Consider the following 144,179-nt stretch of genomic DNA (forward strand, 5'->3'; position numbering starts at 1 on the left):
GTTTTACTCTTGTCACCCAGGCTGGGGTACAATGGCACAATCTCGGCTCACTGCAACCTCTGTCTTCTCGGTTCAAGCGATTCTCCTGCCTTAGCCTCCCAAGTAGCTGGAACTACAGGCACACACCACCATGCCCAGCTAATTTGTTGTATTTTTAGTAGAGATAGGGTTTCACCATGTTGGCCAGGCTGGTCTCGAACTCCTGACCTCAGGTGATCCACCTGCCTCAGCCTCCCAAACTGTTGGGATTACAGGCGTGAGCCACCATGCCCAGCCAAATGAAAACATTCTTAATCTCCTTTCCAATTCTTCCTAGGCTAACCATAGTATCCATGAAGGATAGAACATGTGAGGGTCACATTCACTAGTAATAAAGCAAGGAACCATTTGCATCAGAAACCACCCACCACCTCTCCTCATGGGAGTGCAGTGAAGCAAGTATAACTACCATCCAACACATTTAATTACAGCATTTCTGAGCCCACCAAAGAAGGAGATTTTGTTGTGAATTGAGCCTGTGGAAGAAAGTGGTGGGGATTCTTTGCAACTATTTTTAGACTTAGAGCAAATTTCCTGTAGCTAAAGATGACAATCTAAATGTAATGCAGAAGGTCTCCAAGATTAGCCTCCATTCAATGATTGCCTAGGGGGACTTACAGAACTCAGAAAGCCATTATATTCACAAACGGTTTATTACGGTGATAGGATACAGGTTAAAATCAACGAAGAGAAGAGTTGCCTAGTGCAGGGTCTAGGAGAGACCAAGTGTGATGATGTTTGGTGGTGCTTCCACTTGTTCTTTCCCAGTGAAGTCATGCTGAAGCCATCCTCACAGTGCTAACAAGAATTCTGCACAGAAATATAGGTATAATTAAGCATTAATCAGGCTGCACTTTGACCCACTTTCTTGTAGCCAAAAGTCACTAGATAACATTTGCATCCCTACTCTTCCAATAGATAGGATTTCTGATGTTAGAATCATAAGGCTTTTGTTTAAGAATTGCTTAAGATGTTTTTCAGATCCTGAATTCCAACAAAACAGCTGAGGCCAACCAGTTTAAAGACCTCCACAGAGGAACAGAATGTGAGTAAGAATACAGTTTCTTCTGCTCTCTGTCCTATGACTTTACCCTGTACTCTTTACACTTCATCCCACTACAAAACCCTTAAAACATCTAGCCCCAAACTCTTCAGGGAGATGGATTTGAGATTTCCTCCCATCCTCTCATTCAGCAGTCCTACAATTAAACCCCTTTCTCTGATGCAACCTTGTGTCTCAGTGTATTGACTTGCAGAGTATTGAGCAATGAACCTATTATGGTTACAGTGCAGATGGGAATGATTTCTCTAAACAGTACTGTATGACAGCATGCATGGAGTGTTGCCAAACAGGGAAACTCACCCAAATCTTAGTGTTCAGAGTTTTATTATGGCTTGGCCACATAAGCATCACTGACCACCTGCCTGGCTGACCTGACTCCAGCCCCTCAAGTATCAAGTTGATACTATACAGCCCAAGTTCTCCACCGTAAGTCATCGAATATCTGGAATGGCCCAAGGCCTCCTGGTAAACAAAGACACTTTTATCAAGCAGGACATTCTAAGGGCTTAAATATTAAGTCCCAGAAGCTAGTTAAAGGCCAATGATTCTCTGGGCAAGGTTAATTTTTTACTGCACACTGAGCAAGTGAATTCCCTGCATTCACAAACTCTGTAATCCTTTTCTTTAATTTCAATAAACTTAAGCTTGTTTATAGCATTAAGCAACTTAAGGAGTCTTCAAGCTTTAAGCATGTTTAAAAAACATTCTGTTACTTTTAATCTCAATTAAAATGTAATCAACACATTTTATTCTAAATGTAAAAGTACCACATGGCTTTCCAAAGAGTTTCACAAATTCATAGGGCTGAGATCTGTTCATAAACCACAAAGGCTTTATTCTGGCCAGATCGTGATAGGCCTAGTCTTTGGTCACATTTTCTAAGTGACAAATGCCTTCAAATTCTTTATGATAAACCAGTAGGCCAAAGGAAAAGCTGGAAAGGGATGGTGAAGGCTCTGCTGAATACCTTGTTAAAGGGAAGATACCAAAGAATGAACTATACACATCTTCCAAAATCATAATGTTGTTGGTCAAGCAGAACATAGAAACAGTAGTTTCAGCCCAACTTTACATGTATCAAAATCAAGAAAGAGTGTTTGCCTTGTAAGTTAGACTCAGAGGAAAAAACAGAGCTATAAACATTAGCAGGCTTGGTACATATCTATATTATTAAGCTCTTCAAGAAACTGAAAAAATGACTAGTGATTATATTTTTAGACCAAATCAAAGGGAGCCCTCAAGTTTAGGACAAACTGTTGCTTAAATGCCTGTCTTCTCAGCCACCACCCCCGTACATATGCTGAACACATTATACCATCAACAGAGAATTTTAAAATATAAAAAGCTACATTGATTTTGTATAATGAACATCAAGAAGTCCAACTTAAAAATGGAACTTTCTTTAAAAAAGAAAGGGCATGTCATTTTCAAGACATTTAGTTTTTTAAAAAAAACATAAGCGCAATACATATAGTTTCCCCAAAATGGAAAATATGAAAAAAGCAAAAGTATTGAAGCCTGGATATTAAAACTCAGCAATTCTAATCTCTACTAGGATATCAGAACAAATTACCAATTTTAAGTTTTCAAAAGATGATTATGATTTAGGTAATAACTAAAATAATAATGGCATATGTTTTCAAAAAGTAAGTTTCTTTAATATTTTTTATGAAAGACATTATGAACAGATCAAATTAATTCTCTTTTTTACCAAAATGTGGTGATTTGTAGATAGGAAGAAGTAACATAACTGACATGTTTTGCCTCAGTCAGATTTTTTCTTTTTACTATTGCCCATCTAACTGTGCAATAACAATTTGGAAAATAGGGTTTAGCTCATAAAACTGATTAACTGGGACAGAGTGACAGGGAGAATTACTCCAAACATGGTTTTCTTCTTTTCTTACATTTTAAAATTTTTATTTATTGTACTTTAAGTTCTGGTGTACATGTGCAGAACGTGCAGGTTTGTTACATAGGTATACATATGTCATGGTGGTTTGCTGCATCCATCACCCAGTCAACTACATTAGGTATTTCTCCTAATGCTATATCTTCCCTATCCCTCAACTCCCTTCTATCCCTCCCCCAGCCCCCACCCCCTGACAGGCCCCAGTGTGTGATGTTCTCCTCCCTATGTCCATGTGTTCTCATTGTTCAACACCCACTTATGAGTAAGAACATGCAGTGTTTGGTTTTCTGTTCTTGTGTCAGTTTGAGAATTATGGTTTCCAGCTTTACTCCAAATGTAGTTTTCTACAGTTGATTGTTAACTTGAAATGGGGATTTTGAGTTGATCCTACTGGAATATTTTCATCTTTATTTGGAAAAAGGAACACTTGCTATGGTAACTGTGCTCTTGTGGCATACACTGTCAGTGGCCTGATCAATATCACATCCCCATGTCTTCCTAGTTTATTGTGGGATGGTGCTATGCCCATTTTACAACTTCCCTTGTAACTAATGGCAGCCATTTAATCCAGTCCTCATGGTCAAGCAGATGTAAGGGGAGGTCTGAAAAGCTTCCCAGAATATGTTTCACATTCTTGGTAAAAAGGAATAATGTGCCTGGTATCACCCATCTTTACCAATTCTTCCTTCTTTGAACACTAAAATGATTCCTGGAGTTGCTGCAACCATCTTGAGAATATGATGTGATAAGAATGAAAATGCAAACAGAGATGATAACACACAATTTGATAAGGCTGGTGTTTTGTATGATTTGTATTAGTGAGGCTATTTATCAGTTGAATATGCTGCTGTAACCAACAACCTCGAAACCCCAGTGGACAATGAAGGCCGTGTTCCATTAGACTGTCATGTGATATATCACCAATCACCATGGCAGGGAGAAGGGAACTTGGCAGAAACACTGACTCTTAAAGGCTTCTGCCTAGAAATGCCACACATATTCACATTCCATTGGCCAATGCAACTTACATAGCTATACCTAACTTTAAGGAGGAAAGAAGCATAAATCTACCATATAGAATTGTACAATTCTATCATTCTTCCAAGAAGGAAGAAAACCAAAACACCAATTAACAGCTTTGGTGAACAATTCACCTTTATCTTATGAGAAAAAGAAAAAAACTCCTATCTGTTAAGCCACTTAGAGTTAAATTTTCTATCACTTCTAACTAAAATTGTTCTCAGCCAACAAAGTGGAATTATTCTAAAATTGCATATATAAAATTACATAGAGAAAAAGGATTATGGTTCTACTCAGCAATATTTAGAATTATTTTTTAATTTTTTAATTGGTCTTCCAAATGCTCCCTCCTTAAGGATAACAGATTCAGTGCAAGATTCATAAATTGATTTATTTTGACCCTAGGTTGGAAAGCAAAGCAGAAAGCAAAACAGAAACCAAAGGACCTTGCAATGAAGCTCTGTGCCTCAACAAAAATACCCTGCAAGTCAACTCTCCTGGGAAGATCAGCAACCAATAATTAATTTAATCACTACAGTTGGAAAAGGTTATTACTGTGTCACTCTTTTTCAAGACATATTTTGGTTGCTAAGAATAATATTAGCAGTTTAGAGAGTATAAAATGTGTCCAAAATTGTGCTAAGCATTTCATATACAATTAAGTTACTTAAACTTCACAAGGATCCTATGGATTATACACTGTTATTCACATTAAATATATGAAGAAATTGAGGTTTATTAAGATTATGAGATTTACTCAAGGTCACTGGGCTAATAAATAGTATGTTCACGATTGAATAGCAAATCTAACTAAACAGGTCAAGCACCTGTGAGGCTGTCCTATTTCTACATGCTGAAAAAATTTTCAAAGTCACCAATACCCTTTTTGAAGCACTGAATCTTCCTTGCACTGTCTCAAACTCATATTTTAATTCAGCCTTTAAATTATTGTTTCTTACTCCAATTTCTGTACTCTTAAACCTGTACAATACTATCTCTCTTGTACTTCCTGAAATAAAATGAATTTCACAGTGAAAAACATCTAAGCTCTTCACTGGAAGAGGAGGGAAGGATCTGAAAGACAGAGTAAGTCACAAGTTGAACATAAGCGAACAACAGAGGGATGTCATCTTAAGACTTAGATGTAGAGCATTAAAAAATATTCAGGCAAAGAACAATAGTTAAGAAAAACCACTACTCTGCATGCTGGGTATCCTCTTAATCTATCACTAATTGAAACACCCTTGTAGACCTGCATTCATTCATCCATCTTATAACATTTATCAATTATGTATTTAGTAATTATAATATGTGAGGTGCACTGTCTACAAAAATATGAAGACATGGTACCTTCCCTTGAGAAGAGTTATATTCTGTAAAAAAAAAAATCACATTTAAATAGTGATATATATTGTAAAGGCAGCATCTTCAATGGCACTTGGATGTGGGTGGGAGAGGTGAAAGTCACAGGGAAATTCTTATACTAGCCAGAGGTATTTTTATGAAATACAAATCATATCATATTTCTTCTCTTCTTAAATCTCTTCAATGATATTTCAATAAAATTTTACTAAAATCCAAACTTTTTGCCTTGACCTAAAGGTATCTACAAATTCTGGTCCTACCTATATTTCTTCCTCTCTTCACTCTGTCTTCTGTTCACTAGACTTTAACCACATAGCCTTCTTCCTCCCTTTAGAACACACAAAACTGATTTGCAGCTCTAGATTTTTGTACTTTTATTATCTTCACCTGCAGCATGCTGTCCCTAGATTCTTGCATAGGTTTTTTACATTCATCCTTTTAACTTCAGGTCAAATGTCATTTCCAGGGAGAGGATTGCACTCAGACCTTCCTCTACTCTACTTATCTTATTGCCTTGCTTTATTATCTTTATTACCCTTACCACTAACTGAAAACATCCCTTTCATATGTTTACATGTTTGTTATTTGCCCCTCCCAACTCAAATATAACCTGAATGAGGCCTGGAAACTTCTCTGCATCCCCAATGTCTAAAATTACCTGACATATAATCTTGTTCAACAAACTTTTATTTAATAAATAAATTAATAAGCAAGTTAGTTGCCTCCTTAGTTTTAGTCTGGGCATGGAAAAATTATGATGAAATATCAGATTGAACAGAAATTCAAGTCACATGATGTAAGAAGTATTTTTATGCCACATGATTTTGACAATTCTTGGGTATCACTTCAAATGCGTTAGTAGTCACATGACCTATAGGTTGTTGTTTGCCCCACTTCTAATTCCAGCCACTACTGTGGAAATCATTTTCATGCATGCTTTGGGCAGGAGCATTCTTGCAGGATGTTGACTTCCCCTGTCCCATATTTCTTACTTCCTGTCCACGACATTCTCTGATAATATGCTAGAGACACCTGTAGGATCACATGTGGCAATTATGCACGTACAACCCAGAAGGGTAGGACCCTGGAAACCCACAGAGCTACACTTCACCAGGAAGGAAAAGGAACTGAAGGACCAATACATCCTATTTTTGTCTGCAGCAAGGAGTTCAACACATTTGAGAATCTGAGAACCTAAGATTCCTCAAAAGGTTCCTGCTCCCTGGATCACTTCCCAAATAAACCATGTGCATGAAGATCTTTGCCTTAAGCTCTGCTTTCCAAAGACAACATGCCTAAAATAGCATGCTATTGCCTAAAATAGCATGCCTAGGAGTCTAAATTGTTTTCTTCCTGTAAACAATTGGAAATCTTTGAAGGCTTTTGAGCAGGAAAGTAACATAATCATTTCTGCAAGTAAGAAAAGTCATTTTGATGATAGTGTGAAGGATGAATTACAGAAGTCAAGGCTGATGTTTTGACAACTAGTCAGAAGATAAATGCAGTAAACTAGGTAACAATGAGTGATTAAACTCCAGTGATGAAACTGGATGTGGAGAAAAAGAGAAAATCGAGATTGTGAAATAAACGGGAAAAAATGTATAAGGACTGTGAAGTAAAGGAGGTAAGCATTAGTAATCACATGACCTGTAGGTTGTTGTTTGCTTCTGTCAGTGCACTGTAGCACACTGAGTATACTACCCCTCAAAACAGTAGTGACATGATGACATTCAATCTGCTTTCCAACAAATTCCATAAAATTAGCCCACAGTTTTCTGGCATGCTTTAAACGTAGATTTTATGAAGATAAACTGAGACCTCTAGGAAATTATTTCAGGCTCGGGACCGAATAATAAGACGGTGTTTTTAGCAATTTATTTTCCCTGTTGAGTAATTTTTAATATGTTTACTTTTTAAGTGTCAATATATTATATAAAAATATTACTTCCAAGTTTATTTCACTTGTGGAGAAACTAGAGACTAATAGAGTGCCATGTTTTAAAAACACAACACTATGTGGCTGACATGTGAAAGTCAGGGTTACAAGCTCAAAGGGCCTAACTTTCAAATACATTCCAATCAGTAAAGACACGATAAATGTACAAAGGAAGGCCATTATAATGGTGGTTTGGGTCACTGGTCAAGACAGTAAGAAAGATGACAGAAGAACATGGGCTCACAAGTAACTATTGCTCATTAATTCTGACTGAGATCAATAAGTGATGTGCCTTCCATTTATCCACAGCAAGCATGAGTACATTTGAAATAAATGAAAGTCTCTTCTTCTTAATGTAACAGAAAAAAATATATTAAATGGAATTTTTAATGTGCATGAATGCTATTTCTTATTAATAATTTCATTTCATTTTGGCAGGAACAGCCAAATCTCAAAATAATATTGAAATTCTGACAAGAAAACTCAATTATAAAATATGGAAAAATGTAGAGAAATATTTAGTGATGGATATAGCGCAATGTTAGCTGACCTTTACATTCCTTGATTATATTGAATTAATAGCCTCCGCGATGATGGTAATTACATAAAATGGCATAGTGAAAAGGCCACTGTGTTACATAAAATCGCCATGGAAATAGAAACCCACTAGTTTATCTTTTTTAATGCTGTAAGGGCATTAATTTGTCACTGTAAACAACACACTTCCATTCAATGAACCCTGACTTTATTTTGTGGGAAAGTCTCTCTCTCTCTCCCAAGACATTTATTTTTCTGTTACCAACACAAGTTCCTCTGCTGAGCTCCTGACTCTTGATCTTTATGGATGGATAACCAATCCTGATCCACATACCATGACCAAACATGAGCCAGCGTGCTTTGTATCTGGACCAGAGGTATGGAAACGATGGCTCTGGGCCAAATCTACTGTCTGTTCTTATAAAGTTTTACTGGAACAAAGCCATGCCTGTTGTTTGCATATTGTCTATGGCTATTTTCACACTACAGTGGCAGAGTTGAGTGGTGTGACAGAGAGCATATGGCCCACAAAATTTAAATATTATCTTCTGGCCCTTTACAGAAAGTTTGAATACCCCTAATCTTCTCTAATCACTTGAAAATCAACATTGATCACCCTAAGATGTAATCAGTAAAGTAGCTACCAAGATGGTAGCAGGATTATAACAATATTTTTTAAAAATGCTCTTTTCTTTAATCCTAAGACTCTTTTTTAAATTTTCCAATTTGAACATTGGTAGGAGATACCTATTTTTAAGAAGTAGGCACTCAGAATCACCAAGGTCTAAAGCATCATTATGGGAAAATGGCCACCTTTATTCCCCTAAATGTTTTAATTTTTATCATTTTCTGTACCTACTTTTCTGCTCATCCTTCCACCAGCAATATCATTTAGGATAGGGCATAGTATGAGAAAAGAAAGCAATTTCTTTGGACTATGTATTTTTAAATATATAGCTACTCATGAAAATTAAATAGTTGAACTTGTCCAAAGGAAACAGAGTTCCATAAAATCAACTGTACCTCCTCTACAGAAAAAACACAATTAAATTACCAAGGAAGTAATTGCAAGTAGCTAAAGAATGGTAATAATTTTTGGAGAACAAATTTTAGAATCAACATTAGCAAGAAATCGTACATCCCTGTAGAGTTTTCTAGGAAGAAACTAATCTTACTTACTCACTACGGTGATAGCAAGGAGAAAGAATATAACTCACTTCCTACAGTGTGGGGTAAACTATCCAATACCACAGTGAATTTAAATAGGATTGGTGTAGAACTGGGAATCTGCAGTTTTAACCAATTTTTGAGATTCTAATGGGAATGGCCCTTGTACCACACTCTATTAAACAGTGTCAATAGTTTCTCAGCCTTTTGGCTAAGATAAGTGTAGTATCTACTCTTATCAGTTTAAAACACAATGTTTATTTTCTCCACTGGTGTTATACGTTCATACGACCTACCTTGCAATAATCATTTTTAAATGATAAATTAATATACATTTATGGTAAAAGAATAAAATTCCATTTTAAAAGCTTTGGTAAACTAAATAATTTTTTGTAAAGACATTTTAGATGACTAAGAAATCTTAACACCTTAGTAGGTTCTAAGATTGTAAATCTCTTCTGTCATTATGTCATTTGTCTATTAACTTCTTCCCTTTTTGAAAGAAATGTTTTATTTGAATGGAATTAAATTCATCAATTTATTTTCCTTATGGGTTATGCTTTGAAAATGTAAGATGTTTTTCTTTATTAGGTAGGAGACTTTTTCATGAATGGTTTTTGTTTTACTTTTCATAATGAGGTTTAATTTAAATAGCGATAACCTTGTATGTAGTAGGAATTAAGTTTTATTATTTTTCCATAGAGTTGGACAGTCTTATTTAGTTTTTTACAACACAGCTATTTCCCATGGACTTACAGGTCATTCTTGAGGACGTCTGCATATCTCCACAAATTACCTTTGTACAGCAGTCTGTCTCTGTTCTGTAATTTTTTTGCATTGATCTGTTCTGTTCTTGAACTAATTTACGCTGCTTTTAGTACTCTCTTTATAAAATTTTTATTTGCATATTATTTTTATTTCTTTGTATGTAATATATAATTTAAGAATTTATATTTATATAATACTAACAAATCCACCCAATATCATGAAATGTCTTTCTATATATCCATTTTCATCATAAAGATCCTATGTTTTTGGTTAAGCCTAAAATATTTTTTTGATTTCTATTGATTTTACAAATTACAAAAAATAGAAAAAGAGATAGAAAAAAGGAAAAATATAGACTCACTTATGAACCTAGGTTCATCTTAAAATATTAGCTAACCGTGAAAATATGGAAAAGGGGATTTGATGCGACTCCTTTGAATAGGCTCTATAATAGAGCAAATGTGACACAATGTCACTCCTGTGAACAATTAGAACTGTAACGGTTTTGCAAGCTTACCAGTGCCAACCTGAAATAATTGAAAGGATCAGAATTTAGATTAAAAGAGTTTATTCAAGTGCAAAGCTAAGAATAGCCATTTAGGTAACAGACTCCAAAGGAATGGGGTCAGTACTCCAAAGTCAAAAGTTAAGGTTCACTTATATAGGCAGAAAACAAATTTTGTAGGATTAGACCATTTTCTATACAAGGCTAGTTTATGAGATATAACAGTTCAGCTGCAGTTTGTCTTCTTTTCCATACATCTTATTTTTCTTTCTAATTTAAAAAAGTGTATTTAACATTCCATCCTAATGTGATAGTCATAAAGTCTTTGTGAGAGAGAGGAAAGAGGGAAAATAATTTGTAATCAACAGGTAAGAGGAAAGAAGTCTTCCCCAGCACCCCTCAGTCATTTACAATATTTTATAAAACAATGTTAGTAAAAATGCTAACATATAATCAGAAAAACAAATGTTACAGCTGCTTAGGTTAGGCTGCTGTTTATGTGGCTCAGATCTCATAATTACATTCCCTAAGGCTCAAAATAAATTACTTATTTTCACATATGGAATTCAAGCCGTAACAATCACTAGAGGAAATGGGCAGAAAAATTGAAAGAAGGCCAAAGAGTATCCCTAGAGGGAGCCACATTTAAGGGACAAAAGAAAGTAGCATAATCTAAAATAATATAAAAAGAGAAATATGATGGATACGGTAATAAAAATTATGAGACTTTCGGGCTTTCAAAATAAGGTTATTAGTGATGTCAGCCAAGCTGTGGGAATTGGAAAGACGATTTAGTGAAATCAAAGGACTAGTGTGTGATTCCAATCCTTAAACTTATTCCTCATTTTTTAAAGATGTAAAATAGTACTTCAGTATAAACTGTATTATTGTGTTCATATGATTTAACAGAAAATGGTTCCTAAAATTAGTGAAATTTTAAAATCTGACTGAATAGTACATAATTCTAACTTTCCTAAACTTTTGTTTTATTCTATTAAAAAAAAATGTTTAGAGGACATTTATCTCTTTGGATAGCTTTAGTGTATTCTAGAAGGACTTTTTGGTATAGTTCCTGTTTACTGGTATTCACTTTTATTTTTCCTTTTAAAGTTTTTCACTTTTGACTTGACCCTACTAATTGGAGTAAGAGAAAACCAGTGCTTTTTGTTCCATAATTCTTCAATTGACTTCCTTTTCTTATCTTTAAGAGACACCACAGGAAGTTAGGTATATAGATATGGACTGATATGTTATCCTTCTAATAAAAAAAAGTATAATTGTTATGAAAATGTGATTATTTTGTAGAATTGGTTTGAAAGCCTAAAAACTGATGTGTTTTTCTTGAAAGATACAAAACACAAATTTTTCTATTATATACCAGTTTTATCCATTCAAATGACTATTTTGTTTTCCTAAGAGACTTAGTTTTGTGCTAATCAAGATAGTATCACACACTCACATTTATTGAAATCTAAATGCCACCATATTGAATGAAATCTAGATATAGCCTATTGTTATAAAAATGTCAATCCATTGTATCACCCAAGGACAGTCGTGAAAGAGAATGTTTTATAAAGTACTCATTCTTTATTGATTTTGAATGAACAAACAAAAAATGAAGGCATACTTTAAAAAGTCATACTTCTTTAGGTGATGTCTATAAATTTTTTAAATTGCAGCTAACATTTGGGCTGTCTGGACAGTCTCTGAATAATGTTTAAGAACCTAGACTGAAGCCAGACTGTCTGCTTTGTTGGTTTCTACACCTACTCTTTATGAGACCCTGAGCAGGATGTCACACTTTTGAGCACTTACTATGTGCAAGCACTGTTCTATTTTCCATTATTAACCCAATTTTCAGATGAGACAGTGGAAGCCCTGGAAAGTGAACCAATTTGTCCAAGGATGTTCACCTAAGTAAATGGAGAACTGGAGTTCCAACCAAGGCCACCTGACCCATGAGTCCAAGCTCTGTTTATACATTATTCTAAAACTTTCATTTTAGTATTTTGGCTAAAATGAATATTTAGAAATGAGCAACTGTAGTTTTTTTGGTTAAGCAGCTAATTTTCCTTAATTAAACAAGGACAGATCTTCTTGATAGGACATAGCCCTCGGTATAGCAGGTGTTTATACTTTTGTACCCTAATAGCCTTACTAGAGAAAGTGCTGCAATTTGGTATCAAAATAAACCATTAAATCTTATTTTAACAGACTCTCAAATTTGCATGGCAATAGTCAGCTAATCTGTTTAATGATCTGCCTCAGTTGGCAAGAGTTACTTTGAAACTTTTCTCCTCTCATGAAACCTCCAAGTGTACCCCACAACTATGGCCCAGAAGATGAGGCACTAACTTGGAGTTGATGGAATCTTTTTATCTTCTTGATTTAAAACATTGAGACCTCTGTACATAAGAATCTACACACATGCTATCCTCTTTCCTTTCTAAAATAACTGAATACCATTTCCTCCTTCTAAGGCCTATCACTCCATTAGCCTTCTAGATCCTGTTCCACCCATTTACTCAAAACCTGCACACTGAGTATGCTTTTGCCATCTTGTGTTCTTTTTTTTCCCTTTTCTTTTGAGACAGAGTCTCACTCTGTCACCCAGGCTGGAGTACAGTGGCGTGATCTCGGCTCACTGCAAACTCCACCTTGTGGGTTCAAGTGATTCTCCTGCCTAAGCCTCCCGAGTAGCTGGGATTACAAGTGCCTGCCACCACACAGAGCTAATTTTTGTTTTTTTAATAGAGACAGAGATTCACCAGGTTGGCCTTGAACCCCTGATCTCAAGTGATCTGCCCACCTCAGCATCCCAAAGTGCTGGGATTACACCATGCCTGGCCTCTTGTGTGCTTAACTATGCTCGAGTATTAATAATCTTCCCTCTAGTCTCACAGCCTCCTCCAGCCACCACTTTTGTCTCTCTACCTTTGATAGCCAAACTTCTTAAAAACATCAACTGTATTTTTATCTTCATCTCCACTGTACTACTCACATCCTAGTCTAGGATTCTATTAGTAACATCCCACATAAACAGTTTTTACTAACATTATCTATACCCTACTAGTAGTTTAGTCAGTCCTGTCTTACTTGTCATTTCAGCAGAATTTCACAGATCCTACTATGGAAATACAAATTGTGTTTCCCAGCAGAGAGCTATCCTTGACTCTCACATCAACATATCTAACTACCTACTTGATATACCTGCTGATGTCTCAGAGAGACATCAAACTGAACTAGCATTTTCTCCAAACCCATCCCATTGCAATGTTTCCTAATTCAGTGAATGGCTCAATGCAAGTTATTAACCCTTAAGTCTCTTCAAACCTCTGACTCCCTCACTTCTCACCTAGTATTCCGTCATTGTTAATTTTAACTCCAAAGTATCTGTCTAGGCTGTCCATAGTTTATATGTCATACATTATAGAACATCCTCAGCACAATACGGGACATCATTCTATAATTGAACACATTAATATTTCTGCAGTGAATCATTAATTAATATAAAAGTATATGAGATGAATAATAACTATAAATAGCTTCATGTCAATTAATTTCATGTTCTGCTGTCATATGAGTTCAGTTAGGTCAGATTTTCTACCAAATGAGTTATAAAAACAGTTTTTAGTTATGGGATCTGAAATTCAGAATTGTAGTTAAGCAATTGTGAATCTGCCACAACATACCAAGAAGTAATATATATAGTGATTAAGAGCATGGGCACCAAAGCTACACTATCTGGGTCCAGTTCCACCTCCATCACTAACTAGATCTTAGACAAGTAACTCAGCTCTTCTGTGCCTAACTTTTCTCATCTGTAAAATATGAGTAATAAGATTTTTGAGATCAAATAAGCTAATACATGTAAAGTGCTTAGAACAGTGTTTGATACAGAGTAAACAATCAGTATTGGCCACCATAAAGCTTATGTTATTTAAACAATGGTGAGTTCGATGTCCTTGTACTTATGAAGCTCTGAAAACTTCTTAGCCATAGGATTTTTATTTATTTAATTTCATTTTACTTTTTGAGAGACAGAGTCTCACTCTGTCACCAAGGCTGAAGCACAGTGGCACGATCACAACTCACTGAAGCCTCAACTTTCTGGGCTCAAGCAATCCTTTCATCTTAGCCTCCCAAGGAGCTAGGGCTACCAGCATGCACCACCACATCTGGCAAACTTTTTAAATTTTTTTGTACAGAAAGGATTTCACTATGTTGCCAGCTGATCTTGAACTCCTGGGCTGAAGCAATCCTTTTACCTCAGCCTCCCAAAGTGCTGGGATTACAAGAGTAAGCAACTAGGCAGAATTGTTGAATCAAAGGAAATATCACTTAAAATTTTGATAAATAAACAATAGAAATTGTCCTTCCCAACGTTTTCAACAATTAATACTCCCCAAAATATCATATGAACTTACCCAACATCCCAATATCCTCTCTGATGCTGGATAAACTCAACCAATTTTGGTAAATCTGGAAGGTGAGAAAATTATATGTATATCTTGGAGTTTCTATTATTTATTTAATCATGAGAGATTCTTTTTAAGTTCCTTTAATTATGAGAGAACAAAATATTTCACTAATTTTTTGGTTATGTATATCACTACACAAATGTACATATATATAATTTATTGGTTATGAATATCATTACATATACATCTTCTGCCCATTTTTAATTGTGAAATATCCGGGGTTTGAATACTTAAAACTCATTAAGGGAAGAATAGAAACTAAGTTTCTTTCTTTTATATATATGTGTATTTGTATGTGTGTATATATTTATACATATATGAATTATTTTTAGTATTTCATACATCACCCGTATGAGTTGTCCCACATCTCGCCAGAGGGGCCTGCCCTAGATTCGCTGCCATGCCTAGTCATTAAGCAGGAGCATCCAGTGAAAAGAATTGTGTCAGTACAAATGCAGTGGTAGATTCAGAGAAGCAGCAGGAGCCATCATGCTGCTATTCTCCCTGCAGCAGGAAATCTCTGCAGTAAATTGCCATAGCTGCCAAAGCCCACCTTGGAGCAGTACAGATATAGCACTCCTTGAAGGTCTGGAAGATGCCCCTCCACAGGTGTTGTGGGACTCTCTTCTCAAGGAGAATCCTAAAAGAGGGAAGTTAGTGAGATGAACTAGAGCCTCATCATTATAGTTGGCTGCAGGGCCACAACTTGTACTCATGCTCCCCTGCCTCCACTTTCCATTCTAAATTTCTTATAACTTCACCTATTACCTCAAGAGGCCTGGGTAACAACTGTGACCCAAAACCTCCCTTTTGAGTGGTGTGAGCACTCAGATCACACTTTTTTCACTTTACATTGTTGTTCTTGTTCATTCATTGTTTCAATAGGGCAAGGTAGTAGTGGAAGGCAACCAAAGATTACATGAACATCACAAATATTTCTCCCTGTCCCATTGCATAAAAGCAGCCTATATCCTCCTCCTGGTCAGAGTTGTTAACCTCTGCCATGATGATGACCCCTTCCGTACAGATTCTGGGACATAAAAAGTGTCAGGTGACCTACTAGCAGATGACACTTATAGCAATGGGAAACTTGCTGTGTCCCCTGCCAAGAGTGAGTCTCTTTTAGGGCCCACGACCTCCAATCCTGGAAGTGTAGAGTAGTGGGACAGGAAACACAGAGTTATTGGGAAGGGCAGTATGTTGGGCCATTCCTGCTTAAACTCCTTTGTTTCTGAATGTATGTCTTCTTACTAGGGACACAGCACTGCATAGAGGTCTCTGGTTTAATACACACATTGTATCCTGAACAATGACACCTCATTCGTTCAGAGTGTTACTTCTAAAACTTTGCCTTTGGCAGGGTGTTCCAGCATTCAGTAATGACAGCTCCTCCCTGCATGGTATGGTATATGATCTGATCAGTGGATCCAGTGAAACTACTTCTCCACATTGTCATGTTGTGTGGAATGTGGGATACAGTATCTGTGGACAGGAATCCCATAGTCCCACAACAGTAGTGCTGCCTGAGCTCTGTGGGCAGGGAAGACCAGCTTACACACGGAATATTAATCTATCCCTGTGAAAGCCAATTACTGGCCCTTCCAGGACAGAGGTTATACTATATGTATATTATTATGTAGTTGATTGCCACAAACTGACTTGTTGGTCTTCTTAAGGAAACATGCCATATTGGGGGCTCAGCACCAGCTCTCAATTTTACTAAGTTTCTAAGGAGCCACTTTAGTAGTAAATTTATCTCATATTCTATGGTTCTTGAGAGGGTTTTAAATTCTCCTTCCAAAGAAAGTGCCACCAAGCTAATAAATTATTATTTGTCCTATCTTACATTCTAGCTCTTTTATGAAGCATCCTGAAAATCTACTCTCAGTAATACTCCCTTGGCTCCTACCAATACATTATAACTCAGTTTCACTGTGCCTTCAGATTACAATCTTTCCCTGATCAGGCCCAGCAGATGGGATATGCCGGAATTTAACCTTAATTAACCTGGGAGCCAGAAGAGGAGCAAGGAAGAGTTCCTGAGTGAGACACCTGTTATCTTATATGGATAAGGCCTCTGCAGAGCATTCTAGCAAAAGGTTACCTACTTTTCTAGATGATCTCCAGAGCCAACCTATGCAGGAGTTTCACCCCTAATGTCCTTTCTATGTTTCTGCATTCTGAATTTCCACTCCAGAACCCTGAATTTAGCAGAACAGACCTGTCTTTAATGATGAACATTGAAACGTCTCTGGAGCTCTGTGACTCTGTCAAATCTTTGTTTTGCTGCACAGTTGTGTCTGCTCTTCTACTCTGACAATAAGGGACTCATTAGAAGCTACCAAAAAGGCTTTCTGGTTCCCACACTTAGTTTTTAATAGCTCAAAGTTTCTCATTATCCCTTTGTAGGATGACAATACAACTTGGTACTAACAAGTCAATGCTGCTGTCTTCGTAAACATTCCCCCCACTTCCCTATCTCTCAAATATCTGACTCATCACACCTTTGAGGGCATTCCCCTTCTTGGTATGCTTTCCCAAGTTACCATTTAGCAACTGAGTCACCAAACTTGTGCCAGGGATGATAGCTGAGGATGGCATCTTCTTTGCCCACTAGGTGCTTGTTGAGCTAGTCTCACATCCTTGTCTTATCACCTGCTTTCTTGGATTCCTCTAATAACCATTGTGTTTATTTAGGTCTGCTGAGAAACACATACCAATGTGAGATTATGCATGCAAGAGATTTATTTGAAAAGGGAACAGGAGAAGGTAGAGGGAAGCTTCAGAATGACTCCATGTAAGGAGGGAAGGAGGGAAGTAAAGAGGACAAGGTACGAAGAATCACAAATAGCAACACTAGCAGCACAGTTCTAAGAACAGTTGAACTAACCAAAAGATGGGGCAGGTCCTTGATCCAAAGACACAGGAAGAGTCCAGCATCTAGCAATAATGCCTTAGTACCTTCACTGTGCTCAGTCATTTGCTGAGGGTAGCTAACAAGAAGTACGCCCTTAGCACAGACAGTGTCAGATCCACTGGGGCAGTAGATGAAACTAAATTAACCATGCCCTCTGCAGCTGGAGATCTGAGCAATGACTTTTCGTGACTGCTGCATCTGCAATGCTCCTTGATATGGATTGGCTCTGTGTTCCCACCCAAATCTCATCTTGAATTGTACTCTCATAATTTCCATGTGTTATGGGAGGGACCCAGTGGCAGATCATTGGATCATGGGGGCGGTTTCTCCCATACTGTTCTCATCATAGTGAATAAGCCTCATGAGACCTGATAGTTTGATAAGGGGAAACCTGTTTTGCTTGGTTCCCTTGTCTGCTGCTATGTAAGACATGCCTTTCACTTTCTGCCATGATTGTGAGGCCTCCCCAGCCATGTGGAACTGTAAGTTCAATTAAACTCTTTTTCCTATGTAGATTACCCAGTCTCTGGTGTGTCTTTATCAGTGGCATGAAAACAGACTAATACACTACTCTATTGCAGTCTATAAAAATTTAAGATTCCAGGTGAAAAATAGATAACCAATTGTTTAACCAAACCCTTATTTTTAAGACAGAACTCTAGGTCATTAGACTCTTCAAACACAATCCTACATCTCTACTTTAAAAAGAAATTTCTGTGTTTTATAGCTATAACTTTTATTTTCTCTGAACATATTTTATCATGATATTTTGAATTATAAAAGTTAACCACAGCTTAACTGTAAAGTGAGTGAAGATTATACATTAGGACTCAGGAGATATATATATATATATTTTTTTTTTTAAAGAGCTCTCTAAAATAAAAATTTAATTTATTATATTAATTTTCTAGTAATGGTAGAAACCTGTAAGATCCACTACAGGCTTTCTTTATGTCGGTTCTCTACCAAACCCAGAACAGTGTTAGTCATCGAGCATTAATGTATTACTGTAAAACTGAATTAAATTGAAATTTGTAGTTCAATTTTGAATGGATGTGTTACTAAACTTTCCTGTAACCCCAATACCTTTCAGTCTCAGGAGCACTTAAATCATACTTGAAAGATATATGATGCACTATTTATAACAGCTGTTGCTTTTCCTATTAATAAGTTTTAAATTGGCTTCTTTTTCTAGATTGACAACTTCCATTACAGCTCAGGTTGTTGGGGATTTGAACATAAAAGCAACTCTGGTGGATAATTAGCATACCATACTACCTCTGGGAAGAAGTTATATTTTTGATAAACACCTCTAAGTACAGACAGTATGTGCTTAGTACTTACTTTCTGCTAAATGTAAAATTAACGCATGTCATGGGAAGCACAGCTATTAAGGATTTTTGTTTTGTCAAATATCTTTTTTCAAACATAATAGTTCTTTGTGACATTGCATGCTCATTTACTCAGAATCAGAAAGGCTACTTTATTTTTAAAATCCAGTGACCAGAAATCGAAAGAGAAGCTTCATCTTCTTTGTGGCGGGCCCTTGGAACAATGGCACATGCAGAAACTGCTGTCAGTGCCCTGGGAGACCAGAATGTCAGAGTATGAAGACATTTTTAGCTACAGCCAATTAGAAAGCAGCCAATAGAGGAAGAATTCTTTCTATCCTCTCCCTTTTCTGCCTAAAGACAAGATATAAATTCTTTGCTGAAGACAACTCTTATTAGTTCAGCGATGGCACCAGAGGAATCTACACACAAGTCTAACTCCATTAGTTTCTTCCCACAATTTCCCACCTTTGGAATAGTAAAACTGCTTTCCTTTGTTCAGTCATTTTCCCACAAATTTATTGTTCTTTGTTAAACATGCTACATAGGCCAGAGCCCTAAGCCACTGCCTTTAGTTCCTATTCTTTGAGGGTTTTCCCCATGTGATGTGTACTACACACATTAATAAACTTGCTGTTTTTCTCTCGTTAATCTGTCTTTTGTTACTGGGTTGTGCCCCAACTATGAACTTATGAGAGTTGAGGAGAAATTTTATTTCTTTTTTTTTTTCTTTTGCTCATCTTGCAGTGACTGTGTTGTCTGCTAATGAATCACAACTGTTCTTTCTGTGGAGAATTTTCCTCAACCAGTGGGAGCCTCCTCACCTCCTGCCCCACGGGAAACCCACAGAAAGTGACTTTTTGATGCAGGGATACAAAATTTCATCCCTAATTCTTTAAAATGGGGGAAACTCTGTGATAAAAATTGGTGCCCTGTCACTTACTCAATAAATCACTTGCCCATCTCAGACTCTGAATCTGGGAAACCTTACCTATCATGACCTATAATATTATAAATTTAACAATTCCATGGACTTTACATATGGATCATACTTTCTTTTAAATAACCTGGGAAATTTGCCAGTAAAAAAGTCCTGAAGAAAGAATATCAGATTGCCAGGTGCGATGGCTCACACCTATAATTATAGCACTTTGGGAGGCTGAGGTGGGCAGATCAGGAGATCAGGAGATCGAGACCATCCTGGCCAACATGGTGAAACCCCTTCTCTACTAAAAATACAAAAAAAAAAAATAGCTGGACATGGTGGCACATGCCTGTAGTCCCAGCTACTCAGGAGGCTGATGCAGAAGGATCACTTGAACCCAGGAGGCGGAGGTTGCAGTGAGCTGAGATCCTGCTATTGCACTCCAGCCTGGGTGACAGAGCCAGACTCCATCTCAAAATATATATATATATATGATTATAGAAAAATTAGGGGGAAAACATGCAAACTCCTGTAGGAAAATTCACCTATATGCTCTAGCCAATAGGCTACTTGTGATAATGAGAATATAATGGTAATATTTCCTGGCACATAACTCCTCAAGCTGTTGGATTCTCCAAAGTGATAAGTGTCTTTCTGTATCCTAATGAGTTGACTGATGGCTACGGACTCCTGGATAGCTTCCAGATGAAAGCTGGTCACCAGAAATACCAGGGCATGATTACAGGGTTTAATCTTTTAGTGCCACCCACAACCTCCACGGAAGGGAGAAGGGCTGAAGGTTGAGCTGATCACCCATGGCCAATGATTCAGTCAATCATAACTACACAATGAAGCTTCCATTAGAGGGCTTCCAGATAGCTGAACACCTGAAGGTTCCTAGAGGAAGGCATATCCTGAGAGGACATGAAAGCTCTGTCCCTTTCTACATACCTTGCCCTGTGCATCTTTTCTATCTCACTGTTCATCTATATTCTTTATAATATCCTTAACAATAGATGGTAAATAAAGTAAAATGTTTCCCAGAATTCTATAGGTCACACTAACAAATTAATCAAAACCAAGGTAGGAGTCATGGGAACCCCCAGTTTATAGCTGGTCAGTCAAAGTAGAGGTGACTGCTATTTGTAAACTGGCAACCTGAAGTGGGGGACGGTCCTGTGGAACTGAGTCCTCAACCTGTGGCATCTGACACTATCTCAAGCGTAAACCAAAAAGTGTCTGAGATTGGTATCAATTAATTTAGACATTTATTTTGCCAAGGTTAAGGATAATGACCTGTGACACAGGCTGAGGAAGTCCTGAAAACATGTTCCCAAGGTGATTGAGTTACAGTTTGATTTTACATATTTTAGAGAGACAGAAGACATCAATCAATACATGTCAGGCATTCATTGGTTCAGTTTGGAAAGGCAGAACATCTCAGACTGAGGGCTTCCAGGTCATAGGTGGAAGATCATAAGATTTTCTGACTGGCAATTGGTTGAAAGAGTTACTACCTGAAGACCTAGAATCAATAGAAAGGAGTTTCTGGGTCAAGATAAGGCACTGTGAAGATCAAAGTTATTACTACGCAGATAAAGTCTCGTAGGTAAGTGTCCATCCTTAGAAGCAATAGATAAAAAATTGTTTCCTATTCAGACCTTTAAAAAGTGCCAGACTCTCAGCTAATCTCTTCAGGATCAGAAGAAGACCTGGAAAGGGAGGGGGGTTCTCTACAGAATATAATTTTCCCCCATAAGAGACAGCTTTGCAGAGCCATTTCAAAATATTTTAAAGAAATCTTTTTATTACTTTCAGAGCCCCTTATGTGTCATGTAATGCTATGCTAGAGCAAGGTGGGAAGGTGGTATCTTACTGCTATGAAAAGCCTGTTTTGTCAGTCTTAAGATCTCTGTTTTAATGTTAATGCTGGTCAGTTTTATGCCTGAACTCCAAAGAGAGGAGGGTATAATGAAGTATGTCTGACTCCCCCTTACCATCATGACCTTAATTCCTTTTTGGTCTTGGGCATTCCCTTGGCCAAGAGAAGTGGTCCATTCAGTCAGTCAGAGGGTTTAGAATTTTATTTTTGGTTTACACCAGGTAGGAAGTGTTATAATTGAATTAAATTAGAAGACAGCCAGCTGGTGTCTGCTGCAGAATTGCTTAGTTGGTGGGTAAGGTAAAACCCCCACACATTTGGTGTCACAAGTGTTGGGCTGACAATATGAGTGAGTGTAGGGGGAAAAGTCTCTTTGGTTTTTTTCTATATCTTAGACTACAGATCCTAAAATCTAGAAAGACAAAAATAAGTTAAATATTAACATTTTCATGTTCTCTCCAGCTGTGAAGGGAAGCTTTTAATAAAGACCCACATACTCTGGGATAAAAGTCATCTCATCTCCAATACTAAGCAAACATCTTTCTGTATGCATAAGCAAACTGGGGTGAAAGAAAGACACCAGTCATACAGACTCTATTGTTTAAATAAAGACAACACTGAAGAATAAAAATAATTTTCTTTTACAAAATAAGGTTGCAGCAAGAATAAGAGACAACTTTTAAAACGTCCAACTCATCAAAAGAGATGAGAGGCACTGAGATGACTAAATTAAAAAAGTGTTCTAAGATCAGGAAAGCTCTTTTCAAAATGAAAAATATTATTGCTAATTTCAAAACTAAATTGAGACTTCCTCAGTGCAATAATAAGAAATGTGTTAATTATGTCTTCCATATTTTTGATGTTTCAATATCTTGGAGACTTGCTGACCCTAGAGAAACTGCCCCTCTCAGGGAAAGCCAACTCCTAGAGATAAGTTAAATGATTAATATTCTAGCATACATTTTGTATTAGTCCATTTTCTCATTGCTATACAGAAATATTTGTGACTGAGTAATTTATAAAGAAAATAGGTTTAATTGGTTCTCAGTTCTGCAGGATGCACAGGAAACAGAGTAGCTTCTGCTTCTTGGGAGGCCTCAGAAAGCTTACAATCATGGCAGAAGGCAAAGGGCAGCAGGCATCTTACATGGCAGGAGCAGGAACAAGAAAAGGAGGGGAGAAGTGTTACACACTTTTAAGCAACCAGATCTCACTAGAACTCACTCACTGTCATGAGGACAGTACCAAGAGGAATAGTGCTAAACCATTCATGAGAAACCCAGCCCCATGATCCAATTACCTCCCACGAATCCCTATCTCCCACATAGGGGATTACAAGTCAACATGAGATTTGGGTGGGAACACACATCCAAACTTTATTACCCTTTTTTTCCCAACTAGCCAATCCAGAGCTCATTCCTTAACTCCTTCATGTATCATATTCTCAGACTCTAAGCCACTATCTGCCTACTCGAATCACCCTACGGTCAGGAACCAGACAACTAGGGAGAGACGGTTTGCCCCAGAGCCCACTGAAATTATTCAAACTATTCAATTCTAAACCTGCTCATCCTGTGTCACTCATAAGATACAATACATGCACTTATCCACATATACCCCACTCTCCCTGCCTCCAGACCAACTCTGGGAGCTCTCCGTGTGGCCCTGAATGGCATCCATGACTCCTGTTTCTAGGGATCTAGTAATAAATATCTTTCCTCACAACAGTCATTTCCAAGTCGGCATGTCTTACTATATGTGATTAAAACAAATCCCAGGTACTCTTAACACAAGAAAATGTCAGAGAAACAAATTAAAGGATGTTCTATGAAACACCATTCTATAAAGTACTCATCAAAACTGTCAAAATCATGAGAGACAAGTAATAACCAAGAAACTGTCACAGATTGGAGGTGCCTAAGGAATCACAGCAGCTAAATGTAATGCTGACTCTTGAAATAAACCTTGCCTTAGGACAGAAAAAGGACAGTGGAAGAACCAAAGAACCCAAATTAAAGGAATGGCTTAGTTAATAGTATTTTACCAGTTAACTTTTTAGTGTTGTTAAATATACTATGGTTATATAAGCTATTAACAGTAGTGAAAACAATAGAGGAACTCTGGTGCCATTTTTGCAAGCCTTTTGTAATCTAAAAATATTTCAAAATAAAACTACTAAGGAAAAAAATATAAATAAAACTAAATTAACAAATAAGATCTTGGATGCAGTAGAAAATGAAATCACTGGCAGAAAGATAACCTTGAATGATTCACTCAAAGGTCAAAAGAAACGTATGCCATATTAAAATAAGAGAAAAACAAAGAGTATAAAAGACAGAACAAGAAGAGACAATGAATGTTAAATATTAATTACAAAAAGCTAAATATGACAGAGAAAATGGAAATGGTATTAGAAATTCTTGAATTTCAAGTTATATATATGTTATTAGGAAACAAAATTAATAAAAATAATCTTTCTTTAGTTAAGAAAGATTCTTGATGAACATTTTAATTCCAAGATCAAGAAATATTTTTGCAGAAAAGTTACAAGTACCTTGTAAAGCAACAAAAGTCATACTAACGTCAGATTTCCAAACTGTAGCACTAAATGCTAATAACCAGTAATTCTGAATACATAGGTTCGTATAACATGAATTCCACATTTAATTAAATTATTTTAGATGTAAAGATAACAGAAATATCTATACATGTTTAAAATGAGAAAGACTTTATAAAGCTTTCTTGGGGTGGGAAACTAAACAAAGCTGACAACTTATTCAATTAGGCCTGTAATCCCAGCACTTTGGGAGGCCCAGGTAGATGGATCACGAGATCAGGTGTTCAAGACCAGCCTGGCCAAGATGGTGAAACCTCATTTCTACTAGAAAATACAAAAATTAGCCAAGTGTGGCGGCAGGCACCTGTAATCCCAGCTACTCAGGAGGCTGAGGCAGGAGAATCGCTTGAACCCAGGAGGTGGAGGTAGCAGTGAGCCAAGATCATGCCACTGCCTGGGCAGCAGAGCTAGACTCCATCTCAGGGAAAAAAAGAAAGAAAAGAAAAGAAAAAAAGCAAAATAATAATGTAATAATGGGAAAGACAAGATGTAAAATATACAATAATAATAAAAGGGATTAAACTTGGAATTTAAATCAAACTAAATGTTATATTTATATATTTGAAGTTAGAGCAGATGCTCAAATATTTTTGTTTTGTTGATACTTCTATGGCAGTCTTTATTTTGTTGCTTCAATATTGAATGCATTAGTTACTACTGTTTCAAATTATAATTTTTATTGTTATAATACCTTATTTTAGGCAGTATCAAAAATTCAGTCTTTGATTTTTTTAAAAGAAGAAAACATGGATTATTCAACACATGGACACAGGGAGGGGAGTACTAAACACTGGGGTCTATTGGGGGGAAAGGGGGAGGGCCAGCAGGGGGTGGGGGAGCTGGGGAGGGATAGCCTGGGGAGAAATGCCAAATGTGGGTGAAGGGGAGAAAGGAAGCAAAGCACACTGCCATGTGTGTACCTATGCAACTGTCTTGCATGTTCTGCACATGTACCCCAAAACCTAAAATGCAACAAAAAATTTTTAAAAAATAAAAATTAAAAAAAATGACTGCTTTTAGAGTAATTACTCAATCATTTGGAAAATATAAGATAAAGTTAAATCCTCTCTTGATAATCACACAAAAAATAAATTTCAAAGAGATTTAAGTTTTAAAATGTAAACAAATGAAACAAATTAAACTATAGTTAAATATTTACTTTGTTAAAGGTAGAGGTTTTGTTCCGAATGTGGTAGTGTGGGAAGAATACTGGCTTTTACTCTAAAGAGTAATTGAAATTTTGCCTATTCTGAAACATAAAGCTGAAAAACTGAATAGGGTTCTTGTAGGACTCACAAGCCCAGGAAAACAAAAACCACCAAGGAGAAGGACCAATGGTAAACACCTTAGACTTCCAAGTGAAACCCCAAAGGGTTCTATCCTGGGAGTCAGGAAACATCACAGACTTTACCAGTCTGTAAGGGGCACAAGCCTAGTATCATCATCTTAATCCAAGATAAGACAAAGGTGATCTGAGGTCTCCAGAACACCCGCCCCGCTTAGCTGACTACCCGAAGCAAAAGTAAATCCTCTTTGGAAGAAAGAAAAATATCTAGAACCTCAAATGATTAACTACAATTTTTAACAAGCCATCTGTAGCACCCAATCAAAATAACTATGGCTCACAAAGAATTGACTAAAGCCCAAGAAAAAATAGTAGATCCACACCTAAACAATATCCAAATAATGGAGCTACCAGATGCAAAACTTTATTTCATGATTAATGGTATCAATGGATTGCAAGACAAATGGAAAATTATGACAAAATTTGAAACTACAGAAAAGCATATGGAAATTCTAAAATTTAAAAACATAATCACTAAAATTTAAAAGTAATTAGATTATTTTAATACGAGGTTACATAATATTAAATAGAGTTCATAAAAATATTCATAATAAAATAAGAAAAAACTAATGCTTAGAAGATTTGAAGAGTCAGCCAGAAATGGTGGCTCACACCTGTAATCCTAGCACTTTGGGAGACCAAGGTGGACAGATCACTTGAGGTCAGGAGTTCAATACCAGCCTGAACAACATGGTGTAAACCCTGTCTACACTAAAAATACAAAAATTACCAAGGCATGGTTGTGCATGCCTATAATCCCAGCTACTCAGGAAGCAGAGGCAGGAGAATTGCTTGAACCAGGGAGGCAAAGATTACAGTGAGCCAGTCTCACTCCACTGCACTCCAGTCTGAGTGACAGAGCAAGACCTTGTCTCAAAATATATATATATTTATTTGAAGAGTATAAGAGACCTGGAATATAACTAAAGGGCCCATGCTCCTATAGTTGGACATCCAGTGTGTAGATAAAAGAGAGATTGGTCATAGATTCAGAAAACAATATGAACTCCTTAAAAATAAACTAATACATTTTTAAAATTGAGTCATTCTTAAAAGAAGTTCAAAAAAAAAATACAAATGCCCTTCAAAGATTCACAATAAGAATCACAACCGGCCGGGAGCGGTGGCTCACGCCTGTAATCCCAGCACTTTGGAAGGCCAAGGCGGGTGGATCACAAGGTCAAGAGATCGAGACCATCCTGGTCAACATGGTGAAACCCCGTCTCTACTAAAAAAAAATACAAAACATTAGCCGGGCATGGTGGCACGTGCCTGTAATCCCAGCTACTCAGGAGGCTGAGGCCTGAACCCAGGAGGCGGAGGTTGCGGTGAGCCGAGATCGCGCCATTGCACTCCAGCCTGGGTAACAAGAGCGAAACTCCGTCTCAAAAAAGAAAAAAGAAAAAAAGAATCACAACCAACTTCTTAAAGGGAAACAAACAAACAAACAAAAAAAATGGAATGTCACCAAAGAGTTAAATAAAAATTACCTTCTAACATTATATCCAATGAAAATATTCATAAACAAAAAAGACAAAATGGGACATTTTTACACAAACAAAAAACTGAAAAGAATTTTTACCATCAGAATTACACTATAGGAAATATTAAAACATACCTTTGTAGAAAAGGATAATTATCCCAGAGAAAAATCTCAGAGATGTAAGAAAAAAAGGCAGAGCAATGTATAGAGCAAGTATAGTTTCCTAAATAATACTGACTGTATAAAAATAATGATAATGTCTTATAATTTAAAATTATGTTAAAGAATGTACATTATATATCAGTACCTGGGCTGAAACTAAATTCTATAAATATCCATATCAATAAATTATTTTTAAAAACCAGCAAGGTAAATCCAAAGATATTATGAGAAAATAAATAAGAAATGTAACATAAAGAGATTAAATAGAAAATGAACAAGGAATAAATAGGAGCAACACATTCAAAACTGGATTCTTTGAAAATATTAATAAAATTTTAAAATATCTGGCAAGACTGAGCAATAAAAAAGAGAAAGAAAATACATAAGTAACCAATATTAGGAATACAAATAGATGCCTCGTTATACACCATATGTATATTACAAAGACAATAGACAAATATTATGAAAATAGAAAATTATCCTAATAATTATTCATTTGTTAAAAATTAAACACCTCACTTATATAAGATAAAATGGAATACCCAAATAATCTTATAATCCATTATAAAAATCCATAATATAAAATTTCCCAATTAAAAAAATTCCAAGCCCATACATCTTCACCAATAGATATTCCAAAACTTGTGGAAATACAGCATTAGCCTTACACAAATAACTTCATAGAGTTGTAAAAAGGAGATCTTGGACCACATTATTTTATGTAATCAGCAAAAACTTGATAACAAAACCTGACAAGAATGGTAAGAAAGAAAAAATTACAGGCCAATCTGATATATAAACATAGTACAAAGTTACAAGTAAAATGTTACAAATCTAAATTCAGTACTATTTATATTCCAGTCAGGCTAGATTTTTGTCTAAAATACAAGTTTACTTTTAATATTCTAAAACAATGTAAATTGATACATTATCAGAATAATGAAGATATATCACATGATCATCTCAATTATTTTTTATTGTACTTTAGGTTCTGGGGTACATGTGCAGATCATGCAGGATTGTGGATCATCTCAATTAATGCAGAAAATCCAATTGATAAACACCCATTCATGAGAAAACTGGAAGCCAATTTGAACAAGAAACTTTCTCTATCTGATAAAAGATATTTACAAAATAAATTTAAAGTCTATGATAGAAGCAATTTATAGCCATCAATCTCTGATAAAGGGTGTTTACTTCCATATTAAGCTTAATGTCAAAATATTTAGAGCTTTTTCTCTGAAATAAAAAACAATGCAAGAATGCTCACTATTGAAGGGAGTTTCAAAATGGCTGACTAGAGGCTCCTGGCATTCCCCTTCTCTACACATACAAAAATAAATAAATAAAAGAACCAATATGGAAAGGAGATAAGTTAAATAGACCTTCTAGGAGAAAATACTAAAAGTCAACAGAGAAATGACGGAAGAGCTCTTAGGCATGAGAAAAGGAAAGTGAAGCATCCAGCCCAAGGGATTGACTCTGAGCCTGAAGGAACTCCCCACTGCAAGAAAAAGGGAAGTGAAAGATACCTCAGCAATCCACACCTCCTCCACATAACGTACTCTGGCAATCCTAGCCATGAGAGAATAAGAAAGCCCCTTAGCCTTCACAGGCTCTGAGACGAGTAGAGAGAGCTACAGGAGTAGAGAAAGTGGTATTGCTCCAAAGAAGGAGTTCACACAAAGTCCCACACACCCACTCAGAACAAGCAGCTATAGCACAACAACATCTTAAGAACCCAGCTCCCATTAAACTACATCCTATATTGGGGCCCAAGAGCCACTGCATCTTCACATTTATACCCCATATCCACCCAGAGGGCTATAGCATCACTATACCAGCTGAACTCAACAAGGTGGCCGGGTTCCTAGTACTCTAGCCCCTGAGGGTTTTACACCCCAGGGAGAGCACCAGGGAGGCTGCCTCTGAGAAAAAGGGAGCCAAAGGTTAAATTACCTATAGCCAGAGAGGAACCTGCTCAGGGATGCTGCTACTGACAACAACCTCATCCCCTCCAATCAGCCACTGTGCAGCAGCACAAACCTTCAAGGGACCTAGATGTGAGCCCACATGGATGCCATATTCATAAGTGAGGACAGGCCCATCACCACCAATTACCACCATCACTGACACCTGAGCACACTATCTGAGGATCTGGGAACTAACCTCCCTCAGCCACTGCCACTGGTGGGAGTGTCCCCATTGAGGAACCTGAGGACAGGTATGACCTGCCTGCCACTGCTACTGCCACCACCCATAAATGTTAGCCAGGAGGCTGGGGATTGATACACCCTGCCACCATTGGTGCACATGCATACTGTCCAGGGACATGATGACAGGGTCACTCCACCTGCTGCCAGTGCCTGTGCACACCTGCCAGGGGCCTAGGGACCAGCCTGCCCAGCATACTATCACTACCACTGGTGCCCACACTCACTATTCAAGGGCCTAATAATTGACGTGTCAACACTACTCTTACCGCTAATGCAACATGGACAAACATGATACAAGAGAACACAAATAAATGATACAAAGGAATCAGAAAACTAATTCATGATCTGCATGAGAATTTCAACAAAGAGATAAATAATAGAGAAAAGACATCCTGGAATGAAAGAGTTTAATGAATGAAATAAAATATATAATCAAGAGCTTTAACAATAGACCAGATCAAGCAGAAGAATGGATTTTTTAATATGAAGACAGGGCTTTTGACATAACCCATTAAGACCAAAAAAAAAAATGTAAAAGAACAAAGAAAGCCTATATAACTAACTAGAACTAGGAAAGTAAAAACAAATCCAAAATTAGTAGAAGAAAATAAATAACAGAAATTAGAGCAAAACTAAACATAATAAAAATACAAATGACCAGCAAAATGAAAAGTATGTTTTTTGAAAAGATAAACAAAATCAATAAGCCACTAGCTCCACTAACAAAAAAAGAGAGAAAATACTCAAATAAATAAAACCAGAATGAAAAAGGACACATTACAATGGATACTACAGAAATACAAAGAATCATTTGAGACAATTGTGAACAAGTATATGCTAACAAATTGGAAAACTCAGATAAAATGGATATGTTAGTGAACATATATAACCTACCAAGATAGAGCCAGTAAGATAGAAAACCTGAACAGACCAATAATCAGTAAAAAGATTGAATCAGTAAGAAAAAGCTTCCTAGCAAAGAAAAGCCCACAATCAGATGGCTTTACTGCTGAGTTCTATCAAACTTACAAAGAAAAACTAACACCAATTCTTCTCATACTGTTCCAAAACAATGAAGATGAGGGAATGATTTTTAACTATTTTTTGAGGCCAGCACTATCCTGTTACCAAAAACAGAGAAGAACCCAACTAAAAAAAAAAAAAATTAGAAGCCCAAATCCCCGTATATTAGTGTGAAAATTCTCAAAAATATACTAGCAAATTGAAGTCAACAACATATCAAAAAGATAATACACCATAACCAAGTGACATTTATCTCAGGGATGCAAGGATGGTTCAACATATACAAATCAATTAATGTGATACATCATATCAACAGAATGAAGAACAGAAACCATGTGATTATTCCAATGGACACAGAAAATGCATTTGATAAAATTCAACCTCCCTTCACAATAAAACTCTCAACATATTAAGCATAGGAGGAACATATTTCAATGTAATAAGTGCCATATATGACAAACCCAGCTAGTATCATACTGAATGGGGAAAAGCTGAAAGTCCTTTTTTCCTCTAAGACTGGAAGACAAGAATGTCCACTTTCATTACTCTTATTCAACTTAGTCTTGGAAGTCCCAGCCAGAGTAAACAAGCAAGAGGAAAAAATAAAGCATTCAAGTGGGAAGAAATGAAGTCAAATTGTTTATCTTTGCAGATGACATGATGTCTTATATTGAAAACCTATAGACTACAATATATTGTTATATATTGAAAAACCTAAAGATTCCACCAAAAAACTCTTAGAAGTGATAAATTCAATAAAGATGCATGATAAAATATCAGCACACAAAAATTAGTAACATTTTTATATAGCAATACAAAGCTTTGTAAGAAAGAAATCAAGAAAGCAGTGTCATTTACAATAGCTACAAAATAATAATAATACATAGAAATAAGTTTAACCAAAGAAGTAAAAGACTTCTACAACAAAAACTACAAAACACTGATGAAATAAATTGAAAAAGAGACAAACAAATAGCAAGTCACCCCAAGATCATGAACTGGAAGAATTAATATTGTTAAAATAATCATACTAATTAAAGCAATCTACAGATTTGATGCAGTTGCTATCAAAATTCCAATACTCTTCACAGAAATAGGAAAAGCAATTCTGAAATTCATATGAAATTACAAAAGACTATAAATAATAAAAGCAATCCTAAGCATAAAGAACAAAACTGATGGTATCATACAGCCTGACTTCAAAATTTACTACAAAACTTTTACCCAAAACACCATGATAATGCTATGAAAATAGTCACATAGATCAATGGAGCAGAGTAAAGAATTCAGAAATAAATCCTCATATTTACAGCTAACTGATGTTCACTACAGGTGCCAAGAACATACAATGTGGAAAGGGAAACCTCTTCAATAACTGGTGCAGAGAAAACTGAATATCCATATGCAGAAGAATGAGACCAGGCCCCTATATCTCACTATATACAAAAACCAGTAAATTTGATTAAAGATTTAAAAGTAAGACCTGAAATTATTAAACTACCAGAAGAAACTGGAAGATATGTTTTAGGATATCAGTATAGCCAAAGATTTTGTGGCTAAGATTTCAAAAGCACAGGCAACAAAAACAAAAATAGGCAAATGGAACTGCAGTAAACTAAAAAGCTTCGGCACAGCAAATGAAACAATATAGTGAAGAAACATTCTGTAGAATGGAAGAAAATACTTGCAAACTATTAATCTGACAAGAGAGTAAAATAAAGAATATGCAAGCAACTCAAACATCTGAACAGCAAAAAACAAAAGTCTTATTAAAATGCGAGCCAAGGATCTTAATAGACATTTCTCAAAAGAAGATGTGCAAATGGCCAACAGGTATATGAAAAAATGCTCAGCATCACTAATCATAAGGAAATGCAAATTAAAATCCCAATGAGATGTCATCTCAAATGTGTTAGGCTGGCTATTAACAAAAAGACAAAAAAAAAAAAAGTGTTAACAGGGATGTGCAGAAAAGGGAACACCCGTACACTGTTGGTGGATGTATAAATTAATACAATCATTATGAAATAAGTGTGAAGGTTTAACAAAAACCTAAAAATATGTTTGATCCAGCACTCCCACTACTAGGTATTTATCCAATGGAAAGGAAATCAGTGTATCAGAGAAGTACCTGTACCTTCTTGTTTTTTGAAGCAGTATTCACAAAAGCCAAGATATGCAATCAGCCTAAGTGTCCATCAGAAGATGAATGGGATAATATTCAGCCATAAAACCAAATAAAATTCTGTTATTTGCAGTGAATGGACAAAACTGGAGGTCATTATGTTTAATGAAATAAGCCAGGCACAGAAAAGCAAATATCACATGATCTCCCTCATATGTAGGAGCTAAAAAAGTGGATCTCATAGAGGTAAAGAGTAGAACAAGCATTACTAGAGGCAAGGAAGGGGGAGGGGAGATAAAGAGAAGTTGGTGAATGGATGCAAACATACAATTATATAGAAGAAACAAGTTTTGGTGTTTGTTAGCACAGTAGGGTGTCAAGTTAAAAACAATAATTTATTGTACAATTTTAAATAGCTGGAAGAGAAGATATTAAATATTTTCAACACAAACAAAGGATAAATATTTCAGGTGATGAATATCCTAAATACTCTGATTTGGTTAAAACATGTTGTATACAGGTATCAAAATATCACATAGCCCCCATAAATATGTACAATTATTTTGTATCAACAGCGATGCTCACTGTCAACACTTCTATTTATTTGCTATTATACTTGAGGTCCTAGTGCCCTAACATCAGAAAAATAAATCCAAAAACCTCTACAAAGAAGTTATTGCAATTAGCAAATAAACAGTTGAAACACATTTTTTAAAGATAGCATTTGTAATTACTTTAAGAAGTAAAATACCTAAGAATAAATCTAATTTAATATCTGCAAGACATTTACACAAAAAATAACCCATCATTGTAAGAAACTAAGGGGATCTAAATAAATGGATGGAAGAGTGCACCACATGTTAGAAGATTCAGTAAAGATACCAATTCACTCCAAAATGTTCACAGATTTAATGCAATTCCAGTCAAAACCTAGCATGAATTGTTGTGAAACCTTTCAAATTATTTGTAAAATATAGAAATACAATGAGTCAAAAATAGCTATGATCCTGTTACTGAAGACAAACTTGAAAGATTTCCCCTCTCAGATACCAAAACTTGTTTAAAAGCTACAGTATTTGCAATGTTGTGGTGTTGGTGCAAGGATAGACTAATAGACAATGAAATAGAATAGAGAGCTTAGAAACAGACATTGTTTTGATTAACAACAAAGATGCCACTGGAATTCAGTAGGGAAAGGATGCCTTCTCAATAAAGATTTCTGGGTCAATTAGATATCCATATGGGGAAAACATAAACCTTGAACCCTATCTTATACACAAAAATCAGTTCCAGGTGGATTGTAACTACAAATGTGAAAAGGTAAAACTAAAGTTTCTAAGTCATAATTATCTAATAGAAACATAATACAACCCACATAAAGCAATTCACAGATCTACATTTAAAAAGATAAAAGAAACAGTGAATTAAATTTTAATAGTATATTTCATGGATTATATATTTAATATATTTATTGCATTATAATTAAATTCGTGTATTAAGTAATATATTATTTATTTATAATTATTGTTAATATAATCAATACATTTGATACATTTAATACATTTAATGTATTAAATACTATAACACATCAAAAATGTTATTTCTATATATAGTCAATATTAAAATGTTAAGAAAATATTTTATATTCATTTTTCAGATTGTCTTTGAAACATATATTTTATACTTATAGTGCATCTCAATTTGGATTCAACACATTTCAAGTATTCAACAACCCTTGTGACTAATGATCACCATATTGGATAGCATAGCACAATGCAACCTAGAAAAATGTCATGGTGGCCTTAGAGTACAGAGAAGCTTCTCAAACAAGCTCCAGAATAACTAATCATGACATATAAATCAATTGCATTTAAATTATTTAACTTTTATTAAACAAAATTAAGCATAAGAGTGTGAAAATGCTAACTATGGATGGGTAAAGATATTTGCAGCACTTATAACCAATTAAATGTACCCCGGATTATATAGAAAATCCTACAAATAAAAATTAAAAATCAGATCATTTGATATAAAAGAAAAAAAATAAGAAGTTTAAGAGGAATGTATTAGTCTGCTAATAGTCTGAGGTATTTGTCATGACAAAATACCACAGACTACATGGCTTATACAATAGAAACCAATTTTCTAACAATTCTATTCCTGGGAAGCCCATGATCAAGGTGTTGCCCAATTTGGCTTCTCATAAGGGCTTTCTTCTGACTTTCAGATGGCTTCCTTACTGTGTCCTTACATAACAGAGAAAGTGAGTGCCCTTTACACTTCTTGTAGGGGAACTAATCCTATTGGTTTAGGATTAGGACCCTCCTTTAGGACCTCAGTCAGCCTTAACTACTTTCATACCCTATCTCCAAATTCAGTTACATTGGGGGTTGAGGATTCAATATATCAATTTTAGGGAGACACAAACATTCAGTTCATAACAAAGCACTTCCTAAAAGAGAATATCCAAATAACTATGAATATAAAATATGAAAATGTCTTCAACATCATTTATCTTCAAAGTAATGTAAATTAAAACACAATAAATGCCACTGTATACCTACAATGATCAACATCGAAAGGAAAGACAAAAACAAACATTGACAAAGATATGCAACAGCTAGAATTCTCATACACATTTCATGGCAGTATAAATTATTTCAGCCTCTTTGAAAAATAGTTTACCACCTGCTAAAGTTGAATATATGTGACTCAGAAATTTCACAATCATATGTTTACCAAAAGATTAACAACAGCCATACCCAAAAGCAATGCAACTGTCCACTGACATGATAACATATAAATAAAGGTATATTCATGTAACTGTATATCGCAGAACAATGAAAATGATCAAGTTATTTGTTATTTGATTGAATTCCCAGAAGCAGACCCAGGGACAAGAATTCAAGTTCAACTGATTTATATAGAAGGTGACTCCAGGAAATATTGCTGGATGAGTGGAGAAGTTAGACAGAAAAGAGAAGCAGCCAATAAAACATACATTAGCAAGCCAGTTATCATTGTGAGTGAGTGGAACTTAATCCCACTGGGGAACACTGAGACTCAGTGTAAAATACTTGCCTCAGAGTTATGTTACCCAGGGAGTGAGTGAGCGAGGGTACTTATACACAAACTTTTTTCAGTTATTGATTGAGATCTGCTAAACAGTCATTCATTTCTCTTTATTTCTGTCAGGTGCAAGAGGTGAGGCAAAGAAAGCCCCCAGGCAGGTACAATTTGGCCTCACTCACTACAATAGTGGCCTGAAAGAATGTAGGTAGACAGTCATGCCAATCTTTGCTATCCTTCTGCCATGCATGCCAACATAGATGAATATCACAAATGTTATGTTAAAAAAAAAAGGCAAAAACAAAAGAGTACTTAAGGTATGTTTCCCTTTACATAAAGTTCAAAACTAGGGCTCGGTGTGGTGGCTCACACCTGTAATCCCAGCACTTTGGGATTACAGCAGGAAGATGGCTTGAGCCCAGGAGTGGGAGACAAGCCTGAGCAACATGGTGAGACCTCATATCCACACAAAAAGTCAAAAAAATAGCAGGGCATGATGGTGTGCACCTGTGATCCCAGATACTTGGGAGGCTGAAGGGGGAGGTGGAGGCTCAAGAAATCCTACCAGACTCAAAAAAAATCAAACTCAGGCAAAACAAGTGTTAGAAGTCAGGGTAGTGGGAAAGAAAGAGAGGAGATTGGGAGAGGGCACAGAGAGATTTAGGGATGCTTATGATGATTTTTTTTTTGACTAGGGTCGGGAGTACACAGATGTATTAACAGTATGATAGATAACTCACTGAGCTATACACTTATTAATTGCACATATTCATGTATGCTATTTCCAATTTAAAAGTTGGCTTTTTTAACGGAAGAGGAAATAGAGAAATAGAATCAGCATTTCAATGCAGGCTGCCTATAAAATGGCAGTCACAGTTTAACTCAAAATAGTGTCAGGAAAATGGAAATTTCTATCAATGCCTCTAGCTCAGCTCACTTTTTCTTGTTCATCAGAGCTAAGAGTTGGGGGAAGAAATAAGACATTCCATTAGCAATGGAAACAAAATCACATTTCCTATTCAGTGACTGTGGTAACTCCTGAACCATAAACAAAACAAGAAAACAAGGCACTCCCCCTTTCCACCTATGACAGGTGTCTCCTCTGTGCGTGTTCAGCCAATATTCATTTCACGGATGCTTATTCACGTCTAAACCAGTATCTTGCTCCACACCTATTATGCTGGTCCTGAGTTGAGCTGAGAAGGCTGGAGGTAATAGACTCCCCAGGCTTTTTCAAATCTGAGATTGATACATTGGGAAGAAATGTGAAAAGAAAGTCCTTAAGGCTCAGATTGTTGAAGTCAGCCAGGATGGGACAAGGATTCTAAAGAGCCTTAGTAAAGAAACACCCACTTCCAGCTAAGTCTGGAAGCTAAGCAACTAATAAAATATTCTCTTTTTTCAAAGACAAGATAATTAAATCCATATATGGTCCACAGTTTATTTATCTAGTTAAGTCTCAGTGTCTTGCTAATACTAATATGCTTTGATTCTAGTCTCTCACTTGGTGGGTTTTCTCTCTAGTTTGCCCAAAAGTCAAAAGCAGTTGTAAGGAAGGAGTTTGAGTTTCCAAGGACCATAGCACTGAGACCAGACCTGAATTAGCTCATACCTGGAGGTTCTAAGACATCACCATAACCCTTATCTCTCAGTCTCTTTTCTTTTCTGTCCAACAGAAAATTTTCAGGCATGTTACCATCTCCACTATGGTTCAGGTAAGGAGAAAAGCATATAGCATCTATACACAGAGTCAGTATGACATGAGACTTTTATATATTTGGCAAACTCTGGTCTGGAATAGAACACAGCACAGAGGAACAAGAGGGATTAGGAGCTGGAATGTGAAGCAGCCACAGGAATTATTTATTTATCATTCTTAATGGTTTAGCTCCTGGCCAACTCGCAAAATAAAATAATCATAACCTACCACACACTTCCTGAAGTTAATCCCTATGTCACTAATTTCCTGATTTTGCATTGGTTTCTCATCCAAGAAAAGAAAAGTCAACTTGAAACCAACTTGCTGTGCAGTCATCCTCATTCTCCAAGCACCAACTAAGAGCATTTAGAATGCAAGGAGCTCAAAGAAAGGAATGTTGTCTGTTCATTGCTGTGTCATAACACCCAGAACAGTGGCCGGAACATAGTAGATATGAAATATTAGTTTAAATAAATAGTTTCATTTTCTGATTTTAAAATATTTTTTAAATAAAAATCTTCCATTAATCTCCATTCCCTCTGAGTCAAATACAAAATGAGTCTCCAAAAAAAAAAGGCGAATTATCAATATGGAAAGAGACTTGAACTATTTCTTGATTCCATGAGCTTATTTCAGAGATGAGATGCTAGTGCTCAAAGAAGGCATGCAGACTGCACAAAGTCCCTTGGCTATTAAAGTAAAGGCGAGGCCTCTAGGTAATTCCCGGCTCTCTAATCCCAGACAAATGGTTTTTACACGTTTCCTCATGGGCTTTTCCTCTGTAAGTTACCTGACCTACTCAGTACACAATGACACTTACTGTTTCTAATCATTTCTGAATTAAAGTAATACTTCAATCATTTTGACCTCTTCTAACTTGCAGTCAAAATGTTATATATATCTTTCACTTCCTGCAAACACTAGAAAAGCAATATTGTAGCTAAGATAGTCCTGATTTTTATCTGAAAATGCAAATCTCATCCCACATTATTAATGTTGAAGATGAAAAATATAATTCAATTGCATTTCCCGCGTATTCAATCTGAGTTGACCTAGAAAAGTTATAAATTATTAAACTCTGCAGGAACCTCCGGAAGAGGAACTCACACCAAGATAATTTGTCTTTCTAAAACAAACATCTCTCTATTACCTTCTTAAAAGATATCGTATTATGCCAAATGTGGGTGAAGGGGAGAAGAAAAGCAAAGCACACTGCCATGTGTGTACCTACGCAACTGTCTTGCATGCTCTGCTCATGTACCCCAAAACCTATAATCCAATAAAAAATTAAAAAAATAAATAAATAAAAAGAAAAAAAAGAAAAAAAAAGATATCGTATTGAATACAAAATTTTGAGTACAGTAAAAAAAAAAGGCATCAGAAGCCCATTAGTAATTCACTAAATTCTGAATATGCAGTTTATTTCAAATGTGAAATATATCACTATGAATAAAATATTTGTTTTAATGAGAAAATTCCCCAAGAGAATAAATGTGTCTTAATAGCATACTGATCATTTAGAATTCCCAGTCACTGTACTATGCATAACTTTTGACACTTCATATACAATTCTGGAATTTCATAGAACCATAAAATGAAAAACTATTGAGTGAATGTTATAGTCCCTACATTTTGTTCTCTGCAATCTCTATGCTAACCTAACTTGATCTTTAGTTGTTGTTCATGCATTTCTGCTAGACTTTACTCTTCTTTTTTTCATTATACTTTTAATTTCTGGGATACATGTGCATGCGCAGGTTTGTTACATAGGTATATACCTGCCATGGTGGTTTGCTCCACCCATCAACCCATCATGTACATTAGTTACTTCTCCTAATGCTATCCCTCCTCTAGATCCCTGCCCCCTGACAAGCCCTGGTGTGTGATATTTCCCTCCCTGTATCCATGTGTTCTTAGTGTTCAACTCCCACTTAGGAGTGGGAACATGTGGTGTTTGGTTTCTGTTCCTGTGTTAGTTTGCTGAGAATGATGATTTCCAGCTTCATCCATGTCCCTGCAAAGAACATGAACTCATCCTTTTTTATGGCTACATAGTATTCCATGGTGAGTACATGCCACATTTTCTTTATTCAGTCTATCAATGATGGGCATTTGGGTTGGTTCTAAGTCTTTACTATTGTGACTACTGCTACAATAAATATACATGTTCATTCTAATATAAAAACATGTGTTTTTATATTAGAATGATTTACAATCCTTTGGGTATATACCCAGTAATGGGATTGATGGGCCAAACAGTATTTCTGGGTTTAGATCCTTCAGGAATCCCACACTGTCTTCTACAATGGTTGAACTAATTTTCACTCCCACAAACAGTGTAAAAGCATTCCTATTTCTCCACATCCTCTCCAGCTTCTGTTGTTTCTTGACTTTTTAATAATCACCATTCTAACGGGCATAAGATGCCTCATTGTGATTTTGATTTGAATTTTTCTAATGACCAGTGATGATGAGCTTTTTTTCATGTTTGTTTGCTGCATAAATTTCTTCTTTTGAGAAATGTCTGTTCATATCCTTCACCCACTTTTTGATGGGGTTTTTTTTCTTGTAAATTTGTTTAAGTTCCTTGTAGATGCTGGATATTAGCCCTTTTTCAGATGGGGGATAGATTGCAAAACTTTTCTCCCATTCTGTAGGTTGCCTGTTCACTCTGATGATAGTTTCTTTGCTGTGCAGAAGCTTTTTAGTTTAATTATTTAATTAGATCCCATTTGTCAATTTTGGTTTTGTTGCCATTGCTTTTGGTGTTTTAGTCACAAAGTCCTTGCCCCTACCTAGGTCCTGAATGGTATTGCCTGGGTTTTCTTCTAAGATTTTTATGGATGTAGGTCTTACGTTTAAGTCTTTAATCCATCTTGAGATAATTATTGTACAAGGTATAAGGAAGGAAAACTTGATCTTAATGCCATTCACTATAACTATAATGATGAAGCAAAAGATATTATTACATCCAAGAGGAAGAGCATCAAATCTAAGATGTATCTCCATTAGAAAAGAGAAAATGAGTATGCCTGCTTTATAGAGTCTGATCTTAAGGGGACTTATAAGTTACCTGTACAATGTTAAATTTTAGATATAAGGAAGCTGAATCTGGTGTTTAGAGACTTGAACTGCCTTTCCACCCAAAGATGATAAAATCTTTAAAGCAGCATTTAATGATTGAAATGACAACCAACTGTTCCAATTCCTGCTTCCTCTCTCCTATGCAGTTTTAAAGCTTATGAATTTTTATTTCCTTACACCTTCTTTAACAAATTGGACCTATCTCCACTTAAAAAAGATCTCGGTAAAGATGACAGGAAATGCTCAGTTTTGTTTCATCAAATCGTGATAACCAGACACATTTTCTAGCAATCTATATTAAACACAGAGCTGTAGTGTTTGCATTTAAAATTAACTATGAACAGTTCTGACACATAAAGAGGTGCGGGTTGTGCTACTGCTGATTCCAAAATGGGTTGACAGGAGAAATCAATTCACAAAATTGGATGCTTTTGGATTTTTCCTAATAGTCTAGAAAAATATTGTGGAAGAGATATACACAGCAAGTAGTTGATGCAATAAACAAGACCACTGTGATACTTCTCTCATGTGACATGTAAGCAGAAAATGGTGATTTAAAATAGGAAACAGCCAGTCTTAGTCCCTTTTCCTTCTGCCTGAGTTGTCCCTAATGGTTTCTCTTCTTCTTGGAGCCCCGGAAAACTTGAACTCTCACAGCCTTCAGACACTTGACTGTCATTTATTTCCTGGCCAAAGAGTTTATTTATTCCTGGCCACAGGAATTCAATGAAGAGCAATTAGTACTTCATCTAACATACCTTGTTTTTCATATTTGTGCCATATATAGTCAGTATTTATATTATGCCAATACAGTGGGGAAAATATCATAAATAAAACAATTAATCTGCCCTCAAGAAGCTCAGGCTACCAAGTAGATAGAAAGGCAAATATGAGAGAAAAGCTTCTGTAGTCAAGGAGAAAATAACTCTCAAAGCAGCAAGATGAGAGGATAAAAACAATTCTTCTTGAGGGAGTTGGGGAAGTCTGCACAGAGAAGATGGTAACTGAGTTTGAGTTTAACATTAAGAACTTTGCCAAGTGAAGAAAGAGCAGAAGGCAATAAAGTGGACATCTAAAAAAAATCAGCTGGGTGATGCTCTGAGAGGGTGAATGTACAGATAGGAAAGAAAATCAAAGCTAGGTTGAGTACAATTTTACATGCCCTCTACAGTTCAGGGGCATAATGTTTGCTTCAAATCCTTCAGGATACATTCAGCTGTGGAAGAAATCAACTCAAAATGGCTTAACTAAATAGTTATCTCATGTAATGAGAAAGATTGAGATAGGCCTTTTTCAACATAATCAATTTCAAGACACATCAACACCATCAAATACCTAGGTTCTTTTCTTCTTTCAATTTAACCATCTTCAACATATTGGCTTTGGTCTTGAAACTTATTCCCTCATAGTTTCAAGATGGCTTCCCTCAATAGATATTCCTCTCTGTCTCATGACCAAGTATTATGTCACATAATTATTATTCCTAATAATAATTAGGGGAATTCCAAGGGGAATGAAACTAACATGATTAGCTTAAACTAACAAAGATTTTCCCAGTTTATATTGAAGTATATTACCTTCAAATGCCAAATTAAAATCTAAGTTTTGGTAGGTAGCAAGGAAGAAAAGAAAAATTAAGCATGTTACTGTCGAATACAAAATTAAAATCTGATTTGGCAGGTAGCAAGAAGGAAACAGAGGAAAAGTTATCAGATAGCGAACAGATAGTAATTGCCAGAAGTCTTAGCCAGGGAGAAGAGTGTGATGAGCAATGAATGACCAGTCAGACTCTCATTTAAAAACAAGGTAGGTAGGTTCTGGTGAGGGATGTTGATAATGGGGGAGGCTATGTATGTGTGGGAATTCAGGAGTAGATGGGAAATCTCTGTACCGCCTTTCAATTTTGATGTGAACCTAAAACTGCTTTAAAAAAATAAAGTCCTTAAATTAAAAAAAAAATAGTAGGAATCATTCTCAGCAAACTGACATAAGAACATAAAACCAAACACCACATATTCTCACTCATAAGTGAGTGTTGAACAATGAGAACACGTGGACCCAGGGAGAGGAACATCACATACCAGGGCCTGTTGGAGGGTGGGGTGCTAGGAGATGGATAGCAGTGGGTGAGGGAACTGGGGAGGGATAACATTAGGAGAAATACCTAATGTAGATGATGATTGATACATAGGTATACACATACCATAGATGCAGTAAACCACTGTGGTATGTGTATACCTATGTATCAATCCTGCCCAATCTGCCCATGTACACCAGAACTTAAAGGATAATTTTTTTAAAAGTCATAATAAAAAAAAGTAGGAATTATATCTGGATGTGGCCCATTTTGCTGAAAAGACAAATTATGTAGAAATGTAATTTTCTTAATATAATATAGCCAATTAATAATGCAAATACACTTTGGATTAAAATATGATTTAGTAAACTTGCCAAGTTTCACAGAAAATTCAGTCCTCTTTAAGCTTATTTATTTTACTTTGAGGAATAGTTTTCTATTTTTTCCTAATTTTAACTATTGCAGAAATGTTACACAGGTTTCACTTGGGCATTATTTATCTACTTTAATAGGTATTTGTAAAATGTAATACATTTAGACACAATACACTTTAAATTATTTTTGCATAGTATTTAGTTTATTTTGTTTAAAGTGTTTTTGTATTAGCTTTATTGGGGTGTAATTGGCATATAATAAATTACATATATTTAATCTGTATAATTTTATAAGTTTTGATATATGTCTATCTGTGATGCTATCCTTTTTTTAAAAAATGTTATGGTTTGGGGTTTTATATTTAGGTCTCTAATCAATATTAAGTTACTTTTCTTGTAAATCAAAATATAAATCAAGAATTTTTCTGTATATAGATAACTAGTTGTTTCAACACCTTTTGTCATAAAACTTTGTTTTCCCCTATTGAATTACCTTGGTTCATTAGACAAAAATCCCTGGGGTTCAGTTTTGATAGTTTCTACTGCTATGTCTTCAAGTTTACTAATCTTTTCTTCATCAATATCAAATCTGCTTTTAATCCTAGGCAATGTGTTTCTCGTCAGATATTCTATTCTTGATTTCTAGAAGTTCTACTTGGGTTCTTACTTATTTTCTAAATTTTTATATAACAAATTCAATATTTCTTCTATATTCTTGAATATATGGAGTATTATTAGCATAATTTTATGTCTTTGTTCACTATTTCTAACATCTGTGTCATATCTCTTTTACTAACTATTTTCCTTTGTTCATTATAGGTTATATTTTCAAATTTGTTTCCACAATGGGTAATTTCTCATTTGATACTCAACATTTTTTTACATTTGCTGGATAGTGAGTAATTTTATGTCCCTATAAATATCATTTAACTTTGCTCTGATAAGCAGTAAGTTGCTTAGAAAGAATTTGATCATTCTGAGACTTCCTTTTAAACTTTTTTAGCCAGGGCCAGTGCAGCCTATAATCTAGGACAAATTTGGCTCCATTACTGAGAAAATGCTCTTCTGAATTCTCTATATGTCCCATAAATTATGTAGTTTCCCTGTCTGGCTGGTAGATATACCAACTACTCCCAAAATTGTGTGAGACCCCAAGATTGTTTTCCTTGCTTATTTTAAAGGTTTTCACTCCCCCTCCCTTGAATAAAGTAGTTTTATTATATGCATGTGCTAATGCAGTACTCAGCTGAAGAATCGATGGAGACTCTCTGCAGTTCACCTGTGAGTTCTCGCTATCTCTTGCCTCTCCAGTACTCTTCTTTTTTTTTTTATTTTAGGTTCAGGGGTACATGTGCAGGTTTGATATGTAGGTAAACTCATTTCACAGAAGTTTGGCATACAGATTATTTCATCATCCAGTTACTAGTATTCAATAGTTATTTTTTCTGATCCTCTTGCTCCTCCCACCCTCCACCCTCGAGTAGGCTCCAGTATCTGTTGTTCTCTTATTTGTGTCCATGTGTTCCTATCATTTAGCTCCCACTTAAAAGTGAGAACATGCGATATTTGGTTTTCTGTTCCTGTATTAGTTTGCCAAAGAAAATAGCCTCCAGCTCCATGAGCTCGGACATGAAGTCATTCTTTTTTTCTGGCTGCATAATATTCCACAGTACATATGTACCACATTTTCCTTATCCAATCTATCATTGATGGGCATTTGGGTTGATTCCATGTCTTTTCTATTGTGAATAGTACTATAATAAATGTATGCATGCATGTGTCTTTATGGTAGAATGATTTATATTCTTCTGGGGATGTACCCTGCAATAGGATTTCTGGGTCAAATGGTAGTTCTGTTTGGATGTTGAGCTTTTTTCATGTGCTTGTTGTCAGTATGTATGTCTTCTTTTAAAAGTATCTGTTCAAAAATGAAATACCGCATATTCTCACTCATAGGCGGGTGATGAAAAATGACAACACATGGACACAGGGAAGGGAGTACTACACACTGGGATCTATTGGGGGGAATAGGGGAGGATCAGCGAGGGGGGGAGCTGGGGAGGAATAGCCTAAGGAGAAATGCCAAATGTGGATGAAGGGGAGGAAGGCAGCAAAACACACTGCCATGTGTGTACTTATGCAACTATCTTGCATGTTCTGCACATGTACCCCAAAACCTAAAATGCAATAAAAATAAAAGTATCTGTTCATTTCCTTTGCCCAATTTTTAATGGGGATGTTTGGTTTGTGCTTGTAAATGTGTTTAAGTTCCATATACATTCTGAATATTAGACCTTTGTCAGAAGCATAGTTCACAAATAATTTCTCCCATATGTAAGTTGTCTGTTTACTCTGTCAATAGTTTCTTTTGCTGTGTGGAAGCTCTTTAGTTTAATTAGATCCCATTTGTCAAGGTTTTCACTTTTGTTGCAATTGGTTTTGGCATCTTTGTCATGAAATGTTTGTCAGTTGCTATGTCCAGAATGCTATTTCCTAGGTTATCTTCCAGAGCTTTTATAGTTTTGAGTTTTACATTTAAGTCATTAATCCATCTTGAGTTGATTTCTGTATATGGTGTAAGGAAGAAGTTCAGTTTCAATCTTCTGCATATGTCTAAAGAGTTATCCCAGTACCATTTATTACATAGGGGGTCTTTTCCCTATTGCTTGTTTTTGTCATATTTCACCTCCTCAGTATTCTGCCTTGTGAACTGTAGCCACACTGGCCTCCCCAGACTCCCAGATTCCTTAACTCAGGATGACTGTCTGATTCCACTTGGCTTCCGACTTCCTGAGCAAAAGCCTTAAAATTCTTTTCAAGTAGTAAGCTGGGTCTGTTGTAGGAGTCACCTTATTTGTTTCTCCTTCCTCAGAGATCCCTCTTCTGGACTACCTAATGCCCAGTGTCTAATAACTATTGATTCATATATATTTTTAAAGTTTTTTTTTTTACTTGTTTCAGCCAAGAGGGTAAATCTGGTCCATTTTGTCTGAAAGAGGAAGTCTACACTAGAGAGTTTCAATAATTAATCTAACTGCTTAAAGTCATATCTGTATTATTCTATTTGAAATGTATAGTTATTATTCACATTATTTCCTATGGATTCATTAAGCTGGTCTATTTCAGTATTCTTGTTTTTTTGTGATTTGTATATTATTTTAATTTTATATTATTTTGTTTCATCTGTAGACTCTGTACTATGTAAATTTATTAAATAGCCAATATCTATGAACATTAAGTAACGTCTTCTGGTTTGGATACTAATCAAGAAAGGTATTCTATTAGGGTTCTCAGAGGTACAGAACTAATAGGATATATGTATATATGAAAGAGAGTTTATTAGGGAGAATTGGCTCATGTGATTACAAGCAAAGTTCTATGATAGGCCATCTGCAAGCTGGGGAAGAAAGAAGCCAGCAGGTGCTCAGTTGGAGTATAAAAGCCTCAAAAGCAGGAAAGCCAATAGTGCAGTTTTCAGTCTATGGCTGAAGGCCTGAGAGCCCCCAGCAAATTCCTGGTATAACTCCAAGAGTCAAAAGGCCAAAGAAGCTGGAGTCTGATGTCCAAGGGCAAGAGAAATGGAAGGAAGCATCCATCATGGGAGAAAGCTTAAAACCAGGCGCAAGGTTATCCCACCTTCTTCTGTCTGCTTTGTTTAAGCTATGCATGCAGCCAATTGGATGGTGCCTACCCACATTCTATCAGAGGATTCCAGGAATAGTAAAAAGAAGAGCCAAGAATAATGTACATGAAGTCAAACCATCATATCTGTGTATGTAGATAGTCAAAGGGGAATCTATTTGCAGGTTGTTGACAAATACTGAGTCTGAGAAACAAGTTTTGTCAAAGAATGATAAATATCAACAACAATAAAACACTGATTAACCCCTTAGTTACACCCTGTTTCTTGTTGTGAAAGGTAATTCAAAGAATAAGATAGTCTCTCAAAGCTATTTCAAGATTGAGGACATTTCAGGAACACATTTGGTGTTCTCAGGAGAACATAGACATGGTACGTGTGAAAAAAAGTCTAAGTTATAAAGATCACACTGAGTTGACAAGACAACTGAATCGGATTAAAAAAAAGATAAGAAATAAAAGCAGAAAATCTCTCAACCTGTGTGATGAGCAGCAGTGGAAAATTTTCTAGCGTCAGCTCATCTTTACATTCTTGAAATTAATCCTACTTGTTCATAATGTTTTCTTCTTTTCTTATGCAATATTTTTTAATAAAGTTGCTGGTGTTTTAATTCAATTTCTGTAGTCAAATTATTTTCATTGGATTAGACCATGATTCCCATTTTTGTAAAAATTTTCTGATTTTAATATTACAGTTATGTTAGATTTCTAAAAGAATTGTGAATTTTTTATAGCTTTTTTATATTTTGGGACAATTTAAGTATCAGAAATTCCTCCTTGAAGATTTACAACCAGAGCTGAGTGATTTGTTTGTTTGCAGATTATGGAAAGAGGTTATTTATTTGCCATTTTTCTCAATTCTGTCTGTGGTTTTAATTTAGTCACATTTTGAACTTTGCTCACTGTTAATTCTAGTTAACTCATCTTTTCTGAAAATTACCCATTTAATCAAATTAAATTTGGCATAGAGATATATAAAATACTTTCTTATAATTTGAAAATTTAACACAATCTGTAGTTATTTTCTCTTTTCTATTCAAAATATAATGTATTATTGTTTCTTTTTTTTTATTGGTAGTACTAAAAGTTTGTTCAATTGGCCTTATTACAACTCTAGTTCTCAGATGTATTAATTATGTTTATCAATTATTTTCTAATTTATTCAATTCTGTTTTTATCTTTCTGAATTCTTTCATTATACCTTCTTAAAATTTTCTTATGTAAGCTAAATATCACAATTTTTTATTTTTTTCTTTATTTTAAGTAGCTAAGTTTTAAAAGCTATGAATATGTCTCTTTGCCAGCATCTCATAAGAAAGATTGTCATTTTCATTAGCTTCTTTGCATTCTGTAATAACAATTTGTATTTTCCTTTTGGTCCAACAGTTATTAAAATTACTTAAGATAATTCTTAATTTTAATTTTAACTTTTAGTTTGTTATGGTCATTAAATTTTGAGAGTCAAAAAATACATCCAATATGGGTTCTAATTTTGGTATTTTCAGGGTTGTCTTTTCAAATACATTTTATGTAAATTTGAGGTTCACAAAACAATGTGATAAGATACATATAGTAGTGAAATCATTACTACAGTGAAGCAAATTAACATGTCTATAATCCCACATACATGTTTGGGGACAAGAGCAAGAAAGTTTACTTATTTAATAAAAATACCTAATAAATTGTATAAACTGTCATCCTTATGTTCTGCATTAAATCTAGTTTATCCTATATATCTGCTACTTTTTAACTTGACCTACATCTCCCCATTTTAAAGACAAGATTCATCCTATCTGTCACTCTCTTGTCACACACTATCTTCATCACATTATTTTATTTAACTTCTTTCATAAAATTGATGTTTAAATTAACATTCTTCTACACTTGTTTATTGTATGTTTTCAACCACATTTCATTATATAAGAGTCTTGTTCATATTACTGGGTAACAATATAGAGACTATCCATAAAAAAATTTATATAATGATAAATTATAAACAATATTGAAATAAATATAAACAATATTGTTTTATTTCTATAGGCAATTTAAAGTAATGCAAATTTCTTGTTCATTGTGTATTACTGCCTTTAAATTATATACCACATGTATAATTTGTGAGACATATGAAGTCATCAGAGGAAAGAAGGCAAGGAAGACAAAAAGAGAAGTGAGCAAAGACATGGGATAAACCTAAACACCCATCAATGATAAACTGGATAATGAAAATGTGGTACATCTATACCATGGGATACTATGCAGCCATACAAAAGAATAAGATCATGTTCCTTTCAGAGACATGGATGGAACTGGAGATCATTATCCTTAGCAAACTAACACAGGAAAAGAAAATCAAATACCACATATGCTCACTTATAAGTGGGAGCTAAATGATTAAAACAAATGGACACATGGAGGGGAATAACACCTACGGGGGCCTTTCAGAGGATGTAGGGTGGGAGGAAAGAGAGGATCAGGAAAAATAATGATTACTATGCTTAATACCTGGTTAATGAAATAATCTGTACAACAGACCCCTTGACACACATTTACCTATGTAACAAAGCTTCACTTGTATGACTGAACTTAAAAGTAAAAAAAAAAAAAATTTTAAGTTAAAAAAATGAAGTATGTGAAGATTCTCTCCTAAGGTAGGATTTCAATCTAGCAATCAAAAGTGCATCTTGGAATGGGCTTGAACCCAGGAAGCAGAGGTTGCAGTGAGCCAAGATCATGCCACTGCACTCTTAAAACATTCTAATAAAATGAAATAATATTAAGTGTCTTCTCTGACCACAAGGTGACAAAACTAGAAATCAATAACAAGAGGATTTTTGAAACTATACAAACACAGAGCAATTTAAAAATATGCTCCTGAATAACCATGGGTCAATGAAGAAATTAAGAGGAAATTGAAAAGAAGTCTTAAAAATGATAATGGAAATGAAACATATCAAAATCTATGGGATAAAGCAAAAGCAATACTAAGAGGGAAGGTTGCAGGTATAGATGTTCACATCCAAAAAAGAAGAAAAACTGCAAATAACCTACATTTTTAAAAAACTAGAAAAGCAAGAGAAAATAAACCCCAAAATTAGCAGAAGAAAAGACATAATACAAATAAGAGCAGAAATAAATAAAATTGAAATAAAAAAGATACAAAAGATCAATGAATGAAAAGTTTTTTTAAAAATTTACAAACTTTTAGCAAAACTGAGAAAAAAAATGAAAGAAGCCACAAATAAATAAAATAAGGGATGAAAAAGGAAATATTAAAACTGATACTACAGAAACTAAGAAGATTAGTAGTGGCCACTATGCCTAGATACATACAACTGGCTAATTAAACCATGAAGAAGTCGAAAACCTGAACAGACCAATAACAAGTAACAAGACTGAAGTTGTAATAAAAAGTTTCCCCACAGTCTATTGGGGGGAAAAGGGGAGGGCCAGTGGGAGGGGGAGGTGGGGAGGGATAGCCTGGGGAGAAATGCCAAATGTGGGTGAAGGGGAGAAGAAAAGCAAAGCACACTGCCATGTGTGTACCTACGCAACTGTCTTGCGTGCTCTGCTCATGTACCCCAAAACCTATAATCCAATAAAAAATTAAAAAAAAAAAAAGTTTCCCCACAAAGAAAAGCTCAGGACCCAATGGCCTCACTGCATTATTATACAAACATTTAAGGAAGAACTAATACCTATCCCACTCAAAGTATTCCAAAAAATAGAGGAGGAGGGAATACTTCCAAATGCATTCTACGAGGCCTGTATTACCCTGGTACCAAAAACTGACAAAGACACATCAAAAAAAGAAACCTGAAGAACATTGATGTAAATCTTTTAATGTAACACTAGAAAATAAAATTCAACACTAGATTAAAAAATTATTCATCATGACCAACTGGGATTTATCCCAGGGATGCAGGAATCATTCAGTGTGTCCAAAGTAATTAATGTGATACATTATATTAACAGAATGAAGGACAAAAATACTATGATCATTTCAATTAATGCTAAAATAATACTTGATAATATTCAACATCTCTTCATGACAAAAACCCTCAAAAAACTGGGCATTGAAGGAACATACCTCAGCATAATAAGAGCCATATATGACAGACCCACAGCTAGCATAATACTAAATTAGGAAAAAAACTGAAAGCATTTTTTCTAAGATCTGGAACACAACAAGTTTGCCCACTTCGACCACTGTTACTCAACAGAGTTCTGGAAGTCTTTGCAAGAGCAATCAGACAAGAGAAAGAAGTGAATGGAATTCAAATTGGAAAGAAAAAAGTCAAATTATCTTTGTTCGCTGATGATATAATTTTATATTTGAAAAAACTTAAAGAAGCTCCCAGAAATCTATTAGAACTGTTAAACAAATTCAGTAAAGTTTCAGGATAGAAAATAAACACACAAAAATCAGTAGCAGTTCTGTATACCAATAGTGAACAATTTAAAAAAGAAATTTTTAAAAGTTCCATTTACAATAGCCACAGATAAAATGAAATACCTAGGAATTAACTAATAAAGTAAAAAGTCTCTATAATGAAAACTATAAAACACTGATAAAATAAATTGAAGAGGACACCAAAAAAAGTGAAACCCAAAAGACCCAGAATAGTCAAAGCTATCCTGAACAAAAAACATAAAACCAGAGGAATCACATCACCTGACTTCAAATTATACTACAGAACTATAGTAACCAAAACAGCATGGTAATGGCATAAAACTAGACACACAGACCAATGGAAAAGAAAAGACAACATAGAAACAAATCCACATATCTACAGTGAACTCATTTTCAACAAATGTGCCAAGAATATACACTGAAGAAAAGACAGTCTCTTCAATTAGTTGTGCTCAGAAAACAGGATATACATATGCAGAAGGATGAAACTAGATCCCTATCTCTCACTGTAAACAAAAATCAAATCGAAATTGATTAAAGAGTTACATCTCTCAAATTATGAAACCATTACAAAAAACACTGGGGAAACTCTCCAGGATTTTAGTCTAAGCAAACATTTTTTGAATAATACTTCACAAGCACAGGCAACCAAAGCAAAAATGGACAAACGGATCACATCAAATTTAAAAACTTCTGCACAATGAAAAAAGTGAAGAGACAACCAACAGAATGGGAGAAAATATTTGCAAATTATCCATCTGGCAAGGGATTATTAACCAGAATATATAAGGTACTCTAACAACTCTACAGAAAGTACTGAAATAATTCAATGAAAAAATATGCAAAAGATTTGAATAGACATTTCTTGAAAAGAAAACACATACAAATGGCAAATGGCATATGAAAAGGGGCTCAACATCATTGATTATCAGAGGATTGAAAGTTGAAACTACAATAAGATACCATCTCACCCCAGTTAAAATGGCTTTTAACCAAAAGACAGACAATAACAAATGCTGGTGAGGATGTGGAGAAAAAGGAACCCTTGTATGCTGTTGGTGGGAACATAAGTTAATACAACCATATGGATAATAGTTTGAAGGTTTCTCAAAAAACTAAAAGTAGAGCTATCATATCCAGCAATCCCACTGCTGGCTATATACCCAAAAGAAAGGAAATCAGTATATCAAAAGAGACATCTGCACTCCCATGTTTATTGCAGCTCTGTTCACAGTAGCCAAGATTTGGAAGCAAACTAAGTACCCATTGACAAATGAGCAGATAAAGAAACTGTGTTACTTCAGCCATAAAAAAGAATGAAATTCTTCATTTGCAACAACATGGATGAAACTGGTGATCATTATGTTAAGTGAAATAATACAGGCTCAGAAACATAAACATCTCATATTCTCACTTATTTTTGGAGACAGAAATGAACACAACTGAACTCATGAAGATATATAGAGAATAGAAAGATGGTTACCAGAGATTGGGAAAGGTAGCTGGGAGTGGGAAGGAGGTGAGGATGGTTAATGGGTGCAAAAAATATACGAAGAATGAATAAGGCCTAGTAGTTGATAGCACAACAGGGTGACCATAGACAATAATAATTTAATTGCATATTTTTAAAATAACTAAAAGAATAATTGGATTGTTTGTAACACAAAGGATAAATGCTTGAAGTGATGGATATTCATTACCATGTGATTATTATGCACTATGCTCCTGTATCAAAACATCTCATGTACTCCATAAATCTATATATCTATCATGTACCCACAAAAATAAAAAAATTAAAATTAAAATAAACAAGTGCAGCTGATTTATTTAGCTTTAATTCTTTGTTCTAAATACTATATCAATAAGGAACCTAAAGCTCTAACTTTTTCAGCTGAAAGGATGCATGGTTCATGGCTTCAATTACTAGCTACAGAGATGAATTTATATTTCTATTTGTATTTATTACACAGAAAATGTAGGCACCAGGAGGAGCAAGAGTATCATGAAGTCATATACTACCTAGTCACAATCAGCATTCAATACCACAGTAGCTATTGCAATCTCCTCCTATGACAGGCTGCTCTGAATAATTTGATCTAGTTTGTCACATAGAACAAATTCTAACATAACCTTCAGCTTGTACCTCCCACCAAAGCTGAACTCATCTTCAAATATAATAATAGTGTGAAGAAAAGTCTTCATTTATTCTGAGTCAGAATACCATAACTGTGGAGAGATATACTGGTATCCTAAATATTAAGCAATTAATTTCAAAAGTTCTTTTGACATCCTACTTACAAGTTCAAAATCAGTTGATCAGGTTGGGGCTGTCATAAGTTTCTTAGAAATATGCATGGCTACCTTCATAGTAATAAGAATTATGATGAGAAAAGTAACTGACAATTTGAGAAATCTGGAAGTACCAGGTACTATTCTCAGAAATAATTTAGTTAATCCTCACAGCAACACTATGCAATTAGTCCTATTTGATATAGAACAAAAACCACACTGTAGAGCAGAGATGCCACATAATTTTTCAAAAGTTAGAGTAAGTGGCAGTAACAAAGCCCAAACCTGGCTCTAGAATCCTAGCTGTTATCTATTACACAATTGTCTTTCAATTCCTCAACTGAATTATTGCCAATGAAGTTATAATAAAAGCAAGGTCTAAAAAGAGAAAAGCATCATGTAAAGTTGTTTACTATTCTTCAGATTTTAAAAGTAAAGCAGAGAAGGGTAAATAAGGCCTAAGGGGAGGGGGCAAGAAGGCTTCTTTCAATCTTTTCTTCTTTGAACAATTTTCATAAGCGTTCTCGCCAGAGACCTTAGGCTTGTATTGAACAATCAATTTTTTCAAAACCTCTTCCTTATACGAGACTCACTCAATAATGTAAAAAAATTTCAGTAGACTTTATAAGCTTATTTTACAGATATATAATGTATCCATGTAAACATGTAGACAGAGATATGGGAATCCCAAATCCACATTCTTTCTATAACCAGACATCCCTCCATAAAACATCTCTCAGTGATAATATTTATGCACAAAATACAAGGAATAGGAGATAAATGCTTTATTTTTCATCTGGGGCTTTGATTTCGAACTAATTTAGTCTCCTAACCTACTAGCTGGATACAGACTTAACTAATTTTGCTATATCTAGAAGCAGATCCACTGCTGGAAACCAAATTAGGCTAAACAGCCTTTTCATCCCTTCACACCTAAATTTACACCCAAATCCTAAATCTTACCATTTAATGGCAAGCCTTATTTAGGACTCCCCTTTTATTGTTAGTATTGCTCTTATACTTCCACCTGGGCAAATAAAATCGAAAATGTCTTCTTCAAATACTTTTTTATATTTCTCTGATCTTGTATGAGAAACTTCAAAAATGTGCCAGGATAGAATAATTCAATTAATTTCATCCCCAAGGTTCCTCTACTAAATTGAGAATTAATTTCATAATCTGCCTCTCTGCTAGAATAAGGCTCAACTAACTGGCCCAACCAAGTTCAGCAGGCAATGTGAACCAGAATGTCCCAAATAACAGGATGCTCATAAAACAAAATGCCCCAAACTTTTTGCTCATTGTAAAACGTAATATAAGCTCTTTTCTGTTGTCAAGCTAATCTTTGTTTATATGGAGAATGAGATCTAACTGTGGATTTTCTTGTTCTGTAATTTCAAAGTATCCAAGAGAAACATCTTTATTTATCTCTAGTGAGTTCCAGGTATATGAATCTCAATAATAAAAAAATAAATGCCATACTTTGCATGATGACTTTGGCAAACACTCTACTCATCACAACAATCTGTCCAGATATTTTTATCTTTATTTTACAAATAAAGAGAATCAGAGAGTATGAACTACTCTCAATGCCACACAGCTAATTTAATCTTAACCCAATTCTTTTCTTTCCCTTTCATTATACTGCTTCATTTAAGCAATCTAATAACTCCCTTCATGCACTCAGAAGTATTTTTCCTCTTTCTCCCTTATTGAATAGATGAATGGAAAAGCATATTCTCAATCACAGCACTTGTTGATGGAGGCAGTCCATCTCTTCACCTTTGCGGCAACAAATAGAAACATTCTAAGAAACAGTAGAAATCTGGACTTAGCTATTTTCTTAACAAACATCAAAACTATTACCATATTTTAAATTTTGAAAATGCTTAATAAGAGGGTTTATTTAGTTCATTTCAATTAATTATGTTTACTCTGTGATTATTTTAGATATTTACCCATTCATAGTCTAAAGTGTTCCAATTTATCACATTACAAAGACTAATTTTATATTATAAAGTTAATTCTTTTAAAAAAAAAAGTCAATTTACCTTACTGAAGAAACTCATCAGTGAGTTAACATTTGCTCCTATGTCATTCTTATAACTCACTGTTGGTGTTATGTAACTTTCCCATTCGATATTTTTTTACCCTGTTTGTGTTCTAGAGCTACGGGTACTTTTCTTCAGTGACACCTAGCCATTGAAAGGTGACATCCAGTCTTGATAAATCATCAGTCTTCCAATTTAGAGGTTCTCACTGTGACTCTGGATTCATCTTTAGTGTCAAATTTCAATGACTTCGTGTGATGGTTTTTATATTTTTTTCAATAACAGGTAAAGCATCTTACATATGTTCTTATTCTATAAAACTTCTGAGTCAAGCTAAGCATGTGCGTTTACTCTCTAGTTGTGGATAAAGTGTTTCAAAAGATGAACATAATTCAAACAAGAAAATGTCCTTGTTCTCTACCAAATTTTACTGGGCAGTATATAGATTCACTCTTTATGCTTTCTAATGCTTCTTGAAAAAATAAAGTATTGGTATAAAGGAAGCACTTTCTGCCTTTAAAAAGAATTATCTGGCCTGCATATTGCTTGATTTTAATGTTCCCTTAAGAACTGAAACAGCATTGGGGAGTTTCCAAAATCCCACTTAGTCTGAGAGATAGTCTGTACAAACCTACACTTTAAATGGAGATTTTGGATATGGGCTTCCTTAATGGAAGTTCTATATCAAGGACATATTAGAAAGAGACTGAAGTTTGATGGCACAATATAATACTCTCCAAAAAGAAGCTTTTGATTAGAAGTCTTCTTACAAGTAGAAGTGAGATTTAATTAATTCTGAATCCTGCTCTTTTTATGATATTCTAGGATACAACTGCTTTTCTCATATCAGGCCAGGTCTCCTTAAGTTTGAATATGATTATATCAGTTTATTTAAAAAATAAGTATTTTATTTAAAAAGGTAAGTATATAGGAATAAAGATAATTTTAATGCATTTCAAAGATCTGTTTATTCACTTTGAATTTAGCTGCAAAAGTAGAGAAATCACAATCTATTTGTGAAAGAGTCATTTAAAATACAGTCTAGCTTATGTCATGTCTAAGACTATGCAATGTTAATAGAAGGGTTAAAACAACTATCTTCAGACTTAAGTTGTTCCAAGATAATGAATATTTTTTAACTGGACCAATAAAATGTAGTAGCTCTGAAGAGGATCTCTCACGAATTATCAGAAAAAGAGAAAATTAAGCTCCCCAGCCTTCAAGTGGTAGAAAAATATTATTTCTGGAAATTGTCCATCTCCTTCCTGCTGTTTAATTAATTCTCTACCTACTTTCACTTTTCTTTCCTTCTTTTATACTATTTCCTTACACGAATTATCTTTTTTCCCTTGTTAGTTCTTTATCTTTTCATAATCTCTGTGTTTGGAAATGTGGACTTCAAGGTTGATTAGTAATTCCACGTGGAAATTTTTTGGTTAAGTTACTTACAGACACATGCTAGAGTGTTGTATTTAAAGACAGATGGCAAAAATCATATGAGCACACCATGTGGCTGGCTCTGAATCCATCAGTTTTCAGCTGAGGAGGCTAGCTCAAACATCTGTAATCACTGGTAGACGAGAAAATAAAAATGGAAAAGACTAGAAATTTCCACTTGTTGAAGATGTGGTTTTATTTGTTCTGATACCAAAATATACTGAATTTGAAAGTTCTTCAGATGGTTGTGGTATAAAGCACTCCTACAGAGAAGCGACTATTTTCTAAATATACATAGCTTCTTTCTTCAGAGTGGGAATTTAAACTGGGAGCCATGAACTTATACAACCGTCTTAATGTTTTATCGTGCCAGCCAATAGAGGTATCCATCATATAGCATTCTTCATGACTTGGCTTCCAGAGTGATAGACTTAAACTAATAATATCACCCATGGACTCTTGTTTTAATTGTCCTCACCTGGATCTTAAAATTTGCTACTGCTGTTAGATATGTAGTCCTGCCCTAAAAGCACTGTGCCAAGAGGCAGAGAATCTTACCAAATAAAACCCCAAAACACAAAAACCTCTCCTCTGTTTCTGACAATTATCCAGTTTCACCTCATTCTCAGGAATTCAATTATTCCATCTGTGAAATCTTAAGAAGGCCTCTCCAATAAAGCGCCTTGCTCCACTGAGTTCCGAGACTCTTTCAAAGACATGCATATCCTAGGCGTCACTTACTCCAGCCATGGCTCAGGTGACCCTGACTCCTCCACCTCAGTGTGAAAGAAGGCCTTTATGCAGCAATCAGAAATGATGAGTTTGTGTCGTTTGTAGGGACATGGATGAATCTGGAGAACATCATTCTCAGCAAACTGACACAAGAACAGAAAATGAAATACCGCATATTCTCACTCATAGGCGGGTGATGAAAAATGAGAACACATGGACACAGGGAGGGGAGTACTAAACACTGGGGTCTATTGGGGGGAAAAGGGGAGGGCCAGCGGGAGGGGGAGCTGGGGAGGGATAGCCTGGGGAGAAATGCCAAATGTGGGTGAAGGGGAGAAAGGAAGCAAAACACACTGCCATGTGTGTACCTATGCAACTGTCTTGCATGTTCTGCACATGTACCCCAAAACCTAAAATGCAATAAAAAATTTTTTAAAAAAAAAGGCCTTTATACCCCACCACACAAATGTAAAGCCGTCTGATTTTAACACACCAAGTTTATATACTGACATAACCATACATGTGCACAGACATGCACACACAGAGCCACACACATGCTCTCTCTCGATATTGATGAAAGTAATAATCCTGAGAGATGAATAATAGACTACATGTAGTAAATATTAGAAGAATTAAAATGATAAAATGAAAGAAAATCCACACTGTGGAGAGAGGTTATGAGCAAGAAAGACAAAAAGCGTGAGAGATGGAGAGCTGAGGAAAGGAGAAAAACAGGGATAAAGAAGAACATCCGTTGGAGGAGTTAAATGTTAGTGATCAGCAAGGGTATCAGAATGCACTGACAACTAGTAATATTACTTTCAGCCCTAACTGATGCCTTCTTTTTAGCCTTCTAGACTCTGCTACTATAAAGCCTTGAACCTACTCTATGACCTCAGAAGCTCTGAATTAAGCTTACTGAGAATGTTCTTAGAATACTTGAAGCATAAATGCTTCAAGAATGTGAAATACAATCAAATTGGAACAAATCTTTCCCCAAAGTCTTTTATATATCTTCGGTAGTCAAAAGAATCTTTTTTGCAGTTCATTAATTCTGTACCTACTACATGCTGAACTGGTTCTAAATGTCATCTATAACATAAGTGAAAGTGTTCTTTATCTCAGAACTTTATAAAGACAACTAAAGAAATAATTGACAATTACTGAACCCATACTAGATAACAAAACCTTAGAAAACATAACTTTAAACATTACAGCAGACACATCCTAAGATAACCCCCAATAAGTTTCTTAAGGATGTGTGATCCCCTTCCCAATTTATGTAATCTCCTCACTTTGAGTGTAGGCTGAACCTGTGATTTCTTGTCTATAAATTATAATAAAAGTGATGAAATGTAATTCCCTTGACTAGATTATATAATACGCCAGAGATGATGGGATATCACTCCCATGATGACTCTATCTTAGCCAACTGAGTCAAGTCTCTAGGTGAGAACACAGCCTGGGCTGACACCTTGATCTCATGCCATCCATAACCTGATTGAAGAACTCAGCTATATGTCCTAAGTACTAACACAGGAAAAGTATGAGATAATAATGTGCTGTTTTAATCTGCTAAGCTTGTGGTAATTTGTTATGTACCAACAGAAAATGAAAACAAACGTACATAAACCCATTATGAGTTGTTTAGTGACAACTATCCTAGACAAGAGGCTCTCTTAATTTTAAAACTCTCACTACATATCATATCAAGCATGTTTTGTAATGCTTACATCATGCATTAGGAATATTTTTATTGTAAAAGTTTTAGAATTTTTAGAATTTTGCTTGAGAATAAATATTTCATATTTTTTTGTTATTTATTAACTATCATTAAGACATAGCAGTTAAGTTGCAGTGAAATAAATAAAATAATGTTATGCTTTATGGACATTTCATTGAGAATTAATTCCTTTTGTTTTTGCAGTTTTCTTTTCACATTATAGAGTTATTAAGTCATTTTTCAGGTTGCACGTGTATTTGTAGACCTTCCAAACGTTTACAGCCCTCGGAATTATGCCTATATCACATAATGAATACAATGGTTCTGCACAAAAACAAATGGTAAAAAATAAAAGACCAGGTACAGAAACTCACTTCTAATTATACTTCAATAAGAATGTGTTGAAACATTTCCAAAAGTTTGGCTAAGAAAAAAATTTTTCACTATTTGTTCTTCTCTTATCCTTTTTTTCTGTCACAGTCTGATGTAGTAGCCTTGACAGATCATCCCTTGTGTGCCATCCTGATCCTTATTCCATGTGAGTCTGCACTGGAATGATAGCACAATTGCAAAGGCATTTCATTCTTTCTGAATACAATGCTCAACATGATCACTCCACATTGAGTTTTTATGAATTACTTATGGCTCCAGCTGTTCCTGCTCCCATTAGTTCCTTCACAGATATGTTCAAAAGCTGAAGTGATGGAGATCTTGTCTCTTTTAATTCTCCGAAAAATAACTGCCTGTAGTTACCAATTTTCCTGGAAATGACTTCTTTACCTGGGACATTTGAGGCTTTCTGAACATTGCTTCTCTTTTCTGAGAAGAACTTGCTGTGTGGCAGGATGTTATAAGGCTTTGATAGGAAGAAAAACCCTTCCATGGTTCTAAGCACCTCAACCTCAGGACACCCCCTCCTTTCAATATAAACCCAATTCAGAAATTATTAACTTCATAATGCCTTCCTCATTGTGATAGCAAATATCATCCCAAGCCAAGTTCTTACTGTTTACACTTTTTGGTCGATTCCATGTGGCCTGCACTTTCTCAATCTTTCTTTAAAATAATGGATATAAAATTAGAAATAAAAGAGACCTCTTAAGGGCAGTTATCATGTGCCCAAAAAAGCAGGGACTCGATAGAACCTTCCTGTTTAAACAACTAAACAGAAAGATATGGAAGTGGATAATAACACTTGAAGATCACAAAGAGAAAGAGCATTTGAAGTACAACCTGAAGGAACAAAGCATGGCAGAAGATTGTTAGAAAGTGCCAGGAAGTATTTGCTACATTCTAAGAAAGGATGGTTGGATGTGTTTCCCCATATGTCAGTAAGAGGCATACATTTCTCCTGGGTTGTACACCAAGTTACATATGGAGATAGGCCTTGAAATCATTCTTGGCAGTAAAGGCAAGATGTGGCGAAACACTTGCACTATCAAATTGTCAAGCAAAGATATGAATAATAGAGTTTTAAAACATCGATTTTTTTAATTGTATATACTTTTGGTCAAAATTAAATATTCAACTATATCAAAAACCTTTGATAATTCTACACCAATAATAATAATGATAGTCATTTGTTACATTATTTTACTTAGCAATAAAAGGCAGTATAATGCAATGACTAGTCAACATGAATTTAAATCACACGAATCTATATTGGAAATCAATCTCCTTCATTTACTAGAGGAGAGCCACCAGATGAGTTAATTTACTTGTTTCTAAGCCGTAGTATCATCATTTGTAAAATATAGGAAATGATAACGTTGGGGCAAAAAATAAAAGAGATAATAGCACTTATCACAGGGCCTAACATGTGGTAAGCCTTCAGAATATGGTAGCAATCTACCTCAAATATCTTATGGAAAAAATTATTTTCAATTTATATATAATATCACCTCATTCCAAAAATTATGCAGTTTTTAAGCAACATATAGCACATGAAAAGGGAAAAGTGTAGAAAAGGAAAATATAGTCAAATATAAAATGTTGAAGACATTGGTGAGGTAAAATGTTATAAAGTCATACATATTTAGCTAGATATAAACAATGGATTTAACTCAGAACTGCCTAGAAGCCACTGTAAAGAGAAAAGCACAGTAAGTTATATATGACTTAAAAGATAAACATATAAAGATGTTGTTTAAAAGTAATTCAGATATTCTTAGAAAAATGTGTCATGTCTCTAGGTATTCATAAAAAAGGACACTGTACGAGGCATAAAAATTTCCCCAATTACTTTTCTACACTAAGATAAATAGAAAAAGGTTTTAATTTTCTTATCATGTCCCTCAAGTTTAGTCAATAGATGCCAAATGCAGTTCAGTAAAATTAAAACAGTACAGTTTGGGTGTGTGGTTCTCTGATGAAAACGATACACCGGTAAGTCAGTCTTTGTAATAACCAATTCTGTGTAACACTTTAAAATCCTAGATTACTTTTAATTTTAATAGCAAGGTCAAGCAAGCATATTCATCCCCATTTTACAGATAGCAAATAATCTCAAACAGGCTCAAGATTTCCCCAAATTTATGCAGAAGAGAAGTGACAAAGCAGAACCTTGAACTCCACCTTCTGTTTCTTAATTCCCTGCCATTTTCGCAACCCTGCTATTGAATGAACTGAGCGTGAGAACAGCATAAAACGAGCTTCAGCCCTTATCACTCACAGGGATAGGAACCATTTCCAAACAGCCTTGTCTTGATACACAAAAACAAGATTTGAAAATCTTGTCCTGGCAGAGTTGTTTCCACGACACCTAACTTGGAGGGGTTCCCAAAGATAATTCCTAAAATGGGGGTTACCTATAAGCTGTAAGAAAGTAATAACAATAATTTTTTTTTAATTTTCATAGCACTTTCTATTTCTCAAAAGATGTGTATATGATCGTTTGTAGTTCCCTGGAAAAGTTTGTGCCTGCAAAACAAAACAATTCTTTTACACAACACAGGAGGTTAATCAAGCACTTTTTTTTTTTTTTTTTTTTTTTGCAGAGCGCTGCAGATAAGAGAAATTAAAATCTGATCATGGATGTTCTTAAATAAGGTCCTTGTGCACAGAATAACCTTAATTGGTGGCCTTTTACGAATACATCCACATGGTACAGAAATTACTCATACATTGAAGGAAAATAGTAGGTAACAGCTCACCAATTTGCAATATGACATTTCACGCACATGAAAGAAGAAATGGCAAAAGTGGGCAAAGATTAAACATTTTAAAAAGAAAAAAGAGCTAACAATCCATGTTCAGACCTTGGAAAGGATAAAGGTTCCCAACTGCAGTTTGAAATTTCATACTGCTATTCTTAAATGCAACCCACAATAAAGTACAAAATCTGGTTTTAGGGAAAATATTTGCTAAGTTCTTAAATTATGGAATATTCTGGTTTCCACAAGATGCAAATATTTAGTCTGTCAATAATTAAGTTTCTGTGCTTCCTGTAGGCAGTTGTATAGGGATAGGAGGTGGTGGTGTGAAATTCAACAGTTACTAAAACTGAGCTGCTCAGAATGAAAATGGGCTTTTTAAATGTTATTATCTAATACAGCTCTGAATATGGCAATGACCTAAGGATTATTAATATAGAAAATATGTTATTTGACTCCAACGTTTTCATCCTAGCACCTCATCTTCTACTAAGAAAATAACATAGTGAGGTTGACAGAATACATACAGAGCAAAATTCGCCCAATTTTAACTAATGCTTTCTGGAACTGGTGCACAGTATGCAAAAGGAATTTTCGTTATCTGGGTGATTTGCACCTGATGACAGGAACCTGGCTTTGCTGATTACCACAGGCTTCTATCTGGTGACAAAGTGCATTCCTTGTTCATCTCATTTAGACTGAGCTCTTATGCTAGGGTCTGTTGGGAAACTATCTTGAAAATAATCAATCTGCCGAAACCAAACACATAGCCTCTCAGACAAGGTAAATAATTTCTTTGTGGTAAATGAAAACACCAAAGATAACTTAAAAAAACTTTTTTAGTCATTCAATTTCAAATCAGTAAATAGACCTTAACTTTTAGTAGGTAATTGGACCTACTAAACTTGCATTATGAAAGTTATTATTTTGTTATTCAGACTGTATCTTAATTTTTTAAAGGGATATGTTGAGTTTCTACTTAAACAACACAGAAGAATGTAACACTCAGTGTAGAGCAATTATTGTGATAATATATCCTGAAGTACCATACCTCCCCATGATCCTATATTTAACATGAGACATATGGGAATATAATGTTTTCTTTGCTTGTTATCTGCTTCAGCTTTGTTCCTTATTCATCTATGAACAATGTTATATAATTAACAAAGAGTAAATTTATGGAAGATGTAATATTTTTATCTAAATGCTCAAGAAGTTGGTTCCAATGGTGATGGAAAAGTTTACAGAAACATACTTGGTTCATTTTTTACTCACAAATTATTTTGGTTACCAAATATTGTTTTGACATATGGTACAACTTCTCGGTCTAAATGCAGACTATGCTCCTATGACAACCTAAGAACAAATACTTTCTCTTTTCTTGCCATTAAAATAGGTGCAGAGGATTCAGCACATGACAGTGCCATATTCTCATGGCCCCTGTATTGGAATGATGATATGCTGATGATAACTTAAAGCCTAATGACAACTTTAGATTTTATTTGTTTTCAAATTTGACAAGTGTGGCTTTTAAATTGATTCCTTTTTGTTCGTGTGTGTGTGTGTGTGCGTGTGTGTGTGCGTGTGTCTGTTCATTTTACTTTGGTTCAACAAACATATACAGACCATTCACCATACCCCAAGGACAGGGTTAGATTTTGGGGAAACCAAGACTGTGACCCTAGGAAACACAGTTTTTGTCCTTGAAGTTGTAACTTTCTAAGAAGGAGACTGATATATAAACAGAATGCTTTCACATAATATGATAAGTGCTACAACAGGAGGCTTTGAGAAATGCTACTCTTCTTTAGGTGAAGACAAGCAGCTGAAGATAAAAGAGAAGGCCGGGTGCAGTGGCTCACACCTGTAATCCCAGCACTGCTGGCCAAGGCCAGCAGATCACAAGGTCAGAAGATCGAGACCATCCTGGCCAAAATGGTGAAACCTAGTCTCTACTAAAAATACAAAAAAAAAAAACACAGCTGGACATGGTGGTGCATGCCTATACTCCCAGCTCCTCAGGAGGCTGAGGCAGGAGAATTGCTTGAACCCAGGAGGCGGAGATTGCAGTGAGCTGAGATCGTGCCACTACACTACAGCCTGGGTGATAATGCGAGACATTTATCTGGAACAAACACAAACTTGGCCTTCCATGTTACTGAAGGCCTGCCATTAATCTGCACTTTCTTCTTGATGGTGCCTTGAAATATTTTCACTTGATCAAGTGATATGCTTAGCCTTACCTGTGAAAGTAACTGTAGACGTAGATGTTCAGGGCATAATGGAATCTTAAGATATCATACAATCCAACTTATTCATTTTAGAATTGAGTTAACTTAAGGTTAGAGAAGTCCTGCCCAAATTCCTGTTCAACCCAGTTAAATGCATCTTTGATCTATCTTAATAGCATCCCACCATCAATGTGTCTACTCACCAGTTCCAAGTCTCTTTCCTAAGCAGGTTGTTATCTTCAGACCTGGACCGTGACCATCCCAACCAACCTTGGCAAAGCTCCCATCCTTATGTTCAAGCTGAATTAATGTATAAGCCATCCCTTTTCATTTTATTCTCACTTTCAGTGCTGAGGATAGTCATGTATTGGCCTGATTAGATTCACAAATCTTTTGACTTTCACATAAATTTTTCTGTATGTGAATGTGTATTTTTCTGAATTAGAAGCCATAGATTTATTCAGATTCTTAGAAGTTAATCACCCCAAATATTAAGAACCAACTTATTTAGAATATTAGAAGTTAGAAGACTATGATAATTTGTGATTCCAGAAGTAAAACTGGTTCTCAAAGGACAAAAGTAGTCATATTTCATAGCAAAAACCTATGTGATCATTGAAAGAGTATTTCACCAGCCCATATTCTATCACTTTCTCTCTCTCTTAAGCAGCCCTTTTAGTCCTGAGTATTCTCATCTGAAAAATTTAAGTAACATCTAGGAAATTTGGAAAAGTCACTGTATTTCTATAAGCTTTCTATATAATAGAAATAAATAATCATTTATTCAGTAGACTGATCTATATATCTAAAAAATATTTAGTGAGTAAAGATGGTTATGGACCATCTTTAGAGGCATATCAGTAAACAAAAAAAGATTATTTTTCTCATAAATCTTATATTATAGGCTATGAATAAATAGACGACTAAACGTATAGGTAAAGATATAGAAAGACTGGTAAATTGGGCTTTGGGAAGTTTATAGAATTTTTATCTAATTGATATTAAAATATGAGACAAGAGCTTCGGCTGAAAATAAAGTGTGAGGTTATACAGAGAAAAAAGAAGAGAAAATGTAAAATATTCATTTTATAGCATATGAGAGTAAAGTATAGCAAAAATAGTCAAGCAATATTGAGGAATCATTGGAGTTTTGTAGGTAAAGGGTTATAAGTCTGCATGATTTAAGACAAATAAATAGAAGAAAGAGAAAGAAAAAAGAAAAGAAAAAAACAGGAGTTTTCACAACATACAGCTGTTCAGGTTCTGTTAGACAATAAGAGAATAGTTGGATTTAGGCACAATCAGAATTTTGACAGACACATACAACAGAGGAGAAGGAGATGCTATAATTTGAACTTCCCTTCAAAACTCACATAGAAATTTAATTGCCATTGGAACAGTGTTGAGAGTTGGAACCTTTAAGAGGTGCTTAGACCAGAAGGGCTCCACCCTTGTGCATGGTTTAATGCCTTTATTGCAGAAGTGAGCTCTGATAAAAAGTTGAATTTGGCTCATTTTCATTCTCTCTAACTCATGTGCTTGCTTGCCTTTCTGCCATGGGATAACACAGCAGGAAGGCTTTTGCCAGATGCTGGCACCATTCTCTTGAACTTTCCCGCCTCTAGAACTGTGAAAAATAATTTTTAAAAAATATCCAGTCTCTGGCATTCTATTATAAAAACAGAAAATGAACTAACATTGGGGCAAGAGAGTTGGATATTGCAAGAGATTGAACATAGTAATGCACTGTGGACACTTAGTAAGAAGTTAATCGGGAAAAAATGAGTATAATAAGAGTGAATGAGAAGTTTCTATGAGGTTGAAGAATTGAATGAGTCATTTTTATCATTTTTGGAGGTGTTACGGTTCTCACAATAACCAGGTCAAATGACAAAAGTGAACATGGGACTTGGCAGCTAAGGAGGAGTAGAAGAAAAACTGTTGGCGATAAGGAGGTCAAAGTACTGAGAGAAAGGCATAACAGCCATTAAAATATGCCCCACAAATCTCCAGCTGAGGGGGTCATAATTAGCAGATGAACCCAGCTACTGTGTACCAAAATTCATCACCATGTCACACCAAAGCCATGCTTCCCATGGGTTTCCCACAACCAATGACTGAGTGCAGTAGGGATAAAAAGGCAGGCCCATTTCTGGGAGATGCAAGAACCCTCTGACAGGCAGTTTCACCTCAAGCCTTCCCCCGATGTCCTTAAAAAGCTTTCCTTACAACCAAACTGCAATTTAAGTCACTTTGATCCAACTGCTCTTCTCTCCCTCTTTCCACCCTTGCGGTCAAACATGAGAGTCATCAAAAAAGTTTGATGACTCTCAAAATTTCTCTTGAGTTCCTTCACAACTTTTAATCTCAAAAGCATTCATTCCCCTAATAAATTTTATATTTGTTTAATCCTGTTTTAGCTTCTTTTTGGAGGACCCAGATTAACACAGCAAGGTATTAGCTGAAGCTTCCACTTGGATTTTTAAATAACAAAGAATGGTAAATAGTTAAGAAGATGTAGAGGGAGACGGCTATCCACATAGTAAAGTCTTCAAAAAATAAAGAAATAATTTACACTCCCACCAACAGTGTAAAAGTGTTCCTATTTCTCCACATCCTCTCCAGCATCTGTTGTCTCCAGATTTTTTAATGATCACCATTCTAACTGGTGTGTGATGGTATCTCAATGTGGTTTTGATTTGCATTTCTCTAATGACTAGTGATGGTGAGCTTTTTTTCATATGGTTGTGGGCTGCATAAATGTCTCCTTTTGAAAAGTGCCTGTTCATATCCTTTGCCCACTTTTTGATGGGGTTGTTTTTTTTCCTGTAAATTTGTTAAGTTCTTTGTAGATTCTAGATATTAGCCCTTTGTCAGATGGGTAGATTGCAAAAAGGTTTTCCCATTTTATTGCTTGCCGGTTCACTCTAATGAGAGTTTCCTTTGCTGTGCAGAAGCTTTTAAGTTTAATTAGACCCCATTTGTCAATTTTGGCTTTTGTTGCCATTGCTTTTGGTGTTTTAGTCTTGAAGTCCTTGCCTATGCTCTGTCTTGAATGGTTTTGCCTAGGTTTTCTTCTAGAGTTTTTATGGTGTTAGGTCTTTGTGGCAATTCCTCAAGGATATAGAAATAGAAATACGATTTGACCCAGCAATCCCATTACTGGGTCTATACCCAAAGAATTATAAATCATTCTATTATAAAGACACATGCACATGTATGTTCATTGCAGCATTGCGGCACTGTTTACAATAGGAAAGACTTGGAACCAACCCAAATACCCATCAATGATAGACTAAATGAAGAAAATGTGGCACAAATACACTATGGAATACTATGAAGCCATAGAAAAGGATGAGTTCATGTCCTTTGCAGGGACATGGATGAAGCTGGAAACCATCATTCTCAGTAAACTGACACAAAAACAGAAAACCAAACACTGCATGGTCTTACTCATAAATCGATGTTGCACAATGAGAACACATGGACGCAGTGGGGGAACACCACACACCAGGGCCTGTTTGGGGGTGGGGGGTTAGGGGAGTGATAACATTAGAAGAAATACTTAATGTAGATGACAGGGGGATAGATGAAGCAAATCACCATGGCTTATGTATACCTATGTAACAATCCTGCATGATCTGCACATGTACCCCAGAACCTAAGGTATAATAAAAAGAAGGAAGAAAGAAAGACATATAATAAAGATTCAGGTAACACTGAAAGGGCTAATGGTAGCAAAGTCTGATAACATTAACTTTCAAGGAGGTAGGGACTTAGAAAGTGGGGTAGATGTCTCTATGAAGTCAAAGAATTGACTGAGATAGGAAGTAAAAAGGTGTTGAATAAACAGACAAATGGTAAGTGTAAAACATTTATCTCAATTATAGGCCCTGAGATAAGTATGGTAGGAATAAAACACATCATCAGTTGGGGAATTCACATGGAGGTCAGAGTGGAAGCAGGTGTGAGACAGTCCAGCAGAAGAAAAACATGGCTGCCAAAGTGTTTGAGTCCATCGGCAAGTTTGGCTTGGCCTTAGCTGTTACTGGAGGTGTGGTGAACTCCACCTTATATAATATGGATGCTGGTCCCAGAGCTGTCATCTTTGACCGATTCCCTGGACTACAGGACACTGTGGTAGGGGAAGGGACTCACTTTCTCAGCCCATGGGTACAGAAACTAATTATCTTTGACTGCCATCCTCAGCCATGTAAATGACAGTCATCACTGGTAGCAAAGAATTACAGAATGTCAACATCACACTGCACATCCTCTTCTGGCCTGTTGCTAACCAGCTTCCTGGCATCTTCGCCAGCATCGGAGAGGACTATGATCAGCATGTGCTGCCGTCCATCATGACTGAGATCCTCAAGTCAGTGGTGGCTTGCTTTGATGCTGGAGAACTAATGACCCAGAGAGAGCTGGTCTCCAGGAAGGTGAGCGACAGACAACCTTATGGAGCGAGCAGCCGCCTTTGGGTTCATCCTGGATGACATGTCCTTGACACATCTGACCTTCAGGAAAGAGTTCACAGAAGTGGTGGAAGCCAAACAGGTGGCTCTGCAGGAAGCAGAGAGGGCCAGATTTGTGGTGAAAAAGGCTGAGCAGCAGAAAAAGGCAGCTATCATCTATGCTGAGGGCAACCCTAAGGCAGCTGAGTTGATTGCCAACTCACTGGCCAACACAGCGGACGGCCTGATTGAGCTGCACAAGCGGGAAGCTGCAGAGGACATCGCATACCAGCTCTCATGTTCTCAGAACATTACCTGCCGGTGGGGCAGTCCATGCTCCTCCCGCTGCCCCAACGAGGGCCCACCCTGCCTGCACCTCTGCAGGCTGACTGGGCCACAGCCCCAGTGATTCTTGACAGCTCCTTCCTTCTGTCCCTACCCCAGAAATCACTGTAAAATTTCATGACTGGCTTAAAGCAAGTGAAATAAAGGTAATATCACTTCAGATCTCTTTTTAAAAAATCATCCATTCAAAAGGACCTAAATAATAAATGTCACCAAAGGAAATTCATCCAGGTTTCTGCTAGAAAAATAAGAATAAGAGAACAGGGAAAGACAAAAGGATAAAGAGAATTCTCCTAATGACAGAAAGCACACTGGAAGAGTTTGAGAAGCTTATAAGGAAAGAAAGTTTGGGTCAGAAAATGGAGGAAGATGGCAAGACGAATCCTGGTGATGTATGACATGAGGAGTTGAGCTTCTAATGGTGACCAGAGGAGAGATCTGAATTATGATGGGATCCAACCTGAGGAAGTCTGGGATAAGACACACAACTGGTTGGTGTTGGATGTTTCAAGACCAAGGGATAAGTGAATATCTGCCCAAAGAACTTTTGTCAGAACCATCAGTGGCTAAAGGACCGCTTCTCTCTAATAGCTAAGCAGTAATGCAGACGGTAGATCTTCACAAAGCAGAAAACCAGGATACATCTCTTTTGTTATTGAGGGTAGTGTGCTGCCTGAAGAACTTATATCATAGGAGTGATGGGAAAAATAAATAAAATTCTTACCAGATGACTTATTGTTGTGTTCATGTATATTACACATTATTTTTACTGCTACTGGCTGTTCACAATAATGAGTGTTCTGGCTACCATCCCTTTTCCCTGGAAGTTACCAAGTCTTAGTACGCTGCTTCTGGATCCATTGCCTCAGAGAATCTCAGATTAGAAAGTGAAACATACTGTACACAAGTGGTAAGTGCTGCACAGATTTAATTTGAGAAGACCCTTAAAGGAAACAGGGTGAATGCTGGTGCTGAGAGAAGAAACCAATGACGAAGAAATTTCCCCAGTCAGGGCAGATTCTAGTGGTTCGTGGAGATACCAAATATGCGGATACTTTGTTGGGTAATTCCTTATGAGATACCCGTGGAGACCAAGAACTGATCATCAAGAGTCTTTAGTAACAAAGCATGTGGTCACTGGACAGGAAAATTCACATCTAAGTTTGCAGAGAGCATCGGTGCTTGGGAAATGATAGAGGGGGAAATGGAAGGTAGATTTTTCAGCAAAAGGAGCTATAAGAACAAGTAGGCCCACTCCATCTCCCACATCTTTCTATATCCACATAAGTATCCAAATTTAGAATATAAGGAGCAAGAAGACACTAAAACCCGTGATTGAGATTTAATTACTTACCTCCTTGGAGAGTAGGGGCACATAGACAGATTTTGACTTAGACAATTAAACCAAAATAACAACATTTCTTATGCGGATGTGTAAGGAGGAAACACTTATCTATTAAACATATGAAAAGTCTTTGTAAGTAATGATGTTGGTCATTACTCCAGCTCCTTCTCTGTCTTGAAGGTTGTTATCAAACCAGAATGTATTGAAAACTGTTGATGTTCCAAGAGTAGTACATACATTATGTAATTTAATCCCCAACTTCCCTAAATAAGTAGCATCACCTCTATTTTTGATTTGGAGAAATGAGCTCAGACAGGTTAAGAAACTTAACAAGACACAGATAGTAGGAGGCCAGTTAGGACGTAAGCCTAAGGTTGTCTAACTCAAAAATTCATGCTTTTATTTCATGAGGGTGCTACAAAAAGCACACGTGGAAGTATTTTTAATGCACAAAAGATCCTCAAATGTAAGCATCATTACTATGTTCAAGACTCTGAGGATGAGACAACATACACACAGCATTCTCAAAGCTTTTTTTTTCACTTTCAGGATTGACTTTTGAAGCACATAACTTTGGAAGTAGCATGTAAGGAAATTCCATTTTTGTCTTAAAGTATTATCAGGTAATGGTCCAATGTGATTTTATAAAGCTAGTTATTCAGACTGGCTGTCATTAAAAAAGTCTTAATTTTTTTAAGTGATCAGATCAGAGCCAATAACAGAAGCGAGGTTAAGTAAAGCTAAATTTATCAGTAAAAACCAGTTTTTAATCTAAGCTGAAGAAAAAATAATGTGATAAAAATTGCCCTTTGCTGATTGGAAGAAAGTTTAGGGAAAGATATGTTGATCAATGTGTGGGACACATGTAACTGCTATCATTGTTCTTCTAGAGTCAATACTAAAAAGAAGTTTCTCACTTCACAAAGATTCATGATATTGAAAAGACTTCAGTGAAATTAAACTTAAGGTTCAGACAGAGATTCAAAATTGTGTTTTAATTAAGTCTAAAAATTAAAATTTGGTTTTAGTAAAAAGCAAATTTTTATGATAATAAAAATTAAAGTGAATACTAATTTTAAAATAATATTCATTTACCCAACAGATGATTGAAAACCTACAACATGCCAAGTACTGTGCTAATATCAGTGTTGCTGATATTAGCTCTGTGGGAACCACAACATGCCATTAGTGGGTCTTCAGCATCTAGGACACGGCCTGGAATAGAGTAAGTGCTTCATAAGTATGTATGTGTTGAAAGACAAGGAAATCTACCTGCTTCCCCCAAACCAAAGATGATGTTCATGTGGTCAAGACAGAGTGTTCTGGGACCCAACTCTCCCAACTAAGGTTCTGGAGTGAGTAGCATCATAATCTCCAATCAAGAAGACACATGGAGCAACCGGAAGATTCCTGTATACTTGGTTGTCAATGAAGACATAGCTAATTTGCATGAGATTTATAAAAAAAGGATAAGACCCTCAGGAAGATGATCTAATCTCAATGAAACTGATCCAGCCAAATGATACATAGTTAGGGTCAGAACTCCAAGTCTAGAGAGGAGGGATGCCATACAGAGTCACTACTTACACTGAATAAGAAGAGAACCTGAGTCAAAATCCAGACCTGGAACCTAAACAAAAAGGTGGTAAGAGGATAACAGATGAGAACGTTTGGTGTTTTGAGATCCTCAGAAACCCAGAGTCTTGTCCTTGTATACTAGATCCCAAGTCCATGTGCAGAAAAGAACGTAGTGGGATGGGGAGAAAGGGTGGTAGGGTAGGGTAGGAAGCATGACACAGGAATAATGAAGTCAAAATCAAGAGCCCAGTGGTCATTTCTAGAAAACCAGTTTTATTCCAGTCTCCAAAGAGCCATGTAGAACATGAAAGTGGGTATAGAGAGGGGTTCTTGATGAGGGCTACAAAGACATGCACAGGCCCTGTGAAAATTAATTCAGACTCCATGGAGAAAATGGGTTCATAGCCAAAAGCTGTCAAGGGTCTCAATTTGGAATAGCTGGATAAGAAAGAGGCTGACAACAAATTTATTAACAGCAGTAAAAATGAACCTACTTTGAAACATTTTATTTCCCCTTCAGAAATTGCCCACACTAGACACTGTATTTGTTTAAACTAAACTTCTTTGTTGTTCTCCATTCAAATATAAAAGTATACTGAAATAATTTTTTTGTTACTAAGAAGGCATAACAGAATAGGGTCAGAGTTGGTTAGGAGAATGGAAGGTTTAGTGGCTCTCTCTGAAAACCAAGATCAGAAGCTTTGCCTCTGACTCCAGCTTCTGACTTCAATCCAGTTGTTCATTACTGGGACTTCTCCCTGCCCTCTTTCTTGTCCAAAATAGATTATCATCTTCAGGGCATTATTATGCTTATTTTTTAACTTTTTTATCACATTAACTTTCCTCCATAAAAGAAAACTCTTGCTGACATAAATGTTTCATTAGAAGCTTTCATATATTCCAATATGAAATGGTCCCTCTCAACCAGGGCTCATGAAATATACATCAAACAAGTTCTTTATGCAACATAAAACAAATTTCAATACTCTTCTTCAAATAAAATAGTAACAATTTTAGACTATCTCTAATTCTTATAATTGGCTTCAGGAAGTAGCTATTATAGCTCATGAATATATAAGCAAATTTGGATTTTCAGTAAACTGATCCCTCCAGCCCTGTGAATCCAAAGATAATATTTTTTTTTGTCTTTTGGCCAAATTATCACACCAGGCGACATTTACCTGGGTGATTTTTCAGTCATCTCACTTATAAGATTTTGCTAAACAATTCTTGATAATTTACTTTATTAATAATAGCCTTAGTTCTCAATTACACTAAAAGTTCTGACACAATAGGATTCACCCTCCAGACCTCTTCAGCACTCATCCTTAAGTAATCTCTTCTGATGTCAGAATTTTAAACATCATTTTTGGGAATATAACTGGGCATTTACATTTTTAGCCTAGACCATCTTTTGAACTCCAGATTCACAGATCCAGTCACCTATTCAACATTTCTGTTTGAGATACTAAGGCTTAATATATCCCAAATCACATACTAGATTTTTTTTACCAAAAGTTTCTCTCCTCTCAATATTCTCTGATTCAGAATATGGGAACTCTACATTTGAAATTCAGGCAAAAATATTTGGGGACATCCTTGATCCTGAATCTTCTCTTTTTCTTATCCAAACCATCATTATATTTTGCCAATTCCTATTTGGAAAAGGCCCTAGAACCTGACCACTTCCCCCCAGTCCAAACCCTACACATCTCTTCCTGAATTGCAATAACACTTTTTTCTTTTTTTCTTTTTTTTTTTTTTGAGACAGGTTCTTACTCTGTCACTTAGGCTGGCTGGAGTGCATTGGTGCAATCTCAGCTCACAGCTGCCTTGACCTCCCCAGGTTCAGGTGATTCTCCCACCTGAGCTTCCCGAGTAGCTGGGACAATAGGCATAAGCTACCATACCTGGCTAATTTTTGTTTTTTTTTTTTTTGTAGAGACAGGATTTCATCATGTTGTCCAGGCTGGTCTCAAACTCCTGGAATCAAGCAATCCCACCTACCTTGGCCTCCTAAAGTGCTGGGATTACAGGTGTGACCCACCTCACCAGGCCCTAAATTGCAATAACCTCTTAACTTCTGTTCTTGCTTTTCTCATGCTGCACACAGCAGACAGAATAAACATAATATAAGTCAGATCATAACATTTGTCAACTCAACGTACTCCAGTGGCTCTTGATTGCTCTCAGAGTAAAAATTTATTAACCCAAGTGCCCATTAATGATAGACTGGATAAAGAAATGTGGTACATATACACCATGGAATACTATGCAGCCATAAAAAGGAATGAGATCATGTTTTTTGCTGGTACATGGTTGGAGCTGGAAGCCATTATCCTCTGCAAACTAACACAGAAACAGAAGACCAAACACCCCATATTCTCACTTATAAGTGGGAGCTGAACAATGAGAACACATGGACATGGGAGTGGGGAACATCACACACTGGGGCCTATCAAGGTACAGGAGGGAGGAAGAGCATCAGGAAAAACAACTAATGCATGCTGAGCTTAATACCTAGGTAATGGGTTGACAGGTACACCAAACCGCCATGGTACAGGTTTACCTATGTAGCAAACCTGCACAGCCTGCACATGTATCCTGGAACATAAAATAAAATAGAATTAAAAAGTTTACAACAGCCAATCTTCTCTGTATACACTGGCATCTTGCTGCTGCTCTTACTTCACCTACTTCTAAGCTCCCAATTTTTCACTCTACTCCAGCCACTGGTCTCCCTGCTGTTTTCTGACCAAACCAAGCATGTTCCAGCTTCATGGCATTTGTACTTCTATTCTCTGCCTTAATTCATTTAATCCACAAAATAACCCTATTGGATAAGTACTATAAACAACCTTACTTTGAATGTTTAGAAAAACAAATTCTCAGGTCCCATTTGGAGGTACAACTCCATCATCTGTGCTTTAACAAGGGCTTCCAATGATTCTGATGCATAATGAAGTTTGACAACGACTACAATATCTGGAGACATTTTTGGTTCTTGCTACAGTGGAGGGAGGAGGAGAAGGCTACTAGTATCTAGCGGCCACAGATGCTGCTAAACATTATATAATGAACAGATCATCCTCCACAGCAAAGATGATCTGGCCCAAAATGTCAATAGTGCTGAGGTTGAGAAATTCTGCTGTAGTGTCTAGACCACGCTTCTCAATCTCTTTGTTTATCACCTACCTAAGGAACCTTAGATATTTACTACCCCCTATAAAACTTTAATACCATAGATATACAGTGTACTGCTTATGTTCTGTAATCCTTTGGAGTGCCTAAAATTATTCTAACATCTAAGAATTTTTTGTGCTCCCAAAACCAATTTATGCTCCCATTTAGAATGCATGGCCTACCAATAACTAGAATCAAGCTTTAGCATAGCTTGTGCAAAGCAGTCCTATGTAAAAAAAGACTTATTCTCTAGTAGATCTTCATCACTCAACTAATATGTAATGGCAAGAAATTGGGAAATTAGTTTGAATAGACTGTCAGATTGGGGCCTGAGAGTTTATTGACATAGGGGTACTCTCCCTTGACATTATGGTGGCCTTAGAGTTTGAATATGATCATGACCTGTGGTAATCAAGGTTGAAATGCATAACTGCCTTGGTAGGGTAATGAGGAAAGGATCCGAAAGGTGAGCAAGTCAAAATGAAATCAGAAGTCCAACAGTTGGCTGTGTTCCATAAAAGGTCCTGAATGACACCCCTTTCACTAAAGCAATAAGGAGTTGAGTGACACAGACATGAGATTCACTGAGAAGCTTCATGATCTCCTGTAAGCCAGGGTGATGGTAGAAAATAATCTTGGAAAACAGGCTTCCTAGTACCCATGAGAATAACAGGATTCTGATGGGCATATTTTATTGCCAAGGAAAATGGAGCAGCAGGGCCAGAGAGGAGACCAGGGAGTCTTGACCACATGGATTTGTGACAATGGCTGATAAATCATGGTGTTTCATGGAACAAGATGAATAGGCAGGCAATAAGGGCAATTCTTGACTTAGCTATAGCAACAACAAAAGGTTAAAGATTCTTGAGGAAAGGGTTGATGTAATGACAAGTCATCATTTCTTGCCAGCTTCCAAATCTGAGCTAGTTATTGAGTCCATCACTTAAAGATGAGGTCCACTTAAAAAAGAACCCTGAAATGCCACAGCAAGTATATGCAAAAATAGTCTTCCAATTCTTCCTCATAGAAAACTGTGGCCATTTAACAGAATAATTATATACTGGAAGAGGAATAATAAAAAGAACCCTGAAATGCCACAGCAAGTATATGCAAAAATAGTCTTCCAATTCTTCCTCATAGAAAACTGTGGCCATTTAACAGAATAATTATATACTGGAAGAGGAATAATATCCAGATATTTTCAGGGCTGTGATAGAGAGTTTGAGCTGACACTGTTACCAGGAGACCCAAAGTACCATGATAACTCCTGTTAGAGTGGGGACCTCTGGAGACCAAGGCCACCATACAGTGTTGTCTAACAGACTTTTCTGTCATCATTTCTCCAGGCGATTAGTGCAGCTGGCAGAACACTCATATCGTTTTCTCAATTTGTGAATTAAGATCCATTATGATGGGAAAAGTCAAATGAAATCCATGGAACTTTCCCCTAAAATCTTTAAAATTCAATTTTCTGGGGTAGAATTATAGAAACTAGCATCAACTTCAGTGATTGAAAGTTTAGTTCACTGATACGGTCATTGAAAAATCCAGATAAATCATGGAAGATGACGGTAAGCCATTATAAGCCAGCTGTAGTACCAGTCATATCTCCTGTACCAAATTTCATGTCCTGACTAGAAAACATTTACCTAGCTCTGACACTGGATGGGTAGTTGATCTGAGCAGCACATTTTTTAAATTCAAGCTTTTTGTATTCATCTGGGATAAATATTTACTTTTTTGCCCCAGATCTGTGTTAACTCTATTGCTTCCTCTTGTTCACAAAAGGGACCTGGATTATTTTAACATTCCACAGAATATCAGATTTGTCTACGTATTGGTGGCACACTAATTGGACTTGGAAAAGGAAATGGCAATTACTCTGTTTGTCCTTATAAGACCCACGCATGCCAAAAGGTTGAGATAAACTCTATACAGATCTAAAAGCCTTCTGGTTTGGTGAAGTTTTCAGAGGTATGGTTTTCTTGGGCATTTGAAATATTCTCTCTAAAGAAAAAGCCAAGTTCATAAACAACATAACTCTGACAACCAGGCACAGCACTGAAAGAATTGCCCTGAATTTTGGCGGCAACATATTTCATCCTTGGAAATACTATTCCAACCCATTTATTGGGTTAATTAGAAAACTACCAGTTTTGTGTGGATACTACAGCAAGACAGGATATGCAGTGAAAGCTTCACATTCTTTCAGGCCAGCAGATCCAACAGTGTCAAGATACCTGTGGTAGATATGGACATTGTGTGACATCTCTGTCAAGCCCAGGACATGTTCTATAGCATAGATTTTCTAAGGTTCTAGAGTGAGGCCATGCATTCTGTAGCACTGATCACTTGCCAATTGAAAAGGACTATCTGGAGGGAGTTTTCCAAGATGGCCCGGTAGGAACAACTCAGGATTGCAGCTCTCATTGAAGGCACAGAGGGTGAGTCCTAGCCGCATTTCCAGATGGATCTTTGTTGCCCACAGAACAGGGAAATTCCCAGGTGTAGGAGAGTCACCGGAAGCCAGCACAGCCCTCTTGGCTTGCGTGGGTGGTTTCGGCCGGCGCCGCAGCTCAGCGGCACCCCACACAAAATGCGTTGATCTGGGTGCCCTGTTAAACCAGCAATCTGAGATTTGGGAGGGTAGATTAGCATATCCATCTGATTAAATGGGACTTGGACAGTGAGCCAGACAAAGAGATTCCTGGGAAGCGACATTTGAGCCAGTGCAGTGGGCCCCTGCACGGGAAATCACACAGATCCTGGTGCCCTACAAGCAGGCAACTAAAACACCTGGGAGAGAGTCATCCGTTTAACTTAAAAAAAAAAAAAAAGAGGGAGAAAGTGCTCTGAGGCAGGGAGCCAGGTGATCAGGCTCGGCAGGTCCCATCCCCACAGGGACAAACAAAACGGCGATTCAAAACACTCGGGGTTGACAGTTTCACTGTGGGCACAGCTGAATACAGGACGGTGCAGCTACGTGGAGGGGGGGGCGTCTGCCACTACCAAGGCATTCTGACCCTACTGAGATACACGCCCATTGCTGAGGCAGCCTGCCATTGCCAAGGCAACCCGCCATAACAGAGAGACTCCACCAACAGGGCAGAGCTCACAACAGCAGGGCAGAGCCCACGCAACAGGGTGGAGCCCAGGACAGAAGGGCAGAGCCCACAGCAGCACAGCAGAGCCCACAGCAGCAAGGACTGGAGTGGACCTCAGCAGTTGTACAGCAGAGGGGCTAGACTGTTAAAAAGAAAACTAAGTAACAGAAATACTTCAGCATCAACAATCTGGGCGTACACTCAGAGACCCAATCGAAAAGCCAGCAACTACTCAGATGACAGTTGGATAAATCCACAAAGATGGGAAGAAACCAGTGCAAAAAGGAGGAAAACACCCGAAACCAAAACACCTCAGCTCCTACAAGGACCAAAACTCCTCACCAGCAAGGGAACAAAGCTGGATGGAGGATGAGTGTGACAAAATGACGGAATCAGACTTCAGAGGTGGATAATGAGAAACTTCTGTGAGCTAAAAGAACATGTTCTAAATCAATGCAAAGAAACTATGTACCTTGAAAAAACATTTGAAAAAAGATTTGAGGAAATGATAACAAGAATGGACAACTTAGAGAGAAATATGAATGAATTGAAGGAGCTGAAAAACACAACATGAGGAATTTGTGAAGCATGCACAAGTTTCAACAACTGAATTGACAAAGCAGAAAAAAGAATATCAGAAGTCGAAGATCAACTCAAATGAAATTAAACTAGAAACCAAGATTAGAGAAAAAACTGCAAAAAGGAATGAACAAAGTCTCCAAGAAATGTGGGACTATGTGAAGAGACCTAACCTACGTTTGATAGGTGTACCAGAATGTGATGAAGAGAATAAATCCAAGCTGGAAAATACTCTTCAGGACATTATCCAGGAAAATTTCCCCAACCTAGCGAGGCAGGCCAATATTCAAGTCCAGGAAATACAGAGAACAACACAAAGATATTCCACAAGAAGACCAACCCCAAGGCACATAATCGTCAGATTCACCAGGGTTGAAATGAAGGAGAAAATACTAAGAGCAGCCAGAGACAAAGGTCGGGTCACCCACAAAGGGAAGCCCATCAGACTCACAGCAGATCTCTCGGCAGAAACTCTACAAGCCAGAAGAGAGTGGGGGCCAATATTCAACATCCTTAAAGAAAAGAACTTTCAACCCAGAATCTCATATCAAGCCAAACTGAGCTTCATAAGTGAAGGAAAATCCTTTGCAAACAAGCAAGTACTCAGAGATTTTGTCACCACCAGGCCTGCTTTACAAGAGCTCCTGAAAGAGGCACTATACATAGAAAGGAACGACCAGTACCAGCCATTCTAAAATCATACCAAATGCTAAAGAGCATCAATAAAAAGAAGAATCTGCATCAACTAACAGGAAAAACAGCCAGCTAGCATCAAAATGGCAGTATCAAATTCACACACAACAATATTAACCCTAAACGTAAATGGGCTAAATGCACCAATCAAAAGACACAGACTGGCAAATTGGATAAAAATCCAAAACCCATCGGTGTGCTGTATCCAGGAAACCCATCTCACATACAAGGATACACAAAGTCTCGAAATAAAGGGATGGAGGAAGATTTGCCAAGCAAATGGAGAGCAAAAAAAAAGCAGGAGTTGCATGCAATTCTCGTCTCTGATAAAATAGACTTTAAAGCAACAAAGATCAAAAGAGACAAAGAAGGACATTACATAATGGTAAAAGGATCAATACAACAGGAAGAGCTAACGATCCTAAATATATATGGACCCAATACAGGAGCACCCAGATATATAAGGCAAGTTCTTAACGACTTACAAAGAGACTTAGACTCCCACACAATAATAGTGGGAGACTTTAACACTCCACTGTCAATATTAGACAGATTAACCAGACAGGAAATTAACAAGGATACCCAGGGCTTAAACTCAGACCTGGAACAAGCAAACCTGATAGACATTTACAGAACTCTCCACCCCAAAACCACAGAATATACATTTTTCTCAGCACCACATCACACCTACTCTAAAATTGACCACATCATAGGAAGTAAGCACTCCTCAGCAAATGCAAAACAACTGAAATCATAACAAACAGCCTCTCAGACCATAGTGCAATCAAGTTAGAACTCAGAATTCAGAAACTAACTCAGAACTGCACAGCATCATGGAAAATGAAAAACTGGCTCTTGAATGTTGATTGGATAAACAATGAAATGAAGGCAGAAATAAAGAAGTTCCGTGAAACCAACAAGAATGAAGACACACATACCAGAATCTCTGGGACACATTTAAAGCCGTCTCTAGAGGAAAATATATAGCAATAAGTGCCCACATGAGAAGAGTGGAGAGATCCATAATTGACATCCTATTGTCAAAATTGAAAGAGCTAGAGAAGCAAGATCAAAAAAACCCAAAACCTAGCAGAAGACAAGAAATAACTAAGATCAGAGCAGAACTGAAGGAGACAGAGACATGAAAAACCCTTCAAAAAGTCAACAAATCCAAGAGCTGGTTTTTTGAAAAGATCAACAAAATAGACAGACAACTAGCCAGATTGACAAAAAAGAAAAGAGAGAACAACCAAATAGGTGCAATAAAAAACGATAAAGGGGAAATCACCACAGATTCCACAGAAATTCAAACCATCATCAGAGAATATTACAAACAACTCTATGCACATAAACTAGTAAACCAGGAAGAAATGGATAAATTCCTGGACATTTCTGTTCTCCCAAGTCTAATCCAGGAGGAAGCTGAAACTATGAGCAGACCAATAACAAGGTCTGAAGTCAAGGCAGCAATTAAGACCCTACCACACAAAAAAAAGCCCAGGTCCAGATTGGTTCACAGCTGAATTCTACAAGACACACAAAGAGGAGCTGGTACCATTCCTTCTGAAACTATTCCAAATAATCCAAAAAGAGGGAATCTTTCCCAAATCATTTTATGAGACCAACATAATCCTGATACCAAAACCCGGCAGAGACTCAACAAGAAAAGAAAACTTCAGGCCAATATCCATGATGAACATAGATACAAAAGTCTTCAATAAAATACTGGTAAACCGACTGCAACAGCACATCAAAAAACTTATCCATCATGATCAAGTGGGATTCATCCCAGGGATCCAAGGCTGGTTCAACATATGCAAGTCTATAAACATAATTCACCACATAAACAGAACCAAAAACAAAAACCACATGATTATCTCAATTGATGCAGAGAAGGCATTGGACAAAATTCAACAGCCTTTTATGCTAAAAACCCTCAATAAACTCGGTATTGATGGAATGTATCTCAAAGTAATGAAAGCTATTTACAACAAACCAACAGCCAATATCATACTGAATGGGCAAAAACTGGAAGCATTCCCTTTGAAATCTGGCACTAGACAAGGATGCCCTCTCTCACCACTCCTATTCAATATAGTACTGGAAGTTCTAGCCAGAGCAATCAGGCAAGAAAAAGAAATAAAGGGTATTCAAATAGGAAAGGAGGAAGCCAAATTGCCTCTATTTGCAGATGACATGATAGTATATCTAGAAGACCCCATCGTCTCAGCCCAAAAACTCCTAAAACTGATAAGCAACTTCAGCAAAGTCTCAGGATATAAAATCAACGTGCAAAAATCACAAGCATTCGTCTACACCAATAACAGACTTAGAGAAAGCCAAATCAAGAACGAACTGCCATTCACAATTGCTACAAAAAGAATAAAATACCTTGGAATACAACTCACAAGGAACGTAAGGGACCTCTTCAAGGAGAACTACAAACCACTGCTCAACGAAATCAGAGAGGACACAAACAGATGGAGAAACATTCCATGTTCATGGTTAGGAAGAATTAATATCATGAAAATGGCTATACTGCCCAAAGTAATTTACAGAATCAACGCTATCCCCATCAAGCTACCATTGACTTTCTTCACAGAACTGGAAAAAACCACCATGAACTTCTTATGGAACCAAAAGAGAGCCCGCATAGCCAAGTCAATTCTAAGCAAAAAGAACACAGCAGGGGGCATCACACTACCGGATTTCAAACTATACTACAAGGCTACAGTAATCAAAACAGCACGGTACTGGTACCAAAACAGAGATATAGACCAATGGAACAAAACAGAGGCACCGGAGGCAACACAACATATCTACAACTATACAATCTTTGATAAGCCTGACAAAAACAAGCAAGGGGGAAAGGATTGCCTGTTTAACAAATGGTGTTGGGAAAACTGGCTAGCCATGTGCAGAAAGCAGAAACTGGACCCCTTCCTGACACCTTACACTAAAATTAACTCCAGATGGATTAAAGACTTAAACATAAGACCTGGCACCATAAAAACCCTAGAAGGAAATCTAGGCAAAACTATCCAGGACATAGGAGTAGGCAAGGACTTCATGAACAAAACACCAAAAGCATTGGCAACAAAAGCCAAAATAGACAGACAAATGGGACCTAATGAAACTCCACAGCTTCTGCACGGCAAAAGAAACAGTCACTAGAGTGAATCGGCAACCAACAGAATGGGAAACAATTTTTGCAGTTTACCCATCTGACAAAGGGCTGATATCCAGAATTTACAAAGAACTCAAACAGATTTACAGGAAAAAAACAAACAAGCCCATTCAAAAATGGGCAAAGGATAAGAAAAGACACTTTACAAAAGAAGACATACATGAGGCCAACAAACATATGAAAAAATGCTCATCATCACTGGTCATTAGAGAGATGCAAATCAAAACCACATTGAGATACCATCTCACACCAGTTAGAATGACGATCATTAAAGAATCTGGAGACAACAGATGCTGGAGAGGATGTGGAGAAATAGAAACACTTTTACACTGCTGGTGGGAGTGTAAATTAGTTCAACCATTGTGGAAGACAGTGTGGTGATTCCTCAAGGCCTTAGAAATAGAAATTCCATTTGACACAGCAATCCCATTACTGGGTATATATCCAAAGGACTATAAATCGTTCTACTATAAGGACACATGCACACGAATGTTCATTGCAGCACTGTTTACAATAGCAAAGACCTGGAGTCAACCCAAATGCCCATCGATGATAGACTGCACTGGGAAAATGTGGCACATATACACCATGGAATACTATGCAGCAATCAAAAATGATGAGTTCGTGTCCTTTGTAAGGACATGGATGAAACTGGAGAACATCATTCTCAGCAAACTGACACAAGAACAGAACATGAAATACCACATATTCTCACTCATAGGCAGGTGAGGAAAAATGAGAACACATGGACACAGGGAAGAGAGTACTACACATCGGGGTCTATTTGGGAAAATGGGGAGGGACACCAGGGGTGGGGTGGGGGAGCTGGGGAAGGATAGCCTGGGGAGAAATGCCAAATGTGGTGAGGGGCAGGAAGGCAGTAAAACACACTGTGATGTGTGTACCTATGCAACTATTTTGCACGTTCTACACATGTACCCCGAAACCTAAAATGCAATTAAAAAAAAAAGAAAAGGACTATCTGGCATGCTACTGAGCCCTAGTAGAAACTAATCATAGTTAAGTGAGCATGCAACTGGAACCACCCACCATGAAAAGGGTATTGTCACAACTACCAATCATGAGATCAGGGAGGCATAGCAGCAATCTGTCATACAATGAAAAAGATAGTCAGGATTGGACCCAAGTAATCCAAAGGTTAAAGGTAAGATAGAAAAAGAAGAAATACAGACCTTCTTATCACATACTACTATTGTGTTAGAACAGCCATAGTACTGGCCAACGGTAAGGGTTATCTACAATGAGTAGAAGAGGAGAAAGATAATACATATTAATTATGTGTCAGTACCAGCTGCCACAGCAATGACTGTCTCTTATTCCATGAAACCTTCACTTATAAGTCTTTCTTAGAGATGATTACAGGCTAATCTCTTGAAGAGTCATTAACAGAATGGACTTATACAGAAAGACATGAACCAATCTGAGGAGAGATGTTGATGCCATGTCCCAGAATCTCTCAGTCTACTCAGATTACCTACAGTTGTAATGGAGATGGCTCCTCAAACACAGAAAGCTCCCTATCTCAAGTGCTGATTCCTTCTGCTTTTCTGGCTGAGGGCTTTCTTCAGGACCACAAAGCTTGCTGGGCCTATATACAGGGTATGGCTGAAAGACAGGTAACTCTAAACCAAAGAAGGATGAGAGCAAATGTATAAATAAATCAGCTTTCTCTTCCATTGGTGGGACAATACTGAACATTCTACATGGTTTCTCAAAAGATCCCCAGAGAAATTGAGTTCCAATTGTCAACACTAGTAACCAACTCAATCATGCTTTCTTCATTGCCTTTCTCCTTTCTATTTCCCCACACACTGTCTGTGCTTTCTGGGATTACTTCCTGAATAAAATATATGTGATGACGTCATTCTCTTTGGGTCTGATTTATATAAGCACAAACTAAGAAAGTGTCTTTCCTGCCTTAACACAACTAAGTATTTTTTATGCCTAGGATTTTTCCTTAGTTACAGCTAAGGAAAATGTTCTAGGAGAAGGTCAGAAATATAGTGTAGGCCCAGTTCAGCACCTAAATGTAGACAGTTTTAATGAAACTTTCATAGACTATTTTTGTATCACATGTCTTCAAGATTAGTTCCACAGACATGAGGATCCTAGTCTCTGACATTTTGCCTTTGAAACTGTAAAGTTTAAGCTACCATTTAGCATAAAGAAAAAATGTTAAATGTTCCAGGAACTATTACCATGAATTTGAGAAGGCTATGCTTTGGAGAACAAAAAGACTTATCTTGCTTTCTGTACAACTTTGTTTCAATCATTTTAGAAAGTATGTCATTATCTGTGGGGAGTGGCATTGCTCTGATAGGCCTTTCCCAAGCCAACAGAAAATGGAGACCACTTTAAATTTTCATTAGCTTCACCATGCCTCATCCTGCTTGTCATACTGCTTGCCTGCTATTAGAGGGCAATTACTTGATAAACTCTTTTAGAGGAATGAAAATTATAAATGATGTTCACTTAGTGGCAACTTAAAAATCTGACCTCATTTTAGGCCCGGAGTTCTTGCTACTGAAAAAGTCCAGAGAGAGGTTAGAGGCACCTCCTCAAGATGGAAAAAAGCTAGTTCCTGCTTGGACAGAACACTGTAGAAAATCCTCAACGACATCTTTCTCTCAAAACATCTGACATTTTGTTATTCTCATTCTTCATGTAAGTAATCCTTGCATTGATTTTTAGATTATTTAAACTACCTTCTAATGTTAACGTGACAAGACTTTACTTTATATATGAAAATGGCTAAAATACATTTTCATTCTGTCACTAATTTAAAAATACTTATTTGGGTTTGCAGATCATCATTTTTACTTTTATGTGACTTTCTGTGGCTCCTCGAAAATACTGCCCACAGTTTTTACTATTGAATTCTGTGTCCATACTGACATCCCCTCTTTTTAAGGCAAAATAAATAGAAATAGCTAAGCCAAGTGACAGCAGAGGAATCAAACTCAAAACTGTAAGAAGACTTTTCAGAATCTGCTTAGATAAAATAAAAACATTGCTCCACCAAGTTGGACAGATGCTATGAACCATTAACATGTTTAGACTTCCGGAAAACCCATTAAAGTGTTTGTTGCTTGCTTAAACTTGTCTAGAGGACTCAGAATTAAGGACATACAAACAATGAATAGCCACTTCATTTGAGAGACAGGCACCATACACCCAGAGAAGGAAATTAAATCAGGATGAGATTGAATGAACAAACAATATGTGCAAGGTGTATGCCATCACTGGGGAGATTCCTTAAACAGACGGCACTCATAATCCCACAGAAATTATACTTACCATGTGCCTAACCAACTTCTCTGCTCCTCCCAGTATTTCTAGTCAACTAAATACAAGAAAGACCATTTCATTTGGAGTAGGATTTCTGAGCCAGAGTCTCATTCTAGATGTTATTTTTTAAGGCAGTGATCCAAAAATCTCAGCACTGGCATAGACTGGCGATTATACCAACAGCTCGAGCCAAGCTAGAGAGGCTGAAGTGATAGCACATCTGCACTGACTTTAACACCAGCTTGCATTTCTGATACTAAGTCCTCAGAGAGCAGAGTGGGAATGCTTAAAGCTGGTACCACATAAATTAATTGAAGTAGGCTAGTTACAAATAAACTCATCTAATCTGATATACCTCCGTTTTTATTAGAAAATAAAAATAAACTAGCAGTGGTATTCAGTTCTGTAAAATATGTTATTCATCTTTAGGATTTTTTAATATTTTAATGTTGCATAGTTGCAATTCATATTTTTCACTCATTTGAAAAATTATTGTCTATTTATTAGATCAATCTGCATAAATGAGCTAACAAGGGAAAATTGTTAGTGATGTTTTATCCAAGAATGAACTGAAATGGAGCCCCCTACTTTGTACCTTTCTAGCTGTACAACCATGGACAAATCACCTAAACCCTTGAGGTCTCAGATGCCTTGTTTTCAAAGAGAGATTGTCCTAGGTCATTTGTATGGGCCCTTCCAGGTCTACCACTCTATGATTAGTCAATAATTACACATTTTCTATTTTGACATCAGATTTTGTTATTGTTTCGTATTCCAAGGCAGAAGCAGAAGTTTCTTTATAAAAATGAGAACACAGAATTAAATGTGCACCCAGAAATATCTGCTCAGAATTATTTCCATTTGGTTTTGATTCAGAACAAACCATTCAGATTTTTTTTTTTTTTTTTTATTGGATTATAGGTTTTGGGGTACATGAGCAGAGCATGCAAGACAGTTGCGTAGGTACACACATGGAAGTGTGCTTTGCTTTTCTTCTCCCCTTCACCCACATTTGGCATTTCTCCCCAGGCTATCCCTCCCCACCTCCACCTCCCACTGGCCCTCCCCTTTTTCCCCCAATAGACCCCAGTGTTTAGTACTCCCCTTTCTGTGTCCATGTGTTCTCATTTTTCATCACCCACCTATGAGTGAGAATATGCGGTGTTTCATTTTCTGTTCTTGTGTCAGTTTGCTGAGGATGACGTTCTCCAGATTCATCCATGTCCCTACAAACGACACGAACTCATCATTTCTGATTGCTGCATAATATTCCATGGTGTATATGTGCCACATTTTTCCAATCCAGTCTATTATCAATGGGCATTTGGGTTGATTCCAGGTCTTTGCTATTGTAAACAGTGCTGCAATGAACATTCGTGTACATGTGTCCTTATAGTAGAACGATTTATAGTCTTTTGGATATATACCCAGTAATGGGATTGCTGGGTCAAATGGAATTTCTATTTCTAAGGCCTTGAGGAATCGCCACACTGTCTTCCACAATGGTTGAACTCATTTACACTCCCACCAACAGTGTAAAAGTGTTCCTTTTTCTCCACATCCTCTCCAGCATCTGTTGTCTCCAGATTTTTTAATGATCGCCATTCTAACTGGCGTGGGATGGTATCTCAATGTGGTTTTGATTTGCATCTCTCTGATGACCAGTGACGATGAGCATTTTTTCATATGACTGTTGGCCTCATATATGTCTTCTTTCGTAAAGTATCTGTTCATATCCTTTGCCCACTTTTGAATGGGCTTGTTTGTTTTTTTCCTGTGAATCTGTTTGAGTTCTTTGTAAATTCTGGATATCAGCCCTTTGTCAGATGGGTAGACTGCGAAAATTTTTTCCCATTCTGTTGGTTGCCGATCCACTCTAGTGACTGTTTCTTTTGCCGTGCAGAAGCTGTGGAGTTTGATTAGGTCCCATTTGTCTATTTTGGCTTTTGTTACCAATGCTTTTGGTGTTTTGTTCATGAAGTCCTTGCCTACTCCTATGTCCTGGATAGTTTTGCCTAGATTTCCTTCTAGGGTTTTTATGGTGCCAGGTCTTATGTTTAAGTCTTTAATCCATCTAGAGTTAATTTTAGTGTAAGGTGTCAGGAAAGGGTCCAGTTTCTGCTTTCTGCACATGGCTAGCCAGTTTTCCGAACACCATTTGTTAAACATGGAATCCTTGCCCCATTGCTTGTTTTTGTCAGGTTTATCAAAGATTGTATAGTTGTATGTATGTTGTGTTGCCTCCGGTGCCTCTGTTTTGTTCCATTGGTCTATATCTCTGTTTTGGTACCAGTACCATGCTGTTTTGATTACTGTAGCCTTGTAGTATAGTTTGAAATCTGGTTCAGATTTTCTAGTTAGAGTTATAATTCAAGAGAGGCATAACTCATAGCTACATTTTTGCCACTATGTGCCTGGCACCATGCAATGTACTTTACACATATTGGCTCATTTGATTTGCATGAAAACTCTGTGAGGATATCAACTCAGAAAAAAAATGAAGAACTCATCATTTATCTTGGCTAAAAAAAGTGACTGAGGCCAAAACGGCTGGTTCCAAAGCCCGCACTCTTCAGCACTGCATTACAGTGACTTAATTAGGAAAAAGAAGATGGCACTTACACTGGCACAGCCTTTCAGCAGGAAAACCCAGAAGCTTGTTTGGAAAAGTGTGTTGGTGTCTCCCAAGGAGCAAAGAAGTACTAATGGATGTGCAGCAAACTCATGACAAACATGCTTGATGATCTACTACTTAATGGTCTCTCAATACACAAGTGAGTGATTGCTTTAAGGACAGAAAATATGCCTTATTTTAAAAATTATTTTTATTTCTTTTTTTGTGAGTACATACTAGGTGTATATATTTATGAGATACATTAGATGTTTTGATATAGGCATGCAATGTGAAATAACCACATGATGGTGAATGGGTATCTATCTTCTCAAGCATCTATCCTTTGAATTACAAACAATTCAGTGACACTCTAAGTTATTTAAAAATATACAGTTAAGTTATTGACTAGAGTCACCCCTGTTGTGCTGTCAAATAATAGGTTTTACTCATTCTGGAGATTTTTTATACCATCCCCTCTACCGTCACCACCACCATCCCCCCACTACCTGCCCCAGCCTCTGGGAACCATCCTTCTACTCTCTATGCCCTTGAGTTCCATTGTTTTGAATTTTAGATCCCACAAATAAGTCAGAACATGTGATGTTGGTCTTTCTGTATCTGGCTTATTTCATTTGACACAATGACCTTCGGTTCCATTAATGTTGTTGCAAATGACTGGATCTCATTTTTTATAGCTAAATAGTATTTTATTGTGTATATGTATTACATTTTCTTTATCCATTCATCTGATGATGGACACTTACGTTGCTTCCAAATCTTAGCTGCTGTAAACGGTGCAGCAACAAACATAAGGGTACAAATATGTCTTCGACATACTGATTTCCCCTTTTGGGGTATATGTCCAGCAGTAGGATTGCTAGCTCTATTTTTAATGTTTTGAGTAAACTCTGGACTGTTCTCCATAGTGGCTGTACTCATTTACATTTCCACGAACAGGTTATGAGGGGTCCCTTTTTTCCACCTCCTTGTCAGCATTTATTATTGCCTGTCTTTGGATATAAGCTATTGTATCTTGGTTGAGATGAGATCTCATTGTAGTTTTGATTTACATTTCCTTGATATTAAATGATGTCAAGCACCTTTTCATATGCCTGTCATTTGTATGTCTTCTTTTGAGAAATATATATTCAAATCATTTGCCCATTTTTTGATCAGATTATTAAATTTTTCCCTTTAGAGTTGTTTGAGCACCTTATATATTCTGGTTATTAATCTCTTGTCAAATGGAAAATTTGCAAATATTTTTCTTCCATTATGTGGGTTGTCTCTTCATTTTATTGATTGTATCCTTTGCTGTGTAAATGCTTTTTAACTTGATGTGATCCCATTTGTCAATTTTTGCTTTGGTTGCCTATGCTTGTGGGGTATTGTTCAAGATACTTTGCCCAGACCAATGCTTTGGAGATTTTCCCCAATGTTTTCTTGGAATACTTTCATAGATTGAGGTCTTAGATTTTAATCCATTTTGATTTGAGTTTTGCATATGATGAGAGATAGGAATCTAATTTCATTCTTTTGCATATGGATATCGAAGTTTCCCAGTACCATTTATTAAAGGAGCTATCTTTAACAAAGGCCTTAGAAATTCTGCCTTAAGACTACAGTATCAGATCCAGCTCCTACCCTAGAGTTTCCAGCCTACCAGCCTGCCCTATAGGCTTGCCATCCATAAGTTAATTCCACGAAATGAATACACAGACACACACACACACACACACACACACACACACACACAAATTATTTTCATTGAGGGAGATGATAGAACTAGTCTTGCAGTATTTCAAACTTAATAAGCCAAATTCTATTTGTCAAGATAAAGACAACAAGAAAGAAGGCTAGTCTAGGTAGAAATAATGACTTTACTTGTAGGCATCTTGAATTTCATATACAGTCATTAATCACTTAATGACAGGGATATGTTATGAGAAATCCCTTGTAGATAATGTTTTCATTTTGCAAACATCATAGTGTACTTATACAAACCTAGATTGTACAGCCTAATACACACCTAGGCTGTGTGGTATAGCCTACTTCTCCTAAGCTACATACCAGTACAACATGTTACTGTACAGAATAGCATAGGCAATTGTAATACAATGATATTCGTGTATCTTATGAACATAAAAAAGATACAGTAGAAATATAATGTAAAACATAAAAAATGGTAGACTTGCTATCGCATTTACCATAAATGAAGCTTGCAAGACTAAAAGTTGCTCTGGGTGAGTCAGTGAATGAGTGGTGAGTGACTATTAAGGCCTAGAACACTACTGTACACTACTGCAAACACTATAACACTGCAGACTTTAATAACACTGTGCTCTTAAGGCTACACTAAATACACTAAATTATATATATATATATTTATAAATAATTGAACTTTAGGTTCTGGGGTACACGTGCAGAACTTGCAGGATTGTTGCAGAGGTACATACATGGCAATGTGGTTTGCTGCCTCCATCTCCCTGTCACCTATATCTGGCATTTCTCCCCATGCTATTCCTCTCCAACCTCCCTACCCCTCCTGTGCTTCCCCTATTTCCCAACACCCCAACAGACCCCAGTGTGTGATGCTTCCCTCCCTGTGTCCATGTGTTCTCATTGTTCAACATCCATCTATAAGTGAGAACATGTGGTGTTTGATTTTCTGTTTTCGTGTCAGTTTGCTGAGAATGGTGGTTTCCAAATTCATCCATGTCCCTACAAAGGACACAAACTCATTGTTTTTTATGACTGCATAATATTTTATGGTGTTTATATGCCACATTTTCCCTGTCCAGTCTATCATCGATGGGCATTTGGGTTGGTTCCAGGTCTTTCCTATTGTAAACAGTGCCACAGTGAACATACGTGTGTATGGGCTACAGTAAATTAATTTTAAATTTTTTTCTTTCTTCAATAACCAACTACGTAGATCACTATATTTCTTTTACTTCATAAACTTTAATTTTTAAAATTTTGGCTCTGTTGTAACAACATTTAGCTTAAAACGCACATCACACAGCTGTATGAAATATTTTTATATCCTTATATCAAGATTTTATTCTATTTTTAAAATTTTATTTTTGGCTTTCCAACTTGGACCCAGGAGAAAGCCTCTGGCAAAGAGGGGTGGCGAGAATAAAAAGAGCCATTCTGCCATCGATGAGGTGGTGACCCAAGAATATACCATCAACATTCACAAGTGCATCCATGGAGTGGGTTTGAAGAATCACACCCCTTGAGCACTCAAAGAGATTCAGAAATTTGCCACAAAGGACATAGGAACTCCAGATGTGCCCATTGATACCAGGCTCAACAAAGCTGTCTGGGACAAACGAATAGGGAATATCCCATACCAAATCATGTGCAGTTGTCCAGAAAATGTAATAAGGATGAAGATTCACCAAAAAAGCTCTATACTTTGGTTACCTATGTACCTGTTACCAGTTTCAAAAATCTATAGACAGTCAATGTGGATGAGAACTAATCGCTGATGGCCAAATATATCAAATAAAGTTATAAAATTGTAAAAAAAAATATTTTTGTTTACTTTTTAAATTTATTTGTTAAAACTAAGACACTAACTCACACATTAGCCTAGGCCTACACAGGGTCAGGATCAACATCACTGTCTTCCACCTCCACATCTTTTCCCACTGGAAGGTCTTTAGGTGCAATAACATGCATGAAGCATTAATCTACTGTGAAAACAATAAGTTCTTTAGGAATACATCCTTAAGGACCTGCGTGAGGTTATTTTATACTTAACTTTTTTTTAGTAAGTAGGAGTACACACTAAAGAAACAATCAAAAGCATAGTGTAGTAAATACATTAATAACAGCCATTTACTCTCAAGTATTATGTACTATATGTTTTTGTTGTTATTAAAAACTAAGACACAAACACACACACATCAGCTAAGGCCTATCCAGAATCATCAAGACACCAATGGGCAATAGGAATGTTTCAGCTCAATTATAATCTTATGGGACCATTATTGTACACGTAGCCTGTTATTGGTGAAAATGTTATTATGTGCCACAAGATTGCATATGGAAAATTCCAGCATATACACTAAGGAGGTAGATAGAAATTCGAGTCTTAGGTTCATAAGAGAAGTTATTCTAGTCAAAACATATTCAACCACAATAAATGTAGTTTCTGGCTGCATGGATAGCACATATAACCAGTATATCTATGGAGGCTGAAATTTACACATTACAACTCATGTGCAAAAGAAATGTCTAGCTCTAATGATTGTCTGAACATAACTTACCTTCAAACCAATTTCGCTCTAAATTCAAAATCTGTCTAGTAAAGATAATTCACTATCTTCCCATTTAAGGCTGTTTCTTCTTGGGTAAATAGCCTCTCAAATCAGAGTGGAAACCTTCTGTCAAAGCTGTTTCCTCCCTCTTCTAACTTTTCTTTCCCTAGAGCACCTGGATAAAGGTAAAAGTTTAAGTATCACCATGACAATAAGAAGGGGAAAGAGAGAGGGTTGCTTCTGTGGCCCACAAGGTGTCCTCTAGATTCTAGCTCCCTTTCACTGAGACATCATCTTCCTGCCTTGTTATTGGATATTCTACGCTTTTGTGTGCTAATAAATGAGCTAGATTTACTCAGGAGTCATAAATCTGGAATTAAACATTAGGTAAGTCATGTAGTAGCTGCAGTCTTTGGAAAAGCTGCTTAACTTGACTAATTTTATCTCACTCATCTGCAAAATAAAGTTCTTTCCTACCTTTTAGAGAATAATGAAGGAAACCAGTTGACTAATAGAGGTCCTCTTCCTACCATAACCATCTATGCAATAGCCATGACTAGTGACAAACTCTCATGCCTTAAACAGACAACACTCTCCCTATCAGAAAATCATGTGATAATAAAAAAGCTTCTAAGTTATTTTCTTCAACAGAACCTCTATAAAAATACTAAGATTTAGGTACTGCACTGCTTAACATTTCCTTGTGGTTTTCTATAACATTCGTGTGTGTGTGTGTGTGTGTGTGATGGAGTCTTACTTTGTTGCCCATGCTGGAGTGCAGTGGCATGATCTCAGCTCATTACAAGCTCATCCTCCCGGGTTAAAGCGATTCTCCGGACTTAGCCTCCCGAGTAGTTTGGACTACAGGTGCCAGCCAATATGGCTGGCTAATTTTTGTATTTTAGTAGAGACAGGGTTTCACCATATTGGCCATGCTGGTCTCAAACTCCTGACTTTTTAATCCACCTGCCTCAGCCTCCCAAAGTACTAGGATTATAGGTGTGAGCCATCGAGCCCATCCTTTTTTAAAAATCATTCTTTGCTTTTTATTTATACACAAGACTGATAAAAAGAAGCAAACTAGTCATTTCTTTGCAGAATTTTATAACATTCTTCAAATACACGATGAAGAGAGGAGAAAACTATGAGGAGACTAATTCTCTTAGTAGACAAACTTTTGTCCACAATCCCATGGCCTAGTCTGAAAGACATTTTTAGAAGACAAACACTTTTAGGATGAGTAGATACACAGAACCTTAGAGGTTTCATTAGAGGACTTCACCTGGGTGGTTCAACTGCCAAAGGCTGACTTCAATGGCACTCATCTGCTCAGCAAACCAACTGAAGTCCAATCATTTCACAATAAAGTGTTCTATTTCCTTTATCTCACAGCTCTTCTACAGATTAGGCAAGATTCTTTTTATGGCAATTAGTAATTAGCAAATCATGCAAGAGACATCTATGACATGAGTCATGAAGTCACAGCAATGACATCAAGACACCCTAGTGCATCTCAGTGTTTTTCAAAATCCATTCTAGGGGGTATCTGCTGATGGCTAACTGAATATCTTCAGTTTCAAAACACCTACCAGGGAAAGAAAAGTAACATCAAAGAACACAAAGAGGGTGTGCTTTCTCAGGAAGCATGATTCTCGCATGTAATAAACATTTTTAAAATTAGGAGAACTATGGTTGTTTAGTTGCTGCTAACCAATGTTGTTTTCTGAGAGCATGTCTTGCCTACGTCAGCATCATAGCTGCCGAAGCATTTTTAAATGAGGATGAGAGTGGAATTGGGTTCCAGGCTTGAGTGAACTAAAACCCACTATATGATACAATTATAATATCTTATTTTGACGGTAAGTACGGCCCTAGATTTTCTTGGCCAACCTCATTCATATTATTAGACTGGCACTTTCCAAATGCAATTCAGAACCTGCCATCCAAATATTTTGAAGGGAGAATCTTCCACAGTAATAAACCGTCTCTTTTTTCTATGTGAAAACACCAAATATCTCCCACCAGAAACAACTCTGTTTGAATTTTTCAAAGTAATTTACTCTTGTTCTTTATTTTATTTGCTCCCCTGTATATTTTGAGCTATTTTCCTCCTTCTCAAGTTCCTCCTGTCAGTTCCTTCATATGAATTTAACACTGAGCCTGGCAGGTTTCTGCATGCAAAGCAGAAGATACAGAGGCAGTCAACTGTCTGATTTAGGTGATTGTATTAAGGTCCAGTTAAATTTGCACTCTCACATACTTTTGGTGTGGTTGCAGATTATAACAACAAGAAATTTTTAACATGCAAAAATTCAATTTTAAAATGAAAAGGAACATGGGCAAAAAATTAAAATTAGCACATCCATTAAGCTATTAAGTTCAGTCTCTCACAGTCAAAAAAACAATAATAATTTCACAAATCAAATTGGCAAGCAAAAATTTCTCTGAATTGTAAATAGTGAAATGTGCAAACTTATACACTTGGGAGTAAGAATTCCTACAATCTTAGTGTCATTATGATTTAGCACAAGTTTTAGTATCATTAAGGACCTTTATTTTTACTCTTGACCTCAGTAATTCTACATGTAGGAATTTATTCTAATAAAGACATACAAAAATTTATTTTTATTATTTATAACAGAAAAAAAGCAAAAATTTAATGGTAAAGCAAATCATATAATATATACATATATATGTATATATATGTATATATGTATAGTTTTTTAAATTCTGAGGTAAATGTGTAGGATGTGCAGACATAGGTAAACATGTGCCATGGTGGTTTAATGCACCTATCAACTCATTATCTAGGTATTAAGCCTTGTATGCCTTAGCTCTTTTTCCTGATACTCTCCCCACCACAGCCCTGCTCCAACAGGCTCCTGTGTGTGGTGTTCCCCTCCCCATATCCATGTAGTCTCATCATTCAGCTCACACTTATAAGTGAGAACATGTGGTGTTTGGTTTTCTGTTCCTGCATTAATTTGCTGAGTTTAATTGCTTCCAGCTTCCTCCATGTCTCTCCAAAGGATATAATCTTGCTACTTTTATGGCTGCATAGTATTCCACAGTGTATATCTAGCACATTTTCTTTATCCAGTCTATCATTGATGGGCATTTGGGTTGATTCCACATATTTGCTATTGAGAATAATTGCTGCAATGAATATATGTGTGCATGTATCTTTATAAATGAATGATTTCTATCCCTTTGGGTACATGCTCAGTAATGAGAATGCTGGGTCAAATGGTATCTTCAGTTCTAAATCTATGAGGAATCACCACAGTGTCTTCCACCTCATTGTGGTTTTTATTTGCATTTCTTTAATGATCAGTGATGATGAGCTTTTTTTCATATGCTTGTTGGCTGCTTGTATGTCTTCTTTTGAAAATTATTTGTTCATGTCCTTTGCCCATTTTTAATGGGTTTGTTTTTCTCTTGTAAATTTGCTTAAGTTCCTTATAGACTCTAGATATTAGACTTTTGTCAGATGGATAGATCACAAAAATTTTCACCCATTCTGTAGGTTGTCCATTTGCTCTGATGATAGTTTCTTTTGCTGTGCAGAAGTTCTTTAATTTAAATAGATTCCATTTGTCAATTTTTGCTTTTGTTGCAATTGTTTTTGTCAATTTCACCATAAAATGTTTGCCATTTCTATGTCCTAAATGATATTGCCTAGATTTTCTTCTAGGATTTTTATAGTTTTGGGTTTTACATTTAAGTCTTTAATCCATCTTAATTTTTGCATAAGGTGTAAGGAAGGGGTCCAGTTTTAATTTTCTGCATATGGCTAGCCAGTTCTCCCAGCACGATTTGTTAAATAGAGAATCCTTTCTCTATTTCTTGTTTTTGTCACATTTGTGAAAGATCAGATGGTTGCAGATGTGTGGTTTTACCTCCGAGTTCTCTATTCTGTTCCATTGGTCTATGTACCTGTTTTTGTACAAGTATTATCCTGTTTTGATTACTGTAGCCTTAGAGTATAAAGTCAGAATTGCTCTCCACCCTAACTGCACTTGCTGTCCAGTGCCAAATACAGAGGGTATAAGAAGTACCTAGGGTTGTCCAAAGAGATGCTGGCAATGATAGAAATCACGTTGCTGGAATCAGGTGTACCTGTCCTGGATAAGTCCAGCAGGCCTTTGCAGAAGTCAAGAATGTCACAGAGGTCCCAGGCATCAGAGTCTGGCCTGGTCATCCTGGGCCTCAAAACCCTGTCAAACACAAAGGCCTGGCATAGAATGTACTGATTCTCTCTCTTCCCTCTAGGAAGCTGATGGCTGCCCAGGCCATGTAGTCTTCCCTTCTCAGGACATACACTGGTTGACCACAATCTTGGATATGTTAAGGGAAAATTTACCAGAGGTGGGAAGTTGCTGGATGACCGCAAGATGCTCACAGAAGGCCCTGAGTTTGGGAAACAGGTAAGGGGTCAAGGCTGACTGAGTCTGGAGGCCCCTGAGGGTTGTCATGAATTGTGCTACTTCACAATAAAGCCAAAGCTGGACCATACTATGGCAAACAGAGTCCCTGAAGTTCTCCCTGGAAGCTGCTGAGATAGATGTTCTGGTCCTTCAAATACAGTGCTCACAAAGATACCCACCTTAGGGTCGAACCTCAGGAACTGTCCAGGGAGTGTAGTTGCAAAGTAGCCAAAGCTTCTGAGGAAACACAGGCACACAGCAGCTTCATCCTGAATGCTGAATGGAGTTGGGTCCTGCCCTAAATTCAGCCTCTCCTGGGCAGCCTGCAGTGGAGAGAGCTGTCACAGAGCAATGTCCTCAAGGAGTTGCAGCAACCTGAGAATGGTAGAACCTCTACAGCTCTGCAATAGGTCATGGGCATGGTGGGACAGGCCCAGGCCTGGCTCCTGAAGGCCTCCCACAGAAAGAAGCAGGTTCAGCAGCCAACAGGTGGTCCCACAGGCTACATGGACTCTGCTAATGTAAGCTGAGGAAGCTGTGGTTGGTGCAGAGCCAGGCCAGCATCACCTTGATGGTGGGCCACAGTCCCTCCACAGACAGGATCTTCAATTTCTTTTGAATGGTCTAGAGAGTTTCAGTAAACTGGCCAATGGAGGCATTCCGCCCCAAATAGGAGCCAGTTGGAGGCCCTAACTCAAAAAAGCTGCTCAGATCATCCTTGTCCCTAGTACCAGATGTACTGCCAGAGGCAGGGCTCAGCTGAGACTGAGGCTCCAGAATACCATGACTGAAGACAAGAGCCAAGTGCAAGCCAGGTTTCACTTGGAGCTTTGGGCTCAATGGGGCTGGCAGAGTGGCAGACACTGTTGTTTTCAGCAGATCTGAGAGAAGACTGAGAGGTTTACATGCCCTCAACTTATCCCTAGGATAAACAGCTTTACATTTAGAAGTGGCCCCACTTTCCTGTACTGCTTCTGGATTTGGAAAGCCAGTCTCTTCTTCATCAGTTGTATCTGAATGCGAGTCTCTGCTTGTTTCTGAGTGGACCTGTGAACCTAAGGATGTGTTTTCCTATTCATCTGTCTCATCCAACTCACAGCAAGCATGAAAATTAGCTTCTAAGTTGTAGCCCTCACTAGAAACACAAGACAACCTGTGGCTTTTCTGCGATTTCCTATGGTGGGGCCCAGGGCAGGGAGCTGGAAAGTCTTGTTACCCCTCTTCAGACTTTTTATCCTGATTTCTATCACCAGAGACAGCCACCTCACCTCTGCGGCCAGCTTCTTTATCTGGATCTCAGCCTGGATTCGTTCATCTACATATTCAATGAGATGAGAGAAAGTCAAGGTGAAGATGACTGATGGCCTGTGCTGTTTCAAACCTGTTTTCCTCAGGCTGTTCACATTCATGAGTCAAAGAAGCACCATGTGGAAGGTAAGAAGGTCAGGAAGCTGAGATGGATGCTCAGCTTAGGTCAGATGGACATGACCCATAGGAAAGACAGAGACAAGAGTCTTCCAGAAGTAGCAAAACTAGCTATCAACCCAATTGCCATGAATTTCCCCTGAGGCTGCAGAAAGCTCTGAAGGTAGAGGAAGCTAATCAGCAGCCTTCGGTTATCCCAACACTGCCTCCTACTGGGAGAGTTTCCTTCCCTGGTACATTTTCAGATGGCTGTACCTTTTCCCTGCATGATCAAAGAGCCCTTTGAGGTTCCAAGATGCCCCTTTAAAGGCACTTCTGAGTAGAGGCAGTGCTGATAGAAGTACAGGGCTTCAATGTCCCTGCAAGAGCTCCCAACTGGTTGAAGGGCATTCCCATGTGCAGGGCCACTGACAGTGCTCTGCAATAACATCTCTCTGCCAAGTTCTTGGTGACCAGAGGTAGGAACTCACTCTGGTAGCAGAACACGTCTCTCAAGTACAGCAGGCAGTGATGGCAGGCCATTCAAGCCCAGGAAGACTCTTCCTGTCAGGTGGGCCCTATTTTCTTAGAATCAAGTGGAGGGTGCTGTGAGGTCAATCTACATAGCTCTGTAACCTCAGCTCATAGTGATCCTAAAGGAATAGGAAGTGATGTTCATAGAATGTGAGGCTGCCCTTCAGATGAGTCCACAGCGGCATTCCAGTGTTTGAAAGTGCTCATGTGTCAGAATGCTGGTCATTAGCAGCATAACAGCCTCGGAATACATTTTCCTCTGTAACAGCTCTTCTGCCCTCCTCCTATAAGCCAAGCCATGGTGTACTAGAACATGAGTTTCATTCAGACTTGCTGAAGCACATCCCCAAGGGCCAGAATGTGAGGCTGGAGTGCTGCTTTGTGAACGTTTCCTTTTTGAAGAAACAGGTCGAGACACTGAGATGCCAAACTTCAAGTAGAGGAGTTTGGCATTTAGGGATTCTGCCTGGCTTCTCTCCATGGGCCTGGACTCTTTCCCGTGATGCTTACATGAGCCTTCTGAGAAAACACAGAAACTACCTATGAATGCTCACCCACAGAGACTAAAAATAACCATCACCATCAGGACAAAAGAGTGGGGATACATAAGGCCCTGTTACAGACAGCGGGTAACTCCTGCTCCTCCTTCAGCTCTCAGCTAAAGTTACATGAAATGCTTCCCTTTCATACCGCACTGACCTCCTTGGGGCTTCTGGGACTCAACTGGTTGTGAATTTTTCTTGATTTTGTTTCTCCTACTATGGCACATCTATCTAAATTATTTATTATTCTTTCTTATAAACTAGATCACAAAGTTCCCCGAGGACATGGTCTGAACCATTTCACCATTGTGTCTTCAGTACTTTCGGCTGATTCAAGTGAATGCTCAGTAAAGACCAGTAAATGATGGTCCTGCCAAATGTAAGTTCCTTAGATATAGTTATTAATTACGTGGTCACAATGTATAAAAGGACTTCATTTTGCTATTTACTAATCATGTCTAAGAGCGAGATAAAATTGTAGGTAATTTCCATAAACCATAATGCAAAGGAAAGTGGGAGAAAAAAAAACTCATACCAAAATTTAAGTTTAATCAATGTTGTAGGTTCTTTGGAGAATTCAACCTAGATTCTAGTTAAATATATTTATAATATAAATAATATTTAATGCAAAAGTTGTAAAATGTCTTACCCTGAGTAGAATTTGCTTTTAGACTCTTCAGATAGAGGGAGAAGAGAAATACATATCTTGTAATATAAACAGAATTCATACAAAAGAAAATACAAAGAGTAAACACAAAATAGAAAATGTCTTGCTTTTCCTCATAATAAAAAATAAAATTATAGCAAACTTGAAGTAACAATTTAATCATATCAAAGTATTAAAATATATTTTAAATTACATTTGATACTCAAGGCCATGGTGAAACTTTATTATAGACTTACACAGCTGCTAGCATTAAAAGTTTCAAAATTATTCATTTATAAAAACAGTTATGTTCATGTCCTTTTACCCAACAACCCTACCTATAGAAATGATTTCTAAGGAAACACACTTAACAAAAGCCAAAGCCACATTAACAAAAGGTCTATTCTAAATGTGTCTTTAATAAGAAACAAGGAAGGAAATTAAAATTAACTTACCATTCTATAATGAATGAATTGCTTACTAAGTCCATTACATTTAATAACAAATGAAGACTCAGAAACCACAGTTACTTGGAAAAACAGTGAAACACAAAACAGTATATATATTGAAAAACTACATCTTCAAAAACTAAAATCTAATCAGTAAAAATTAAAAGAGGTTGGTGTGATAATGGCTGGTCCTCTCCCTGCCAAAAGATCCTTGGTACTGTTGTAACTGATCATTCTTTTTCTTAATCATTATAATTTCCAGTTTAATTCCAATCCTGTTTTCCTCCAGACTTATCTCATAAGCCTATCTAAACAGTGTATGATATGGTATTCATAGATGTACTTTGCCAGATGCTAATAACTATATTGGATCATGATTTCTAAGTTTATATGAGAATGTGCAGCATTCTCTGAAATGACTCCCAAAAAGCCTCCCAGCTACCAACCTATACAGCAAATAAGAGAAAAATCTCCTTCAGGTCTAGCCATGTGCAGAAAGGTGAAACTGGACCCCTTCCTGACACCTTACACTAAAATTAACTCCAGCTGGATAAAAGACTTAAACATAAGACCTAACACCACAAAAACCCTAGAAGAAAACCTAGGCAAAACCATTCAGGACATAGGCATAGGCAAGGACTTCATGACTAAAACACCAAAAGCAAGAGCAACAAAAGCCAAAATAGACAAATGGGATCTAACTAAACTTAAGAGTTTCTGCACAGCAAAAGAAACAATCATCAGAGTGAACCGGCAACCAACAGAATGGGAAAACATTTTGCAATCTATCCATCTGACAAAGAACTAAAGCAGATTTACAAGAAAAAAAAGAAACAAACAAACCCATTCAAAAGAGGGTGAAAAATATGAATAGACACTTTTCAAAAGAAGACATTTATGAGGCCAACAAATATATGAAAAAATGCTCATCATCACTGGTTGTTAGAGAAATGCAAATCAAAACCACATTGAATACCATCTCACACCAGTTAGAATGGTGATCATTAAAAAATCTGGAGACAACGGATGCTGGAGAGGATGTGGACAAATAGGAACACTTTTACACTGTTGGAGGGAGTGTAAATTAGTTCAACCAACTGTGGAAGACAGTTGGCAATTTCTCAAGGATCTAGAAATAGAAATTCCATTTGACCCAGCAATCCCATTACTGGGTATATACCCAAAGAATTATAAATCGTACTATTATGAAGACATATGCACAGTGCATGTTCATCGCAGCACTGTTTACAATAGTTTAATGTGGACACTGTGTACAATAGAAAGACCTGGAACCAACCCAAATGCCCATCAATGATAGACTAGACAAAGGAAATATGGCACATAGGCACTGTGGAATACTATGCAGCCATAAAAAACAATGAGTTCATGTCCTTTGCAGGGACAAGGATGAATCTGGAAGCCATCGTTCTCAGCAAACTGACACAAGAACAGAAAACCAAACCAAGTACCGCATGTTCTCACTCATAGGCAGGTGTTAAACAATGAGAACACATGGGCACAGGGAGGGGAATGTCACACATTGGGGTCTGTTGGGGGTTTGGGGGGCTAGGGGAGGAACAGTGGGGGGTGGGGAGGTTGGAGAGGGATAACATTGGGAGAAATGCCTGATGTAGGTGAGGGGGAGATGGAGACAGCAAACCACCATGGCGTGTGTGTACTATGCAACAATCCTACAAGATCTGTACATGTACTCCACAACTTAAGGTACAATTTAAAAAAAGAGAGAGAGAAAAAAATCCCAGCTATTTTTCCTGTGGAGCCCAAACTTTCTGGTATTGTCTAAATTTAATGTAGTACTGTTTGGTTTGTTGTTGTTTTGTTTTCTCATTTTTATTTATTTATTTAAATATTTTAAATTTTATTATAGGTTCTGGTTTGTTACATAAACTGAAAACTTTATTAGTTACTATAATTTATTAATCTACATTTTTGAATAACTGGCTTAAAAGGAAAATTAGTAATTAATAACCTTCCATAAAGCTTTGATTTAATAGCTAAATAGCCTTAAATGTCTGCTACATAAGACTCATTTGGTTTTAGCAGAGCTAGAACAACATATAGAAGTGCCTACGATCTGTTTATTACTAGGGTGTGAAAAGTTGAGAAGAAAGAGGGCTAGGGGCAGAGAGACACAGAGAATTTGGGCAAGAGGGCAAAGGCACAGTCACAACACAGAGCTGAACCAGCAGTTTGGAGTTCACAGTCTCCAAAGCAGAACAGAGGTCTTTCCTGGACAAGGAAATAAATAGATAGCCTGGCATTTCACAGTTCTAGAAAGCTGACTGAAGGAAGGGCAAGAACCTACTGAACAGATAGCTGGAGAAGACAGACCTGTGTTAGATTAAAACACCACACACACACACACACACACACACACACACACATTTTACTAAAAGAAAACGTAGTTTTCTCTCAAGCCTAGGAGTCAGAGGTTAGAAGGCACAAGCTAGAGAGAAAAAAGTTTAAGCCCTAAAATCTATTACAACATTTTAGGATAAATGGATTTCACTTGAAAGCAGATAAGAATAGGAACCGACTGAAGTCCTTTATACCAGCCTCTTCTCCTTTCCCCTCAAACTCTAAAACACCCAGTGACTTAAAAAGACAAAGTTTGTATGTAGGCCTACTGGGACCCTACCTGGGCAACTGTGGAAAACCTGTTTGCAAAGAGTGTAGGCCTAGACTCACTCAGGTTTGAACTGGGCTCACAGTGGGAATGGAGACCTCCTTTCCATCCCCAACCCCACCTTTGCCAACTCCAACTCAGGACAGGCCCTTAGATATTAGAACAATTTTGTAATCCTCATAACCCTGACTGGGACGAAACATGAATGTAGATACACGTAGATTACATCATACTTATGTACATAGGGTATGCTAGAAGAAAATCAGTTCCAAAAATGTGTTTTCAAGGGTTTGCCTAAATAATTCTGAGAACTATAAAGAAGGCTTAGATAAAATAATTCACTCATAAATGTGATAAAATGAAGGTTTTCCAAACATAATCTTATCTCATAGAGATTATTTAATTCAGGAAATTTCCTTCAACATGTCCAGACAAAGCAGAAAACTGATTATCTTAAATCTATTAATTCATATTTTAATACATCCAAATAATGTTTGTGAATATTTATCAATTCTCTATTAAGTTTGGTGAACAAAAGCAAGCCATGAATTATGGTCACTGCACTCAAAGATCTTATGCACACAAAAACACCATAGGGTACACAAACCATGGTACCCTATAAATCTAGGCATAAGCCTATGAAGTTAAAATATAATAATTTTCTCACAGTTAAACATTTCCAAACTGAACAATTCATGGGAATTGTTCATTCTCTGAATAAATATGAATGCAGCCTGGCTCCCTGCCCCACTTCATTCTAACACTAATGACTAGGCCCATTTAATTACTAACTTCCAGGATCTCTTTCTTCTTTTAAGGACATCAGGACAAATTTCCCAGCAGGCATACTGACACAAGGCAACCCAGCACAGCTATCTCTAATAAAGCCCTAGACCAATCACAATTCTCTGAAGTTTGATGTTCCCTGAACTAAAGCTCCAAGAAGCTCAGATTCTTGTTTATTAAAGGAATAAAATTAAATCCCTTCGCTGAGATGAATCCATAGGAACCTCTCTGCACCCTGCCTCTGAACTCACCAGCTGGGGCCCCTGGAGATTACTCCCACTCAGCCTTCTGGTTCCCCAGGCTTGAATCCCACACAGTAGACTCTCAAAGCCGCTGGAATCAATTGCTCTATGTAGGCATCTAAATTGGCTCTGGATAATTGGCATCAGCTGGGTACATTGTGGCCAGGAAGGCTGATTCAGGCTGCCTCCTCAGGCAGGTAATACAAAACCAGATATTACCCAGACAATACAGAGACAGCAGGAGAGGCAAAGAGCAGAAGCTGAGATAAATTAGAAAACAACCACAGAAACAAGAAAATTAAAATCATTCTAATGTACATAACAATTTTTTTCATTCTCTGGAGAAATAGGGCAAGCTAATTATTTGCAACCTAAATAGGTGGGAGAGTACAGGGATTGCCTTATAATCATGCCTGGTCACTAAGAATAAAGCCCTAAAAAATAAAGGCTTCCCCATCAATACTAAAGGGTCATCTCTACTTCCAATGCTAGATCCACATTGGGGATGTGAGAGTCCAAACTCTTCTTGGAAAAACTAGCTAGTTGCAGTCCCCACAATGCCTTCAGACTCAAGTATATTTTCTACCTGCTTCTTGGTACTTTGATCACTGTTTCTGAACTCTACCAAAGAAGAATATTCCCAAGGATGCTCTTTTATGCCTTAAGTTCAATAAAGAGATTTCAAGCCCAGATATAGAAAACTCATAGATTCCTAGGGAGCTGGACATCAATGTGCTAAAAAATTATTTGGACATCTGAAAATGCAGATTCTTATTCAGTGAGTCTGGGGTGGGGCCTGACAAATTTTATACTTCTAACTTTCAAGTAATTCCAGTGCTGCTGGTCTGCTGAGCACACTCTGAATGCCTAGGCTTTCAGTATTTTACACAGTATAGTAGGTGCTCACAGGACATTGTATTTGCCTTAGATCCAGTACATAGTATTTCTAAATTCTGCCTTCAGCCCAGAATTAACTCTGTTCATGACAAGTCCTCCTCTGAATTACATTTCAGGCCCAATTCTTAAGAATTATGGTCAGCTTTCACATTCGAGCCACTCCTAGTAAAGTGAACACAACTGAAATTAGATTAAAATGCATAATCCAGTTCTCATCCCTTAAGTGTCCATGGCAGAGAGATTGATCTGGACCCTCTATATCCCTAAGCCATATTAGAGGCTAATGCTGTGTAAATGGATTTCTGTAACCCAAAAAGCTATCTATGTGAGGCTGATGAAAATAAGTCTTCTTCCACAAAGACAGCACCATAGTGGTTTTGTCTTCACCCAGCCTACTCTAGTCATTAAAATATAAAAGGTTCTCTGGAGTTTTGTACAATTATGGGAATCAGGAAATCTTTCACATAAGCCTCAGAAAAAGAATAACAAAAAGAAACTATTCAGTAATTAACAAAGAATGAGATCCTGTCATTTGCAACAACATGGATAGAACTGGAAGTCTTTATGTTAAGTCATGTAAGTTAGGCACAGAAAGACCAGAATCACATATTCTCACTAATTTGTGAGATCTAAAAATTAAAACAATTGAGTTAATGGAGATAGAGTATAAGGATGGTTACCTGACACTGGTAGGGTAGTAACAGAGTCGTTGAAATGTTGGATGGTTAATGGGTACAAAAAAAAAAAAACAGAAGAATGAGTAAGATCTTCTATTTGACAATACAAAAGGGTGTCTACTGTCAGTAATAATTTAATTGTACATTTTAAAAATAGCTAAAAGGATACAACTGGATATTGTGTAACAAAAAAAAATTAAAATTTGAGGAACTGGATACCCCATTTTCCATGATGCAATTATTATGTATTGCATACCCATATCAAAATAGTGCATGCACCACATAAATACATATACCTACTATTTATCCACAAAAATTAAAAATATTTTTAAACTACCAACCAATATCTCTTATGAATATAGATGTAAAATTCCTCAACAAAACACTAGCAAACTGAATCTAACAACATTAAAAAGAAATATATACCATGACCAAGTGGCATTTGCCTTAATAATTCAAGGCTGAATATCAATTAATATAACACACCACATCAATATAGTAAAGGGGAAAATATTCTTATTTCGTAGTGCTGAAAAAGCATTTGACCAAATTCAACACCCTTTCATGATGAAAACACTCAGTGAAGGAGGAATAGATGAAACTTCATCAATCTGATAAACAGCATCTAGAAAAAACCCGTAGCTAACAGCATGCTTAATAATGAAGGACACCATCCTGGTCAACATGGTGAAACACCGTCTCTACTAAAAATACAAAAAATTAGCTGGGCACGGTGGCGCGTGCCTGTAATCCCAGCTACTCAGGAGGCTGAGGGAAGAGAATTGCCTGAGCCCAGGAGGCAGAGGTTGCGGTGAGCTGAGATCACGCCATTGCACTCCAGCCTGGGTAACAAGAGCGAAACTCTGTCTCAAAATAATAATAATAATAATAATAATAATAATAATGAAGGACAATGTTTAGCAGTGTCATAACACAAAATTAATTACACTTATACACTAGCAATGAGCAATCTCAAAGTGAAATTAATAAAACAATTCTCTTTACAGTAGCATCAAAAAATAAAATTCCTAGGAAAAAACTTAACAGAAGTGTATATTTGTACTCTGAAAATTATAAAACAGTGTTAGAATTAAGACATCCATGCTTATGAATCAGACAACTTAATATTGTAAGATGACAATAGTCCCAAGTTGATCTACAGATTCAATACAATCTCTATCATAATCCCAGCTAACTGCCTTTGAGAATTTATAAGGCTATCCTTAAATTCAAATGAAAACACAACAGACCAAGAATAACAAGAACACTCTTGAAAAAGAAGAACAAAATTGGAAGACTCACATTTACTGATTTCAAACTTACAGCAAAACTAAAGTATTCAGATATCATGATAATAAAAATCGGCTTATAGATTAATGAAATAGAAGAGCTCAGAAATATACTCTTAAATTTATAGTTATTTTTCAAGGGTACCAAATAATTTAATAGGGAATTGTTTTTTCAACAAGTTATGCTGGAACAAATGAGCATCCATATGTGAAAGAATAAAGCTGGACCCCTTCCTATATCATACACAAAAGTAATGAACTTAAAATGGATCATAGACTAAATATAAGAGCTGAAAGTTTAAAATGCTATGAAAAAAATAAAACCTAGAAGAAAATGTTTGTGACGTTTTAGGCAAAGTATTAGCAGACATGATACCAAAATCTAAGAGACTATACTAAACCTGTTGTTTACCTCTCATGTTTTCATGAATTTAAATGCTAATTCTAATTCTGTATACTAAGAGAAAATTATTCATCATCACCTGAATATAACGATTAAAACAAAGACATTCCCCTCTAGTAGTGATATCAGTTTTCAGATGTGATTTTGGAAAGTGTGTGCACCTGACTGAGTGATACCTTAATGTAATGAAATATTCATGGAAGAAAGTGTTCTGTTCAATGTGGAGATAGCACGTGTCCTAGCACAGTCTAGAATTTTTTAGGGTGCTGTGAAACAGAACAATAGGTATTAAGAGAATCAAATATTTTTTTGAATTCTTTTCTAAAGAATTAAAACATATAGACAGAAACACCTCAGAAACAGATTATAATTATAAATTTTGTTTTCAAACTCTAAACAGAACAGATATTTTTTAAAATACCAAATAAATATTTATTTATTTGGTATTTTAAAAATACCAGAAGAAATACATGGGAATATTTTCTTGTTTTAATTTGCCCACATATAACATAGATGGATATAATTCCTGGCATTCAAAAACATGTATCAATTGAACTTTAAGAATATATTAAATAGAGATTATTTTCACACCCTCAGGGTAAATAATAAATTAATTTTAAAATGACTCAATATTTAAAATTCACTGACATAATAAAAAAGATTGATATACTTCAATTGCATTAAAATTAAGATCCTAAATTTAAAAATTCTTTTTTTTGTTTGTTTGTTTGTTTCAAGAGACAGAGTTTCGCTCTTGTTACCCAGGCTGGAGTGCAATGGCGCCATCTCGGCTCACCGCAACCTCCGCCTCCTGGGTTCAGGCAATTCTCCTGCCTCAGCCTCCCGAGTAGCTGGGATTACAGGCACACGCCACCACGCCCAGCTAATTTTTTGTATTTTTAGTAGAGACGGGGTTTCACCATGTTGACCAGGATGGTCTCGATCTTTTGACCTTGTGATCCACCCGCCTGGGCCTCCCAAGTGCTGGGATTACAGGCGTGAGCCACCGCGCCTGGCCTAAAAATTCTTAATGTAGTAAAAATTTTATTAGCAATGTATATGTATGACATTCATAACAATATAAGAATTGATATTAAGAATATTAAGTCTATGAATCATAAAAGGAAAAAGACATTCTAATCAAGAACTTTAAAGAAAGGACAATCACAAAAACTAACAGATGCTGGTGAGTTTGCAGAGAAAAGGGAATGATTATGCATTGTTGGTGGGAATTTAAATTAGTTCAGCCATTGTGAAAAGCAGTTTGGAGATTTCTCAAAGAAGTAAAAACAAACTACCATTTGACCCAGCAATCCCATTACTGAGGATATACCCAAGGGAATATAAATTGCTCCATCATAAAGGCACATGCATGTGTATGTTTCCCACAGCACTATTCACCACAGCAAAGACATGGAATCAACCTAAATGCCCAACAGTGGTAGACCAGATAAAGAAAATGTGGTACATATACTCCATGGAATAAACACAGCCATAAAAAAAGAATGAGATTATATCCTTTTCAGCAAAATGGATGGAGCTAGAGGCCATTATCCTAAGCAAATCAATGCAGGAACAGACAACCAAACACTGCATATTGTCACTAATATGTGATATGTGATAATATTGAGTACACATGGACACAAAGAAGGGAGCAACAGACTCCCTGGCCTACTCGAGAGTGTGGGAAGAGTGTGAGGATCAAAAAACTACCTATTGGTGTTATGCTTATTAGCTAGATGGTGAAATAATCTGAACATCAAACCCCCGTGACATGCGATTTACCCATATAGCAAACCTGCACATAGACCCTTGAATCTAAAATAAAAGTTGGAAGGAAAATGACCAGTAAACATACATATCTATACACACACCACTATTCTAAAATAATTTGACGGTAAATTGCAGATATAATGCTCCTTTGTCCCTAAATACTTCAGTATATATTTCCCAGGAACAAGGATACTCTCTTTATTAACCACAATGTAGTCATCAAAATCAAGAAACTTAACACTGATATAACACGATTAACTATAGTCCATTTCCACTTTTGTCAATTTCCCCAATAATGTCCCTTATAGTAATGTTTTCCTGATCCTGAGATCTAATCTAACATCATGTATTCCTTTCAGTTTTTCATATCATTTTAGTCTTCTTCAATCTGGAATACTACAGAGTTTTAGTCATGAGAAAATGTTGAAACTTAATAAATGTGTTTTTCTGCATCTATTAAAATGATAATATAATGTTTCCTCTAATTTGTTAATGTGAATTACCTTAATTGATTTTTTAATGTTAAATAAACTTTGAATTTCTTGGATTGATCCCAAGTTAATAATTATGTATTAAGGTTTTAAAATATTGCTGGATTTACCTTTATAATATTTGGCCCAGAATTTTTGCATTTATTGATAATTTAATGAGTGGGATTGGCCTGTAATTTACTTTCTCATTAGTCATCAGGTTTTGGTGTCTGATTTATATTAACTTCATAAAAAAGAATAGAGTGTATAACTTCTTTTGTGCTCTTAAGTAATTTCTGTAAGATTATATGTTTCTTTACCTTGCTAGTAAACCAGGTAGATTGTTTGTGGAACTATTAAAAAGAAAATATGCTGAATCTCAGTAATCAGAGATTTACAAACTAAAATCAGAATTAAGTACAGAACATCCTCCAGTTGGGAAAAATACTAAAGCCTGACAAAACCCAATGTTTGCAAAGAGTAAGAAGATCTTTCATATATTGTTGATATAATTACTTTAAAAATGGTTTAGGCAAATCTGCTAATGTTAAACATTCACATACCTCACAACACAGCACCTTCAGTTTTGAGTTTACGTGGTAGAAATCTCTTGCATCTGTGTACCATTTGACATGTGAAGAATATTTCTAGGAGCATTGTCTATAATAGATTTTTTAAAAAGCAAAAATTAGGAATGATCTAATTATATATCAACAGTAAGTTGAATAAATGAATTGTGACATACAGTATTAAAAATAAATGGCATGCTCTTCTAGACTACTAAAAGTATAGAAATAAAAATAGGTGAACTACACAACACATATCCATGTGTCACTATCACATGAACATAATGTTGAATAAAAGCACCTAGAAAATAGAAAAATATAGAAAACATCATGGTATTTATACTAAGGCCCAAAATAGGAAAAACTGAGCAATGTATTGTTTATGCTTAGCAAAACCACAAAAAGATAGTTATATAGTTTTGTACATAAATTTAACAATTAAAAAATCTTAAGATATATTTATATTAAAAAGACTAGCCACTAAGTGTACCATATTTTTATTTTTATATCTTTAAAGATAGCTAGATTGACTCTTGTGACTAATTTGAATAATAAATGTCATTAACCATTAACTAATTTTCTTTTAAATAGACTAATAGAATCTAATCAAAATGCTTAAAATTATCAATGTGATTATCTGTATAGAGTAGGAACTAGGAAAAAAAAGAAATAATCAGTTTTTTAAAAAATAGAATCACCTCTCAAATAATCTTTCATATTGCAAGTGATTCCCACGTAGGTGGGACGAATTAGGGGGTCAGTCACCTGTGTGGTTAGGAGATTTTGATGTGTAAGATCCTATCAGAGTTAAGTCAGATTCTTTACAAATCTTTTAGAAAGACAACACTGCCTATTTTTCTAGTTGTAGCATATTTTAAAATTATTTTTTGCATTTTATTTTTCTCCTATTATGGGCCATTAAACTGAAGCTGCAGTTAAAGATTAGCTCTCAGGTATAAATGATTATCTTTTCATCTATCATTATAAACTGTATTCCTATTGAAAACACTATGGCTTTAGCCCTTACAAAATAATTATGACCAATTTAAATGTTATCTCATAATAAATATGCCATCTCTCAGCAACTGTGTTCTAAGATAAGATTGCTGGAAATAATATGTACCTCTAGGTATATCACAGAGAAATATCATATGATAACAACTTTGGACAAAGTCTCTAAGATATTTGTAAAGCAGCATATCTGAAGTCAAGACCACAGGAACATAAAGTAGTTCCACTGTGTCTTGTAGCTACTATGTTCTCCCTAGAACCATTATTTTAAGAATATGAACAAATTGGAAAATATCCAGGAAGGCATTTGAGATTATTAGGGGTATAAGCATCATAATGTTTAAAAAAAGAAAAAGAAAGAAAAGAAAAAGGGAAATAGAAAAAAAAATCCTGAATGGCCTAAAGATGTTTATCTCAAAGAAGAGAGAAAATACAAAAAGGAGACCAAATAGACATCTTCAAATGTTTCAAGGACTATGGTAAGGAGAAATATGCCTTTTGCTTCATCACTTCAAAAGGAAGCCTGTGTATCTTTAAGTAGGTATTGAAAGGATAGGCATTAATTTAAAAAAATAGAGAACTTTTAATTTCAGCTGTCTAAAAATAATGGGCTCTCTAATAAGGTAGGGCTCTTCCAGCCGTGAAAGGGGTCTGATCAAAACTGACAGACCATTAGCACGTAGATAAGTTTTGCTTTGAGGTAAGAGATTGACTTAAAGAACTGCTCACATCCTTTTTTAAATCAACAGTTCTCAAGTTCCCATGATGATTCATTAACTATTTTCAGATGCTGCTTACCAAAATACTATGGGTTTATGTAAAAACTAAAAGTGTATTATCTGAACATTCATTTTGGCCAAATAAATTAGAAAAGAAGTGTTTTCTCCTCATTTGATTACTTCATTTGCACTGAACAATATAATGATCACTACCAAATCTGGACAGGATTAGTCTGGAGCATAACTTTTGTATTTTAGATACGATCTTTCATAGTTTAAAAATAGTTTAGATGAACAGAGGAAATTACAATTTCAATTCAAAGGAGAACTGACATGAACAAGTACCAGAGTGTTGATGGAAGAGTGTAGACAATCATTGTCTAAAGGCAAATGCTTCAGTCAGAGAGAACTTCAAGGACAGACTTCTTTTCTCTTTACAGTATGAGAATGAAATCTGAACTTTTCTGTCAGTGACAAGGTTACAGCAGTACACCACCCACACAGAAAATGAATCAGACACAAAAAACCAGATTAACCCAGAACTTAAAGCACTTTCAGAAGCTGGCCTAACTCTTTCAGAATACTGGAAAAAAAAATGAAAGTGCACAGTAATATGTTTGTACTTATAAAAAATGTATCTATTTAACTCTATTAATAATGTTGAGACAATGGAAAGAATCCCAAGCATATAACAGTAGGGGGATAACTAGATGAATTATAGTTACCCAAGTAATGTATTATTGCTATATTCTTCCATCATTATGGTCATTATGCATCATAATTATAAACCATAAGGTACGGTGACAGGTGCTAGGTAGACAAAAAACAAGTTGCAATACTCTAAGTGTGCAGTATTTTTAAAAATTATGTAGAAATTGTAGGATGCCCGCCTGCCTGGCAAGATAGCAAATCACCAAAAGATGCTGGATCTGCCCTTGTGCTGGACAAATGATCTGCACAAATGAGAGGAAGACTGATTAGTTTCAGATCATAAAACTATAAAAAGCTCTGAGGAAACAGAAGTTGGTTAGGTCCAAGTCAGGCAAGACCATGAGGGAAAGGGAAAAGTTCTGTAAGAGTAGAAGGGGGTACAAAACCATGAATAGACTAAAATGTCCTCCGTATACCTTTTATCCTAGCTCATGTGGTCCTGACTCACAGTCCAGCCAATTACCAACTCCAAGCAGTATAACAACAGGAGGACCAACCAGAGATAGCCAGAGACCTCAGGGCAACCTCTAAGTTGAGATAGATCATGGAACCAGTAAAAAATAAAGCAAAAAACAGTAAATGCCAGGTAGGTAGACCAACACCTATTTATTTCCTCCCTCTCTTTAATCCCATTGTCTGAGTCAGTAGCTCTCAAAGTTGGTTCCCGATTAGCAGTATCAGCATTATATCATAAATTGTTAGACATTCAAATACTCTTCTCCTTCCCAAACTTATTGCATCAGAAATTATGGAACACAAAATTATGCACTTTAACAAGCATATCTGATGATTTTGATGCATGCAAACATTATAGAACCACTGGTCTAGGTGATTCAATCCAAGGAAATCAGCTCTTAGAATAGAGCCATGTCCTGGAAAATATATGGAGTGGATTACCGAGAAATAGCAACAAGTATGAGACATTAAGTATGAGAGAGGAAAGGATGGGAAGAGGCAGTGGTCTAGCCCAAGTGGTAACATCGAGGCTTACCACCCTATGGCGCCACACCTGAATCTACTCCCTAAATTCAGCAGGAGGAGCAGAAGCCCTATAAGAGGAAGGCAACAAACTCAATACTCTGTAATAGAGGAAGCCAAATTAATGAACTAAATTAAGTAATAATAAAGATTTTTAAATAAAATAAATATCCTCAAGGAAACAAGAGAGAGTATTAGAATCATGAAGCAGGAACAGACATAAGAAGGTAACATCTGGAGATAACCGGAATGAAAAATACAACAGTTGAAACCAAACACTCAAAATGGCCATTGAAGAACAGAAAGGATAGCTATGAAGAAATTACTTTAAAAATATAAGGTGAAGACCGGGTGTAGTGGCTCACACCTGTAATCCCAGCACTTTGGGAGGCCAAGACAGGTGGATCACCTGAGGTCAGGAATTTGAGCCCAGCCTGGTCAAGATGGTGAAACCCCATCTCTACCAAAAATACAAAAATTAGCCAGGCATTGTGGCTTGCATATGTAATCTCAGTTACTAGGGAGGCTGAGGCAGGAGAGTCACTTGAACCTGAGAGGTGGAGGTTGCAGTGAGCCCAGATTGTGCCATTGCAGTCCAGCCTGGGTGTCAGAGCAACACTCATTTCAAAAAAAAAAAAAGAACATAGGCTGGAGTGAAGGAGAGCTGTATGATATCATTTACATAAATTAAAAACACAGATTAACGAAACAACACTATATATCTCTCCAGTATGTGTATATGTATGCATCTCAATGAATATAAAAAAATGAGTAACTAGTTGGGGGTAGGGGGTGTGAAATTAGAGTGGAATTTAAATGAAGGAGAAAAAAATCAAATAAAATGAGAAAAGCCTTGAAGAGAACATTGATGTGTTCCGCTATGAAAAAGAATATGATAAACTCAATTTTCTGCCTCAGAGAACCAAAAATAAGATTCTTTTTAAAAGAAGGCTAGCTATTTAAAAAGAAACTGAAAGGAAGGGAATATACAAAATAACAATAGCTGTGTTCATATTGGATAAATTTATGGGTATGTTTTTTCCATAATTTTAAAATTTACTGTAAATACTTCAATGAAAAATGAATGCTTTCCTCTTAGAAATAGTTTAGGTACTGAGATAATCTGACACTAATCAATCTGTATATTTGCAATATTAGACTGGTTTTATTTCAGATGTGAGTCACATGAAAAGCAGCACATTCAACAATGCAAAGCCATTTTAAGATATTAATACTCGAGATAAAAATACAGACCTTGCAGTCAGTAAATGTCATCAAAAAAGCTTATCTTTATTAAAATACCAAGCTTCTTGAATTTAGTTTCAGTTGTGTTTTATTCATTAAAAACTCCTATCATAGTGTTCAACCAGGTTAATAACAACCTTTATATTGTGAGATTAAATTGCCTGATATTTCTTTCTAGACATACATGAAAATTAGAATAGCCCTAATCTGCATTCTTAATGGGACATATAATTTTTAGGCATTGTATTTATAATTTGAATAATTCCAACATATTTTAATTAAGATGAAATTTACATAACACAAAATTAACCAGTTTAAAATGCACAGTTGGGTGGCATTTACTTCATTCACAGTGATATGCAACCATCACCTCTGTCTGGTTTCAAAATATCTTCACCACTCCCCAAAAAGATCCCAGGCCCATTAAGCAGTCATTCTTATTCTCCTTCCTCTCTGTTCTTGGCAACCACTAATCTGCTTTTTGTCTCTACAGATTTAGCTTTTCTAGATGTTTCATATAAATAGAATTATATAATACATTTTCATGTTACCTTTTATATCACTTCTAAAGGAAATTATTTTAATACATTAGTCATTAAAATTTCTGATTAGGACAGCCCTAATGATTTACCCTATATTGCTTTTCAAATCAATATTATTGTTCATATCTGTAAACTCTAAACTTAATGAGATGTTGAGAAAAAGCTAAACAATAAAACAAATGACACGCATCTAAGTCTAGCCTCATCTTTTTCCCCTACCTTTTTAAACTCTATAATCGAGTAAGTCAAATTCCTTGCAATGTCCTGCATCTTATGCACATGCCTTGCGTGTTCACCCCACCCCCTACCATGTCTTTGCACATATGCATCCTGGAATGCATTTCCCCCTTTTGACCAGTTAAACACCACCTGTTTTTCAATAGTCCTGGTTCAAAACCCCTCTTACCTCTTTTTCATCCCCATGTTGCCACTTCGCCTTGTCCATGCCTCTCCTGTTGTACTTACACGTTGCACTATAAACAATATGATTACATGAAAATCTTCTACTAGGTACTGCATTCCTCATGCCTAGCACAGTGCCTATAACTTTCTAATAAATCAATAAATTACTGAATAGATAAAAATTAAAGAATGGATTAGGTGCTCACAAATATTCTGTGGACCACAGTTAGACATCTTTTCATTGATAACAGTGGTTCTCATATTTAGTCTCTGAACAAGCAGCATGAGCACCAGCATGAACAACCTGGGAGCGGGATCAAAGTGCAATTTCTTGGGTCAAACTCTAGACCTACTGAGTCAGAAACTCTGTACGTGGGCTTCTAGCAATTTGTGGTTTAACAAGTCCTCCAGGTGATTGTGATATATACACAAGTCTGAGAACCATTAAGCTAGAAAATTGAGAACAGTGGACAGCTGTCTTAACTTGACCTCTGAAAAACCATACCTCCTGATTTTCCAGGGATTGGAGGCTGCTTATTGCAAGTACACTCTATGGAACATTCTCCAGCTGCCCACGCCTAAATTCTAGAATGCCTCTGAGCTTCTGCTTCAGGCTTCTTCTCTGTCTTCACTCACTCTAGACCCAACACCTTCTGTATATTGAAGAAATACTAATATATGTCTCCAACTCCTACCTCTCTGAACTTGTCTCCTGTCAATCTGCCTTCTCAGGTTTTCTGCTTGATTGTCTACTAGGCATTTATTGTGCTCACCCTTCCCCATAAACCTGTGGCTCCCCACCTTCCCGATCTCAGCAGATGGAAACAATTCAGGCTAACAGGTACGCTTACGTTGCGCTAAAGAGTAGATATTCTAAAAGAATCTTAGATGATTGTAACTGTAAGACAAGAGTATGTTTAAGTGGTTACATGCAGAGATTTATATCTGGGCTGTGTCTCCATGGAGATAATAGCAGAAATTATGAAAGTGGAAAAGCCATGAGAAGAAAATCTGTACAGAAAAAAAAGCAGCGAACCCCCACCACTCAAAACAAGAATGTGTTCCTGATTTCTCTGTGTTCTTCACTCTTAGTCCCTAGAAACAATCTTAATGTAAATCACAAAGTATTGGAGCAGAGGATACTTGGAGACCCTCTTTTTTCTGCTAAGGAAAATAAAGACCTAAAGGTTAAATGCCTCTCCCAAAGAGAATTCTGCTAAAGGCCAGCAGAGACTGATGCCAAGGACAGTATTTTTTTTTTTTACCACTACCAATTGTTTGAAATAATGTTAGTTATAAGTTTTAAAGAAACAGGAATATATTTAAAGACTTTGAATTTTATATGAGCTTACTATAGGTAAGTTTTATGTAGATGCCATGACTGAAGTCTGAATATATTATCTAGAACTGTGCTATTCAATACTGAAGCTGCTAGCCACATGGACCTATTTAAATTTAAATCATTGAAATTTAATAAAACTAAAAAATCAGTGCTTCTATTTTACTAGCTATATTTCAAGTGCCACGCAGCCATAGGTGGTTAGTGCTCCTATAGTCGACAGCATAGATATAGAATAGTTTTACCATTGCACAACATTCTATTGGAAAGTTCCAGTCCAGCACATTCTAAAACTCAGGAGATACTTCAGAAAGTTTGAGGAAGTTCGGTTTATAATTCTCTCAAATAGTAGATGGTGGCTTGTTCCCACTACACACACCCCTATATATTATTTGGCAAAAAAAAAAAAAAAAAATTCTTTCCAAATTTTACATTTTTCAACTTCCTGTTGACTGTTATTCAAAAAAGGCTAATTTGATTTTTGAAAAGCCAAAAATGATAAAGACATATTGCTGACTTTAATCAATTTTAAATATTTTGAACAACCTAAAAATAGTTCAGCACAAATTTTAGATTATTTCAAAAACTCACCTTTTCTAAAGAAACTCTGTAGATTTTTCTTCCATTTCTGAAACACTGTGGTCAAGTGTGAGGAGTAGATGATTATTTATTATTTTATCTCAGTGTTGAATTATCCATGAGAAATTTCTTCGCCCATATGCAAATTTTAAACCAAGTAATTCAGACTGTTTCCAAATTCACAAGGAGCTACAGAATATGAAAATGTATCCCTTTATTTTTGAACAAGAATGCAATATGATGAGGTTTATGTTTGTACAGAGATAATAATATAAGAGGTAGGAGGGCACATTGGAAAACTGACTGTTGAGTGAGATTTGCCTGAAGAGCATGTTTGAAACCCTCAGTTTCTCAGCAGGCACTATGAGTACTCCCAGAAGCACTAGAGAGGGTTGTTTAAAATTGAAGACTCCACTCCTCCCCAAACCTACAAAATCAAAATCTCTTTGGACAGTACTGGAATCTGCATTTTAATGTATTTCTCATGTAATTCTCCTCCCTACCAAAATTTAAGGGGAATGTAAATGCTGAATCTAATGGAAGGCTCATAGGTTTGCTGTAATATCTGTACAAATTATTAGATGTTCTGGCCATGGGAGTCTTGCAGCAAATTGTGAGACAGCCCCTTACATGCAGATGTCATTAAATGTCCTGTTGTTGTTGCTTTATTTTGAAACAGGAACACGCACAGTGGTTTGAATTGTAATCAGAAAGTCAGAACATCCTACATAGTACTGAAGAGCTATATAACCTGTATATCCAATTCTGTGATCCTTTTGGACACACAGAATTGGGATAAACAATTTCTGAAGGTCCTTTTTAAGCCTCGTGATTTTATATTCTCACTTTAATTAATTTACAATAGTTTTAACTTTAAAGATCAGTCTAAACAATCTGGGCAAAAAAATGTCTAAGGAATTGAAACCATGAGTCAAATATTAATAATTAGAGAAGGCATCAAATTTTGGGCTGTGGTTCCCAGGAAAGAATACAGTCCCACAATGACTTTGCTCACACTGTGACTCCCTGCGGCAGCCACTGAGGTCTCTGGGTGTGAATGAGTCAACACAAGTTCCTTCTCTGGTGCAGTGCACTTGTGAGGTCTCCAGCCCACTGCTTGTGCTAGTGTCGGTGTTCGTGTGGGTAGAGGAGCTCTCTTGTGGTTTGGATTGCTGCCGTACACCCATGCGTGGGTAAAATGGCTGAGGGTGGAGAAGAGCTCATTTGGGAGCTCCTTGACACAAAAGCCGAATGCACTGTGATTTCAAAACCAGTGGTTGAACCAGAAGCTAAAGTTAGGGAAAAATACGGGCATGCAACAGTTGTCACTATTAAGTTAAAATTTTGAATAAAAATTGAAGTAGGAACAAAAAAAAAATTTCAAAACACTAATCTGTTGTTTACAAAGAAAAAAAATTAGATGTATCACTTGAGTTAACATGTAAAAAGAAAGTCCAAAATTAACCTACTGAGTTTATCTAATATTTGGTCAAATAGCAAAAAGAAAGAAAAAGGAAGCAAATTCATTTAATTTATGAGAGTGATTTTATCCAGTGGATACTATGTTAGGAATGCACTTGAATTTGGGGAAAGATGATTCAATATTTTTTTAGTATAAAATGTTTTCCTAAAAAGGCAAATTTATATCACATGTATATTTCACAGGTGATATATAGATAAGTATAGATATTTCATGACTTATTTTACAAGGTTGCAGTCTTAACAACTGTAACCCCACATAATTATTGGAGCCTTTTTCATTTTTGCTTTCTTTTCAATACAATGCATCTTTTGTTCTTTTGTATATCTGCAAAGCAGTCAAAGAGCTTCAAGGGATATGAATGATATGAATGAGGAACACACACTACACCTCCCATAAAAGCTAACTGAGAACCTACTATATGCCTGGCATTTATTTGTGCCCTTTTTATATACTTCAGCACATCTCATAAAACAGCCAATGCAACACTCAGCTCCATCTTCTACCAATGAGCGAACAGGAAGAAATACCCAGAGAATCTCATTTATGCTCGGAGATACTGCTGGTTTCTGAGTCATTGTTTACTTTTTGGGGGGAAGGGGTGAAAACTGCACTTATAAACTACTTGCACCTGCTACATCATCTTATGTGGCAACTGCTCTGTGTTGTTGGGCATCTCAATGCCCAAAGATGAGTGAGTAATAAGGAAACATTTTTCCTTTCTATTTAGAAGCCTAAGCCCTCTTCATCAGTTGATCACTGCTCAAATAAAGTGAAATGATGGCAGGAGCAGGCTAAGGGGGCTCATTCTATTCTCTCTGTCTCTCTCTCTCTCTCTCTCTCTCTCTCTCTCTCTCTCTCTCTCTCTCTCTCTCTCTGTCTCATTCTGGCAAGATGATCTATCATCCATGTGAAAGACATTCAGTCCTTGAAAACAAGACCTTCGATTCATCAAAGCTTGAGGAAGCCTGAGGATATGCTGGAAGTTAGCCAATTAGGTGTGCCTGCAGGGTCTCATGCTTACTTTTTCACTTTCTTTCATCCTCAGCTGTCTGGATTCTTTTATCCTTGGCTAAACAGCAGCCAATGAGCCTGAGGCAGTAAATAGGATCTGAAAAATACAGGTTAAATTGACTAAAGGACAACTCCTTTACGTAGATAGCACATTAGACTTTAACCTGATCTTTACTGGTCAGTTTATAACTAAACATTATTAAGCACAACCCCAAAGGGGAAAAAGAAAAAGAGAATTGTTAGATAAAATGTATGTCTCTACTAGAAAAAAAGAAAAATTTTCTAAAAATATGTAACTGTCGGGTTTTTTTTTTTCCATCTCCCTTCTTAGACCATGAGATCCTTGTAGGCAAAATCTTTCATTATCTCTTAAACTGGTTGTCACATGGTCTGTCACATGGTAAATATTCACAAACTGTTCAAGGAATACATAGAAATAAATAAATGCATGCAATTATTTTTCTTATATTTCTTTAAGTATCTCTTTTTAATTTTATTTTTTGTGATTTTAGAGCCAAGAATGTCAACTTCCATTCCAGTTTATTCTTCAATTAGACTATTGCAATTTTCCTCTACTTGAATGGCCAGAGTTTTCCTATCCTCAGTACTATATACTCACACTGAGTTCGAGTTACTGTAATGTTGCTTTAATTATGCTAATGCCCTATAAAGAAGCCTTGGATAGTTCTTCATTCTTTGGCAAATGAATTCACCCATGAATGAATTCTCCCATCCAGCCAAATTTCATGTTTCACTGCCCTTACACCATTCAACTAATATTCTTGCAGACACGTATAGGCAGTGACTGCATCCATCTGCAAACATGTCATTAGACATCTATTTCTCCATTATTTTTCTCTCCTCAGAAGAACTTTCTTCCCTCCTTTTTATCATTGAAATGTTGGTTCAGGCACTATTTCCCTTGTGACCCCAGCCAAAAAATAATCTCTCCCTACTTGAAACCTTTATTTGTTTTGTTGGTAACCTTCTCATTATGTTTACATCATACCTTGTTGAAATTAATTATTAGGAATGTCTTTCTTGTCTAACCTGCCAAGCCGAAAGGGGAAGAGTCTGTGATGTGGCCATCTCTGTAGCTCCTTAAGCACCTTGTATGATGTCTTGCACACAGTTTGCTCCAATATTTTTTCATGAGTGAATAAATAAAAAGGACTTTGCAGAGACTCAAAATATTGGATTTCTCACTTTTTCATTCATCTCCCAATTGGCATTGCATAAATTTTTTTTAAATATGGTAGAGATAACAATAGGAAGAAATGGGTGTAAAAGAAATGACAAAAGAAATCCAACAGAACAGTCAATTAAATATGAAGATTTAGGGAAAGTGAAGACTCGAAAATAAATGGAAGAAAGAAGTCATTTTATTAACCAAAAATACAGTTTAAGAAAACTGGCAATTTGAAGGGAATTGGTGACTTTATTTCAGGATTTCAGTAATCATTTCTTGAGGGCTACCAGCAACAGGAAGCAGTTGTAAATTCTGTTTTTAGACACAGTGCATATTCCCCCAGGCACACAAAACAGTAGCAATTAAATGCACAACACAATTGTTGAGAGGAAAATTCTCTATCTTTTCCAATCTCACTGTAAATTGTCAGAAGTTTTGACAGGTATGTCACTAAAAAATTATTTTTAAACCACCATTTCCGTTTAAGAAAAGGCTCTCATAGGATAATGGAGATGTGCTACTCTTATAAATAAGTTTCAAAATCTTAATCCCATCAGTTTGAACTGCAGAGGCAAAAGTAATGCTAAGCACTCATATCTAAGCCCCCACTGTGACACGGAAAAAGCAGGGAAATTAAAGGAAATGTGATCTCATGTGAAAAAGGAATATTTTTGCCCTCAACTTAGAGCGGCTCTAAAAAGTGTACAGACTCCAAGCAGTGTGAACAGTATTCTTAGACAATCTGGCTTTACCCATTTTATTTCTTGAGCAACAAAAATTTACCCAGTACCTATTATACTAGCAAAGAGATGGGCTACACGTCAGTGTTCTTAAGAATTTATATATACTTGAAGTTTTCATGGGTAGAATCACATCTTATAGTCACTAATGTCCTATATATATATATATATATATATATATATATATATGTCTCACTCTCTTTTAACTTAATTTTTTACCTAATATTTGCTATGGAAAAGTCATTGTGAGATGGATATTATTTATCAAATATGAAAAATGTTAGAAAATTGAAATTGTTTTTATCCTGGAAACTGTGGAACAATAAAAATGAAAATCTATTTCCATTTAAATGGAAATTTAAAGACAGGGATAGAGGTGAAATATTCCTATCATTTCATATTATGATATATCAGGTTTCATGATTTGTAACCTTTGAAATCTTTCGTAACAAATGTAAAAATTATATTAAAGGCCTTTGTAACCTAATCAACAAGCAAGATAATTTTCAATATTGAATTACTCGGAATTCTAAAACAAACATTTATTAGCAGAGAATATCAGCTATATCAAATACCAAAGAAAAATTTAGTATCTTTTCTTCACTTGTACCAATTATTGTTTGCCGACTTATTTCTAAGTGAAATAAAATGAGTGCATATGCAGGAATAATTAAGAACTGTATGATAGTTATAAATTATATACAGTGGTAGCAAGAGTCATTATTAGGAAGTACTAGTGATGCCAGTTATTTTCCTAGAAACCAGCTTCCTTTTCAAAGCCAAGGCTTTCATGGCTCTTTGCAGTCAATAAGAAAATATCTGGATATATAAATCGATTTTCAAAAACTATAAACACTGATAAAAGAAACACCACCAGAAGTCCAAAATATTCTTTATTTGTGAGTTTCTAAAAGCTGTGAGGGATGTTTATCAACCCAATTGATTTAGCAAATATTTATTCAACATCTATTATGTCCAAGCACAATGCTAAAATATAGTTTTCATTTTCAAAGAGCCTACTATTCAGTGTGTTAAGTATAGACTAATGAGATAGTGACGGTGGTCATATTTGAACAATGAGCTTTTGGCCCACTGAGAATATCTATATACATCAGAGCCCTATAATTAAAAGCATCAACCCTGCACTCAGTTATAAGGAGTTCAAAAACTGATTCTTAATCTTACTATCTGTGAGACCTAAGCAAAGCAATTAACCTCTCTGTCCTACTGAGTTTCTTCACCCAAAAGATAAGAATTTCAGCATACCTATCTTGTAGGGTTGTTTTGATGATGAAACATTTCCTAGCACAAAGTAATTGTTCTGGTTGTTGTTTTTATTGTTGTTAGCAGCGTGGGTATCAGTATTATAGAAGTAGTGCTGAACTCTGAAGAATTTATGAGATTTTACCTAACCAAAAAGGAAAGTGTATTTCAGATAAGAGGAACTGTATGTAAAAAGAGCTTTGAAAAGCATACATATTCATATACATATATTGGGTGCCAATAAGGCCAGTGGCCAGAGAAGAGGTGAAAGATAAGATAAAATTAATATTCTCGTCTAACACAAATTTGGGATGTTTTAGTTACTGGTTATTAGGTTAGGTAAGCATTGGTGCCTAAAACACTTACTGAACTCAAATACAAGCAACAGAAACATTATTGGGGGAAGAAAACACATTGTCAAGTCAATTCCTCAAAGTATGAATCATACACACTTGAAAGGAGTCTCTCTCTCTCTCTCTCTTTCTCTCTCTCTCTCTCTCTCTCTCTTTCTCTGTCTCTCTCTCACACACACACACACAGAGAGAGAGAGAGAGAGAGAGAGAGAGAGAGAGAGAGAGAGAGAGAGAGAGAGAGAGAACATCCTATACATCAAATGGGAACCTCTAAACTAAGAACTACTTCCACTAATTGGCAGGAGGTGGGAAATATTCCTTTTGAAATAATTACAATTGGTTCTAGTCTCATCATTCCCCCCTTTTAAAAAATATTATTGCTATTTACAAAAAGTAAAAAAAATGAACACAAAATCATTTATGTCTGATTGATGGAGCTCTGTAGACAGAAGCATTAATACATATTCATTTGAAAAATTAACAGCTCAGAAAATAGATTGTGCCAATAATTCAGAAACTTAATTTTCAAAACAAAACCTCTACTCTATGTTAATGCTCTGAAAAATATAGGAATTGAAAAGAATATACTGAAGTCATTAGGTAGCTCTACCTCTTTTCAAAATTGATGTACCCCAAATGGAGCTGGAGTACATCAAATAAAACAAACTCTTCTTAAAGACAAAGAACCAAATATATTCAGGCTAGGTGGTCTCTGAGCTAAGATGAGTAACAAAAACAAGAAACCAAAAACTCCCGGTGTGTGAATCCTCAAGAAGAAAGAGAAGGGAGGAACATCCACATGACCAGCATCATTACTTACAGATGTTTCAACCAGATATCCATCATCTTCCAATGAAGTCAGACTGAAGCTGGACTTCTGGCTGTTTTAGGTGACCTCAGACAAGTCAGAGAAGAGGTCACCTCAGAGAAGAGGTGAAAGATAACATAAATCTTGTATCTTATCTTGTATCTTTGGGCATTGTTTTTCAACTGAATCTCCTAGAATGCTTATTTTAAAATGAAGATTAATGGGCTCCACCCAACTTTTACAGAATTAAAATATCTGCATAAGAGCCCCCATACATCTTAATTTTTGACAAACTTTCTCTGATAATTCTTATGAACATCAAATTTAAGAGCCATCATGTTTGGAATTTTATCACATTTTCCTAAAGATAAAAGTGTTCGAATTAAATAATCCTGGTTATTGAGCATCTACCATGCACCTTATTCCATGCTAAGTGATAACAGAGGTAAGATGTGGAGCCCAACTCTTGCTGTTAAGAGGCTGTCAACAGTGGAGGGTGAAGAAGTGAGCAACAGATGGGAGATACCACATTTAGAGCCTGCTATGGACCAGGTATCATGCTAAGTACTTTGCAAAGAGAACTTCACGTAACATCACAATAATCCTGAAAAAGTTTAAGTTGAGCCTAGCCCATCCATGCCCTTTCCACTAGAGGAGATGAGGTAATTCAATAAGACAGAATAAGATTCAAGAGATAGGAGCAGTGTAAACAGTTCTTTAAGAGTTCACTCACACATGCTCACCATCCACAACGATTACCAGGTGTGAGAAATGTGCATTCCCAAAACTCCACCTCCCCACAAAGAAGCACAAAGAGGAAATCCCAGCAGGTTTCATCATAGAAAATTTCTAAGATGAAACTGGGGGCTTCATTCAAGAGTAAAGAACTTGTAGACCACTGGTATGAAAACATGACACTGGAGAAATATAGGAAGCTGGTCTCATCAAAGCTTTCTGATATATTATTTGAGCCCTAAAAAAATAAGTATCAACAAAAATTAAAAATAAAAAAATTATTTTGAAAAAAAGGATTTCTGGGGACCCAGTTCTCCCATGCTTTGGGAAGTTTGAGTCTTTCAACCTTTACCCAGACCCAGTCAGGGCCCCTTCCAATGTACTCCCATAGTTGGACAGGTTTAATTGAGGGCTTTCAAAGAAAGGTCAGGGTTAAAATTAAAGCTCTGGATGCCATAGGGTTAAAGATAAAGATTTGGAAGACATACTGGTAGAGGTGATAAAGTTGTGAGAATGGATGAGATCTCAAAAGGAGACAGAAAACAAAGGTTGAAGGACAATTTTTGTTGTAAATACTTACATTTAAAGAGACAGGGGAAAGGATACTATCACCTCAACTGTGAAGACTTTTCTAAGATGCAGATCGTGTTCAACACCTCCTTATTGGTGCCCCATCGTGTCTTTAATCTTCCTAACACAGGTCCTTTCAAACTGCTTTATTTTGCTTGTTACATGCCTGTCTCTATTATTAAAACTATGAGCTTTTAAAATAATTGAGTCGTGAACTGTATTCATTTCATTCACCAGCACTACTTCCTAAACTTAGAGCAACATTGGGTTACTAGTGAATAGAGGGATCGATGGATGAATGGATGGCTATATAGTGAAAGAGACAGAGTGGAGGGTGAAAGAGATGACTCAAACCAGAAAAGTGATACAGAGTTAAAGAGATGATTGTAAAATACACACAGTTTCTCTGCATCTCTAAAATGTAATAAATATAAAGCAAAGAGTTCAAAGGTTAAGAGTTTCAAAAGCTCCTATGGGATCATGATTTTTGTATGATTCATCCTGCTGGTTCAAAATATATTTAAAATCTCAGAATCCAACCAATTCTCACTGTCTGAACTTTTGGCATTTTAGTCCAACACATAATCAACTCTCACCTGTATTATTACAACATTCTCTTAAATGATTTCCCTGCTTCTACCCTTGGCTTCCTATATAGCCTATTTCTCAAAACAGCAGCCACATTAACCCTTTGTAAATAGAAATCAGGTCTTGCTGTTCCTCTGCTCAATTTTTTCCAATGGATTTTTCATTTTACTCAAAGTTAAGCCACAGTCTTTAAAACGGCACACATGGCCCTGCATGAGCTGCCTGCTCCCCTCACCACTCAACCCCATAATGATCCCTCTCCAACCTCCCCTTTTCCAACTTTCCCCACTGCTGTCTCAATGCCAGTCTCTCTGGCCTCCTTGCTACTTCTCCAACATTCCAAGCATGATTCTGCATCAGAGCCTTTGCATCTGCTGTTCCCTCTGGCTGGAATGTGCTTTCTTTGGATATCCATGTGCGTCACTCCCTCATCTAATTTGCTCAGCCAACAGCTTCCCATGAGAGCCTCTCAGTGAGGTGTTCCAGGTACATCCTACTTAAAATTGTAATCTGTCCCTGCACTGCCTTTTCTCCACCCTTGATTTTTCCTTCCATAGCAACGTACTGTCTCTATCCAAGTTCCCACATGTACAAATCTTACTCATCCTTCAAAATCCTCCAGGACTTTACCATCCCACCAGGCCCATCCCAACCATGGTGGCCCCCAACATTCTCTCTTTTCTGAGATCTACCACACTTGATTACGCAGGATGTCATTTATTACTGACACTTGGTGGTTTTACATTGTTACTTTAAGCAACCATGTTTTCACCTGTTTTTTTTCTTCCTCAACAAAGCCGTAAACCTCTTGAAAGCAAGAGCTATCACATGACTTTTGTGTATAGTCCCTGTCAGCACACAACATAGCACTAAACACATAACGTAGTTTCCTTTCAATAAAAACATTTTAAGGAATAAACAGGTGATGTCAATCATAATACTTGACACTTGCAGAATTATTACCAAATGCCAGAAACAGTAACCCAGTAAACGATATGATATTATCATCATTTTACACCTGAGAATTGAGTAGCGCACCCGAGATCTTGCAGCCTGTACGAGAGGAAGTATAGGATTTAAACCAGGTCCTGTTGAACTCCACTGTTCACATTCTACTATTCCTCTATCACTGTTCCCAAATTAATACCTTTTTTTTTATTAAGCACTTACTGTGAGCCAGGCACAATGCCAAACCCTTTACATATGGTATCTCACTTTACTCCAGAACAGCACTGTGGGGTAGATATTACCAAACTTATTTTACAAATGAAAACATCTATAGCTCAGAATGGTTAAGTACCTAGGATAAAAACCTACATCTAGTAAGTGACCATATCAGAGTATTAACTAGTCAACTCAGCTAAAGCAGTCACACTTATTGTGGTCATGCTGCTTCACAATTCCCACCTACATAGAACTATTGGAATCAACCACTATACACTGAATTCTCTGAATTTTATTAGAGCTAATATAACTCTTACCAGTGAGTTCGTGGTCCCAGAAATTGTGTCGCTTTGTAGTCTGTTCTTTGCTTTTAGTCTCCCATCAAGGACTGCTATTTAACTTCTATTAAATACATCAGGGTAAAAGTGAGTCAGCACATTAATGATAGCCACAAAGGGGATCCTCAGTTACTATGGATAGGGTTAATTTTAAACTAGCACAAGTGTGTTTTCATCTTTATTTATATGTTTGTGGGAAATTGTGTGTGTGTGTGAGTGTGTGTGGGGGGGGGGGGAACAGAGGGAAACACCTCTCCATTGATGCATTAATTCTCCAGAGTTTGAAAAAAAATATGACAACTGGACCTCTCAAAACCCACCACTTACTTACCAACAGTGCCCAAGGAGCACCCCCCAAATAGTACCACTAACCTCTGAGAAGCTCTATAAAACCTGCCTTTGAACAATTGAAAGATTTGAGGACAAAATTCTAATTCTATGCTAGAAAGTCAGAACTCCAGTCTTCAAAGAGAGAAGCCTTTGAGAATGGGGAAAAAAAGTCGTTTTAAAGGAAGGAAGATTTACTGAGCAGAGAACAATGACTCCAAGAAGGAGAGAGAACAGGAAGCCTAAATCACACTCTCAAGCACGGGACTCAGTTGCACGGCTGTTATTCAAACCCATGATGACTCCTCTACGGAATGGATTAGTAAAATGGTAGGTCATTGTTCAAGTGCTGTCTACAGTCAAGTTGTGCTGTTGATTTTGTTTATTTGTTTGTTTTAAGAATGACTTCAGCACAGCGCCTTAATCATTATCAAATCATCCCTATGATAATGTCACAGAATCATAGTATGGCTGATGGATTTAGACACAGCTGCAAAGATCTTTTAGCTTCTTTCTTTTTTTCTGTCCTGCTCATCCCCATACCCGCCGTCCCCTCCCACCTGCCAGAGCATTAGAGTGCAGGGCTGAAAGCATAAGGCTTTCTGAGCCTTAAAATGCTCTGAAGATTTATCCCAGCTCAAGTATAAAGCAGTTATGAAATACCTCTTGAATTCAAGAAAATACTTTGTCCATTTTTAGTATTCAAATTACAAGTAGGTATGATGGGTTTACAGATCCAATTCTGAAGAATAAGATGGAGTTATTTAAAATTATAACTAAAAACACAAATACAGTGAGGAACTGAGAGAAGAGGCGTGGTAAAATGAGAGAAGCTAAGCACTTCTAAGAGTGGGAAGATTGGGGAAAGGAGAGGAGAAACACAGAAACTAGTTTTTTACTGAGGCTACATTTTATATTTTATGTTGTTCACTCCTGCCATCTAGTGGTTCTTGTGTAGTAATGCTAAAGTCAGATCTGTCTGAACTCACTGCATTTTAAATAAACTCAGTCACCTGAGTGTTTACCTCCTTGACAAGTCCCCTGCATTCCTCTCTCTTATGAACATAATTGTGAAAGTTCCACATCTGTTAATATCCATAGCATTTCAATAAGTAACCAAGACTACTAACCTGGAATGCATGTGAAAAGTTCCAAGATCTCCCCTCACTCACTCAGCATCCCATTTTGGGCAAGTCATCTCCTCCCACCAAAAAGAAACTGTTCCATTCTGAAATTCCAGCATTTTAACAAGCTTTTTCTCCCTAAATATTAGGCTACTCAATATAACTGTTTCTTTTGAGTATATTTAACTCTTCAACGAGAGTTAAATATATAATGAAATAGAACTGTAGTCTCTAAATAGTGATCTAACCATCAAAAACATGTTCTGCCTTTTTACAAAGCTTGATATAAAGAGACACTCAAATGTCTATTATGTAGTATCTAGTTTTAATTTTGTAAGTTGGTTTTAAAAGAATATGGTTCAAAACTTTTTCCCCAAATGCAAACCTTTTCAATTTCTCTGATTATCGTTATGGAGCAGGAGGTTCCATTGCAAACTCAGCAGCTCAGGCTTGGATGCTGTGCTGGAGGTTCCCAGAAGCACTGTAAAAAAAAGGTAGTGCACTGCCAAGTGGCTAAAGAGGTCAGGAACAAAGCTAGTTGTGAGATAAGAGAGTTTTTTAAGAGTTGGAAACCTGCAGTGAGAGGTCTGATCTTGGCAATTATAATATCAAAGGCAGTGGTCCTACATTTTTTAAGGTAGAAAAAACACAAGGGAAGACCTGTCTGAGAAGTAATGAGCTGCAAGCATGACTGGCTTTCTGGAAAGAGTTTCACAATGGCATCAAACATTCCCAGCACAGCAATGGAAAGTGGCAGCTGAAACAGAGAAACTCAAGGCATATTTTTAAAAAGAGAATTTGGAAATGAGGGGATGTTTGACCTAGACTTTCAAAAAACACAATGAAATTTTTAAAATATAACTCCTTTTTTTTCCAATAAGGACATTATTATTGATCCACTGTCTTTCTGGAGTCTCTAGGGAGCTAGGCAGAAAAATCTGGTACATATAACAAAGCAATCTTGGTGCATGTGCATAACTAACCCTATCTCCACCAGAGCTGTCTTCACTAGTGCTAGGCTGGGTGTCCTGACACTTGGCCCCTTTCACTTGCTCCTTACTTCCTGCTCCTACGCCCTGAACTCACTGTGTACAACCATCCTGGCCTTCTGTGTCTTTGTTCTCATTCCTACCCCAGGACTTTTGTGCTAGTGATTTTCTTCCACCGACACATTATTCGCCCTCCTCACTTTGGCAGACAGATCTCAAATATCACCTCCTTTAAAACATTTAATCTGCTCTCCTTTCTAATGTTGCATTCCACCCAACACCCTACTTTCTTTCTATCAAATACATTTATTTTTTTCACAAAAATCATTTTTCTATTTTTATCTTGCTTATCTGTGTTTAATCGTTAATCACTTGTCCTTTCCCCTCTAGAATCTAAGCTCCATATGAGCAAAGTCTTTCATTTGTTTATTGCTCAAACCAATCAGGGCCCCAACAGGAAATAGAGGAGTAATTAGGAGATGCTTAGTAAGGGGCTGTTTAGAAAGCGACTGTTGCATGGCCCCTATCAAGCAGGGGCAGTGCAATATTTCAGTGCTGCAAACAGTGGGGCATGCTGTTGCCACTAGTAGCCCTGAAGAGCAAGGTAGGTGCATTACCAGGACACCTAACAAGAAAAGAGACCTTCAGTGGAAAGGGACACAATCAGTCTGTCGTCCCCCTTCAAAGAAAGCTGGGAAAATCAATGTCTCAACTTCCCTCCCTTTCATGTCTCCAATTGCCTGCTGAGGCTTATACTTACGTGTGTTTATGCTTAATACTTATGTGTGTAATCCATAAGTAGCGTACGGACTAGAAATTCAAAGCAGAGTGACCTTTGGCTTTAGAAAAAAACAAGTGATTTTCCCTGAAGATTGCCTTCAGCCACCAGCAGACTAAAGAGACCAACTTCTACTTCTCAGCAAGGCCAGGAAGGAGCCAGACAAACTGGTATGCCAAGGATAAATGTTTAGTTGTGTGGTGCATCAGAGAGATAATGGAAAGCTTTTAGAGATATCAGATTGTGGGACTTCAAAATTACAAGAAGTACATACATTAGAGAGTAGTATAGGCAGTTCATTAATACTTTATAAGCCTTTGCAGAAGGCTCCACAGTTCACAGAGAGCTCCACATATCCTATCTCATTCAAGTCTCAAGGTCTTTGAGCAGATAGCAAGTAATGCCCTCATTTTAGAGACAAGGAAAATTTGCCTTAGCAAAGTTAAGCATCTTGCCCAAGGTCATACAGCTATCAGGAACAGAACAAAAAAATAAGAGAAAGGAAAACGCATCTTTCAGAAAAAAACAAAATCCTCTAAAAGGTGTGGGAGATAAATCTGAGGGAATTTGATGAGCTAATCTGATCAAGAGTTCTGATAAATCGTTACTCTATTGCAACAATTGCCTGTTTTTGTGGGAGTCTTTGCCCCAAGTGTATTAGTAGGTGAGATAAAAATGAAATAACAAGGCAACTTAAAAGAAGAAAAAGTCAGGGATCTGCGTAATCCGTCTGAATAATACACAGCCGAGGGAGGTGACACATAAATGATCAAAGCATCCCTAAAACTACTGCTCTTCTTCTTACCACCTAACTCTTAGCTGGGAAAGAGAAACAAATGTACCAAAAAAAGGCAATTCCAAGTGACGGCATGTTCCCATGAAATAGGAAGAAAACATAGCTTTCACTTCTCATATATTAAATCTCTCAGGATAGTGGAATTCTGAACTAGCAGGAGTTGAGTGATGAAACACACTGCTGATTTTTAACTACTTGTATTCATTCTCCTTCTGTTAATGTATTTAACATCTTTACTCCTTATTTTATTGGAAAATCAGAATGTTATTTTGCACATGCTAGTTGTAGAAGGCATGTAAGATAATCTTACTAGGAATAAAAGTGGTTAGCCTTTATAGATGAGTTTCATCTCTCTGGCCTGCCTCTTGGCAGACATAAGAAAGCCAAGGCACAGTTAGTGCCAGAAAATCTTAATGAGATGGGAGACAAGAATGAAATGTTATCAGAGGTACAGTATTACAAGACATTTTCAAAGCAATGGCAATGAGCCATGTTCTTAGTTACAATTAAAATATGGTCTTTAGTGGTGCCCCAGTCAGTCTCAAGCTTCTTGCAGCAGATCTCCAGGACCAGATTTAGATTTTGGTACACCAGGCTTGTGGGTAAATAAGACACGTGTTTACTTGTTTTGGTTTGGGTTTTTTAAGACTGAGTCTTGCTGCATTGCCCAGGGTAGAGTGCAGTGGTAGAATCTCAGCTCACTGCAACCTCCACCTCTCAGCTCACTGCAATCGCTCCACGGGTTTAAGCGATTCTGCCTCAGCCTCCTAAGTAGCTGGGATTACAGGGTGCCCGCCACCATCCCCAGCTAATTTTTGTATTTTTAGTGAAGACACAGTTTTGCCATGTTGGCAAGGCTGATCTCAAACTCCTGACTTCGGGTAATCCACCTACCCCGGCCTCCCAAAGTACTGGAGTTACAGGTATGAGCCACTACGGGGCCAAGACACTTAAATGTTGAGCCATCAGTGAAAGTCATTGATGTGGATAATACCGAATGATGAAAACACGGTGGCACAATTGCAGTTTTGTTACATGGATATATTGCTCGGTGGTGAAGTCTGGGCTCTTAGTGTGCCCATCCCCCAAATAGTGAACATTGTATCCAACAGATAATTGTCCAACCCTCAACTTCCTCCTACCCTCTCCCTTTCTGGAATCTCCAATGTCTACTATTCCCCACTATTTTTCAATGTGTACCCATGATTTAGCTTCCACTGATAAGTGAGAACACACCATATTTGACTTTCCAAAACAGTATTATTAAAATGCATTTTTTAACGTCGGGAGTTGAATCCTTAAGGACATTGTTTAAAATCTACTTTTCAAAGCATCCAATGAAAGTATTTCCCCATGAGTAATGCAGCCACTAATTTGCATTATCCAATGTGCTCTATCACAATTAATCTGAAATCCTTGCTCTCTTGCAGTCCATGTAAGCTGAACAGCAATGGAATAAAACAACCGGAAAAAGAATCCTCTCACTATTGTTCACAAACTGTGTTCTGTAGTTGTTATTCATAGACAATTTTCTTCTGAGACCAAAAACAATTAAGTGGACAGAAACTTAATTCTTCATGGTATGCAAGAGTGTTAAATAACCTGCCTCATAAGTGAACAAAACCCTACACTGACTTGGCTGCTCATTTTCTTTATGATACAGGCTGAGCCTTTTGTGCCTCAGCTTTCCAATCTACTAAGTAAGAATGACTTGATTTACTTCTGTGTTCTGTGCCTCAAGCAGAACTTACCAGAATTTATCCTGAGCCAGGTAGATTGAAACATACCTTCTGTGTGTTTAGAACAATTGTTTCTCTGTCCCGTGGAAGCTTATCTATCTAGCAGGATGGCTCTAAAGATGGGATTTGGAGTTGAGCAAAGTTTCGTGTTGAAAACCTTCTCTAACAGTTACCAGCTATGTGGTTTTGAAAACTTACTTACTAATCACTTCCTCAGCCTCAATTTCTGCATCTATAAAAAGAGGATAATCATAGTACTTGATTCACTGGGTGACTGAGAGGAAAGAACGAGAGAATATGTATAAAACATGTAGTTCAGAGTCTGCCATATTTTAGGCCCTCAGAGCACATAAGCTGGGTACCACTCTCTGCACACTTAGAATAGGAAGCCACATTTCCTCCTGTGGCGTCTCTAGGACTACAACAGGCAGCCTTATCCTTCCACTTGCGATGCTTTGCTCCCTCTTCTCTCTCACCATTTGCTCTTCCCTGTAGCATTGCTTATACCCTACTCTCTCCAAGTCTTAAGGTGGAAGGTTACTGGTGCCTGGAAGACTCATCTTCCCCTATCCCTGTGCATCCTTTGGGGCTTTGCAAAAAAAGAGCATGGGAGCAAAACTCGTAAACATGTAGCGCCCTAGAGCAGGAATGTGGAAAGAGCATAGCTTCATAAAATGTGAAACTACCAAATCTAGCGGAACACCATGAGCCTTTACTTCCTAAAACTGTCCTTTGTAGCACCTAGGTTTTGTCATTCAAGTTGTTCCAGCAACTCAACACTGTTACTGTGTGTGTGCCTATTTGGTGTTCACTCTTATACTTTCATTGGTTTTTGCCCTTCCTCTCTCATTAAACTGTAATGATTTTTAATCCAGTGTATATTATTATTATTATTATTATTATTATTATTATTATTAGAGACAGGGTCTCACTCCATCACCCAGACTGGAGTGCAATCTCAGCTCACTGCAACCTCTGCCTCCCGGTTCAAGCAATTTCTCTGCCCGAGCCTCCCGAGTAGCTGGAATTACAGGTGCCCACCACCATGCCCGGCATTTTTTTTTTTTTTTTGTATTTTTAGTAGAAATAGGATTTCACCACCTTGGCCAGGCTGGTCTTGAACTCCTAGCCTCGTGATTCACCTGCCTTGACCTCCCAAAGTACTGGGATTACAGGCATAAGCCACCGTGCCCAGCCAAGCCAGTGTATATTAATTTAACAACAACAAAAAAAAAAAACTATGGCCTAAAATAATTGATATGCTTCTACTATGTTCTGCCAAAGTAATTCTCACATCCTCTACTAGAATAATTATCACCTTGTATTGTTACTGCATAAGTTATCCAAGTGTCTGCCTCCCGATCTTTCAAAGGTCCCCTTCATCTAGTGTGTATTACCTATACCCACTCCTGAGTCACTGTGCCTTACAGCTCTCCTTTATCTATTGCCAAAGCCATATTCACCACTTTAGGGACTGATTCATCAGACTGGCTTTTTCTCTCCTCCCTCCCTTCCTCCTTCTGTTCCTTCCTTTCTTCCCCCAAGCATTACCAATCAAAGGCAGTAAAATGCGGCAAACAAGTTCTAAAAGCTTAGAGGAAGGTACCCAGAGTGCCCTCTGGGAAGTGGAATGCACATGAGCAGATCTGGAAGGAAGACACATGTCACTGCTGTGCTCAGGACACCATCTGAATCCTCAGGAGAGGCTGTGTGGTAGTGCACAGTGCATGCACCCTGTGGACAGACTGCTGGACATCTCCATCCTTTCCAGCCTGACTAGTCACTGGTGTGACTTTAGAAAAGTTACTTAACCTCCCTGCGCTATCTCAACTACTTGGTCTCTACAATGATAAACATCTTAGACAGCTTTTATAAATGCATTATTATGCATAAATCTTGGCTCCAATAATCATTAGAGAAGTATTTGCTATTATTGCCAGGACCTTCCCAAGCTATCTGCTTCTTACTTCTTCAGCCACCTCTCTTGCTGCTTCTCCCTTGCACTCTATGCTACAGTCATGAAGAGAACTTGAGGCGACCCTAAATGTACCCAAGATTTATCTCGCCCTTGACTTGTTGCTTAGATTGCCCCCTCTGTAAAAAAGATCTTTGCTCTCCCTGCTACCTTCAGCTAGGTCCTAGTCATTCTCAAGTCTCAACTTCCAAATTACATGTATAAAAAAGCCTTCCTAGATCCTCCAAGCCAGAGTCCCTTCTATGTGTTCACATATCATGATGCCCTCAACATGAATAATGCCTAGTTACTTGCAAGTGACCTCTTTTCTTTTCTGTATTTATCTTGGTCACACCCAGACTTTAAATCCTTTGAAAGCAGGAAGCATCTGTCATGGTTCTGTTCCTAGTACCTGCCCAATGCTAGCACTTACTAAAGGCTCCATAAATATGTTTTCAATTCTAGCTGAAAGCAAAGAAATTAAACAACACAAAAACAAATTTTACCACTTAGACATACTTTTCATATTGGACACAAAGGTTCATAAAACTCTAGTAGCTCAAGCCTTCATACTTTAAACTGTAACACGTCCAGAATGAAGTCATATGGTCTTATTTCTGAGCAAGGTATCAGCTTGTTAAATACAATAAAAACAGAAATTTTCCCAGATAAGCAAAAAACTCTGCACTTCTTTCAGCTATGTGCAAGGAATATAGGGCAGACTGCCTTGGGCAGACTGGCTCAGGCAGCCCTTCCAGGCAGGATTTGAGATAGCAGAAAGGGACAAAAATGATACCTATTTTTTTATTAAGAACACCTCATGCCACTTGGAGATTTATAAATGTTTCTCAATGATGCTGATAGGGTGATGATGAAAATTCTGGAACAGTGAAGATAATGTTTAGTAGAATAAAGGTCCTAGGTGTTCCCGTTGGTTATAAATTGAGATTAAGAAGAAGATGAAGGAAAGTAAAAATTCTAATCCTCTCCTAACTTCTGAAGATTTTATAATATTATATTAATTGTTGCTTTAATGTTTGGTTGATCGTCTTTAAAATATTTATAATTCTCTGCAATAGAGAGAAACATAAATCCCTCCAACGCATATCTCTCCACTTGTTTTTTATTTATTTTTATAGATTTATGGAGTGCAAGTGCAGTTTTATTGCACAAACATATTATGTAGTGGTAAAGTCTGGGCTTTTAGTGTAACCAACATCCAAATAGTATACACTGTACTCAACAAGTAGTTTCTTATTCCTCACACCCTTCCCACCTTCTCACCTTTTGGAGTCCTCATATCTATTATTTTGCTCTTTATGTCCATATGAAACCATTGTTTATCTTCCACTTGTGAGAATATGTGATATTTGAATTTTGGTTTGTGAGTTATTTCATTTAAAGCTCTACAGTTACATCCATGTTTCCACAAAATACATAATTTTATACTTTTTGTGGCTGAGTAGTATTTCATGGGATATACACACACACAGTGATATATGTGATGTGTGTGTATGTATATATATATATAAATAAATTGTGATTATATGTGTGTGTGTGTGTGTGTGTAGGGAAAGAGAGAGATAAATAGATAGGTAGATAATGCTGGAAGACTTAGCTAGGGCAATCAGGCAGAAGAAAAATATAAAAAGCAAACAAGGAGGAGGAACTCAAGATGGCACTGTGACAACAACCCAGGATTTAAGCTCTCGGTTAATCCGTGGAGAGGTGAGTCAAAGCGGCATTTTCAGACTGATCTTTGTTGCCCACAGAACGGGGAAATTCCCAAGTATAAAGGAGACGCGGGACACCAGGCAGAGGCTTTGCCTGGAGAAGCCGGCAGCCGGGGTGGTGGCGGCCGGCCCTACCCAGCGATCCCCACAGGGCGAACTTGTCCGGGTGCCCTGTTGAAATGGCAACCCGAGACTTGAGAGGGCTGAACTCGAGACTGAAAGGGACTTGGGCAGTGGGCCAGCCCAGGGGATTGCAGGAACACACGTGTGGGATAGCGCAGTGGGACAGACAAAACGGCGATTCCAAACGCTCGCCGTGGAGACCGTCCCTGAGGTGCTCCGTGGGGGAGGGGCGTCCACCATTACCGAGGCAACCCGCCCCAACTGAGATACACGCCCACTGCTGACGCAGCCTGCCGTTGCCGAGGCAACCCGCTACAACAGAGAGACTCCGCTGCAGGGCATAGCCCATGGTGGAGAACGCAGCAGAACAGCAAGAGCCTGCAGCAACAGGGCGAGCCTCACAACAGCAGGGCGGAGCCTCGGCAGTCAAATAGTGATTAGACTGCCTCCTAGCTGGGCAGGACACCTCAACACACATCCAAAACAAAGCCCCAACCCCCCAAGACAGAGCATTTGAGAAAAAAAGGGGTTTTTTAATGAGCTCTGTTGCAGCAGAATCAAACATAGCAGCCTAACAGCCCTGAATGAACAACAGAGCTCACAGCTCAGCAATTGAGCTCCTATAAAGTACAGCCTGTCTCCTAAAGCAGCTCCCTGACCCCTCTATATCCAAAAGACTGACATATGGCAGGCATCATCCTGGGACAAAGATAGCAGAAAAAGAAACGGGTAGCATCCCTCAGTGTTCCACAGCTGCTATAGGTGTACCCCAGACAAGCAGGGCCTGGAGTGGACCTCAGCAGTCGTACAGCAAAGGGTCTAGACTGGTAGAAGGAAAACCAAGTAACAGAAATACTTCATCACCAACAATCTGGGTGTCTACTCAGAGACCCAATCAAAAAGTCAGCAACTACGCAGACGACAAGCAGATAAACCCACAAAGATGGGAAGAAACCAGCGAAAAAAGGAGGAAAACACCTGAAACCAGAACACCTCGCCTCCTAGAAAGGACCAAAACTCCTCACCAGCAAGGGAACAAAGCTGGACGGAGAATGACTGTGATGAAATGATGGAATTAGACTTCAGAAGATGGATAATGAGAAACTTCCATGAGCTAAAAGAACATGTTCTAAATCAATGCAAAGAAACTAAGAACCTTGAAAAAAGCTTTGAGGAAATGATGACAAGAATGAATAACTTAGAGAGGAATATGAATGAACTAAAGGAGCTGAAAAACACAATATGAGAACTTCACGAACCATGAACAAGTTTCAATAGCCGAATTGACCAAGCAGAAGAAAGAATATCTGAATTCGAAGACCAACTCAGTGAAATAAAATGAGAAACCAAGATCAGAGAAAAAAGCGCAAAAAGGAATGAACAAAGTCTCCAAGAAATGTGGGACTATGTAAAAAGACCTAACCTACCTTTGATAGGTGTACCAGAAGGGGACGAAGAGAATGAATCCAAGCTGGAAAATACTCTTCAGGACATCATCCAGGAAAATGTCCCCCACATAGCAAGACAGGTCAACACTCAAATGCAGGAAATACAGAGAACACCACAAAGATATTCCGCAAGAAGAGCAACCCCAAGGCACATAATCATCAGATTCAACAAGGTTGAAATGAAGGAGAAAATACTAAGGGCAGCCAGAGAGAAAGGTCAGGTCACCCACAAAGGGAAGCCCATCAGACTCACAGCAGATCTCTTGGCAGAAACACTACAAGCCAGAAGAGAGTGGGGGCCAATATTCAACATTCTTAAAGAAAAGAACTTTCAACCCAGAATTTCATATCCAGCCAAACGGAGCTTCAGAAGTGAAGGAAAAATAAAATCCTTTGCGAACAAGCAAGTACTCAGAGATTTTGTCACCACCAGGCCTGCTTTACAAGAGCTCCTGAAAGAGGCACTACACATAGAAAGGAACAACCAGTACCAGCCATTCCAAAATCACACTAAAAGTTAAAGAGCATCAACATAATGAAGAATCTACAACAACTAACAGGCAAAACAGCCAGCTAGCATCAAAATGGCAGTATCAAATTCACACATAACAATATTAACCCTAAATGTAAATGGACTAAATGCACCAATCAAAAGACACAGACTGGCAAATTGGATAAAAAGCCAAAACCCATCAGTGTGCTGTATTCAGGAAACCCATCTCACATGCAAGGATACACAAAGACTCAAAATAAAGGGATGGAGGAAGATTTACCAAGCAAATGGAGAGCAAAATAAAGCAGGAGTTGCAATTCTCATCTCTGATAAATTAGACTTTAAAGGAACAAAGATCAAAAGAGACAAAGAAGGCCATTACATAATGGTAAAAGAATCGATACAACAAGAAGAGCTAACGATCCTAAACATATATGGACCCAATACAGGAGCACCCAGATACATAAGGCAAATTCTTAATGACTTACAAAGAGACTTAGACTCCCACACAATAATAGTCGGAGACTTTAACACTCCACTGTCAATATTAGACAGATCAACCAGACAGAAAATCAACAAGGATATCCAGGGCTTGAACTCAGACCTGGAGCAAGCAAACCTGATAGACATTTACAGAACTCTCCACCCCAAATCCACAGAATATACATTCTTCTCAGCACCACATCACACCTACTCTAAAATTGACCACATAATTGGAAGTAAAGCACTGCTCAGCAAATGCAAAACAACTGAAATCATAACAAACAGCCTCTCAGACCATAGTGCAATCAAGTTAGAACTCAGAATTCAGAAACCAACCCAGAACCGCACAGCTTCATGGAAACTGAACAACTGGCTCTTGAATGTTGACTGGGTAAACAATTAAATGAAGGCAGAAATAAAGAAGTTCTTTGAAACCAATGAGAACGAAGACACAACATGCCAGAATCTCTGGGACACATTTAAAGCAGTCCCTAGAGGAAAGTATATAGCAATAAGTGCCCATATGAGGAGAATGGAGAGACCCAAAATTGACACCCTATCATCAAAATTGAAAGAGCTAGAGGAGCAAGATCAAAAAAACTCAAAACCCAGTAGAAGACAAGAAATAACTAAGATCAGAGCTGAACTGAAGGAGATTGAGACACGAAAAACCCTCCAAAAAATCAATAAATCCAAGAGCTGGTTTTTTTGAAAAGATCAACAAAATAGACAGACCACTAGCCAGATTGATTAAAAATAAAAGAGAGAACAATCAAATAGATGCAATAAAAAATGATAAAGGGGAAATCACCACAGACTCCACAGAAATTCAAACCATCATCAGAGAATATTACAAACAACTCTATGCACATAAACTAGTAAACCTGGAAGAAATGGATAAATTCCTGGACTCCTGTGTCCTCCCAAGCCTAAACCAGGAGGAAGCTGAAACTATGAATAGACCAATAACAAGGTCAGAAGTCGAGGCAGCAATTAAGAGCCTACCACACAAAAAAAGCCCAGGTCCAGACGGGTTCACAGCTGAATTCTACCAGACACACAAAGAGGAGCTGGTACCATTTCTTCTAAAACTATTCCAAATAATCCAAAAAGAGGGAATCTTTCCCAAATCATTTTATGAGACCAACATCATCCTGATACCAAAACCCGGCAGAGACTCAACAAGAAAAGAAAACTTCCGGCCAATATCCATGATGAACATAGATACAAAAGTCTTAAATAAAATATTGGCAAGCCGATTGCAACAGCAAATCAAAAAACTTATTCAAACAATCAAGTAGGATTCATCCCGGGGATGCAAGGCTGGTTCAACATACGCAAGTCTATAAATGTAATTCACCACATAAACAGAACCAAATACAAAAACCACATGATTATCTCAATTGACGCAGAGAAGGCATTTGACAAAATACAACAGCCCTTTATGCTAAAAATCCTCAATAAACTTGGTATCGATGGAACGTATCTCAAAGTAATAAAAGCTATTTATGACAAACAAACAGCCAATATCATACTGAATGGGCAAAAACTGGAAGCATTCCCTTTGAAATCTGGTACTAGACAAGGATGCCCTCTTTCACCACTCCTATTCAATATAGTACTGGAAGTTCTAGCCAGAGCAATCAGGCAAGAAAAAGAAATAAAGGGTATTCAAATAGGAAAGGTGGAAGCCAAATTGTCTCTATTTGCAGACGACATGATAGTATACCTAGAAGACCCCATCGCCTCAGCCCAAAAACTCCTGAAACTGATAAGCAACTTCAGCAAAGTTTCAGGATATAAAATCAATGTGCAAAAATCACAAGCATTCGTCTACACCAATAACAGACTTAAAGAAAGCCAAATCAAGAACGAACTGCCATTCACAATTGCTACAAAAAGAATAAAATACCTTGGAATACAACTCACAAGGAACGTAAGAGACCTCTTCAAGGAGAACCACAAGCCACTGCTCAACGAAATCAGAGAGGACACAAACAGATGGAGAAACATTCCATGTTCATGGTTAGGAAGAATTAATATCATGAAAATGGCTATACTGCCCAAAGTAATTTACAGAATCAATGCTATCCCCATCAAGCTACCATTGACTTTCTTCACAGAACTGGAAAAACCACCATGAACTTCATATGGAACCAAAAGAGAGCCCGCATACCCAAATCAATTCTAAGCAAAAAGAACACAGCGGGGGGCATCACACTACCGGATTTCAAACTATACTACAAGGCTACAGAAGACTACAGTAATCAAAACAGCATGGTACTGGTACCAAAACAGAGATATAGACCAATGGAACAAAACAGAGGCGCTGGAGGCAACACAACATATCTACAACTATACAATCTTTGATAAACCTGACAAAAACAAGCAATGGGGAAAGGATTCCCTGTTTAATAAATGGTGTTGGGAAAACTGGCTAGCCATGTGCAGAAAGCAGAAACTGGACCCCTTTCTGACACCTTACAGTAAAATTAACTCCAGATGGATTAAAGACTTAAACATAAGACCTGGCACCATAAAAACCCTAGAAGGAAATCTAGGCACCTATCCAGGACATAGGAGTAGGCAAGGACTTCATGAACAAAACACCAAAAGCATTGGCAACAAAAGCCAAAATAGACAAATGGGACCTAATGAAACTCCACAGCTTCTGCACGGCAAAAGAAACAGTCACCAGAGTGAATTGGCAACCAACAGAATGGGAAAAAATTTTTGCTGTTTACCCATCTGACAAAGGGCTGATATCCAGAATTTACAAAGAACTCAAACAGATTTACAAGAAAAAAACAAACAAGCCCATTCAAAAGTGGGCAAAGGATATGAACAGACACTTTATGAAAGAAGACATATATGAGGACAACAATCATATGAAAAAATGCTCATCGTCACTGGTCATCAGAGAGATGCAAATCAAAACCACATTGAGATACCATCTCACGCCAGTTAGAATGGCGATCATTAAAAAATCTGGAGACAACAGATGCTGGAGAGGATGTGGAGAAAAAGGAACACTTTTACACTGTTGGTGGGGGTGTAAATTAGTCCAACCATTGTGGAAGACAGTGTGGCGATTCCTCAAGGCCTTAGAAATAGAAATTCCATTTGACCCAGCAATCCCATTACTGGGTATATACCCAAAGGACTATAAATCATTCTACTATAAGGACACATGCACACGAATGTTTATTGCAGCACTGTTTAC

At 36.9% G+C, this 144,179-nt stretch overlaps 1 long non-coding RNA gene and 2 pseudogenes across 1 annotated transcript; 2 read left to right on the forward strand and 1 right to left on the reverse strand.

Annotated features, from left to right (window-relative positions):
• Positions 1-693: 693 nt before the first annotated feature.
• Positions 694-117,011, reverse strand: LOC144579774 (uncharacterized). Its single transcript, XR_013528156.1, has 3 exons — positions 116,814-117,011; positions 111,199-111,295; positions 694-849 (listed from the first exon to the last, which is right to left on the reverse strand). It is a non-coding gene; the product is annotated as an uncharacterized LOC144579774 (long non-coding RNA).
• LOC118148739 (U2 spliceosomal RNA) lies at positions 9,231-9,368 on the forward strand (annotated as a pseudogene).
• On the forward strand, positions 68,732-69,697 carry LOC100389497 (prohibitin 1 pseudogene; annotated as a pseudogene).
• Positions 117,012-144,179: the final 27,168 nt, after the last annotated feature.

The sequence above is a fragment of the Callithrix jacchus genome, chromosome 16 (assembly GCF_049354715.1).
Source record: "Callithrix jacchus isolate 240 chromosome 16, calJac240_pri, whole genome shotgun sequence".
NCBI classification, from domain to species: domain Eukaryota; kingdom Metazoa; phylum Chordata; class Mammalia; order Primates; family Cebidae; genus Callithrix; species Callithrix jacchus.